This window comes from Mus musculus, chromosome 13 (assembly GCF_000001635.26).
Source record: "Mus musculus strain C57BL/6J chromosome 13, GRCm38.p6 C57BL/6J".
Classification (NCBI taxonomy): Eukaryota; Metazoa; Chordata; class Mammalia; order Rodentia; family Muridae; genus Mus; species Mus musculus.
In genome coordinates this window covers 111,977,610-112,121,788 of record NC_000079.6, presented here as the reverse complement: position 1 = coordinate 112,121,788, position 144,179 = coordinate 111,977,610, and the positions used below count along the sequence as shown (strand labels likewise).

The window sequence follows — 144,179 nt, the reverse complement described above, 5'->3', positions numbered from 1 at the left end:
CCTTATTCTCGTGAAAACAACAGGGTGGGTCAGCTCTGTGGGTCAGCTGGCCAGGGACCATCTTTGTAGCCAATCTCAATGCCGTGCCTCCACCCAGGGCCAGAGGCATTTCATTCTTTTGACCAGAGAGCCTATGGTGATTACCTTTCTAGTGTTACCAGGAAAACAGTGGGTAGGCTCTAGCACCTTCATGAGGAAGGGGTCCATTCTCAATGGCCTCCACATCACTTCATCACCGTCTGGTCACCCAGCATCATGTAGGAGATGAGTTGAAATTGACGAACAGATACGATCCACTTCCACGATGCAAATCCAGACTTCCGGTTCCATGGCTATTGACCAGGAGGGATTGGAGGTTTGGTTCTATCTTCACATGTAACCTCTAGGCAGGGGTGCTCACTGGGGGGAAATAGTGATAATGAGACCTCCCTCTTGGCATTCCTGGCCTCTGGCCAGGTCAGAACCACAGATATTTTGGCTTCTGTCCAAGGATGAGAATCCCTCAATGTTCTTTCCCTGAACTGCCTGACTGGTTTCTATCTTAGCTTTCATCTCTTCCAGCGAAGGCAGCGTCAAAAGCATGCATGCATCCGACGAATTAAACTATAACTCAAAACTTGCCAAATTGTAAGTCTATGAATAGCTACCCATTTTGTAAATAAGATAACGTCTTATAGGAACACAGTGTTGCTGGCTGCTTTAGGTTGTCCATGGCTGCTTTGGGGTGTTGGGGGGGGCAGTGAGAAGGATGAGGAAATTGGTGAAAATACATGGCACACAAGCCTAAACCCATGTTACCGGGCCTTATGGGAAATGTTTGCACATGTGCTCCCCTCTTGAATACAACCACTGTCTTTATTATCAGTCTCCGAGCTTCTCCAAACAGCATGTTTTTTTTTTTAATCAGTTTTCACACCTATCACATATATTCCTGCATAAGTGTTACACACAAAGAAACAGCACAAAAGAACATGGGTGATCCAAGCCTGGAAACGACTTACAATCACATCCAAGAAACATCTGTCATGGTTAAACCATGTGACGCTGCATTTCCCACATGTAGCGAAGGTGATTGTGATAGCTAACTCAAAACCGAAGCCTAATCCAGAGGAAGAACAAGAAAAAGAGCTTTAACTTTCCCCAGTTTAGGATACTATCAGCCAAACCAAACTTCCTCTCTGGCTAAAATATGCTGGTGGAACTCACATCATCACAGTGAATATTGTTACAGCTGAAGGAGAAAGAACCCTGAACTGAACAAGGGTCAGTGTGGGGGCCCCAGAGCCTGGTATTGGTGTTGTGTGGATAACTATTATTCCGTAAATAATGCAGGACTCTGTTGGTCTTGGAAACAGAGCCAATTGTACATTTAATTGATGTTTTGACTCGTAGCCACATTCTCTTTTTCTCTTAAAGGAGAGCTCCCCTTCCAACCCCTAGCTTTTAGAAAGGTCTCCAGGAGGGCTGGGCAGTACCTCCTTTATACTCCCTGGGTGGCAGCACTCCTGTTGTAAAGTTCTGGCTTCACAAGATCAGGTAATTTAACACTGACCAAATAACCTTGTAAACTTTGTGGGAACCTCAGGACTCAGCCGCCCTAGAAAACACTTCTACCGGCCTTAGTAACTGTTAGGTATCTTTCCTTGAGGGCAAGAGGTAGATCGCCACACCTCTTTAAGTCTTTCTGGGGTCTTCCAGATCATCCTAGGGTCAAAACCCAACCCGACCGAGTGAGGAGCATTCTGAATGGGACGATCTGTGTGGGTGAGCTGTCTTTCTGCTTTTGTCAGGAGACAGCATGTCGGAGGAGCCTGGTGTTCTGGACAGAATCCAGAGTAAACAGCCCTGGAGGCAATGCTCCTTAAATGCCCAGGCTCCGGAGGGGCTCTCGGTACACACACAATGCCAAGCGCAACAAAAACACCACCACGGAACCCTCAGGAAAACAACCAGAAACCTATCGGCTGCAGTGTGCCAGCCTGGGAGTCTGGGCAATTAGAGACAGAAAGTTTCAGCTTCATGAATATTCAACACAAGTCAATAAAAGTGCTTTTGGAAAGTTCCCATCTAGAATGTCGAGCTCGCTCCATAGTCATCTTCCTTCCAAAACATGTGACACGAGAGCTTCCCTTTTCCTTTCCCAAGAACGCTGGAAGTGGGCTAGGTTTTCCAGACCAACCTGCAAAACAATGACTTTCCCACCCCTGAGCTTTAACTAAGGCAGACATTAACTTCTGGGAGGGAGGAAGTGCTGGTTTTAGAGAAGGTTTTCAACTCTGAAATTATTCAAGATTAGTGGAAGTGTGTAAATGTTTTGACTCAAGCAGTTAGAAAAGGAATAACTAAAATTTGAATCTCCCCTCCCCCATTTAACTAAGAAGAGTTTAATGCATGCTATCTGCTCTCTTGCTTGAATTTTGACACACTTGCTTCAGAAATGAGCAGGAATATTCACTTCAAAGCAAGTGAAGCTTAGGGAGACTGAACATCTGGTTAGAGTTCTGGGCTTGTCCTGTTGGCCAAGCTAGTGATTATTATCCATCTTTTCACTAAGTATTTCAAAAGCATAGAAACTTAGAAAGATTAAGAAAGTCTCTAACTGTCTCAGAACTAGGAAGCTGAGCCTCAATCAAACAGGGCAAAGCCAAGGATCTGCTACGAAGGTGAATCTAGTCACGGTGGCTAAGGGAACAAGACATCTTCTCAATCTGAAAATTTGATGAATGAACCAGCCAAGGTAGATTACCAGGAGAGAAGGCCTGTGGACAGACGTATGCTGCAGAGAGGAAGCCCAGGGAGCAAGGGTCCAACAACGTGCTTCCTCATTGGTGGGTACATGGCTAACTTGGAGGGATAGAAAGCGATCTGGACAAGACAGATGGGATTAGCCTAGAGCTTAGAGCTTAGAGCTTGAATTCCCTTTGGAATTCAAGACCAACCGCATACAGTTACAAGTCCTCTCTTTAAGGCCATTGGTAATGCAACTTCAGGGAGGCCATGGGAGGCCACTGTGTTCTCTTTGGCAACAGGCTTGGTTTTTAGGCAAGTGCCAAGGTAAACCTGCAGCTAGCAGGTGCTGACCTTCAAAGACTTAATTAAAAATAACCACCCTACCGGGATGCTATACACAGCAGTGAAACTGTAGGATTTGTTGTTTTCTTCCCCCAGCTTCATTTTTGAGGCCCTCTTGTTTTCTATAGATTTGTAGGAATTTGTTCTTTGTATGAAAAAATGTTAAGCTTGCCAAGAAACCCTACCACTTTCATGGGCAAGTACAGACAAGACCAAAATAAGTGACTACAGTCAAGCCAGCCTGCTGACTTCATGACATGTTCTAAAGATGGAGGCCATCCAGAAATGGAGAGAGCGTGCGACCTCTGACCTTTGTAGGATGTTCCCTGTGGGCATTCTCTTCTGCACTACATAGTCACTGAGTAGCAGCTACTTGCATCGGACTTTGCTTTCAGTGCAAGGATATTGGAAGGAAGTAAAAGAAGGGAGCCTCCACCTCGTAGGGCATCTTTGTGAGCTCCCTCCTGGATTCACACATTCCCTGAGCTAAGCCTCAGATGGACCAGTTATCTTAACCAGGAGCTGGCAGCAACAGCTCTGTCCTGGGGTCAGGATGGGAACCGAGGCAGCCATTTTCCTAAGCCTCCATCCACACGTCTCTGTCCCGACTGATGACCCAGAATCTCCACTGAGGCATCTTTGGAAGTCCTCACTTGGTTATAATGGAACCACAAAAGGGACTGTATGCAGAGACCTCATAAAGTGGTCCTAGTGGTCACAGGGGGAAATCACCATTGTTTCCCAGTCCTTAGAGATCCCTGTTGGGGGATTAAGAGCTTCTGCAGACCACAAATGAATAAAAACATGAAGAAAAGAAAGAGCAGATGCTTAGCTTTGCAACGTTAGCATGGTGCAACTCAGCACAGTAGAAATAATAGTGAGAATTGAGGTGTTTCGTTCCTTGGCAATGAAATAGTTTGAGTATTATGGTCTGTGTTCTCTTATTGTGGTCTTCTCCATGTCTGCCATGTGTAGCTGCAGAGGTAACAGGACTGGGCTCTGGGAAATAAAGTGCTGTCGCCCCAGGTCTGGGAGATGAGAGGCATCCCACAAGGGAAGGGAGCCTTGGCAGTTTGGAGGAAGATTTCAGGATGCAAAGGAAGATTTAGGTCAAGCTTTATTTCTGGGGAGATAAAGGCAGAACGTAATGGTTAAATTTAGGACACACCACATTGATTGGCTGCCACAGGCTCTTTCTGCTCCAAGTGGTCCCTCGCTGCCCAGCACCTTGGCCTTAGAATAACTCAGTCCTGGGAATAATGTCTGCTGAAGTACCTGGGTCAGAAGTGATCCTGTTCTGAACCGAGTTTTCTTATCAAAGACATTCTCTTAGATGCTCTGCTCTCAGTAAGAATTTGCTGGGACCAGGGGTTAGCAGAGTGATAGAGCCTTGCCTAGGGTACAGGAGGTTTGGGGTTGGTCCCAGCATGGCAAACAAACAAATACATTTTAAAATTGGAAAATTAGCCTTTCCTGACCTAAAAAGGGTTTGAGGATGTCAAAGCATCACACTGTATAGGAATAAAAAAGCAGATAGCGCTTCCATTTTGTCAAATAACTCACAATACAGAACAGACATCTTCTTCATGCTGAAAATTACCAATCTCTTGTCTAAATGTTGATTCACTTCTAGTGTTTTAACCTTCATTGCCCTGGATTACATTAAGGGCTCCGTTAATGTGGTGATGGAGAGCAGAGTGTCTGGGCCATCTCTTGCCATTATTTTCCGCATCTATGAGTATGGTTCATTCACCTTCACTGGGTTCCTCTGCAAGCTCGGGGAAGGCTGAGAATGAACCAAGGTCAACATGCCGCGTTTGTAAGCTCCAGTGGCGTTTGATTGGAATGTCACTTCCTGCGTTCTCATTTCTATTCTTCACTTTAAATTTGATGGCCAGTTCCCTCCACTGATGATTCGCAGTGTGGAATGTCCCCTGAGTTATCACTAGGAGACAAGGAGGCTCAAAACGACCTACTTTGCAGTCCAGTTGTGAATTCCCATTGACAGACACAAGGTGACCTGCCATCCAGAGACTTTGCAAGAAGCCATGTGTTTGGTCACCAACACACGTACGAAGTGATTTATGTACTGAAGAGCTAACAGTCTCGAGTTCATGTTTCTTACAAGTAACTCAGTTCCAAGCCCACACTGATTGACATTCAAACTGTGTTGCTTCTGTTTAATAACTCAACTGTCATGACTGAAATTGGTGCATGCTGAAAGCCAGCCAAGGAAAGGCTTTCTGCTTCTTGGCACATAATCCTGTGTGACTACAGCAGAGAAACGATAGCACACGTTACAGAAGGTAACAGTGGAGGGCACATTTAAAGAAGGCAGTACAGATTTATTTTGCCAAGTTGGTTTTTTTCTTCCCCTTTTGTGAAATTGCAGGGTGTGGCCACGGAACACTATTGTTAATTGCTCATTGCAAATCCAACCCACACATCTCTCCTCGCCCAATGGCTCTTCTCGCTTAAGATAACTCCACCCAGTTCACAAAGCAGTAGGGAAGATATTTCCTGTCTTCGTGAAAAACACTTCCATCCTCTTGCTGCTTGGGGAGGAAGTGGAAAGAGAATACTGATCCTACACAACAGGATACAGAGCTCTGTGCTTGGGTCTCACCGCTTAGCTCTGATTTTACGAGCAGTTAGAACCTCTGAGCGTTATTCCACACAGGGAGCCAGAGCAAGTCTAAAGGAAGTCGAACAGAGTAGTAAGTCTCACACACATCAGAGATTCTTTCTATAACATCCCATATCTCTGTGGCTTGGCTTTCTTGGGTCTCTGTACATAGTGTGTGTGTGCGCATGAGCACAGGACAGTTATGAGGGGAGCAGGCATGTGTGACCCATCTCTGTGCATGCTCTTGTGGAGGTGGAAAAAGGCACTGAAAAGGACCAGTGCATGGCAGAGGAAGGGTTGGGGTAGGCAGGACCATCCAGAGAGCACACTAACGTCTTCATGGTCAAAGAAGAGTTCAGCAAGGGTCACAGTGTCTTAGCTCAGACTTACCGGAAACAGATACTAAATATACATCATGTAGGGATGGGGGTCCCAGAATATCAGGAAAGTCAGAGAAACGAACCTGGAAAATGAGGATTCCTAAGGGGTGATATTTGAACATGTGTCTGAGTGTCCCACCCAAGAGACAAGACAGGTAAGGAAGGCATTTGTATGTCAAATCTTGCTCTAGTTGCGGGTTGTCTTGTTGTCTATTAACTTGTGACCAGCCCTGCATGCAAGGTGTTCGTTCCTCTAGGAGGGCCAGACCAGCACAAAAGCAGATTTCTTCCCATAGAAAGCCATCGGGAATCTACAGAACTGTGGGATAGTAAGGGATGTGGCTGGGCCTAGCCTCTTTTATTGTGTCCCAATGTTGGTCTAGTCACTGTTTGAGTACTTCATCTGTAACTTTTTAAGGATGACCGGGTAGCTGTAGAAGAACTTCATTTCTCATTTAACTGAAGAGTATTGGTTGGAACCAGGCACCGTGGGCTCAACAGTAGAAAGTACTGACAAACACTCTTACTGAAGACACTGTTCTTTAGACTCTGATCTCAGTGGTGTAATCCACATGTGAATGAACACACTGGATCACACTGGAGTGCCTGTTAGAGCTCCTGACACCAAACCCAGCCGAGGGTGTAAGTGCACAGCCAATGCTGCTGCTGTCTGAGACTGCAGCCTGGCGGTGCTGAGTCAGTATCTCTGGACCCCAGCCTACCTTGGCCATGGCAAGCTTCCTCCTCCCTGGCTTTGACAAAAAGAGGGCTCAACCTCCTCTAGCATTTGTTCTCTGTGTGAAGGGAGCTCCTACAAGAAGCAACAGGACTGAACCCTCCCTGGCCCCTCAGCATGTCCCTGCTTGATTTGCAGTCTGCCTCATCCGACCAGTCGTGAGGTCTCAGTGCCCAGAGCGATCAGCAAAGCGTCCCACTCCCTGTTTGTGCTGGCTTGTGTCCCCGAGACTCACTGGAGGTGTCGGCTAAAGCTGTTTACTGGCTCCATCTGAAAACACCTCGAGGTGTTCTTAAAACTCTCTTTCCAGCTGCAATAGGGACAGGCATGGCAATGAGGCAAGAAACCAGAGGACATAACTAAACAAAATGGCCACAGGGCAGTTTAGAGGAACTTTTGAATAAGTAGCCTGTTAGTTAAGCCCAATATTGTTTTTGCATTAATGCATGCACACAGGATTCATAAATAAATAAATAAATAAATAAATAAATAAATAAATCTTCCTGTCATTTGTAGATCTCCCTCCCCTGCACAGAAGTTAGGCTAAGTCCAGCCTGAAGGAGCAAAGCAAGACAGAGTAGGATTAAATATCACTTTAATATGCTTGAAAAATAATAGCACAAAAATAGCTAATGCCACCATACAGCTTCCTTGCTGACTCTGTGTGTGTGTGTGTGTGTGTGTGTGTGTGTGTGTGTGTGTGTGTCTGGACCATATGATGCTAAGATGTTGGTAGAACTACATTACATAAAGAAAAGGCCTCAGTCAGCTCCTATAGACTCAGCAGCTTCCAAAGGGAAATGAAAACTATTGAGGCCACATGTCCACACTTAAAGATACACCCTCAAAGAAGAGCTCACAGGATCCGCAGCCTGTTCCTGTCTTCACCTCTCCACACTTCCCCTGGGTTAGAATTCTTGCTTTGTTCTGATGCACCACAGCTCTGTTCTAGAAGGAAACTCCTAAGGCTTCCAAGCTCTTGATCCCCGACACTTGTCTCCCAGAGTCATGCGTCCAGCCCCCTGCCTTACCCAGGCCTGACCCACAGGACCTGGCCGCCTGCATTGGCTCAGATACATATGGGGATTCGTCAGAAGGGAAAGTGAAGGAGTCAGGAGAGGAGTGGGTGAGCAGTTGTACAAATGGGGAGCTCAAAGAACAGGGACAGAAAATCCCAGCTCTGCCTCCCTTCCCTTCCCTTCTGTAGCCCAAGAATAACATCCAGGTATCGGCATCACTGCCTCCCACGGGCAACATGATCTCCTTTGTCTTGTATTGAACTTTTGAACAGGACAAAACCCAAATTCTGTTTTCTCCCTTCACTTGAGTCAGATGGATTTAAGAGTTGCTTCTAAAAGTCACCAGAAGGTTAGCCTGTGAACCAAGACCAAAGACTCTCACTGGGTTCTCCTCTCTGGGGTGTCTCTACAGCAGAGGAACTTTGACAGACCTAAGACAGAAACACTCCTTAGAGATGAAACAGGCACAGAGTCCCTTGTCAGAGTGATGTACAGAAAGACAGAACTGACCAGGCAGGAAGTCCTCCTACCTGGAGAGTTTGCGTCCTAGTTGGGCAAGGAAAAAGGCAGCTGTATGCCCAGTCATTGATATCCATTTATGGCATGAGTGGTGTCTATTCTCTTATATTTTGGGTTGCAAGCCTAGCCTTTAACGGCTGAGCCATTTCTCCAACCCAGTGGTGTCTATTCTCAACCTTCACTCCAATAGCATTTCTGTGTGTGTGTGTATGTGTGTGTGTGTGTGTGTGTGTGTGTGTGTGTGTACATGCATGCATGCATATGTGCAAGGGTTTCCTATGTATATGAGCTGGGTCAAAATCAGGTGTCCTCAAGTCACCTGGCCAGGTTCTTTTTAGACCCAGCATGTCTCACTGACCTGGAGCTCATCGGCTGGGCAGCGAGCCCCAAGGATCTTTCTGTTCCTGCTTTCTCGGGCTCAGAATTACAGTTGCCACCATGACCAGATTTTTAGGTGAGTGCTGGGATCTGAACTTAAGTCCTCTGTACTGCAAGTACATTGCCAAGACCGCCCCACCCACTTGTATTTACTTAAAGTAACTGTTTTAAGAAACAATTTATACCCATGGGTGTTCTACCTGCATTAATGTCTGTATACCACATGTGTGCCTGATGCCCTTGGAAGACAGAAGAGGACATCGGATCCTCAGGAACTGGTAGTTATGGATGGTTGTGAGCTGCCATGTAGGTTCTAGGAACCAAACCAGGTCCTTTGAAAGAGCAGCCAGTGCTCTTAGCCACTAAGCCATCTCTCCAGTTCCCCAGTAACACTTCCTAAAATAGCATTTAGTTGTTGAGTCAGTAGTTATTACAAACCCCTCCAAAAGGACTTCAGAGCATAAAGTAGTATGCCCAGTGTATGTCTTTAAAATGCAATGCATGGGAATAATAGAGCCTTGAAAAGACATAGGAAAAAGAGAAGGAAGAGGATGAAAGGGGGAGGAGGAGGGAGAGGAGGAGGGGGAGGAGGAGGAGAAGGAGAGGAAGAAGAAGAAGAGGAGGAGGAGGAGAGGAAGAGGAGGAGGGGGGAGGAGGGGAAGGAGGAGAGTTAGAAGAGGAAGAGGAGGAGGAGGAGGAGGAGGAGGAGGAGGAGGAAGAAGAAGAAGAAGAAGAAGAAGAAGAAGAAGAAGAAGAAGAAGAAGAAGAAGAAGAAGAAAACAAATACGTTGTTCATTAACATTGGTTGTGCCTACTTTTTGATGAATTCAAATACATTTCCACTAAACTTCTTGGGAATGAAATCATGCAAGACGTTCAATGTAGCACACACTTAAACCATCTGTATCATTTCCCCAATGCTATTTAACTGAGGGATTCCTGGGAGGGATGTTGACAAGAATGGCATGTTTGGAAGATCTAAAATGAATGGTAAATGTTGTGTTAAAATATATCTATTCAAATCTGAACTCAGTTAAATGGCCCCAGAAAGGGGGAGAGTGACGAAAGCACTAGGATGTCCTGGGTGGTCATCATATCCCAGGCACTGTCCCAAGTGCTTGACAGGTAGCTTTCTAAAGCATAGTTACAATCCCATGTTCCAGATGCTCTTATTAGTCCCACTTCATAAATGGCAGGTAGGCACCCAGTCTGGTGTGGAAACCTGTGTATGGGAAGTGGGTGCTGTAGGTAGCAAAATTGGGAATTGAGAAGAAAGACTGAATCCAAATCATTTGCTTTGAACCTGTATGCCGTGAGGCTTCTCAGTGCCTAAGATACAAGTGCTGTTCTTGAACCATGTTTTTAAAATGTATTCATCCATTAATATATATTTAGTAATAGCATGCCTGTCAAAACTGCACCCTAGGTGTTGAGCATGCAGTTGAAAAATAGACGAGATTCCCGCTCCTGATGTTTACATTCCAGTCTGGATGGAATACAAATATAATAGAATCCTAGAAATAAATAGAATTAATATAAGCTTCAGCAAATGCTAACATAGAAATGGAGATCTTGTGACATTAAATAAAGGAGGAAGTTGCTTTGAGCCTAAATTCTCATGGGAGGCTGGCAATGGATTGCACGCAGGTAGTTTATTTTGTAAGCTGATCCAAAAGACAACAGTCAGGAAGAGGCAAGCAAATAAAGAAGAAATGCTAACAGTAAGAATCGTTTAAGACTTATTGTGCCACTTAAGGACAATGCTGTGGGTCCTAGGGATATTTCTGCTTGGACACCAAGAAGCCATGTAGAATTCACCTCCAAAATGCCCCCTGGAAATGTATGATATAGATCCTTTAGCTCCCACTGGCCCGTGGGTTAATTTCCCATTCCCAGGCTTACAGGCACAGCTCCTCTGTGTCATCAGAGAAAGCCTGAAGCAGGAATTGAGCACATGAGGCCAGGTGCTCTCACGGGACACCAGGACAAGGCTGCTGTTACTGCAATGGCTGGAGGAACGGGGTGGGCTCAGAGAGTAGAGAGGACAGAAAAGGTGATGAATTTGGGGGTCTGCTGCAGGTAGGTGCATCAAAGAAGGCTTCTCTGGGGAGCTGGTATCCAGACTGAGCTATAGGGAAGGGGGAAGGGGGAAGGGGGAAGGGAAGGGGGAAGGGGGAAGGGAAGGGGGAAGGGGGAAGGGAAGGGGGAAGGGGGAAGGGGGAAGGGAAGGGGGAAGGGGGAAGGGAAGGGGGAAGGGAAGGGAGAAGGGAAGGGGGAAGGGAAGGGGGAAGGGAAGGGAGAAGGGAAGGGAGAAGGGAAGGGGGAAGGGAAGGGGGAAGGGAAGGGAAGGGAAGGGAAGGGAAGGGAAGGGAAGGGAAAAGGGGGAAGGGAAGGGAAGGGAAGGGAAGGAAGGGAAGGGAAAAGGGAAAAGGGAAGGGAAGGGAAAAGGGAAGGGAAGGGAAGGGAAGGGAAGGGAAGGGAAGGGAAGGGAAGGGAAGGGAAGGGAAGGGAAGGGAAGGGAAGGGATGGGAAAAGGGTGTGACCTAAGCAGAAGAATGCCTTGAAAGGTGCTAAGAAAGAATGAGACTCTCCAGAATTGAGAAGGGAAGAAATGGTGAGGAGGAAAAGTGTGACCAGTGTCCCATGTTAGCTCAGGAGGGGCAGTGGCTAGAGTGTGCAGAACCATGGACAACAGGATGTTACATTTTCATATGAACTTATCGATGAGTCATAAAACACCTGTACTCCAGACTTTGGCCAGGAGTCATGAAAGCCACGGAGATGGAAGACTCATCAGTATGAATCTGGGAGGTTTTCCTACACAGGAAAGTATAAAGGAGCATCAGCATCATTGGTCAGTCTTCCTGGGGCAGGAGCAGGGCTTCCCTCCAAGTGAAGGCAAGGCATATCATTAATTCAGGGTTGTTGAGCTCAGGCCTCTCGCCTGCAGTGTAGAGTCAACAGATGAGAGTCCAGACTGTATCACAGGTCTGGATCCCAGCATTGGGAAGAAATCTGGATCAGGGTAGCATAGACACTATTTGAGGACTGGCTGTGTTAACATTAACCATTGCTTGACAGTAATAATAACTTTTAAATCTTGAGACTTGTAGAATAAGAACTTTAAATGGACCAGGCAGGAGTGGAATATGCCTTTAATCCCAGTACTTGGAGGCAGAGACAGGAGGATCTCTGTGAGTCAGGTCTACAGGTTCCAAGACAGACAAAGTCACCCTGAGAAACAATGTTTCAAAAAACAAAACAAACTAACCAACCAAACAAAACCAATAAAACCTAAAAAGAAAGAAAAGGAAAAAAAAGAAAGAAAAGAAAAATGGAGCACTGAGTGTCTCCCCTTAAGTTTCTTTTCATCTTTCCCTAGAAAGCCTTTCACCTTGATTTCACCTACATCAGTTGTACTGGACCCAAAGGAGGCTTTAGCATCCTCTACAAAGCAACAAAGCTCCGCACCCTTAAGATTTTTGTTGACTTAGATTGCCTGTGTTTATGTAAATGTATTTCCTCCACGGTTCTAAGCAACGTGAAGCACTTGCACTTGGGAGTCATGCAACATCCACTTGCTTGCCTACCAGACCCTCTAGCTCCCAGGGCCATCAGTACATCCTGTCTCTCTAGTACCTTCCATGGTTGTCTCAGTCAGAGCAGCTAAGTGCTTAACAAGACCAAACTACCAGTGAGGTAAGGCATCAGATGCTGATTTCTTATTTTTGTCACATCACCATACAGGCTCAGAAGGACTTGGTACTATACAGTCATTTGAGCATCAAGGCTGGACCCATCTTCCTGCTCCATCTTCTTTTAAGTCTTTAGAATCCACTCTATTTAGCAAAAGAGAAAAAAAAAAGCATGTGGGAAAGGTCTCAAAACTTACAGGTGGTGATATACTAACAGTGCAATGGAGAATTGGTCCCATGGCCTTCCCTGGTGCACAGGAATCCAGAGGAAATATCACAAGAAGAGGACATCTGGGATGCTTCTGACTATCAGTGCTCTCTACTACAGTGGAGAGTAAAGAAGGCAACACTAATACCTTCACAGGGACTTCCAGAAACACCAAATGTGTTTTATCATCTGAAGCTTAGGAGAAACTCAAAACTCAAAGGATGTAGGTATGATCAGACAACTTTCAAAACAGAAAGGTGAGTGTGTGTGTGTGTGTGTGTTTTGGCAAGGAAATGCGGCTGAAATGCACCTCAACAAAGAGTGCTTGCTCAGCATGTAGAAAACCCTGGGTACCATAAAGAAGTCACAGAGGCTCACACCCAGGATTCCAGCATTCAGGAGGTAGAATCAGGAGGATTAGAAGTTCAAGGTCACCCTCACTTGCATGTCTGTTTTCAAGCCAGCCTGGGATGCATGAGACCCTGTCGTATAACAAAACGAACAAGTAATCAAAACATGCCACCAACTACCACATCAGTGCATTATGCTATGTATACACATAGATATACCTCATTTGTTTCAAGTAATTAAATACTCAAAAATATTTAAATGAAGTACATTTAGGGTTCTCTTTCTTTTATAGCTGTGACACTTCTAAACTTCTATAGACCCCTTTAAAAAGTTGTGATAAAATAGATGTCATGTAAAATTTAGCATCTTAACTATTTTAAAGGAACGCTTTAGTAGTATACGGCACCTGTATGCTGTTTCATGTGCAGCCTCTGTAACTCCACAAATTCAGCAAGGTAACTTGACAAAGAAAAGTAGTAAGATCTAGTTTATAATTCACCCACGAAAGCTGACTTCTCTGTGCTGAGAGACACTTGTTTGGCTTTTCAAATTAGCAAAATGTGAGTGGTAAGCTCTGCCATCTTAATCTTTTGGGGGGAACATTGAGAATTGGGTCAGGGGCCTTGCACATGCTAAGCACTCTACACCACCGAACCATAGAGAGCCCCAGCTCATATTAAACCTTTGTGCACACGCTTCAGTAACAGTAAATACAATCACATTGATAGATAACATCCATGACTTCACCTCTAGTAAAACTGATACTCTATTAAACAACAATTCTTACAAAACAAACAAGAAAATAATTATTTTGTTTGCCATCCGTGGTGATTACAATTCTTTTTGTCTCTACAAACTTGAGCACCATAAGTACCCTCTAAGGGAGAAGAAGCTAGTGTTCATCTCTTTGTGAGTGGCTTATTCCACCTCGTTCAATGTCCTCAAAGTTCTTCCACATTACAGCATGCCTCAGAACTTCCTTTTTTTCCCTAAAGTTGAAGAATAATGATAATTACAACAATTATCCCCTTCTGTGTGCATACCACATTTTGTCGATTTGCCCATCATTGGACATTTGGGTTATTTGAATAATGTGAAGGCAGATATTATTATGTGAAGATGGAGAAACATGATGTGCTGCACACTCAGTGAAGTGTGTGTGTGTGTGTGTGTGTGTGTGTGTGTGTGTGTGTGTGTGTGCATGCGCGCGTGCCCGCTCATCAGGTTTGCATCATTCTCCTTCTCCAGACTCTGAATAGGCAGAAAACTCTTAACTGAGCACAGGGCCCTTAATTCTGCCATTCTTGTTCTTTAGTCCCACTGAATAAGTTCTTTTGCAATAAACTCATTTCTTAAATTGGTATTTAATTGAAATGACAACTTCATAATTCAAATCATAACTTTGTAAAAAAAATCTGGTGTATCATTCAAGCAATGGAGTTTAATATTGAACTAGTGGGTTATTTGTTATCAAGGCTAATCATTCTGTTAATTATCTTTGGGTACATATTTATTATTATATCCTACAGAGGTTAGAGTCCATAAAGAGAGTACAGAGTGAGGATACCAGGAAAATGTTGTCTAACTAAGCAGAGCTCATAGGGGCCCGTAGGGATTGAAGCAGCAATCATAGAGCCTGCACGGGTCTGTGCTAGGACTTCTGCATTTAGGATATGTTTGTTCCTTGGTGTTTCTGTGGGACTCCTAATGTTGGGAGTGAAAGTGTCTCTGACTCTTTTGTCTGCTTTTGGGACCCTTTTCCTCCTACTGGGTTGCCTCTTCCAGCCTTGATATGAGGGCTTTTGCGTAGCTTTCTTGTCTCTTGCTATGCTGTGTTCAGTGGATATATCTGGGAGAGCTGCTCCTTTATTGAGAGAAGTGGAGGAGGAGGAGGAGGAGGTCTGGGGGAGGGGAAGCTATGGAGGATGGGAGGAGTGCAGGGAGAGGAAATTGTGGTCAGGAAGCATTGAAAACAAAACAATGCATAGAGTGCAGAGCCCTCCCTCTCCCCTACTTTAGGGATAATGCAGAGTGTGATAGCTAGCCCTTTCAGAGCCTGTTCTCAACACATCCATGTTCATCAGTATCCAGAATGAAGTTAACAAATGATTCAGAATGCCACTGTCCCATGGGTGGGTAAGTTTGATGATCACTGGGATAAAGCTTTCATTTTTATAAGACACAACTTAATAGAATGGGGTGATTAGGTGTTTAATAAATACTCAAAAATGGCCGAAATATAAATTTTTAAAAATCAGTTGTTGCAAATTGGAATTTTCTCTGCCTATAACTTTTAAGACTTTTGTTAATTATTAGGAACATTGGATATACTGTGCAATGCCTGTATGTGTCATGCTGGGGAACTTACAGCCCCTAACATTATCAAAAGTTGCCCATCTATCAGTATGCCTCTTTATTCTATTATCAGCTATAAGCCTAGTGTCTTAATGGACAGTAATTTTTTTTCTGAAAACTCTCACCTCTGTCTCCATTATTGGTACCTGGACCCAGGGGATGATGGAGACATGAAAGCAATTCAGGTTACACATCACAGTGATGTGGAAAGAGCTCCCACATACCTTCACTAATGCAGTAGTGCACATAGAGTTCTAGTCTCTACTTGCTAGCAGCTGGAAAGCCATCTCTCCATGAGTCACGTGCCCAGTCTGTGGGAGGGCCTTGAGGACAGTCACATGTAGGGGAATTCAACTCTACGCTCTCAGGGATTCTAGTTGAGTTTCAAGAATTAAATTGACACACATAGACTAATGCAACAAAAGCATACCAATTCAACATGTTTTACATGACTCAAGAGTACCCATAAGGAAATGACACGAAGAAATGCAGACTCTACATGTTTCTGTGTGAAGTTTAATAAGAAAGAACCTAGCCTGGCAAAATAACTCAATTATTTTTGGAAACTAAAAAAAGATAAAACCTATTTTAACAAGGTCTGTTTGTACTGAATTCTCTTGGCTCTAACTCCCCATCAAAGAATGTTTCTCCTTTCCCTGGTACAGGGAGAACATCTTTCCCAGGAGTGTCTTATCTCATGTTTTCTGGAAGCAAAGGGGAGGAGATTAGAGGGCTCTTCTTACATCTGCTGTTTCTCAAATATCTTTTGCTCAAGGTAATCTTTCCGTCGGCGTTGGGTATGAGATTTGGGGTACACATTCTGCCAAGCTTAGACAGTTGGGCCTCCAGATCACTCACTAGTGGTGAGCACATTGTAGGTACTAAGCGCAAACCTCATCTTTTCTGGCTTGTTTCCCGCCAACCAAAGAGGCTCAGCCAGCCACCTAGAGTCCTGATTGGTCCTCCATGAAGTTCCCACTCTACTGGAATCTCAAGTTCATATACATTTTCTTTTTAATCTTCCATGGGCATGATAAACTCCCATACAGCATATGGGCGTGTAGCTTCTTTGCCCATACCACAAAGGACCACAGCTATTCATTGCCCTTCAGTGAATTAATAAAGAATAAATATTAAAGAATACCCCTACTTAATTTTCTTCATGACTTGATGATTCCAGGATGGGCAAAGAAAAGATGCTGTCGTTTCCAAAATGTTATAGAAATGGGATCTTTGTTTATATTTCCCTTGTTTTCCTTTCCTTTCCTTTCCTTTCCTTTCCTTTCCTTTCCTTTCCTTTCCTTTCCTTTCCTTTCTTTTCTTTTCTTTTCTTTTCTGTTTGATTTTCGAATTGGACCCAGCCACACTGAAGTTAGTGCTCTCCAGCCCTATAGGATAAACACCCTTTCTGGGCCCCACTTGAATCAGTATCCACACATCTTATTCCAGTAACATTATTAAAACAAGGCATGGTGGTACATACCTGTCATATCACCACTTTGGAAGCTACGGCAGGAGGATTATTATGACTTCTAGGCCAGCCCCAGCTACACAGGAAGATGCTATCTCAATATCAATGATGACAATAATGTAACATGCAGATTGCCCTCTAGAAGGCCAGCTGAGGTTGTTCCTCTGTTCTGAAACTGCTACCCCTGAGACCCCCAGAGTGCTGCCTTGAATGTCTTCTTATTCTCTTTACTCGTTGTCCCCTCCCATCTCTCCTTCCTCTCACAACTTCCACAAACAGTCAGGTCAAGGTCAGATCAAGGGACTATCATGGCTGAAGGAACTAAATTTAGCCACAAAAGTCCTCTTCCCTGTGAAAAGACTGATGCTGGGTCAAGTGCCTTTAGATTCTTGCAGACAAAGAAAAAGAAACCTCCTTGAAGAAAAATGCCAACTGACTGGCTCTGCTTGCCCCCAAGCCAACCTTGCTGAAGGTTCCAGGGACAAATGCTCCAGGAGACATCAGAACACTTGGATCCCATCTCTAGCATTCTGCGTTATACTTGAACTCAGCCCTAGGAAATTCTCTTCAGCTTTGTCCTGCCCCAGTCACCATGCTGGCTGAATGGGGTCACTGTCCCCTTACTTTAGTGCTGTTGTTTATAGGGTTTTAAGACTCCCCCCCCCCCACCAAGTCAAGTAAGAGATCTCTAGCTCTTGCAGCCACTAGTGCCACCAACCTGGAGGGACTTCTGGAAATGGCCTTAAAAGTTGGCTTCCTTATGATATGAGAAGACCAAACATGATCACTAAGAAACTAAGAATTGTAGGGTCTTCTGTGAGGAGAATTTGATACCATCTAGCTGTGTAGGACTGGGTTCATTTTCTCCACTAATTACTGAATATTTAAAAAGTAGAAAAAGTTTGAAAGTCAAACAAAGCCAAAGTTTAGTCAAAGAGGATAATTTTATCATGGTTTAAGAGAAAAATTCCAGGACATGTAAGCTGTAAGTCTCAGCAGGTACCCAGGAGGAGGACAATGGAAGCAAAAAAGGGCCTGATATGTGCGCGCGTGTGTGTGTGCTTGTGCATGCACTGCGCCCACACACCCGCACACACACAAACACACACTCACATGCCCAAGCATAAGTATACGTGTGTTTGGGGGTGTGGGGCACAGCTAGAGTTAAGCAGGCATGGAAGACAGACACCTGGTAGACAAGGAGTCACATGGTAGGAGCTTTGGACAAAGAATAAGGAAGCTCAAAGTACAAACAAATAAACCAAACCAACCAACCAACAACAACAAACAAAACCTAGGTTCAACCAGCATCTAAAAGAGTCAGGATAGAAGAAACTGTCAGGGCTCAGGAAGTTGGGCAGACACAACCAACATCATGGTGGTCATGAAACTGAGCTAGAAGGTAAAAATTCTGGAAATAAAAGTACAGTATCTTACTAGAGAATTATTCCATCCATCTCTTTTAGCCAGGCTTAAGAGGAGCTCACATTCTTTGGGTGGTCCCACATTCCTGATGGGTGGTCCCTTCTTCAGGTAGTTGACCAGTTCAATTAGATTAATTCATTTATGTGTAGGGTAGGTTGCAATGTTGGGTCTCTACCCAGGTTAGAGATTTCATCCTGTTGACCGGAAAAAGCCAGTCCCCTTGCTTTTCTGTTACTGCATCAAATGGGCTACTTACCGAAAGGTGCCTGATGCTCTCTGTGCAGTGTTTCTCGACCTGTGGTTCTAGACCCCCCACACTTGGTTTGCATGTTAGATATCCTGCATATTTGATATTTACATTATGATTCATGAGAGTCTCAAAGCCACAGTTTTGAAGGAACAATGAAATAATTTTATGGTTGTGGATCACCACAACAAGAGGAGCTGCATTAAAATATTGCGGCCCTAAGAAGGTTGAGAACAGCTTAGAGTCTCCTTCATGAGAACCATGGCAAACTGAGTTGCTGTACCAGGTTTTCCATCCCTCCACCAACACTAGTGGTTTGTAAGCAGCCTCTAGAAGTCATCTGGGGTGCCTGGCCTCTGTAAGCTGTTGAAGCAAACAGCACTAATGGAACCCGTGAAGGAAAGCAAGCCATCTCAGACTCTTTCCCTAAGTGTGTGCTGAAAGGATCACCAGCACGCAGAAGAGTGGCGGTTAGATGCTGTGCGGTATTGAGAAGATGAACTTTAAAGGCATCTCACTGGATCATATGCCCACTGCCCTCTAGGTTCCTCATGACCTTGAACAAGTTTCTCACAGGTTCTACACAATGGACTCTCTAAGTAGACTCACGAAATCATATTGTGCCGGGCGTGGTGGCACACATCTTTAATCCTAGCACTTGGGAGGCAGAGGGGAGCAGATTTCTGAGTTCGAGGCCAGCCTGGTCTACAAAGTGAGTTCCAGGACAGCCAGGGCTATACAGAGAAACCCTGTCTCAAAACAAACAAACAAACAAAAAAACAAAAAAACCAAAAAAAAAAAAAAAAAAAAGAAAGGAAGGAAGAAAAAAAAGAAATCATATTGCAAGTCTCAGCTGAGAAAATTGTATATACGGTGCCCAAGCTTCCTAATTATCTTGTTATTTATTAAGGACAGAATGAGATCCATGAAGAACGCTGTTGGGTTCCTAGGGATTGTAAGTGATGAGCACACAGAATCTGTCAATGGTTTTGTGGCTGTAAGACACACCCGTGGGTCTTCTTCTGTTCTACGTTTTCACTATGTTCCTCTTTATTTGTTTATAGCCCCTGGTTTCTAAACTGCCTGCAGGACAGAAAGTTATCCTTTTGTTATTGCATCCCCAACGTCACTTCTCCTGTCTGCCATATACAGTCTTTATTGAGTAAGTGAAAACTGAAATCATAAATTAATAAGGAAAGGAACATGCAAGCAAAAGAAAACTCTGTTGAAACGAGGAGGCTCTGCTTGCTTGTTTTAAGCAAAGACAAGTATTTCTTACGCAAATGATGTCTAGAGAAACAGCAACTTAACTGTTTCTTTTGAACCACCCCACCTTTCCTGACTTGTTTACTGGGAATGCCAAGTCACGCATTCATTTCCCCAGAGATATTTCGGCATTTATGCAGCGTAGGGGTAAGGCTGACTCAACCTATAAGTTTTGGAGACACAGAAAGGATTGGATGATTTAAACAACACAACCTATGTTCTTTCCCATTTCCCATGCTCACCCTTGCCTAGGGAACTGATTCTCAGCCTGTGGGTCACGACCCCTTTGGCAACCCTCTATCTCCGAAAATTTCCATGACAATAGCAAAATTACAACTATGAAGTAGCGATGGGAATTATTTTATGGTTGAGGGTTACTACAACAGGAGGGACTGTGTTAAAGGATTGCTCATAAGAACAGCTGAGAACCACTGGTCTAGGACGAGTCCATGTCAAATCTCTCGCTTTGGTCTGCACATCTGGAAGCCAGGCAGTTCAGAGTAGAGAAGAGGTAACAGCTGCGCATCATGTTATGGAAAGCACTAGATCTCTGTGGGAGCAGGGTCCAAGTTTCCTAAAAGAAGAAGCAAGTCTGCTATGAGTATGCAAAATACAAACAACAACAACACCCTAAGTTGCTGCACTTCAGTAAATCTGATGGTCTGCAGACTTGATACAGCGCTGCTGTTTATTGGTGTGTATGCGTGCCCCAAAGCCAAAGAAACTAGCCACACAACCCGGGCAAGCCACTTAGTAAGCGGCACGCCCCCTTAGCTCCCTGCCTTCTTCAACAAGTAAAATTGCTTTCTAAACATTCCCTGGAAAACTGCATAAACTGGAAATGGCTGTGGCTGTGAAGAGAAGAAGCTGAGATGACTGGCAGCGGGGGAGGAATCTCGCTCTAGCTTTCTTTTTCTAGTGGATCATTTGATAAGAAAGCCAGATCGCAGCAGCCTCACAATGGCCTATTTATCACGCACCAGGCAGCTGGGAATCACGGGGGTGGCAGCCATCCCCGGAAAACCACCGCTCCGACACAGGAAAGCCGACCGATAGGCGATCTGCAGACAACGCTTCTTCCTTCCTGGGAAGCTGCCACCACACAGGCAATGGACTGACCCGGGGCAACGGTGCAGCTCCTTGAGGTGGGGGCTGGGGGCGGGGTTTCTCCTGGGTAGGGTAGACAGGACTGAGGCTGAGCCTGGCTGGCAGAGCTCAGCCCCGCCCTGATCTTGCACTCCCGCAAACCGGAATGGGAATGGGCGTTAAGGCTAAGCAGCCCGGTGCACTCTGGCCCATGCACCGTACTCTAGGTTGTGATGAGAACGAACTGGCACAGCCCTTTCCGACAGTCCCCTGGGTAGCTCCTCCCTGCTGGATTTCGGTCAAAAGCAAAAAGAGACACAGACATTTGTCGCCCTACTAAAGCCTTAGAGCTTTGAGTTGCGTTCCAGGCACAAAGACTTAACCTCTTTGGCAGGGTGGCCCATTAACAAATAACAGAGCCAGTCCTGAAATGTGGCCCCTAACTTCATGAGACTGGTGTTATTTATGCAGACAATTAAAAGAATTGGCAGCAGCTATCCCTGGGTTCTGAGATGCCCAGAGTCCCCAGGGAGCGCTGTTTTTTTTTTTTTTTTTTTTTTTTTTTTTTTTTTGGTGCAGCAGCTGGTCCCTGCTGCTGTTCTATGGCAAGATGTGTACTTTTATTTATGCAATGTCTGAGATGCTTCGTTTGGAGCCTGAGAGAACCTCGGTTGAACTGTCTATAATAGGGAAAGGTCTGGAAAGGTCAAACCACAGGGGTCTCTGTGAACTATGCTTGCAGGCCAGTAAGGCAGAGCAAGAGGGAATGGGGTCTCCAAGCCACTGAGGGAGCTGGTCAGCTAGGAGCTAGGATGCACTTCATCTCTTTCCAAATTGTACACAAGTCCCACAAAGTCGAAAAGGGGTGGGGAGGTCAGGTCGGAGCTTGAGTGCACGTTCTGCTGGTCTGGGCTCTGTAGCCAGCAGGCTACTGACTCCTGTGGCAGACAGCTAAAGGAAACCAAAGCTCTTCTTCTAGGCTGTGTGTATGTGTACGTGTATGTGTACATGTATGTACACAGAGAGAGGGGGGGGAACACAGAAATACACATACTGACATACCCTCACAGATATACATACACAGATAAACACACACATAGATACATACACACACAAATACACAGATACACACAGATAGACATACACAGGTAGACACACAGAGATACTCACACATATACATACACACATTCACCCCCATCGTCACTATCTCCAAACTTAGTGCTCTGCCCTTTGCAGCAGGGGCAGAGCTGGGGAGGAATTTTTTCCCTTGCCACCTGCAGAGCAGTTACTTGGCACGCAGAGAAAGATATTCTATCCTAAGGGCACAAGGTCCTCCAATTGATTATTCTATAGACAAGGACAAAGTTGACTCTTGACCCAGAGGAACAAAGAAATTATGTGACAAGCCCCTGTTGCTCTGTGGTGGTCTGAGACCTAAGTTACTAAGCACCATGAAGCAAGGTGCCACGATTTATCAGGAACTTCCTCGTCCCCCTTTGCTATGACCCCCCCCCCCCAGCATGACCTGGGGTTTCTCCAAACCCTCCATGAAATCTCCCACATATCGGGGGTAAGGATGGCTGGTGTCCCCAACAAAGATAGAGAGCAACCACATTCACATTTCTTCTGAAATGTAGTTTGGGGGTTCCCCATCTGCTTACTGACTATGGCCGTCACTGTAGCCTCCCTCGCAGTACTCCAGGGAAACAAGAAGTGGCTCCGTCTAAGGAATAGACTGCATGCTGTCTCTGAGACTCAGCTTTTTCATCATACCACTGAACAACATGGGGAAGAGTGTGGGCTATGTCACCCCCTCCCATACATACATGTAGTCTTTTATAGCTTAGGCTGGCCTCAAACTCTGTGTGGAACCAGAGAGGGCCCTGAACTTCTAATACTTGAGTCTAGACCTCTTGAGTGCTGGGATTACAGGCAGGCATGTGCATCACTCCTGGTTCGTGTAGTGCTGAGGTTTGAACCTCAGCTGCTTCTGTGTGCTATCAATGGAGCTGCATGCTGTGATGATGACGGCAATATATCCACGTTATCAGTATCTTCTCAGAGATATCTGAGATGTAGGAGTTTATTCCACATACATTTTTTTAATGAGTTCCTCAACTGGATGCGATGGCTCATGCCTCCAATTGCAATACTCCAGAGGCTGAAACATGAAACAGGAGGATTACCTTGAGTTTGAGGTCCACCTGGTCTACAAAGTAAGACCTTATTTGAAACAACAACAACACAAACACATACACACACACAGACACACAAACAGAGACAGATACAGACAGACAGATACACACACAGAGACACAGACAGATATAGACAGACACACACAGAGACACACATACAGACACAGACACGCACACAGAGACACAGAGACAGACAGACAGACAGACAGACAGATACACACACACACAGAGACTCACACAAACACAGACAGACACATACACAGACACACACACACAGAGACACATACAAACACAGACAGACACAGACACAGACACAGACACAGACACAGACACAGACACACACAGACACACACACACACACACACACATCCCACATAAATCTGTTGAGAAAGGCTCATTTCCCCTGTGTTCCCGTCATAACCTTGCTTCTGGCCTACACTCCCAGGACTGAGACAGTCAAGAGCTCAACAACATTTCGCAGTCTTTCTTCCTGTGGCTGTCCCTGAGTATCACAGAGAAGACAGGTTATAACGGATAAAAGTTTACTATAGTCACAATTTTGCAGGCAAGAATGTCCAAGGTTGAAGGATGACACCTGATAAAGGTCTTCTTGCTGGTGGGGACTCTGTAGAGACCTGAGGTAGGGCTGAGGTAGGGCAGAGCACCACATGGTGAGTGAGATACAGCACATACCAGCCCAGCAGCAAAGGGAGCTCACATTTACAACAAAGCGACTTTCTCAGTAGCTATTAACCCAGTAGATTATGAATGAACTAATGCATTTGTGAGGTCAGAGTCCTTAGAGCCCGTCACTGCCCAGACCATTGATATAGAACTCTGGAGACTGTTTCCAGCACATGGATTTGAAAGGACAATAGCATCCCAGTGTCATCCAGGTTTAATGCCTTCACAGAACCCATAAAGCTCCTTAAGGCTTACCCTGTCTCTAGCTGACACTCTGACCTCTTCTGCCCACCCATGAGCAGACAGAGAACCTTGCTGGTCCTAAACCCCTGGCTTTTCCCTCAGGAGTCCTGTTCTTCTATGCACTATCCTGTCTACCTGCTAGCATCCAGGGCAGGTGCTCCTGGAAGGCCCGATCTCTCCTCAAAAGAATTTACACACATGCTTTCCTTCCAGATGCTGAGTGTAAAACAGATAACAACTACCTGTGTGACCCCAAGTCTATGAACATTTTTTTCTAATTAGGAGTAAATGCACAGAACTGTCATGGTCTCCATTCGAATGAGAGATTAGTATCTGAAATCACTGTACATAGTTATGTGCAAGGGCCACATTCCTTTCTTAGCAGAATGCAGGTTGCAAAGGGCAGAGTTGGCGCCTTCCTACACCAAGAGTTAAAGAGGCAGCGAGGAGATCCTGTCTCTCCCTCCTATTGGGCAATCTCTCCACCCCCCTGTTTGATCTGATTCAGAAAGTTTTAACCATAAAGACTCATTTTTCAGATGAAGATCCTTCTTCTCAACGTGATTTAGTGATGACTTTGTGATTCTTTAGCACGTGGAAGATAGAAAGGCTCTATGATCCCCTATGAAGAATCGAAACAGGTATTTTAGCAGTTGGACACCAGTGGTGTAGCAGCCTCCACAGTGGCAAAAAGGTGGAAGCAATCCAGACGTCAACCGATAGATAAATACACCCACCAAATACGGTATAGACACACAATGAAATGTTATGCAGCCATCTAAAGGAATGCAGTATTGATGCATGTTATCAATACCTCTTAAACACTGTTACGCAAAAGACAGTCAGATTCAAAGACAACACGTTGTGTGCTTCCTTTCACATAGAGTATCCAGAAGAGAGACGCTCATAGACTCAGAGACCAATTGTGGGAAGGGAGGAATGAAGAGCAACTGCTTAATGTATCCGGGTTCTTCTCGGAGGAGATGGACATATGGGGACGGATCATGGTCACATGAAATGGGAGTTTACTTAAGGACTACTGAATTGATTGCTTTAAAATAGTTAAATTTATAAGATGTTGATTTTTCTCCCCTTAATAATTAAAGTTCTAGATTTTTTTTTTTTATATATAGACACCTTTTTTCATGGTCTTGTTGCGTAGAGCATGGGTCATCTTTGGTACTGAGGAGTGGAGATAGTAAAGAGATAAGAGAAAAAAAATGACAGCTAGCCAGTTTTCTTTTCAACTCATCGATTGCTCTATCATCAACAGAAAGGGTATGTGGTGACCAATTTGATGACAATTGATGATACAGGAAAGAGGTTTAAAGGGGCCCCACAGACCAGAACAATGCAGTGCCCACAGATCACCAGCGCAGAACCACATTTCACAGCAACCTCAGCCTGAAGCCACTTTGACGTTGCTGTTTATGCATCCTCCTCCGGGACCTGGGCCATTGTGATGGAAGCAGCATCCTCAGACAGGTTTGCCCAATGGAGGAGTCATCACTTAGCTGCAGCACGGTCTCCTTGAGATGACAACGGAGACAGGCATCTGTGGATACGCACACCTGGAGCATCTCTCTATCTAATCTATGGATAATGGAAATATCCGCGTACAGTGAGCTCCCAGTACATGCGGAATTCTGTATAATGTACATGTGACTTACATGTCTGAAGCCAAAGGTAGTTCTCATCATGGTTTTGAAGTCTTCTGTCTTATACAAGAAGAGTCTGAGGAAGAGAGATAGATTGCAATTGAGTCTCAGGTACCACAGGTGCCAGGCAGCGGTGGCTGGATTGACAGCCAGCAAGAAGTGAGCCATGAGGCCTCTCTGCAAGGAGTCCTCCCATACTTCCCCTCCCTTGCAGAATCCCCAAATGCTTCCCTTTTGCTGTTCCAGGGCATCGTCTCCTCCACCATCTGGCTTCGACGCCTCTGGCACCCAAGCCATGTATGTGCCCTGGAGCAGTGAGTTTCCTTAACAGTATTTTCACGGTGTTTCCAACACTGGGATATAAATAGGACAAAACAATAGTGTGTCTTTCCTTTGCCTCTGCCATTGTTTGTGCTCTGGGTCAGAAGACACACAGGCAGCCCACAAACATCCTCCGCTTTAGCTTAGAAATCCTGGAGAGACGTGTTCCCTTTCACCGAGCGTATGTGAAGGGCACTGACTCATTATTACTGACTTCTTGGAATCATTTGAGTGCCGTGTTTTCCACACCCTGACCCTCCAATCCCCAGAAATCTAATAGCCATGTATCAGAAAGCCAGGAACCTCTTCAACAGTTAGTAAATCCAAGATGCTGGGGCCATACCCAGCAAAGAGGCACCAGTCTGGGAATGGATGGGTGTGGCCTAGGTGGCATGTTCTGTTGAACTTTCTTTTTACAGATGAAGGGATTGAGTCCCTGGTGGCAAGGCAATGGTGCCATACATCTCACCTGGTGGTGGGGTGCAGAACCTAAGCCTGGTTAGTCTTCTAGTTCCATCCGGTCAAAATCATCTTCCCCAACACCCCTCTCCTGTCACTTTCTTCCCATGCCACCCTATTAGCAAGGACACACTGTGACAAAGGTTAGACCCACAGCATGAATAATGAGATTACCGGAATAACTACCTTGTGTTGTTTTATCTATCTGTTTTCTCGGAGGGTAAAATTGAGGCCCAGGGAAGTCACTTGGCAAAAGTGTATCAAGACCTACATAAGAGCTTTGTTTTTGCTACACAGCAGATTAGACTTTTCTCATTGGTGTAACAAAAGCCAACTTAGGAAAGGTTCATCTTGGCTCTTGAGTTAACAGGTTGCCCTTCATCTTGGAACGGAAGGCATGGGGGAACAGTGTTAGCTGTGGGGGCTGGAGCTTGAAGCAGCTGGTCACATAGCAGCCACAGTCAGGATGGAGAGAGTGAATGCTGGCTCAGTACACTGCCTCCTTTCCATTCAGTCCCAGATCCCATCCTACGGAAACCTGCCATCCACATTCACGGGGGATCTTTCTTCTCCAGTTAAATCTAGAGGTGATGAGTTCTCAGTCCCATCAACAGAAAGAGCTGTCCTAAGGACTCAACAGTTAGGGGTACACACTGCTCTTGCTGAAGACCTGAGGCTAGGTGCCAGCACTCATACTGGGTTGCTCAAACCCATGTGTAACACTAGCTCTCGCATCCTATGCCTTCTCCTGGACAACTCAGGCACTTGCACTAGTGTGGACAAACTACACACCAGCACCCACATACACACGTAGTTAAGAATAACATCTTTTAAATATTGTTATTAATATGTTGTTTTAAAATATAGTCTCATCCCAGGAGAACTAGTGAAAAATTCTTTTAGGGGGGCATGGGTCTTCCTCTGGACACATTTAAGACATGGTGGGGGGGTGGTTAGGGGTACAGTACTCCAGGTTATTCCACAAAATATCTAGAGGGGAAGTTGACAAGGGAGGCTTGTTATTTCTCCCCACACTGACTGGGTCATTTAAGAGTAGTGCCTGTTAGATTGGCTGGAAGAGGAAGTGCTGGTATCACACTGCCTAACAACCTGTAATTGATTGTTAAATGTTATTTAATAACTCTACTAGTTACTAACATGACCTGGCCAGCCCCCAATAATTAAGGCAGAGTCCTATTGATTTTTAAAATCAGCTGTAAAACAATTACTGCGCCAATTTCCCCTAATCTCTTTTTCTATATGCTTGACTGGCTAATTCCTAGTTGAGTTCCTAGAATACTTGCTGTGTGAGTCTCACATGGGTTGTTTCTGTTCCATCAGTCTGTCTTGCGGGCACATTTCACTCGGCCATATACTCCTGCTCCATCTCATCCAATGGGGACTTCCCATTCTCTCTGTCTCCTTCTCCCTCCTTCTCTTCTCCTTCTTCTTCCTCCTCTTTCTCCTTGTAGTCCTTATGCCACTTTTATTTAATCAATAGCTTCAAATTGGGGAACAACGTTTACATAGCATCACTCAGTATACATGATGATCTACTCATGGGAGCAACCGGATCTTGAGTGCTAATATTTAGCATCTGAATATTTAGTGGCACCTGACCAATCTCCAAAAGATACCTGCTGTAGACTCTAGATGAGCAGCGCCACCTTGCTGAGTCTCATCACTAGAGAAGATTAGGGAGTCAGATGTCCATCAGTAGGACTGGCAACCAAAATCCTGCTCCCACTCTTAGTGAAGCCCCATCTCTTTACCGTGAACAGTTTGCACACACCTTTTCCAATTCCTCCAGAGGAGTTGTGTTCTCCATCTTACGCGGAGGCTCTGGAAGGAGGTGAGGCCGCTTCTCAACACCAGGTTGGTGTCCGCAACCCGATGCCACCTTTAAACATATTCTTCAGTGTTTTCCATGTATTTGTGTTTTGTTGGCAGTGGGTTGCTAGTAAAAGGTAAACTGTGTGATTTTACAGATACTGTAGAGCGACTGAGGGCAGCCAGAGTGGCAGGGCTATACTGCCTGCTCCCATGTTGGGAGTTTGTCCTTGCCTGACCTAACATCAGCCTACACTTATGGGACCCAAGGGAGTGGGTTGAGGACAGTGACCAAGTAGAGTTTTTGTGGATTCAAAATCTATGCCCCCCTAGCCCCCCCCAAAAAGAAAAAAAGTTCAAAATGACCTTGAGCTAAACCTCTTTGTTCTGCAATGTTCTAGCTCAAGGAATTGACAAATAGCTCTATTTATAAGGGAATATGGAGGCTGGGCAACGGGTTAGATGTTTTCAACTCTTCTTACTTGATCTTCATAGCTGTCTTCTATAGCTCTCTTTAGAGGTAAGGAAATCAAGATTCAGAAATGTGGGGTCAGGGGGCCAGGTCAAGAATGGGAGGGAGGCTTGGAGCAAGAGTGAGGTTGAGGTACATTGAAACCTTGGAAATCTCGTTCTGAGATTGGCTGATGTAGGATCACTTCCTCACCCAATCCCCCGCCCTAGGCCTGCATAGTCCAGCCCATGGACCACCTTTGCCTCACCAGAGGTCATGAACCTGAGAACCAGGTTAAACTTCCTTTCCCCTAATAAGTCAAGACCTGCAGCACCTGGAATTCTTCCTTATGCAAATGAGGCACCCACAGCACCCTGGCCCCAGCCAATGATGTGCACTCACCCAAAAGCCCCTACTCCCTCCCCAAAGGTTTAAATAGCCTTTGTTCCCCCAATTAAATGAGTCTTCTCACTAAGCCTGTCTGTTCTCATTGCCCTTACTGGCTGCCTGAGGTCTCCACCCCCTAGCCCAATCATTCCTGCCTTGCTTGAATTGGAGTCTGAAAGACAAGAAAGCAGAGTCACTACTTGAGATGCATTTTTTCCTCAGGGATCCAGTGCTAGGAGTTTAGTCCTCCTGTGGTGATGTGGCTGTGCTCCCTGGCTACCCCACTCATTCAGTGGGCTCGCTGGGCTGCCTTTCTGTTATGGTAAGACACCATAAATAAAAGCAACATCTTCAAGAAAGAATATTTTGGCTTACATTTCCAGAGGGATAGGAGTTCATCAGGCCAGGGACGCATAGCAGAAAGCCGAGAGAGCCTACCTCAACAACAGACAGCGAACTGGAAGTAGGGCAAGACCATGTGCTCTCAGAGCCTGCTTCCAGTGACGTATTTCCTTCAAGAAAGCTGGCATGTCCTACCCATCCTCAAACAGGGTCACTATCAGGGGACCAAGTATTCAAATGCCTGATTCTATAGAGAACATTTTTCCGTATAAACTACCATGGGTACCCTACTACCATAAGGCTTTCCCTAGCGCTAAAGTGATGTCATTGAGTCTCCAGCACTGTGAGCTAACTAAATCACATTACTTTATAAACTGACTTACTATTTTGTCATGGTAATGCCCAGCAAATAATAGTACAAGGTTAGGGTTCAAATTCCTGCCCTCGGATTCCCCATGAATTCTTGAGCTTTGGTTGTGACAGGTTTTACTTGAATGTCCCAAACTCTTGTGAGAATAGACGCATTCAAGCCATTAGTTATGACAACTGGCTTAGTTATACTTAAATGTTCTGCAAACAACAAAATCATCCCACTTAAATCGTGCCTCTCCCATCATGTGAGTCTAAGTTAGGCACTCTTGCTTACTCTGCTCCTCTGAGCTGGCTAGAAATACTGCCACCAGTGTTACAAGTAAGACTGCACTGATTTGTGAAACCATTTCTAATTATCGCTGTACCTAAGTATCGTCACCACAAACAACAAAAGCTATCATTCCATTTACACTTTCAATCCTATAAACAACATTTGTGGAACACATATTTTCCAATAATGTACTGAGAAAGTGCCGGGAGCACACACTCGTGCGCACATGTGTACACACACACATGCGTGCATGCACACACACACACACACACTACTCCTTTTCAAGTTGCTTGTAGTTTACATGGACTGGTTTCAGCTCAGATTTGGCCAGATTCAAAGAAAAGACTTCAGTTAGGTCCCAGCCTCAAGTTCAAGAAAACCTCAGTCTCTTTCACTGTTGTTTGTGTAGCTTTCTTGCGTGGAAAAAACAGAAAACAGAAACACAACTCTAGGCTTTTCTAGGTCTGAGGGATAAACCAGATGTGTGGGTATGGAGGGCAGCCTGTTGGTGTGGCACAGGAAAAGCTTGACTGGAAGGAAATGCCCACCTTTGCCCTCCTCAGTGTCCCTCCTAAGCGCAGCACAAGCTCTGCCATGGTCTGACAAGTTCTGCTTTGTTTTGAAGGAGGCTCCTGCTCTGCCAGCCTGAGCCTCGTGAGGAGAGAGAAGCCTGCCATTTTGCACACTTTTGCCTTTTCAGCTGTTTATTTTACTAAGACTCTTAAACCTGTCAGCGAAGCGGTTTCCAGTCCAGTCTCTGTGGTAATAATCTCCCTTTTAGAGCGATAAGCACTCAAAGTGAGACAGACTGGAAGGCCGACGGACACTGCAAAGTTGCTGAATTCACTGGACTCTTTGAAGATGCCTCATGGGTCAGGCTTTGGATTAGCTTTGGGGGCGGGGGCGGGGGCAAGTACAGTTTAAGATATCACAGACTCTTTAGAGATGACTAGAACTCTGTCAGTGGCAATGATCTTATGCAACCTGAGGTCTGTCCAGAAGCCATTAGTCTTGTCTTTTGTTTGCTGATACAATAATGATTTTATTCAAACTGCAGACAGTAAAATACATAGAGGAACCCATCCCTTTCCAAGGCTCAGGCAGGTGACTGGTCGAAGCTTTATGGAATGATAGAGCAGATCTAAGTGTGCTTCCTGCCTGCGGAGTGGAATGGTTATGTGACAGTGTACTAGATGATCTTGAGCTGTGGTGTGGTGTGCGTATGGGAAATTCTTCCCTGATTAAATAAAAGGCACATGAACCAAAACTCCATTCCTCCCTGTCTTTGAATATGACCATGGGAGGTATCATGCCTGGACTGTGGAAGCAGCCACGTTGTTTCTATGATCAAGAGGAGAGAGGATGGCCAGGAAGCCCGCTGGCATTGCCTTGTACAGAATGGTGCCCTTGTTGAAGACTGTTTGAATTTGATATTCTACCACCAGCTGAAAGCACCCTTTATCATCCACACTGGGAAGCCCTGAGCAGTGGGAAAGGCCTTCCTGTCTACTCTCTGCACCTATCACCGCTGATACGAAAGTGTCTCACTGTCTTGGCACCCAGATGAAGAAAATGGCGACATAATCTTCACTGGAGAGGAGCTACTATGTGATGTCTTTTGGTACCACACACCTTCCCTGTCACCAACCTGAGCTGTCTTTAGGGGCCTGAAGGGATGTTCCTGAACTGTAGTGGTTTGGCCTGCAATTCAGGCTTTGGACATATTACCAGCTCTTCCTCACGCCTCTCAGTATCGCCACTATGACTTGTAGCTGGATTCGCAGCTTCCAGTTCATTGTGCAGAGGTAAAAAACTGAGTCCTGAGGCAGTGGGCAGGCCAAGCTTTCAAATGAAGTCTGAACATCAGGAGCCCTGGCTTTGTTGAATAACTGTCTAGAAAATTCCTCAGGTCCCTCTTCTCCTTCCTCACCCATCCTGCTCCCCCCAGGCCCCTCACAGTCAGAGGTCATCACCCCTGTACGTCCTCAGGTCCATGTCCCTTCTACTTGGACATCTGCCCAAGGAGAGCAGCGGATGATGGCTTTAAAAAGAAAAAGGAATTTGGCCTGCAGAGACAGCTCAGCACTGGCTGCTCTTCCAGAGGACCTGAGTTCAATTCCCAGCATCCATATGGTGGCTCACAACCATCTCCAACTCCAGTTGCAAAGGGATCAGACACCCTCTTCTGGCCTCTGGGACATGGTACCTATGTGGTGTCCAAGCACACAAGCATACAGCAAGCCCATGTACATAAAAGTAAAAAATAATAAAAAATGAAACCCCAAATGAACAATGAATAAAGTATCTGTTTATCTTGAGAAAGCAGCCATTGATTGGGTAGATAATACAGTAAGAAGGAAATGTAATGTGAACCTGTACTTTACAGGTCTTTGGTCTATGTCATAACTTGGCATACCGTCACCTACTGAGACTTTGTCAAAATAGCGACTTTAGAACCACAGTTTCCAGTCAGCAATCTTAACCTCTACTTGAAGACATTCTCCCTGCTCCTTATGTGTGACGTTCAACTTCTTAGCCATTCTTGGTTCTTGGTCCGTCCGGGATGGATGAGAAGAGTGAGGTCCAGTCCTGCGGATGCAGGCAGCTCAGAAGCCCACTGAGACCAAGAGCCAGTACCCACATCCTCAACAGCAGCCTCTGCCTTCTTCACAGTGTAAGCAGCCTTCTTTAAAGGGAAGAAGGAGGGAAGGAGGGAGGAGAGGAGGGAGGGAGGGGGCAGGTTTAAGTAGTTCATACAGAATTTTTGGCCAAAGCTCTCCGCAGAAGCCATTAAGGTTTTCATATTTGCTGCTTTTACAATGTGAAATTTTAAGTAAAGGTTCAAAAACAGACCTAAAATAAGAGCTGCTACAGCTCCTGAATGCTGTGTGGGAACTACATAGAGTGTCACAGGGCCCCAGTTGCTCCAGACTAAGGCTTCCCAACTTCTGTGCTGGGTTTCCCAGCCTCTCCCAGCATCTTCTGGACCCGGCCCCAGGGATCTCCTCTAGGCAGATAAGGAGGCTGCCTTATCTGGTCCTTACAAGGTCTCCTTTCCAGTGAAAACCACTCAGAAATTGGTTGCAGACCAGGGACTGGATTAGAGGCCAGAGCCAGGGCCAGCACCTCTAAGTAAACAGAAGGGTCACATGATTTATCGGGTGATGAGTGTTTGCTGGAAGGCATGTGGCGTGAGGTTACCCTCCAGTCAGAGGGAGAGAGAAGGGGGGAAAAAGAAAACAAAACCTCCCACTTGCTTTTGTTTTTGAGGGAACCGCCTCTCCTGGGTGAACACTCAGAGGGAATGTGTGTAGGGGGTTGGGGTGAGCTCTGCCCAGTGTCTGTGGACAGAGAGCGGTGGTGGTGGAGGCTTTGATGGAGGGGAGGGGCTGAACTGGACAAGCAGTCTGGGAATGCAGGGGTCTGTCATGAGGAAGCGGTCTCCTTCTAGAGGCCACTTTCCAGATGTTTCCTGGAGTCTTTTTGGATGGTCTTATTTCCCAGGTTTTTCCCTTGCCTGGGTTTTCTGCTGGTGATACCCCACCCCCAACATTTGATTGACAGCTGATGATAAAGCCTTTATTTGAAAAAAAAACAAAAACAAAAACAAAAACAAAAACCAAACAAACAGAAAAAACCCACTTGCCCAAGGCTTTTGGAAATACTAGGTGGGAGCAGAAATGGACTGCAGGAACAAGAGTGGGAAATAGCAATAGGGCCTCCAGGAGAATATGGAGAAGACTGCGCAGGTCTCCAGTGGGTGAACTTTTAAATTCATGACTTGCATTTCTAGAATTCCACGCACTAAATACCCACTCTTAGGAGTACCAACAGTTGGTGAATTTCCTTAACATTAAAATAGCTTCCATAAATCAGGAACAGAACACTGACATCTTAGTCTATAACTGGGCCAAAGATATGAGGGACACACAGTCCATAGATTAAAAAAATGCAAATGGTTCCTGAACCCATGTGAAGATGATGAACTAAACTCTGTTAAGCCAACTTAAAATTATTCTTTAAAGATCGTTGCCTCGCTCCCAAGAGAAAGGCCAAAGCTACTAGATTACTTCTAGGAATGCAATAAAATGAGCTTCAGGGTTGTGATCCTGTCCTGGGTTTAATCTGTGGTGGCCACACAGTGTGTTTCATTTGTGAAGACTTTTTAACTACGAACAATAGGCTTTTCTATAAATGTCTCTATTACAATTATTTAATATGTATATTGAAGTTATATTTTATCTTATAATAGTGATAAAGATAAAAATGAGAAATTATATATATACATATATGCAGACATACATGAATGCATACATACATGAATGCATACATACATGCATTGAATGCATACATACATGCATATATACATACATATATGACAGAGAGTAGAGAATTGGCAGTGCCATACATGAACAAGGATATAAATGGCACAGTTTCTATGGAGAACAAACAGGCAATCTTCTTCAGCCCAGATAGTTGATAGAGCTAATGTGCTCATTTAAATATTATTATATCTTATTTTGTGTGTGTGTGTGTGCATGTGTGTATGTGTTCCTGTAGAAAACAACTTGCAGAGTTGGCTATCTCCTTCTACCATGTGGGTTCGGGCATTGAGCTCAGGTCGTGAAACCATCTTACTGGATCTAGGATAGTCATTTAAAGAGATGGACCTAGTAAACCACAGTACATATAAACTAGAATGCTGCCAAACTACAAAGGGAGACTGGAAACTCAAGAGTTTGATGGCAATAGAAAAACCTCCAAACTGTATTTCTATTCAAGCAGAAAAAGCAAGGTACAGAAAAGCCTGCTCAATTGCTTAATAAATAAGAGGGGGCAATCCTGAAGGGGAAAAACTCTGCAAGAATACACAGGATGCTGTCAAAACAGTCAGAAACAACTTTCCAGAGGGAAATAAATACAACCAAGACAAGGACTTTCGCTGTTTTATTTTCTGTAATTTTTGAATTCTGAATCACACGACAGTACATTCTAATCAGTTAAAAGCACTTAAAATTGTAAGACTGTTTTCTGTATATAATAGCATACATACACTGTACATAATATTGCTTAATATATGTATTATATATTACATACTGTATATATTAGACTCTTTTCACACTTTCTGTCTCTTTCTGTGCCTCTCTCTGTCATACAAGTTTAACAATAGACTATAGCCATCGTTAGCTACTTTCTGTGGTGAGCAAAGACAGCTCTACATTAGGTCTCTACATTAGGTGGACACATACTATCGTCAGAAATGTCCAGCTGGGAAAACCACAGCCACGTAGAAGGGAAAAAACCAGATCTGGGCTTATTTTGCTGACTACTCAAGTGTCAGGCCCTTGATCATGTATTACCATCACCTACCAATTACTGAGAAACTTTTTCTGCCCGTTCAGTATCATTTGCTGAATAGCCGTATCGTTCACTAGATGTGGGTCTGTCGTGACCCCTGTATCATTTTCTGTCCTTTCCAGTTGCTCCCTGAATAATCTCTTGTTTCCTTGTTGCTGGGCAGTAAGTCGGTTTATCCTCCCCTCTGCTGTGCTATCGTCTGCATCTCTCTAATGAGCCTCATCCTGTATTTGACAGACAGTTTCTGTTTTGACAAGGTAAAATTGATCAGTGAATTATACTCGTGCAAAACATCTACACACACACAAACCCACTACAGAGAAAGATTCAAGTGTTGTCCACTTCCTTGCAGATAATAACTTGGGAAGCAGTTTTAATGGGCAGATGAATTCTAAATGGAGGTCTCTGTTTAAACTTCACAGTCCATAAATAGACACCAAGTGCAGACATCCTGCCTTTTGACCTGACTTTTGCCACTGGAAGCATTTAGGAGTACACTAGTATTTCTTTGCTCTTCTGTAAATGAGACTGGGTTGGTATACACCCAGTAAGATGGCTAGACAGATCCTACCATGCTCATCTGTCCCTGGGACCCTATGGAGAACCCTGACCAAGCCTTTGGAGCTCATTGGCTTTCGGTAGGACCCGGTTGAATTCTGAATTCAACGACTCCAGAGCGGATGTTTCTTGTGAGCCCGGCTCAGGAGATAGGTAGCGTGAGAATATGAAGTTGCATTTCCAATTTTCATCTCACAGACTTAAATAGATTCTGGGGGAAAAAAAAGACAAAGACTGTAGAAATATTCAGATTTAGTATCAGTAACTTGCAGCTTAAAGAAAGCATGACAACCCAAGATTGTCTGGGAACGTGCACCCTGTGGTACTGCTATTCTAACTGCAGGGACTGAGGGGGAGCACTGTTGGGACTGTTATAGACCTACCCTTCAGCATAGAAGGGACACACGTCTGCTCACCTGCCATGCCTCAAAGTCCGAGTTCCAAAGTTAAAGACATTTAAGCTTTCTTTGAGAAGGAAAATGACACTGGAAATCCTGTGCTAAAGAGAACAGAAGCCCTGAAAACTGTCCGTGGGAGCCAGTTTATGTGCCTTCAGTATATTCCCTAAAAGGGTCTCAGACCACCTTCCCTCAAAGTTAAGAACCAAACTGTTTCAGCCCAAACTTCTTATTTCGTAGAAGAAAAGAACACGCAAGCCAAATCTTTAAACAACTTGCCAAAACCCCAAACAATATCCCTCACTTGCCAGAACAGCCTTTAATTGAGAGCGGGACTGGTTCCTGCCAGTACTGGGGAGAGACCCTACTTGCAGGCACTGCACAAAGCTCCAGCCCCTGCCTTGCCAGTTCTCCCTCAGTGTCCAAATTAAATTTAGAGAGGAAGACGCGAGGTCATGGGAAGGGTCCTTGCTTCCTGGAGGTTTCAAATCCCAAATGGAGGCTGGAAACTGGTAAGGGATCCTCCTTGGGAACTTCTGAAAAAATAACTCATTTGAAAGTATCCCGATGCCAAGAAAAACGTGACCCTGTCCCCCGCCCTTCGGCTCTCCCCACAGCCCTCCTTCCTCCTGGCAGGTAACCTGGGCTTCCATGGTATTCTTTCAGCTTCCTCGGACCTCCAGCTGAGCTTCCCGTAGGGAGGAGGGATACAAAAGGCATTAGCCTGGAAGGACTGGTTTTACCATCTCTTTTCAGACCGCTGTTTCCTCTTTGGAAGACCACGTGTTTTCCTTAATTCGGTTTCCTGTTCCCCATCCTGCTGTCACCTCATCTTTACCCCCCACTTCCAGCCCAAGCTGGCAGATCACTCAGCTTCTCAACCAGCCACACCAGTGTTTCCTTTCCGCCTTTTTTATTTAAAAAAAAAAATGAATTTCCTCTTCTGACTCCTCCAGCTTAAGGACCCCTCATCTTTGTCCGAGTGCCATAGACAGTAGGACTCGTGAGAAGAAGGCAATTTAACAGCTCTCTCAAGCCTTTCTTTGGACTTCATTCACTAGCCTCTGATTTGCTATCTGTTTCTCCCACTTCCTGTTTCCTAGGGTGCATTTGTGTTCACTGTAGCATAGACTCAGATAGCCAGGTATTAAAGGTACAATATGTAGATGCTCTTGAATATCAGAATAGAAGAAATTGTATAGAGAACTATGAGATTGCAGGAAGGCAGAAACACAAGAAGAGCTACTGTGAGGTTTGTGTTTCAAAGAATTTAGAACTTCTAAATGAGAGTAAGAATCACAAAGTGCAGCTACGTCTTGAAGTGTCAGAGGAAATACCTGTTTTTACTGAACCAGTGCCATGCAAATACGTATGCACAACATCGTCGTCCCTCATCCTCGTGCGAGGCCCAGGTGAACGGCCATGCTCAAGCTTCCACCCTCATCCCCACAAGGAGCCTTACAGGACAACAACGCCAACAGGAAGCAGAGAAGCAGACAGGGATGTGACTGTGAAGACAAATCTCAGGCAACTAAAGTAAAAATCTCCTCCGTTTGTCAATTTGAAAAGGACCATGCAGCTCTGGGAACACAGGCTGGAGCTCCCTCAGGTAAGAATCCTAACGAAGAGACTTCACCCGCTGCGTTCATGAGGTTGTTTGAGAGATCTGGGGGGCTCAAACACCCAGTAAGGTCCAGAAATTCAAAGTCAGAACCAGAAGTCCAAGGCGAGGCCCAGCGCGGGCCAACTTGAGGAAAGTGCACACTGCTTCATTCTGGGTTTTCTGTCTCCCTCTGTATTCCTAAACAGTCTCCAGCCCGTTTCTTTTCTATTCTGTTTGGTTTGTTTTTTTTTGTTTTTTTGGGTTTTTTTTTTTTGTTTGTTTGTTTTGAGATAGGATTTCTCCATATAGCCCTGGTTGCCCTGGAACTCACACTGTAGACCAGGCTGGCTTCCAACTCAAGAGATCTGCCTGTCTCTGCCTCCTGACTGCCGGAACTAAAGGCTCATGCCATCACCACCTGGCTCAACTGTTTCTCTAAATGGCTGAATATCTTGATTCTCTAAGGATTTTTCCATGTTTTCTCCACCCCCCCCACACACACACAAAAGATGCAATTGGGGAGGAAAAGTGGTTTTTTGTGTGTCACCACTATTGAGTGTGGGGTTTTTTGGTTTTGTTTTTTTTTTGAAAGCTTCAACATTGAATTTTCTGGGTCTCTTCAGCCACATGGTGAGAAAGAGAGTGGGAAAAGTAATAGGCCTTCAGTCCTGGACTGTGATCAGAGAGCTTCGGGGTGTGTCTTAGTTAAGCTGTCTATAGCTGTAACGAAACATCATAGCCAAGAAGCAAGTTGGGAAAGAAAGGGTTTATTCAGCTTACACTTCCACATTGCTGTTCATCACCAAAGGAAGTCAGGACTGGAACTCAGCAGGGCAGGAACCTGGAGGCAGGAACTGATGCGGAGGCCACGGAGGGGTGCTGCTTACTGGCTTGCTTCCCCATGGCTTGCACAGTCTGCTTTCTAGTAGAACCCAGGACCATCACCCCAGGGATGATACCAACTACAATAGGCTAGGCCCTCCTCAATGACCACCTTACAGCTGGACTTTATGGAGGCACTTCTTCAACTGAGGTTCCTTTTTCTCTGATGACTCTAGTTTGTGTCAAGTTGACACAAAGCCAGTCAGTAGAGGGTGGAAGGGAACAGGCAGAAAGGAATCACATTAGTGGGTGTTAGCCCAGGTTTCCCCTGGGAAACACCTTATGACTCTCCCTTCCCTCCTGGTACTCAGTGTCCTCTACACTCGATTAGCACATGAATCTTCTCATTCCCACTATAACAACCATGTGCCCTTGTACCCCATGCCTGTGCCCTTCACACAGAATGGTAAGAATAGAAGGAACTTTGTTGGAGACATTATTAAGTGAAAATGGTATAAAGAAAGGAAAATAATTAATTTCTCACAGTCAGCAAAGTGGCAAGGAGACTGGCATGATTGGGTTGGCTATCCATGAGATGCCAGGATCCCTTCTAACTCAACACATCAGCCTACTTCAGTTCCTACTTAGCAATGAGCATTCTTTAGTATCTGCTCTTTAGAACTATTGATCAATGCTAATCCTGTGCCACACCTGTGCCCTTAGTAGGACACAAGAGTCAAGCTTTTTCTCAAATACATTCATGCACCAAGTCCCCAGCCCTGCCCCACCTTCATCTTGGCTCAAAATATATGGAGAATGTGTGGTCATAAGCCTGAGAGGTAACCAATGTTCCAGTCATCTCGACAGAAGGAAAGTCCAGAGTCCATGAACTTTCACGTGGTTTCCTTCAACATCAAGTCCACACCGGGGAATTCCAGCCTTAGGATCCCATGAACTCACTTACAAACAGCCCCTCCCTAAGCCAGGACACTGGAAAGAGACTATATTGGTCCTATAGTGTCTATTTGTGTCTAAACATAGACATGAATGAGAACTGAAACCTTGAGGCTGATAACAATACTTTGGATGATTCTTTTCAAGACATTATCAGCAGGAAAATCTAATGGACTGCTCATTTGGGGTGTGGAGTGGGATAGGAAGGGAGGCTAGAGGCTTGAGAAAGCAGCCAAGATGCAAAGCCAGAGACACCATCTGACTCTTACCCTGTTCTGAAGACCCTGATTGACTTCTAATAAGGTCTGTTTTTATTGTGAAAGGAAATCTTTCAGGGGGAATATTTTTATAAATTAGGTCAAACCAATAGCCTGTGTGATTGGAAAACTTGAGGTATTTCAGTGAGTTTTGAGAATACATAGGTAGAGACTATATTAAAATAGAAGACCTAAGTCTTGAGCTAAGGGTCACTCAAGGGGAAAAGGAGATATTTCCCTTTCTGTTTTGGTCACCTATTTATTATTGGTGTTGATCTAATCCACCCCTTGTGAGTGGACAAGCCTTGTTAATTGCAGAGACTGCTACATAAGGAAGCCATTCTCATACTCTGAGTCTCAGATAAAAATCAAGAATTGGGGAAGAGGCTGGGTGGTAGCGGCTCACACTTCTAATCCCAGCATTTGGGAAGCAAAGACAGGCAGATATCTGGGAGTTTGGGGTCAGTCTGATCTACAGAGAGTTCAAAGACAGCAGAGGCTACACAGAAAAACATTGGGGAAACAAACAAACAAACAAACACACAAACACACAAACAAAAGAAACAAGGAAGAAAAAGCACAAACCGTAGCTACCAACCTTATCTGTTTCTTTCTACCTCTTGTCCCAGTGAGAAAGTCATGGGAGGCTCTGAGCAAACTGGCCGGCTCATGTTTTCCAAAGACACCCAGAAAGCAATAACCAGAGATATCCCATGAGAACATTGGATGGTTGCGTGTGCCCTGTGAATGAAATGGGGTTGGTTGACTACGACAGTAGGGACCTATGAACTGTTCCTCCACACATTCAAGTTTTTGACGCTTGATTCCCAGCCAGCAGTGCTATTTTGGGGAGGTTCCATAAACTTTGGGAGATAAACTCTAGTTGGAAGAATTAGGTCACTGAGGACAGGTCCTTGTGATCTGGCTGCTTTCTAGGTTGCCTTGCTTCCTGATCAGCCAGGACCTGAAAGGCTACCTCCTCAGTCATAGGTTCCTTCTGCTCAGATGTGTGTGGCACATGGGGACAACTTCCCATGCATTGAACCATCTGAATCATTAGTCCGTATAAATCTTTCCAGTTTCTGTCAAGTATTTTGGTCACAGTGATGGAAGAGTTTGACTTTACAAAGTAGAGCCCCATATAGGGCTAGACCAGGGAATGAGTGTGGATACAAATTATGTCATTGAGAAAATGTGTATGTTGTTCTAGATGCTACCCCTCTCTTTCAAAGTACAACTGAAGGAACACTAATACTAAGGGTCCGACTACTCAGAGAGGTGCCCAGGTGGCAGGACATTTAATGCTGGAGGCGATGTCATTTGGACGGTAAGGTTTCTGAGCTGTAATGTTTTGGAAAACAATTGAACATTGGTTTGACTGTTGGAGTTATTATTGTGATTAGTCATCATCAATCCTTGCTGATTCACCCCCATGGATAAAAATACATAATAATTGTGACTGTTACTGATTAAGAGTTTTTGAAGTGCTTGAGTTGGCTGGACCAGTCTACTTTTAAAACCCACTAGTCTGTCCCATCATTCTGGGATTCTTTTAGGGGAACTTTAAACAACATATGATCCAGGGACTTTAGGATGGACGCACCGTCTTTGTTTGTCCTTTATACCCACTATTTTAACCTTAAAAGTTATACTGGAGAAGAGCAGGGACCTGCAGAATGTTTGTGATGGAGACAAGGGACTCTTTGTTTTCATTCATTAGAAGAAAGGAGGCGGCCTTGGAATCCTGTGCAAAAAGGTGAAGTTGCTCTTAAACTCGTGATAACTGTTTCCTGGGCCAGGGAAAAGGCACAACTGCAAGCACACTATACACCCCAGACAGGATGCCAGGCAAAAGTAGGTGATGATGTCTCATGAGGAATTTTCAGCACTGAGATGCAGAATGGCAAAGGGCATCAAGGTTATATCCATACTTGATAGCAAAATCAGGTCTAGAGTTCATGCTTCCTGTATTGATCTGCTAAGGCTTCCATACAAAATACTACATAGGTGGGTTGGCTTAAATAACGGAATTTATATCTTATAGGACTGAAGTCTGGAAGATCACAATGTTAGTAAGATCAGTGAAGTGTCTTCTCTTGGCATCGAAATGCTCAGTTGATCACTGTGATTTTATTGGTCTTCCCATGATTGCTCTCATTTTATAAGGGACCAGTCAAGTTTCTTAAGGGTCCCACTTACATTGAGTTGAGCCCAGAGGTTCCATCTCCAAACAGAGCCACAGCCACCCAGTGTGAGGAATACTAGAATTTGTAGGGAATAGGATTCAGTATGTTGCATTCCCAGGCTTCCCATCCAAGGGTCTCCCTATAACAGCACACGGCATGCAGGCGTATTTGGAGGCATTTAATAATAGGCAATGAAAAGGTAAGATAATGTCCCATCTTCTTATTTTAATCTTTTTTGTAAGACCTCTTGAGGGGCCATTTTTTGGCATCTTCTATAATTGATAGTCTTCAGTATTTGTACCAGATACTTTAGCTTGGAGGAGAGGGCATTAGAGATGGGATAATTTCTTGTTTCATTAGATATTAGAAAGGGCTATCCTGAGAAAGTAGGCGCAGATGAGAGATAACAAATACCTGACCCACATGATACAATTTTCTCTTGTTTCACCCTGGGAAGGCATGAGTTATCCATCATGGCGGTAACTAAACTTAGCTCCAGAATGCACTCATTACAGTGTTCTATGCATTACTTTCCTTAAAGGATGCATGAGACAAAATGATAAAATGTATGGTTGCCCATAACTGGCATTAATTGTGTGTCCCAAGGGAACAAACACTGTTATAAACTCTCTGCTGAGACACAAGTACACAATGAAACCTTGGAAGAGCTGGGATTTGAACTTAGAATACTTGGTTCCAAAGACCTCATCATCCTGACTTTGACATGTTCGTTGCCCTCCTTGGATTGGAGTTATCCCACATGGGTTCTGAGGCAGAACCAGAGGAAGGATGTGATGTTGCAAATAGCCATATTGGGTTAAGAGAACAACTTTCAAAGAAAAACGAACCTGCTCCGCTAGCAGTGTTGATAGCGCTCACCGTAGTCAGCGTCCTTCGTTGGTGACAGCCAAGAAAAGTTGTAGAACTGTTGGTCAGGGTGTTATGTACCTGGTTTCTGACTTGAATAAAGGAGGGAGAGAGTTGGATTACAAATCCCATGTGGCTCTAAGTCAAAGATTCCTTGAGTCAAGCACTGACATCAAGGCTAGATGGACTGGTATGTGATCTCCTTCAGCCACTTCTTCTCTGCCACCTCCCTTCCTTCTAGGACTGCTAAGCAGAAAGACCATTCGGCACTTGAACAGAACACACAACATTTTAAAAAGTAGAAACCTAGGAGAGGACCTATAAAACCCACACAGCCTCAGAATGCAGAGAGTAGCCATGCAAAAACTAGACTAAATTCTATAAAAACCTTGTTTCTTAGTATGGGCAGGGTTACTCCTTTTCTTATCGGATCTTCTCAGGGAAAGAAGACAAAGTGGGGGCAGCAGAGATAGGTGTGCTTGTCGGTTAGGAAGTTGGCCAAGTCTTCAAATATTAACTCTTCCTTTATCTCTCCACAAGACTGGTATGCTTTGAAAGGCAGCCATCCTTCTCTGGAATGTGACCTTGGCCATTCCTCACAACAGCAAAGAAAAACGCCATCCCTGTGAGGTTACCATTTATTGACGGGAAAGAGAATGGGGGGCATGTTGAGAATCATGGGAACTGAGAACTCATGCACATCAGTAGCTTGGGACCTCTGTCCCGCTTGGTATGTGATTCCTGCTTCCAACAGTTGTACCTGCAATGTCTTCTCTTCTGAGCATCTGTGCTGTCACACTCAGAACCAAGAGTGAATGGCAGAGACTTTTTCTCAGCTCCCATAACCCTCTGCTGTAAGACAGTCTGACATGTCTGCTTGGTCTCACTTCAGCCCTGAGTGTAGGTCAGTATCCTAGAGCTTGGAGGACACAATCAATTAACAGAATGGAACTTCTGGATAGAGTAGTTAAGAGACAAACCTATGCTATTGGCATCACACCTACACTCAAGCACTAAACAAAAATGGCCTTAGCAAGGCTTGGAACATTGATGTTCGTGCTTATTTTCTGAGACCTGAGATGGGGGCCTTGATTGATTAATGGCTTTGACTAAATCACACACACACACACACACACAAATGAGCATAAAAGAACTGGATGAAGGCTAGTAAGAAACCCCTCAGTTAGAGACCCAGGGGCAGGAGAACTTGCAGGAGTCCTTGCAAGAAGAATTTGGCATGTGTAGCGGGGATGTAGTAACCTGCGCTTACCCTTATTTACACAGGAATGACCAAGACCTATTCTTTGGAATTGAATATTCTAGATATCAAAATTAAACACCTAATTTACAGGTTTGGATTTAAAAAAAATATATATGTGCATAGCTCGGTTGGGAGGTTGGGAGCTTAAGCTTGCCTTGAACATTTTTTCCAAATGTGTGCTTTATAAGGATCTAATAAATATGCTCAGGAGGAAGAACAAATGCTGTGTGGCAAGTATGTAGTAAACCCAAACAATTAGCTAAAGCGGTGGTTCTCGACATGTGGGTCGCATATCAGATATCTTATATATCATATATTTATGTTATGATTTATAACAGTAGCAAAATTACAGTTATGAAGTAGCAATAACATAATATTATGGTTGAGGGTCACCACAATATGAGGAACTGTATTAAAGGGTCACAACATTAGGAAAGCTGCTATGTGGGTGCTGAGAATTGAACCCAGGTCTTCTGGAATATAGAGATAGAGATAGAGATAGAGATAGAGATAGAGATAGAGATAGAGATAGAGATAGAGATAGAGAGTTTAGTTAAGTAAAATTATTGACCACATCTTAGGTGATTATTGGTTCTTTTTCATTTTATCAATTCTATGTCCCTCTCAGAAAGTCACCATCACTAGGAGAGTAGGAAAAGGTTTTGAAACCCAGTTGGCCCACTATTTCCAAAATGCATGGCCCCAGTCATGGGTTCTTTGTTAATAGTCTATATGTGTGTAGGTTCTACATGGTGTATGTTGCCAATGCCATGATAAACACACCCCTTAGAGACTGAAAATAACCACTGTAATACTCTGACTGGCCTTAGGTTACCAGGGACTCCCTGAGTGAACAACGCAGAGCCGCAGAGCCAGGAATCAATGCAAAAAGCAAGAGGAATTCATTGTTCCAACATGTTGGGGTCACTCTGCACATGGAGAGAGAGAACGACCATGCACAGCCCATCCGGCGAGCCTTTATACAGTTCTCAAGGCAGCAGCCATTAGGCACGATGTGATTGTCAGAACTGTGACTTTTAAACTGATTGGTCTTTAGGGAATGAAGTAGGTGGCCAAAGGTTGCAGAATGTGTCTATGATCTCTGGGCCTCCCCTACCTGCAGGTGGCCAGTGGTTGGTCCCTCCTCCCTGTGGTCTGAGGAATGTAATTAGCCCCTCCCTTCTGGAGGGGAGGGTGCCTCAGTGCTCTCTGACCTTTCTCTTCCAGGAGGGGAGGGGATTTCCCAAAGTTCCTGCACTGACCTGTTCAACACAACTTTACCGCCCTGATGTCACATACATGTGCCCAACCCTGGAGGCAAATGCCAGCTTCCTTCATTTGGCTTCTTAAATCGTCCCCTGCTTCCCACAGCCTCTCCAACCCAATTCTGCAATCTTGTTTCTCATTGCTCTTTTACACGAATTTTTTTTTTTTTTGCTCACACCAAAACTCCCCTATTCTTTGTTCCTTAAATAGTCGGTATCCATTTTTACCATCTCTGTTCTCATTCTGAGGGGTCAGGTCTTGAATTTCATAAAGACAGGAGGGCATGTCAGAAATTCTTAATTAATCACTTAACAAATATTCACATTGCATCTCTTGGGATGCTTTGTAGCAAGCAACAGAAATAGGCTCCAGCTAATTTAGGAAGAAGAAGAATTTATTGAAATACACTGAGTAGCTCAAAGAATTTCTAAGGGATCCAGAGACTAGGGTTGGAAGTGGACTGTATACTAAGAACAATGCTGTCACTTCACATCCAAGTCACCCAATTAAGGGGTACAGCTAACCCCTGCCACACTCAAACATTGTAACCTCCTCCTCCTGCCCTTCCTGTTGGCCTTGGTACTCATATGCTAACATTAGAGCTACTGACTCTGCTGTCTCTAGGACCTGGTTGTGGGTCTCTGTGTCTAACACATTACCAAAGTTAATTCTGGGTGCTCTAATTCTCGTATCAACAGTTGATTGAAAGAACATCTGACTGGTCTTTCAAACGCCGCGTCTAACTATAAGGGAGACTGGGGGAAAGTGGTGGTAGGAAGGTCTAGCCTACACAGAAAGAGCTGGACTCTGTCTAAGATACAGACTTCCCTTTAAAGAGGAAGGGATGCTGGACAGGATCGTAGGAAGAACTACACCTGTCTCCCATGATGGGATGGGTGATTAGGAAAGGCTGTTCTCTATGCTCACAAGGGGGTTTTCAGTCCAAGCTATACATGAAAAGGGGAAGAGGTTAATTTAGAAGGAGGAGGGAAGGGGAGGGGAGGGGAGGGAAGGGAAGGGAAGGGAAGGGAAGGGAAGGGAAGGGAAGGGAAGGGAAGGGAAGGGAAGGGAAGGGAAGGGAAGGGAAGGGAAGGGAAGGGAAGGGAACAGAACAAGCAAACAAGGAAACAAGGAAACACTGGGATAGGGCATAGCCCAGAGGCAGACTGCTTACATAGCATGGTCTGGATTCCATCTCCAAAACTAACCAGGAGAAAGAGAGAAAAATGGAGGAGGAGGAGAAGGAGGAGGAGGAGGAGGAGGGAGAGGAGGAGGAGGAGGAGGAGGAGGAGGAGGAGGAGGAGGAGGAGGAATGTCATACTGAATTGGCCTAATTAAGTAAAGGATGCTAAAATTGTATTAAGCATAACCAACAGAGTTAGAATAAAACATAATTTATGTTTTATGTTGTTTTCCCAACAGATCCCCCACACACACACACATACACCCACTTAGGTCGAAATTAACAGGAACAAGTCCTATTTTTCACCTGCAATATTTCCGCACATGCTCCCAGCTCCACTTTCCAAGTTTAGCTTTGCAAAGATGAGCGCCTTAGGTATTCCACAAGATGTACCCAGGAATGAGCTATCTAACACATGCACACATGCACACATGCACATGCACGCACACACACACACACACACATGTTTCATAAGTATAAATATAGGTTCTCTTTCATTTTCCTAGAAAGACAGACAGATAGACAGACAGACAGACAGACAGGCAGGCAGGCAGACAGACAGATATTGGGACTGAAGAACACAGAGAATGGCAGGGCCTTGGGAATGGATTACATTTCTGGCCTGGAGTTGAAAAGGTAGAAAGTGGGTCTTTGTTCAGTTTCTCCTATAGTGTCTCAGGGTCACCACTGATAGGTCACTTGGAGCTGTGCTGTCACAGTCAGCCATGGCCACTTACAATTAACAGTAGAAGCTGTGTGGGCAGGACCAAGAAAAAAAATGGGTCACTTAGCTGCTTCGAGGGCACTCAAGGCCAGGAGGCAGGGCCTCCACCCACAGCAGCCTCAAAAGCAGCCCCGCGGCTGGATACTCTACCTTTCTGTTTCACTCTCTCTGTCTTTCCAGAAGTGAGGGAGAGTGAAAGGGAAAACAAAGGTAGGGACACAGAGGTAGGCACCATCTCAGCTCCTGGAGGAAGAGAAGGACAGTTCTGTGTGGCCCTGTGTGGTCATGCAGTGCGGCAAGAAGGAAGCTAACCCAGCAGCTTTCTCCAGTTATTAGCTGGGTGATCTCCGCTGACTCATCCTTTTTCCATATCATCATTGGTTAAATGGGATTATGGGAGATGTCTAGCATGAAATTACAGCAAACTAGAAAGAACAAGTGCCTTTAAGTCTCTTCAGAAAGTATTTGTGCCCTTCAGTGCTAAGTGATACCCATGAAAACCTGCAGCTCAGGTTGCTGAGGATGGACGGTGGCTGTTTGTACCTATGATAAGTATCTGGGAGGTATCTTCCATATGCAGATTTGGGTGTGGTCAGAGTGTGAGCAGCTAGAGGAGCTCACATCTGGGCTCCACCCTACCTGGACTCTTCTCTGCAGAAGTCTGCAGAAGTACACACACACATCTCTCTCTGTCTTTGTCTCTGTCTCTCTGTCTCTCTCTCTCTCTCTAACCTAAGAAATATATCAAGTATGACAGTAAAGTAGTGACCAATGATTTAACTGATGCAGTATAATGTGGTACCAAGAATAGAGACTTTGGATCTAGGGTCCCAGGTTTGGAAAGTCCGATTCTACCTAGACGTATGTAAGGCATGCAGAGAAAAACCCAACACACAGTTGTCAGACAGCAGAACTAGCTACGGCTATGTTCATGTTCCATTCAAACATCTGAATGAGCGGAGCTGTGCTCGGAACAGCTACAAGGAGAGGAAAGCTTGTCTATAGACATGCTTGTGTGTTGAGTACTGTCTACACACGAGTTCATGGATGCCCGGCCTTACTTTCAAGCACAGCACTAGGACAATAATGTCAAAAGAAGCTGAGTAGTGTATCCAAGCAAGAGGGTGCTAATGCTCAAATCTAGGTCTTTCTTCTCTATTCCCTGTAAGCACACCGCTCCCATCCCAAAATAGCCAAGGAATTTCCTTCAAAGCCCCATAGTCTTGCGCATAATGTCCCTGGCACTGGAAATTTTTCTTTTGATTAAAAAAAAAAGGTTATGAGAAAAATTCGGAAGTTATTTATCATCAAGGTAAATAACGCAACTAGAGAATCATGCTTTGATCTGAATATAAGTTGTGATTAATAACCATGGTGGCTGACACTCTAGGAACACTTCCAAAAAAAGTTTGTAACGTGTCTGACAAATTTACTATCTCAGGAAAACCCTATTTCCTGCTCTGTTACTTATTTTTTTCTTCACTGTGACAGAAGACCCTGCAGACACAATTTAAGGGAGCAAGGTTTATTTTGGTCCATGGCTCAGGGGCTGTGGTCCATCATGGCAGAAGAGAGCTTGCTTGGTCTACAGCAGGGCAGGGTATACCAGTGCTTATTACATGGTACCAGGGTACAGGATGCTCAGGCTGGAAGCAGCACCCCCCCACACACACACACACACAAACTGCTCCAAGCAACCACTCATGTCTGAAAAGCCATGCTTCCTCTTGCCAAACTCTCAAAACAGTACCAGGAGGTAGGAACTGAGTAGCCAAACACACGAGCCTGTGGGGGACACTTCATGCTCAAACCATAACATCTACCCAAGGAGAAAGCACTTCCATGCTGAGCCCATTCCATGGCCTAGATTCTGAGGCAGAGTACTATAGGCAAGGGATGTAATTAAATGCTTGCTAAAGCTCTTCTAGGCAGGGCCAGACTTTCTGACCCAATTTTGGCTCCAGTAGCATCTAATGTACCCAGAAGTAATCTCTTGCCTGGAAGTGTCTTAGAAATTCTGGTCCTCCAGTTAAAATGATCATCTGAGACCACCTCTAATATCCAGGGCTGGAGATATAGAGTCTCTGTCCCCTCCCATCTCATAAGCTGCATTTGAGAATCACCTAGGTATGTCGATTCTCTTGACACAGTCATAAGGCCAATTCCAGTCATAGCCGGATTGACAGGTCTGACAGGGCAGAGGCTGTCTGGAGCTCCGAGTTATTGTTGTCTCTTACTTACTCCTGGTGGAGAGATGGGGGAAGAGGGAGGTAGGAAATAGACAGAGAAATGAGGTAGTTGACCTTATATCTTATTAGAAATAAAAATCATAATTACTCTAAGTAAAAAGTACTTGCAGACAAGATCACATGTGTGGAAAATGAAGTGATCCAAAGCACGTTAGCTATTGTGTCTTTTGTCTGTCCACGCGGCCTCTGAATTCTTAACTTGTCCCATCCTACTGCCTGTTTTTTCATATTAGCCCTGTTCTAATTTAGCTGTTAAAGGGAACTTTGAAGTCCTGTTAATAAATGACTACAGGAAAGTCCAAAGCGGGGAGAAAATTTAACCACTCTACCACTCTGGGGAATCTTGGCTCCCGGGGAGACATTGCCTTAAACCCAAGAACAAGCCAGAGATTACTAAAATTAGGTCTCCTTCTTTGTCTCCCAAACCCTGATCCCTAATCCCTGAGAGCTAATTTTGCATGATCTTGCTTCTGTACACTTTGGGGTTGGTTCTCCGAGGAGGAGAAAGTCAAGAGATGAGTGACGGGGAGGGAGAAGGGGGCTCTTGTGAAACTGGCAAGATCAGCTCCCGTTGGCAGTGGCATGGATGATACAAACATGCTGTTACAAGTAGAGGGCTCACTCGTATGGCAAGTTGCTTGTAAAGATGGTGACATTTCAGCTTGGCATCTTAGCAGTTCTACCTTTGAGCTTGGAAGACTGCCCGAACAACTGAGTCATTCCAAATGACTTCCTTGCCCTTTTAATTACAGTGAAGGTTGGGGAAGGCTTACCCACTCTCATGATATGCCAGAGGCCTACTGTCTGCTCAAAAATAGTAAAAAAAGGATGGGCTTCCTAACCTTAGATTAAGCAAAAAACAAAGCTTGTTAGACAGCGAGCCTCTGTGCCCCAAAGCTTGTTAGACAGCGAGCCTCTGTGCCCCAAATCCTAGGCTGCTGAAGATCAGATGTGACAAATTTTGAATTTGTTAAGCTGAAGTCTAAAACAGAAATTCAACAGGCCTCTCATTACATGAACGTTGGCTATTGCACCGTTCGTTCCTCATGAGGCTCTGCTCAAAGCCAAGTTCTCCCTGCAGGCCTGTCAGCTGTGATCTTTGTGGAAGTTGACCTGCAAGCAGTGCCTTCTGTCTGTCTGCACTTGGCTGCCATGGGTGTGAGGGAAGAGGAAATGGGATAGAACTTCAGAGACCACAGTTCTAATGGAGTGAATAAGGTTCCTGTGTCTTCTAATTAGTTGAGGTAGGTGATGGAAAGAGAAAGGTGGGTAGAAAGCACAAGGAAAGAAGCCAGAGTGAAGGGTTAGAAGGAGGCCCAGTGTTAGGGCAGAAAGGAGATAGAAGATAAGATCAACTAGATGTGTTCTCTGCTTCTGAATGGAAAACAGAGAGAGCAGACCTAGGGCTCTGCTACCTGAGGGCAGATGGGGCGACAAGGGATACTGTTCCAGATCTGGGGGACCCGGGGTCAACCAACCTAAAAGGCCTTGAAGACAGAAGCAAGACCTCACTGACAGTGAAGAAATTCTCGCTGTGGACAGCAGCTGGAGCCTGGAACCAGGAGCTATGCCTTGACAGTCTGCCCAGCCTGCAGATATAAGGCTTACTTTCAACCTCACCTCAACCACGTGAAGCCATTTTGTGCAATAAATCCCATGTTTATTTCCTACTGACTCGGCCTCACGTGTTGGAACTGATCTGATAGAGATGGAAAAGCCCACCAGATTCCTCCCTGGTTTGGATGGAGCTATATTCTCAGCTATCACAAATGCTTCTGTGACTTTCAGTGGCCTCCCACCTTCAGGAGGTACCTTGACTGAACAGGGTCACCTTGCCCTATGCCCCACTTCTCTCCCGAGGCAGCTAACTCTGGTTAGTTATGTGGGAGTATAAAGACCTCACCCTTCTCCAACCTGGGGTAACACTGAAGGGCTGCCCATCTTAAGAGCTCCCCCAAGAACGTGGCTGAAGCTTCACCCTGGCTGCCCTGTCACTCACTCTTTCTCCCATACCTGCTTTCTCTGTACCTTCTCTCTGGCCACTCAGTCAACTGACCCTAAGAACTTTGACATCGTCCTCTTAAACGGTATATTTTGAGCTTTAGAGTGCTTGGTTCTGTCCTTTCTCTGGCCATACCCCAACCACGAATCAAGAAGACCATAAGGCCAAAGGGACATTTTTAGCACCAGTCTCAATTTCTAGTCTATGTTTCCCTTTCCAAATCCATATAATCCAAGCTTGTTTCCAGAGCCTGTGCAGGGCTCTCCCCCAGATCCGTACCCTGACTGCACACTGTATCACCGGACTGCACAACTGTAGGCTTCCAAGTAGCTGGGCAGTGCCTGTCTACAACAGATGGATGTTGGACATAGAGACTGCATTCTCCATATTCATGTATATATAAACGATGTGGTTCTAGATAGAGGTGGGGTTTCAAGCTAAGGAGAGACATGAGTAAACTGACTAGTTTTGCTCTTTCTTGCTGCCTCCCCCCCCAAAAAAAAGTAGGGAAAATGGTTCTGGCTAGGCAACACCCTTCACATGCCAGATACCAAAGACTGGATCTTTAGGATTGAAAGATTCACGTGATAGATCAGTGCCCCTGGTAGTTACAGGATCAGACAAGCAAGGAGCTATAGTTTCATAAAGGTACCTTTGAGCAGTTGTTTAGAAAGCCAGGATCAACACCCTCCAGGTGACAATGGGAAGCCCTCCCACCTGGGAGAACATTGGATCGGGTGACTGAGCAATCTGGGGGCAGTAAGAACTGTCATATAAGGCATGGTGGGTCCTGCCAGGGGCTTCTACTTCATCCCTAAAGTGATGGGGAAGTTTTAAGTTTTTAAAGTAGGTGGTCTGGTCCAGCTTGCTGTTATCTGTGTCTACAAAAGATCTCCTAGTACTAGGAGGGGTCTCCTGACCTCCCAACCCCGATTCTCCTCAGGGTCCAGCCAACCCCCGACCCCTTCTCCGAAAGACCTGGCTGACATCCAAAAGGTTTTCTTCTGCTTCTTTCCCTTGCCTACAGAGTCTAGTCCAGTCCCAGCACAGTTTCTCAGCCCTGTAAGTCCTATGGCTACCCATCTTCCCAATGTCTCCCACATGCTTCACCTCCCGTGGATATACCCAGTTGCTGGCCCCATCTAAGTGCATCATGCCCTCCTCCATGTGGTGGGTTTGAATGACTTTCTGGCTCTATATGCTTAGAGAAGTCACCAACATTTTCAGAGCCTGGGATGCCTTGGCTCTTTCTGAAATGTGGTGCTCACTATGCGGCTTCTGAGAGGGTTCAGCTTAGCGCTGTTTAAAAACCTGGCATGAGCACCCCTCGGGCTCCCTTAAAGCCCACCCATCTACAGCTTTTCCCCACAGCTAACTGCACTGAGCTTGCTCAGTTTACACACCCAGAGGCATCAGCTTGCCGTCTTGCCCTAACTTCCCTCCAAGGGAAGACCTGGTATGCCAACCCAGATGCTGCCGTGCTACTGGTGCCCACCCAGAGGAGCTCTTGAAGTGGTCATGGTTCAATATTCCTACTCACCAGCTGGTCCTGATACAGCCACTCTCAGCCCCCAACTCTGTCTCCTGCCTAGGCTGCTATTGATCTCCATGGAACTGTGCCTGATGCAATCCTTTTGACATTTTTTTTTTTAAGTATATATATTTTTTACTCTCTCTGTGTCTGTCTCTCTGTCTCTCTGCATCTGTGTGTGCGCGTGAGTGCGCGCGCGCATGCGCGCATGTGCCTGAGTGTGTGGATATTCATTTGGATACCTCCAGAGGCCAGATGAGGACATAGGATCCCCTGGATCCAGAGGTCCAGCAAGTGGTGAGCACCCGATGCGGGTTTAGGGAACTAAACTCTCACCTCTCATCTTCTAAGAAAGCAGCAAGCACTCTTACCCACTCAGACATAATTTTGATTTAGTTACTAACCTAAAAAGCTGTCTTATCACACAACCCCCATCTCTATTTCTATTGTTCTGTCTCACCATCTAGAAACCAAGGGATATAAAGCCACGGTTTGAACCCGTAACTACAATGAGCCTATAATTTATCACCTGAATTGATACATTTCTGATATAGGAGTGACACAGTTTGAGTTCATTTTGAGTTCATTATTGTCTTCACACACACACACACAGAGGCACACAGGCACACACACACACACACACACACACACACACACGCACGCACACACACTGGGTGGGGTAGGCTGGGGCGGGGATGTTCCCCTGCCTGGGATGCCCTAGGCAGAGCATTGGCCCTGGCTCCTCTGCCAGAGAGCGCGGCAAACATGGCAGCCCCAGCATGTGTGGGCGGGAAATGAGACAGCTGCGCTGTTGCGGTGCTGTCACTCACACTTGACAACTGTTTGGGGTTTTGGAAACTCATGACATTGAGTTACAACACCTTACCCACTGGTTTGGATAACCACCATTTGCCCTCACCATGGGAAGTCCTGCCAACTATGAGATGAGGCAAGGTCATGTTCCACGGCCTTGGCTGCTCCTGGCTGGCACCCGAAGGCCTTTCTTGTGTACTGGGACAAACTCTGAGCTTCTTACAGCCCCCGAGTCAAGCACTTACGTGAGGGTTCATGTGTCGATAACTGACTTCCCAAGGACAGCAAGAGGATAAATATCGCTTGCTGCCCTTAAACATCAGACTGAGTGTTAACACGGTCGCTAGTCGTGGGCCTCACTGTGAGAGCCTGTGGGTGCTCGTTAGGGAGTGTGAGCACATTTTGTTTTCTGGCATTCGATTGTGGATTACCACTGAAAGGAAATTCCCTTCAGCCTTTTATTTCACCATCACACGTGGCCTTGAGCCAGCCCACCATGTAGCTCCCAGAGGCAAGGTGAGAGAAGAAAGCAGCAGTCTGGGTTTCTGTAGATCTATGACAAAGATTCTGAAGGATCGATTCAGAGGTGCTTTTGGGAGGTCTCACCCTTCAGCCAGACTCACGGTCCTCTGCCTCCCCCTTAAACTCTGAGAATTGCTATACAGGTTTCATTCTTAAAAGAAGCGACCAGTAAGTGGCTGCAGTGCGCCAGGCCAGAGCAGCGTGAGCATTCCAGATGGAGCCGTACAGACACCGAGACCTGAAAAATGGCTCTCCAAGTTCACACAGATAGCAAGCTATGGTTCCAAGCAGGGGTTTAGCTTGGAAATCTGTGCCTAAAATACCACGAACTACTTCTTCCGGTTTTATGCCACTGAGCTCAAGCAGACTCAGCCCTTCTAGCTGTCCTTCTGACTCCCACTCATCACAGAACAGAGACAGGCAAGGCACCATCTCTTCTGGCTCCTTTTAAAATTTAAAAAAAAAAAGTGTGCACGGGACAGGGAAACTATATGAGTGCAACATATCCATTAGAAGATACCCTGGAGATTCTCAGTTTATTTAGGTTACTGTTGAGTCTCCTAGGGCCCCCCAAAAAGCTTAGAACCAATCCCCCAAACTTTGCACCTAGGACAATACCTTTGAATTCAATCTGAGCAATGGCGAATTACAACTTGCCATTTGGAATTTTCTCTTAATTCAGAAACACAGCTAAGAGGAAGCAAATGTGATCCAAAATTGTTGTGCATAAAAGAATTCGTAAACCAAGGCGGTAAGTCTGGGTCTCGGAGTTTGCTATTTAAAATCAACCTAAGTGAGATGATGTTTCTTAGGTCCAAGTGTGATGTGGCCGCCTCGGCTCCAGGGAAGTCTCGCTTTACAGATGAAGTCAGTGAACTTAGAAGGAGTGCTGAAAGTTACCAAGTCTAGCTGGAGATCCTGATGTGCCTGAGGGTGGATGGGGGTGGGAGAGAAGCAGGAGAGGATTGCCATGGGGCACAGATTTGAAGGTCAGAAGACTCTCAAAGTCAGGTCCTGTGGTTAGTTCTTGTGAGAAATTCGCAACCTAATGATTGGAGAGCTGGACCTTTTGATCCCAAGTCTGTGGGGACACAGCTGTGAGTTTAGGGCTGAAGTCACTAGGACAGTGGGATTTTTTGCCTTTTGGAAAAATTCATTTTCCAGGTACTATTATTGAACAACTATTCCTGCTGGCTCGCCGACAGAGCTTCTAAAAGCTTCCACTATTTTTAAACATTTAAAACTTGACAAAAGACATATCCAACTTGCAGCCCCTCCCCCTATAAACTAGGGGGGATGGAAACAGAAGGATGTGGGTGGGGGTGACTTCATCTTCCCATTCGGAACCCATAACCTTGGTCAAGGCTGCTGTTTCACTCACTGACAGAAGATGCATACACCAACAGCAAAGGCTGCGCAAATCAAGTTTGCCTTTGGACACGTGGCCCGAGAGCAGAAAGCATAAGTCACCCTCAAAGCCCAGGCTATGAAGGCAGGTGGGTCTGAGTTCCAATCCTGACCACAGGAACAATCTACTTAATAAGGTCTCTAAACTCCAGTTATTTCACATGTAAAATGGTCGTGCCCACTATTCGGCCATGTATTCATGGGGGTGGGGGGGGGGGGATTAAGTTAAAAAACACATGGAAAGGACCTGGCCTGTGGGACGTAATGATTCGGTGTCAATAGAGAACAGTGTGAGATAGAAGCCTGTGTCCACAGAATGAATGACTGCTGGGGCAGGCAGATTGCACAGGACTCTAGCTGCCTGGAATGCTCATCTCTTTCTCTTAGAATACTGATCTGCATGGTGTGAAGAAAGCTAACGACAAACAGCATCTAGCCACGCTGAGCCAGAATTAAACACAGATAGGTCCATTCTGCCAAGTGCCAGTCCAGAGGGAAGTCTGATGGTGACTTTGGAGTCAGCTAAGGAAGAACAAACTGTCCAGGATTGTCAGGCTCAGATCCTGCCACCTCCTCTGAAGAGCGCAGACTTCTAAGTGATCGACCAATTAACTTAAACTAGGCAATCTTTCTTTTAAGACATACAGACCTTTGGTGCTGTTTCAAAACCATCCAAGAACTGCAAATGCTATTATTTATAGCCCATAAAAACCTGTGCCAGATGAGTGGAGAAGATAACCTGGCTTAGTTTGCATTTTAAAAAACGTTCTCACAGCGCCACTTCGCCATTTAAAATTGTTGACAACTAGATAATCCCTAATTCTCTGGCTACAAGAACTGACCTGTTTGCTTCACGCTCGCGTGCGTGGACACATACACAAACATACACATGCACAGCGCTGTGTGTATAGATACGATCTAAACGTCCCTTGCATGGGCAAACAATAGGAAGAGATGCCACAGTGGGAGTGACTTTCTACCATGGGTAAGTGAGAATTGTAGTCTTAGGCAGGCATCTCTGAGTCTTGGATTTCTGAAATGTAAATTGATAAGCTTACAGTCTGCCCTCAGACTGTAAAAAAACCAAACCAAAACAAAAAACGAACAAAAACCAAATCAAAACAAACAAACAAACAAACAAACAAAAAACCATGTGAATGCAAATGACTTTCTAAGCCATGGCTTTCCAGTTCCCTTAGACCTAACCACTCCCAACAAGCATCGGGCTGACTGCCTTCTCAAGTTTGCTCGGCCGCTGCATCTGGGTTTGCAGACCCCAATCAGATTGGCTTCCTCTAATTGGGAAACCCCACTCTACTGACTTTTACTGTCCCCGAATTATTTGATCTCTTTGTCAGGGAAATAAGCGAAGCCTTCATTCTTTATCATTCGCCTCAGGTATTTATTGGGAAGGATTGAAGCACAGCACAGCTGGAAAAAAAATCATTATTTTCTAGTAATGAGGCTTAATCCCTTTGCAAATATTTCGAAGACCCTTCTTCCATAATTCAGGGTTCACACTCGTATAGTCACAGGTACCATTCCCAGAAGCCTCTGCTTGTCTTCCTTTTCCTTTGGCTCTCATAAAGGACACCAGACAAACACCCCTGACAACTTAAGCCCCAGATGTGACAAATAGAGATTTAAATTTTATGATTAAACTGTCACGATTTCACTCAGGGATCACCTTGGGTTTTTGCTGGTCTGGGCTCAGAGCCAACAGAACTTGACTCAGCTTCTCCTTGTGGGCAGATGCTGGATCCCAGAGGGGCAGAGGGGCTTCCTGCTGATGACCTAGAGGAAAAGAATTCGCCACCCCCTCCCGCCCCCTTGCAAAACCAAATGAACAGCTCTGCGCCCCTGTTACGGTTTGAGTGCAAAATGACCTCACGTGCTCTTGCATTGGAACTAATGGTTTCCGGCTGTGGGTGAGCTTTGAGGAATCCTTGTGAGATAAAACGTAGCTGCAGGAAGTGGGTCCTAGGGAGGCAGGTCTTGGAGACCTTAGAGGTGGCTTGTGTTTTGGGCTAGGTTTCCCTCCACTTCCTGCCTGCCTACACCATATAACCAGCCATCTCCTGTAAATTGGTAAACGTAACAGTATGCCTTCAGATTGTAAAAATTCTCTCAGCCACAGATAGGAATGGGGTGCTCCCTCTACCACAGATGTGGTTGCTCTACCCCAATGCATACCTCACCATGATGGTCTCCCGCCTCTCAAACCACGAGCCAAAATAAATCCTTCCTCCCTGAGTTTGCTCCCTTCAGGCATTTTATTAAAGTTATGGAAAAGTAAAAAGAACATACCCTCCAGCCTCAAAGGTTTCCTCTACCCCACGGCAATTCTACCCTGGAAGCCCAAGTTAGCCCTCTTTGGCCTAGAAACAATACTCCAGACACATCCGTCTCAGTTTTGAACATACAGCTAAAATTAACATAGGATATGATGGCTCTAGCATTCTTTGTCTAAATCTCATGTATCACAAAGAACAGAGCCACTGCTCGAAACTGACCATGGATAGAGACACATATAGCATTGCTCAGAGATCAGGGCCACCTGGTTCCCATCTAGTGAAAGTCTGAGGCGGGCAAGTCTCTGCATTCTGAACACTCAGCTGATCTGAGTGTTTATGGCCCATGAGTACATTTAGATTAGCAAAAACCTAGACAGCTTCACTCATTTCAGAGAGACATTCATTTGTCCCTGAGCATCAAATATGCTAGGGATACAAAGATAGAGGAGAGATTGTCACTTTCCTAGTGAGAAAAGCTCACCACTCCACAGAAAGGCAGACAAATTAACATCGTCTTATTATACATGCAAGAACTGTATTGTTACAATATGAACAGACTCCTTTAGATCAAAGAAGAAAGTGAAGATAAAATCATAATGTTCAATAAGAGAACAAGGGTTCTCTCTCTCTCTCTCTCTCTCTCTCATACAACTATCACAAGGACCCCAGGTCAGACCGCCCTGGGATCAAATCCTAGGCCGTTTTTAAAGGTGCTCAATTGCTTCTCACGCATCCAAGTATACACATAAATATTTTATCCAGCTAGTACTAAAGAGCATGAGAGAAGCAATGTTAGGTTAAGATTGCCAGGTCCAAGACAAAGCTGCTTGGTGTTTAAGAGGGCTGTGACTAAGATAACCTTTGCAGTTGGCTTTTCTACCGAGCAGAAATTAAGTGGGAAGGTGTGAGTTAGAGTCTGCATTCTCTAGTGTCCTAAAAAGGCTCAAACAATATAAAGCCAGCCTGCCATTCAAGGTCCCTGGAGTTGTCTCTCATTTACTCCCAAGCTTCAGACAAATTTTCTGAACCTTATACTCACTATGGAGAGTATTATAGTGAGGTGGGAGGGTACTTCCTCCTTCCAGTCAACCGCCTCTGAAGATACTTCAGGGATGGAGTCTTTTCCTTTGAGTCACCTGACTGGATCTCGGCTCCAGACAAAGTGAGCACTCTAGCTTGAATCTACAGCCTAGGTGATAAATGCTTGTTTGCTAGTGTGCGGTGCTATTGGAATTGATGGAGCCTCTGAGAGACCTACTGACAGGAAGTCTGGTCACTGAGGGTGTGCGCCTTTAAGAGACCTACTGACAGGAAGTCTGGTCACTGAGGGTGTGCTCCTGAAGGGGAGGTATTAGAACCTCCACCTCCTTCCACCTCACCCTTCGAATTCCAGTTGTCCTGAGATGGCGAACCTTCTCTACCACACGCTCCCATGGGAACAGCGTTTCAGTAGGTCCTAAGCCGTGGGCCCAAGTAATCATTAGCCCACACCTCCGAATTCATGAGGCAGACTTTGGAAGCATTAAGTTGCTTTCTCCCAGGTATTTGTTACAGCAATAGAAAGCAAACAACCAAGATAGCTATAACTAATCCTACCTGCTGTTTACTGAAGTGCACAATCTCTGCCAGTCTTCACGTCAGCCTTTGGAATTAGCACGACTGCTCTGACTTAATAAGTGTAGAAATAGCCTCAGGAGGGCCAGCTCAGTTGTTAAGCCTGGCAGTTAGCAGCAGAAGCAGGGCCCAACACAATGCCATTACAACAAACAAACAAACAAACAAACCAAAACCTATAAAATGTAGTGAACTAATGAGCTGGTAGAATGCTGGACAAGAACAGTGGGTTTGGGCCCATTGGATGGAGGTAATGTTTCCAGAACTTGTGTTTAAAAAAATAAAATAATAAACCTGGTTTATTTTATTTTATTTTATTTTTGGTTTTTTGAGACAGGGTTTCTCTGTAGCCCTGGCTCTCCTGGAACTCACTTTGTAGACCAGGCTGGCCTCGAACTCAGAAATCCTCCTGCCTCTGCCTCCCAAGTGCTGGGATTAAAAGTGTACACCACCACGTCCGGCTTTATTTTAAATTTTTATTGATTGTATTTTAAAAATTAAAAAAAATTAAGCCTGATAGAAGTGGGGTAGGAAGGACTATAGAAAACAGAGCCATGGGAGCCACTGGTATTCTGGTGCCTGGGGGGGGGGGGGGGGCATGGTCCATTAGGTTCTAGTAATGAGGGCCTGGGTACCAGGTAGCAAGACAGGGATGGATGGGATCGATCTGTTCGTGTGTGGCTCAACCTCTAACTGCTCTCGGGCTCAGCTCCATCACTAGATTGTTCTTCTGCTTCCACAAAACCTATTCTCGGGACTTGCCTTATTAAGAATGATGCTACAGTAATTAAAGCATGCTGTGGGAAATGACTAAATAAATGTGTTGTTGCTGTATTTTTGTGACAGGACCTGGGGTGGCTTGAATAAGCATGATCCTCATAGGTTTGTATTATATATTTGTGTGCTTACTCCTGTATTAAGTGATGTACTCTTTTGGAAGAATTAGGAGGTCTGTCCTTGTTAGCGGAAGTGTGTTGCAGGAAGTGGGCATTGAGGTTTCAAAAGCCCATGCCAGGCCCAGTGTTTCTCCCTCTGCCTGCTGTTGCCTGTAGGTCAGAGTTGAAAGTTCTCAGCTCCTGCTCCCGAGCCACACCTGTCTCCTTCCTGCTCTGATGATAATGGATTAACCCTCTGACACTGTAAGCAAGCCTCCAATTAAATACTTTCTTTTAGAAGAGTTGGCTGTTAGTGTTTCTTCATGACAATAGAATGGTAACTGAGTGTCTTAGTCAGGGTTTGTGTTTCTACACAAACATGGAGACCAAGAATCAAGTTGGGGAGGGAAGGGTTTATTCAGCTTACACTTCCACACTGCTGTTCATCAACAAAGGAAGTCAGGACTGGAACTCAAGCAGGTCAGGAAGCAGGAGCTGATGCAGAGGCCATGGAGGGATGTTACTTACTGGCTTGCTTCCCCTGGCTTGCTCAGCTTGCTCTCTTATAGAACCCAAGACTACCAGCCCAGGGATGGCACCACCCACAATGGGCTGGGTCCTTCCATCCTTGATCATTAATTGCGAAAATGCCTTCCAGTTGGATCTCATGGAGGCATTTCCTCAAAGGAGGCTCCTTTCTCTGTGATAACTCCAGCTGTGTCAAGTTGACACACACAACCAGCCAGTAAACCAAGCCAACGTCTTAGTATGTAACCTAGACTACACTCAAATTTGAAGCCGTCCTCCTGCCTCAGCCTTCCAAGTGCTGGGAACACAAGAAAAAGCCACTTACAGGTGGGTAGGTACAGGATGTTAAGTGGTTAAGAAAAACAATGAACAACACTGTTTTCCCAAGAGCACTTTCTCAATGCTATCTGGCCCAGTTTCTCTGGACTCGTGTTGCTTTTCTGCTTAAGTAAGGTAAAGAGAACACGGCGGGGGGGGGGGGGGGGAGCAAGTATTGGGTGGGGCCAACTGCAGAGGGAGCAACTGGTCTACCACAGCAGAGCGAGGGATCGGGCTCACAGGCTGCTACCACAACAATCTGAATGGTTATGTCTGCACCTAGGGTTCCTTGAACCCTTGAAAGCGTGCATCTTCCCAGGCCCCTTCCAACATTACAGTCTAGCATGGCGTACAACAGTCCAGTGCTGAGCAGGCTGTCTTGGTGAACCAGTCTGAAAATCCTTTATCCTAAACCACTACCTCCCACCTTCAGCTTCGCATGAATGTCTGTGGGAAGCTTCTAACACCAACCTGCCTTGGCTCAGGAATCTGAAATGCTTCAAGTCGCCCTAGGAAAACTCTACCGTGCATTTAAATATCACCTGAGGATCTTGTTTCAAACCCAGATTTGGGTCTGGGGAAGTGGCTTAGTGGGTAAAGGTACTTGCCCATGCCAACATGAGAACCTGAGTTTGAACTCTAAGAACCCACATAAAGCTGGGTGCAGTAGCTGTGCTAGCTAGTTTTATGTCAACTAGCCATAAGCTAGAATCATCAGAGTCCCCCTGGGTTTCCTGGCTTCAAGATCCTGCCTCCAGTCTCTCCAGTCTGCTTCCAATATACACTGGCTTCTCTCCTCTGACTCCTCCCCTTACGAGGAGCCTTGGAAAGATCACATTTCTCTACAAATCCAGGAATCCTCACACCTATTGCCTTAGCATAGTGCAACCTGCAAAGCCCTCTTATCTACATAACACACAGGCTCCAAGAATTAGGGCATTGACATCTTTTGGGGGCTGGGTAAGGGAGAAATGGAGAGATGCGGTACTTAGCCTCCTACAGAGACCTTTTCTCCCTTCTCTCCAGTGGAGCTCTGGCCATTTAGTGATGATGATCTTGGTGTGTCTGGGCCAGAACACAGATGGTCAAGGGATCTGAGGAACAAACTCCAGCCCAGTGTGGGTGTGGGTGCACAGAGGCTGGGCCTCGGGTACTCTTCCCAGGGTTTCTCCTCAGAGTTCCCCTCAGAGAACATATTACCCAAGCCCAGGCTCCCGGGTAGGCACAGTGGATAAATGTGGACCACTCCTCCTCTGGAGGTCGTGGAAACTAGAAACTGAGCACCTACCCTTATCCTGGCTCGAGGTTAGAGGCAAAGGACAGCGGGCAAGGGGATGACTTGGCCCTTCTGCAGCAGGCTCTGCATTTCTTCTTTATTTGGCATTTATAGAATTCTCCGGCACTTCTCAACCCCTGTAATTATAACCTGGGATCCCATTCAGCCTCCTTCAGCTTGGATTTAAAAGCCGAGTACGCTCTTGAAGCAGCCAACTATTAAAACATCATGGCTTTTTTTTTTTTTTTTTTTTTTTTTTTTTTTTTTTTTTTTACAAACTATCGGCTGACAGGAGGTGTTATGAAACACTGTCTAGTACAATTAGAATCACACTGGGATTGTCAACACCCATGCGTCAAGCACACTGTGCGAAGCGACAGTCTGGGACAGCACAGCACAGTGCGGTCTCTTCCCTAGCTGGCTACCCTGACCCCGGCTTTTCCACTAAAGCTTTGCCATTGGCTATGAGCCACAAGGTCCAGCCGTGCCACCGGGAATGTCCCAAGCTTCTCCGTAGCTTCTGTCCTAGATTTTCACAACACAGAAATGCTGGCTTCCTTCTTGTCTGGAGACTTCAGGCAGAGGGCTGGGTAGAAACCGGAAGTGGCATTTTTTTTCCAATCTGTCTTCCGCTATAGCCATGTAGACAACTGTTGATTTGTGACTATCAGCACGAAGCTTTTAAGTGTTGGAGGAGAGCAGGGTCTGGGGCGATATCCCCAAGAACACCTATTACCTTGCTGTTTTACCACCAAACCTCCGTGAGGGGCGGGGTTATAGATTTTTTTCATTCTTTGGACTGTGTACTAACTTCAGCCACCATTGTCTCTCCTCTGCTTCTTTGAAGACTTCCAGCCGGGCTCCATGCGCGAGTTCAATGGCTGCCTCTCCACCCCGCACCCCCATCCCCATAAGTCCGGCTTTTCTCAGTTTCACACCTCATCTCTGCCGCCTGCACTCTTCTAGTTACTCCCCCCGCACGCCCCCTTCTTCTCAGCCTCGGTGCCCACGCCACCCTCGCCGTCTGCCGGCATCTCAATCACCACAATGTGCCAAGTCGTGCCCTCCTCTCTGGAATTCAGTACTAGCCACTGAACTGAACTCCTGGTTTCTGCTGTCTATTACTAGGATCCATTCTTCTGTCTCTAGACGGATCCATCTTAGCTTAGCTTGATGGTATTGCTCAACCACTTGCAGTACTCCCCTTGCAGTGCTCCCCTATTGCTGTCCAAGGTAAGTCCTAGCTTCTCAGCCTGACAGTCAGGCCCAGAGTGCCTTACTGGTTGGCACTCCATCTGGAGCCTCCACGGTCCGGTCCAATCCTGTACTGTCTGTCATGCCTCCTCCTCTTGGCACATCTCTCTCTCTCTGGATCTGTTGTTTATGCTCTTGTCTTCGTGTGAAATACCCTCTTATCTTTGTCTGAAAACCCCAAGGGTCCCCCAAGGGCTCTTTTATAATAAACGTTTGTCCGGGTTCTCAATGAAACAGGCAGCTTCCGTATCTGAAGTGCCACATCCAGCTTTAATCTCACTTTTCTTTGAATTTTAGTATCATTTTTACACTAGATTTGAGTTTTGTGATGCTTTAAGACAGCCTATATCTTAACTATCATCACTTCCTCAATGTATAAGTACACACACACACACACACACACACACACACGAGCTAGGTGTGTGTGTGTGTGTGTGTGTGCGCGCAGAGGCAGTTTAGAGTCTTCCACACAGACTCTAAAGGATACCTGTCCCCACGGTAGTCTGTAAAGAACTCACTGACTCCTGAGAGGACAGTTTACGTTCACATCACACCTGACAGATTCATGCTGTAGACTATTCTCTGCCTCCGCACCCCAACCCAGTAATACCCCCTTCTGATTTCCCGACCTATATATTTAAGTACCCTAATCTAAGTCCTGCAGATGAGAAAAAAACCCATGAAATTTGTTTGTCAGAGTCAAGCCGATTTTCCTGGACATAATGATCTCCAACTGTTCTCCTGTGAGCATGGTTTAACTCTTCTTTACAACTGAATACATTCCCATTACACATTTCTCATTCGTCTGTTGTGGGGCATCTAGGCTGGCTCCATATTGCAGTTACTGCAAACAGTGTACATGCTCTGGACACTGACTCAGGATGCTTCGATCACATACTCTGGACTAGTGCAGTTGGCTCGCACGGTCATTGTACTTGTTAAGGAACCGCCAACACTGATTTTCGTAATAGCTGTACCTCCTTACATCCCCACCAGCGGTGGCTAAGGGTTCCTTTTAGACATATATTCTAGGACTGTGTGTGGTGCTGGGGATCGAGCCTAGGGCTTTGTACATCCTGGGTAGGAATGTACACTGAGCCACAGCCGTGGCTGTATGTGGACAGTCCTATTGAAGGTCCGACTGGGCAAGTGCTATCACAGACTGGTCACTGAGCCTGTGTGAAGCTTCACCAGGGAGGCCTAATGAAAGCTGGTCGCAGGGCCACCTGATTCCTAAGCTTCTTTTGTCCTCTGAAATGTTAGGAAGTCCACAATCTATGCCGTTTTCTTTGAATTCTTAAAATATAGGCAGTTCTTGACCAATGAGAATTGAAAACAGCCTAAAGAGGACAGAAGCCAAGCCACCTCAAAAGCTCATGGCAAGGACTGGAGGGAAGGAAGGGCTGGGCAGAGGACCTGGCAGTTTATAGCTGTGCAAAAGGCACAGCTTAGCTATCCCACTCTGCTCCTTCTCTAACACACACACGCACACACACATGCACACACACATACATGCACACACACAAACACACATACTCACATATACACACATGCACACACACATACACACATACACACTCACACTCACACATACACACATACACACTCACACTCACACATACACACATGCACACCACACACATACACACTCACACATACACACGTGCACACATGCACAGGTACACACACACTCACACATATACATACACATATATACATACACACACATATACTCACACATACACACATATGCACATACACACACACTCACACATATACACATACATACACACATACACTCACACACATACACACACACACTCACACATATACACATACATACACACATACACACACACACACGCACATACACACACACACTCACACATATACACATACATACACACATACACACACACGCACATACACACACACTCACACATACACATACACATACTCATACATATACACACACACATACACACACTCACACAAACACATATACATACACTCACACATACACATGCACACAAACACACATTCACATGCACACACACATACACACACATGCACATACATACACACAAATACACATATACACACATACATACACACAAATACACACACATCTCATATATATATATATATATATATATATATATATATATTATACACACAAATTCATACAAGTGGCATATATATATATATAGCCACTCCTTTGCTAGGCAATACTTACCCACACTGATCAATAAGTTGCCATTGCCAAAATACACTAATGTTTCAAAGGTCCAAAGTCATGATGTAGCATATTGCAGAGCAAGAGCACAGCCACCATTTAGCCTTTGACCTGTTCCTACCTAGTCAGTACATTTTGGTTGTCATCTGAAGAGGAACAATTTCTTCATGTCTCTAGGCACCAATCCAAGGGCCTAAGCTGTAGCATTAAGTTTTCCAGACCAATAGCAGTTGTCTGAGGAAACTGCAGTTTTGGAGTGGACGTTTGTGTTGACCTTGGGGGAATTCCCAGGATTGGGCCTGGAGGGCTAGGGAGGTCTTGTGGGGACGGGGGTGGAGTGTTGCTGGCCACTCGTCTTCCGGAAGCTGGAGGCTAGGTGGAATCTAGAAGACTGTCCTTATAGCAGACTGAACTCTCTCCTGGAGATGAGTCATAAGACAAAAAAAAGGTGTGTCGGCGCCTGCATACCTGCCTGCCTGCCTGCCTGACTGACTAGAGGGATCCCTTATATGGCACTTGTTTTTCTGACAGGTAATATGTTCCTGGACGTGAAACTTGTTTTCAGGCAGGTCTTCAGATGCCATTCACAGAATGCTCATTTTGCTTTGTTTCACAAAGTATTGTCTCAGGATGAGAGCCACCAACCCCCCCCCCCTTTTTTTTCTCAAGCAACTTCCCTCTGGACATGTGTAGCTAACAACTTGTTTATACCTCAGGGCCCAAAGCTAGAAGCATGGAGTGCTCTTCCTCCACCCATAAATAGCCCCACGTCCCCTGAGAAGAGGGATTCTCTGGTAGATAGTGCAGGCACTTGGAGCCTTGCTTAAGCCATGGCTCTGTGCTCACCTATACCGGAGCTGCGTAGTGGTCGGGAGCTTTTCACATCTTCCCTTCTGCCATCATAGTACTTGAGCTCTGCTGCTAAGAAATCCTGACATGTCCACAATATCGTGGAAAGGACCTAGAAGGGCCAATCAGTCCCAGGGTGGAGACTGAAGTCAACATGCCCCAGTATGATGAAGGGAGTTCACAGACCACACACCTGGCCTTCTGCCTCTTGGCTTTGTCCCCGCCCCTTACCTAGAAGACACCAACCCATTAGCAATCAAATTCAAGATTTGCCTGATCCCAGATCTCCCCCAGGTTCTATTTGAGGACTTGAATATGTCCATGTTCTTTAACTTGCTCCATTGTGTCTCCATCACCCTGAAGGTAGTTAAGGTCTCATCCACTTTTAAGAAGAGTGGATGATAGGTTACAAGTTACCCACCACCACCTGGTTACCCACCAGCAGACAGGTGGCTGAGCTAACCAAGACTGTAACCCTTCTGGGAGGGTTTCCCCACAGCCCAGTGCCTCCCAACAACCAACGAGGCAAAATTCCTGCCACCGGAAAGGTCAAGGAGATAGAAGGGATACATGTGCTTCCTATGCCTTCTGCAATACTTAGTAACTAAAACCAACACATAGTTGTTCAGTGAAGGACTTGGGAGCCAGAAACTTGCAATGGATTCCGCTGGGCTAACAGAGCATTGCTCTACCTGGAGGTAGAGAAGCCATCTTCTTGCCATTTCTAGTTTCTAATGGCTGGCCACCTGCATTATTGGTTCACATTTCCAACGTCCTTTTTGTAAACATAAGGAGACACACTCATAGGTTCTGGAGATGAGGGAGCAGACATGCTTGGGAGGTATTGGCTCAGCCAACCACAGAGGGCTGCTCATTTGTTTCCCTTGGAGAACTAGGAATAGCTGCCGATGTATGTTTGTCCATACGAGGCCTCTTCCTTCACCTCTGCCCAAATCAAACTTTCCTTTCTCCTTGGCAGGAAAGCAGGTCTTCAGAGACACACAAGTCACAAGGAGCTTTTTCTAGAAAAGAGGTTCTGCAATAGACCACAGCGCCCACCAGGTCCACCATCTTTCCTGTGTAGGTGGTGGAAAGAGAGAGAATTCAGGTTCCCAAGCAGCAGGTGGCCTGAGGTTCATACATTAGCTTCATTGATTTGTCAGGATGTCTGAAGCGAGGGAGTCTATCCGTTGCCTCCAAACCACCCTCTTACACTTGGGCTGCAAACCCCAGCTATGTCACTATTGTGTCCCCTTGCACCCCATAGCTGCCCCATTTCTTTCCTTGGTCTCCACAAGGTCCTGCAAAATGTCACATTCCCCATCTTAACCCATGACACAGCTGCTCATCCACCGAGTTCCAGCCAGTCCCACATGGTCTGTAAATGGACTCTTCATCAATTCAGCAGGAGCAGCCATGTTCCTTGTGCCTTCTGTTCTCGGGCTATGTGCAGTGGCTTCGTTAGCCCACTTCCGCTAAAGCCTCGGTTTCCAGAACACACAGGCTTTCTCTAAGGCAGAAAGGTTATCAAAGCAACCCAACCCCTTAATGGAATTTTTAAAAAGAAAAACAAAACATGAAACTAGACTAACACTTTCAAATCTCTCAAATAGCAGCTGGAGACCGCGGCTTCTTCCTTGAAACAATAACCCACTTAGTATAACTGCTTCTGTGCCATATCCAAAAGCACTGTGTGCCACAGAAGGTGACTAATGTCATAGTTACTTTAAGACAGGATACAGACTTAAAGGAGAGCTGGAGACTTTTAAGAACAGCACAGAATGAAAAAGCAAAGGCAACTTTCTCTTCTGGTTGCTACTTGGCAGGTGCATGTGCACAAGTGTGTGTGTGTGTGTGTGTGTGTGTGTGTGTGTGTGTGTAAGGCAACCCGATAAGGTACCTTGTAAAGGACAGGACAAACAGAGAAGCCTGTGGACTAAGAAATGACATAAACTGGCTGCCGATAACAGGATGCTAATCGGAGCACCCACATAATCACTGGGGATTTAGTTTGACTGAAGCAGAAAGTAGGAGCAAAATTCTGGCAGGGCCCATCTTACTTAGCCTATCTGTCTTTTCTGCCCATATGTACTCTGTATCCTTCACCCCCTTCCCTGCCATTTACCTATTTTTCTCTCCAGCTCCCTGTGACAGGAGATCAGTGTTCAGTCACGCCAATATTGACTCTTCTCAGTACTCCAGTGAATACTAGTTTGAATTAGACAGATCCTATAGAAGTAATAACAATGCACGCCCCTCTGGGGTCATATCAAAGGACTAGTTATGACACTCTGTGAGTCAGAGCAGTTGGGTAGTAAGAAAGGATGAAGGCCACCTCCCTGTATGGTGTCGAAGAAGGGCAATGAGGCAGGTGACAAAGGCCTGCAGTGGAACACCAAGTCCATCTCTAGCCAATTGGGTCTCCTTGACCTCTGAGCTTCAGCCTCCTGGGTTGTGAAATTAAAGACACAGTGTCAGTCATGGGATACAGTAAGATGAAGGAGTGGCCAATGATTATTTAAACTAAATAACTCCTCGTTGAAGTCTTTCCAAGAAAGAAAATAGAAAAACCAATCAAAATGGAACAATTGAGATGCAACTCGTGGGGGAAAGACAGCCTGCCTCATATTCCTCCTCGTGGGCAGACTTCCAAGGCAGTCTTCAAGAGTCCTGACCCACATAAACACCATCACATTTATTTAATCAAATATATCTACTATGAAAGTATTTTAGAGTTGTATTTACAAGTTTAAACCCATTGAAGTTACGACAGGATACTATTACAGTTGTGTTTGACCTACTCATATGACCATCAGAGAGTTTCTTCTGCCTGGTAGTCAAACAGAAAGCCATGCCATGAGACGGGAGGATTTGACACATGGTTGTAGGCTTGAAGATTGAGAGGACCCCATACCAAAGAATGTGGGTATCTCTGGGAGCAGAGAACAGCTCCTGCTAACAGACAGTACGCAAACAGGAAGCATAGTCCTGTGGGAGCAATAAGAACAAACTTGGAGGAGGTGAACTTTTAGTACCTCTATCTGAGAACCCAGTCTCCATAGCAGTAGACCCTACTCCTGTAAGATCCTGAGAAGACAACCCATCCATGTTGTGCTAGACTTGTGATCCACAGAAGAACTGTCAGCTACCCAGGGCTTAAGTAAGTTTAATAATAGAAATGCATGGTTAGTCATTAGAACCAAGCAGCACATGATCCCTGGGTAGGTAGTTGAAAAACTGAACCAGATACTGTCTACCTACCGCTCCTAACTGACAGTGTCTCTCCAAGATGGAAACACAGCAGAGACATTATGTCCAGAGAGAGGAGTCGGCATCACAAGGAGGCTGGCAACGAATACAAACCGAGATGAACTTGGCCGAGGAAGCTGGTGGAGTCCATCTGTATCCGTTGGGTTGTTCCCTTCGAGTTCTCTGACGTAAAGGAGGAAATTCATGGGTTACTTCAAATCTCACCAGTGTTCCAATGAAAACAGGATTATTGCCCGTGGAAACACTTCCTGACTTGGAAAAATAGCCTCAACCTGTAAGACCCTAGCGACTCCAGGCACATTCCAGTGGGACTCCATGGAACTGCTCTCATGATGTGGAGACACGGTAGAGAAGTTACAGTCAGAAACTTGGATTAGACTCCCAGCCCTGACACCGGCTACTTCTGTGCCTCAGTGGTGGCCACCACTTCCTTGAGATCTCAGTTTTCTTACCTACAAGGACAAATAAGAACTCGTCGTGAACAGGCAACACGGCAAAGAACAGGAACCAGGACTGAAAAAAAAAAGTCACAGCACCCATGAAGAGTAGGTGTGTGCCTGAGAGGGATAATCCAAGAGAAGCTACTGGGCGGGGAGGTAGGCCTGCAGGCCGCTGTGTGGGTAAATTGAGAAGCCTGACAGTTGGTGCAAGACACAAGGACCCACGCTGTAATTCTGCTTTCAGTGGTCTCTCAGTATCCATGAGTGCTTGGTTCTAAAAACTCTGCTCTTGCCCATCCTCCTTGACACAAAAGTCTGCCCGAGTTTAAGTCCTGTATCTGCAATAGTACAATGGTTGGATCTTCGGGTAAAAGAATGTGTGTATGAAGCAAGCCAACTGTATGGATCAGGAAGAAGTGGTCGTCTGGGGTAGGGAACGGAAAGAGCAGGAGTGGTCAGAGAGTGATAAAATGGCCGAAGGCTAGATTTCGATTATGGTATTTTGAACTGGACATATAAAATAAGTGTGGTTTATGGTATATTATAGATGAAGCTGTTCATTTTAAAGCATTCAACACAAGTTCATGAGGGAGTAATACAAGAAACAACTCATACACTAAGCCCACATCCCAGGTAGTTTGACTTCTCCTCCTGAGAGCAGTGAGCCCAGGTAGGTTAGGACTTAACCTGGATTTTCTCTAGAGACATAGAAAGTCCTTTTAGTCCTCAAATCACCGGGTATAGTTACTCCACTGTAAGCTCGGTCAGATTAATAACTATAAATGTATTAGGGAAAATGACAGAACCATATATATATGTATATGTATGTGTGTGTGTGTGTATATATATATATATAAATGAGTGGCTGGAGCACTGATTTCTTAACCTTTATTCTCTACTCTGTCTTCAGCATAGCTCTCAGATTGAAAAACTGGCTGCTTCATGTGTCTAAGCACAAAACTGTGCTCCGATTCTGCAGTGATTGGCTGTAGTATTCACAGCACCAGAACCAGGAACTTCTGAATGAGTGCAGCCCAGGGCAGTAGCATCAATATCACCCAAGAACCAGGGAAAAGGTACTAAACCTTAGGGTCTACTCCACATGCACAGAATCAGAAAATGAGGGTAGGTGCCAGTAGCATGGTTAAATGAAGTGCTCAAGGCTATTGTCAACATGCTAATGTCTGAGAAACACTGTTCAGGGTAATGATATGCACGTGTACACACGAACACACACTTGTATGTGCAAACATACAAGCCTCACTTTGGGAAGCCATATCAACTGGGAGACATACTCCTGACCTGTGAGTACAGAAGACACGATGGTAAATATGAGGTTTGAAATCATCCACTCACATCTCTTCCCAGGCTACTTCCCATGAATCAATGTGCTTTGTCACAATGAGCCAGGGTAGCAGGGACCTCAGGCAGTCTGGACAATCCAAGTTAACTTTCACCAGGTGCCTACACTAGTGTTGGGGGAGGAAGATTAGAAGGTAGATTAGAAAAGGCAACATGGACGAATTTGGCCGAGAGCAATGGCCTGATACAATGACACTCATTTCCCAAGGTCTTGGGCAGCATGAAGAAAAGTCACAGTTTCCCATTACCCAAGCCAGAAAACACGTCCTGAGAGGCAGAAGGACTGAAACAAAGCTTGGAGTCCAAACAAATAAAATCACAAAGGACCTCAATCCCAGAATTACCACAAAGTGCTGGGTGTCGTTACAAGTTCTCAAAAGCCCAGGCAGGATTAGCCGTGACTGATGGCTATCAATGCAGGTTGTCTAGTGTCCAGGGAGAGAGCAAGTCCATCTCAGGAGAGGTCAGGGACAGTCCATAGGTGAGGTCAGACCAAGGACCCTCTCCCAAAAGCCTGGCTCAAGAAAATTAAATTTCCTCATAGAAGAACCATTAGTAGGAAAGGAAGAGAGAAAGCAATTTTCTTGGTAATAGAGATGAGATTTTGACATCGAAATAACCAGCCCATTATTAACCCCAAAGAGACCTCCACAAACTGGAGGGACCTGGTGATCTGTGAGGCAGTGAGCTAGGTAGCAATTACAATTTTGGCAGCAATCTGATTCATAGCTGTTCATAAAAGTATCAAACAATATGTTGCCGATCTCATAGTTGTGCCTTGTGCAGTGCATTCCTCCTGGCTAACAGGAACAGGAGGGAGAAGCAAAGGTTGGCCCTGGCTTAAGAGAGTTGACCCACTCCAGGTTTCAACACCAGGTGCCCTTGTCCCATTCCGGAGTGCTTCCCCTTCAGCCTAAAACATCTCGACAGCTGATGCTGCTTGGCCCAATGGCCCACCCAGGCACAGCTGTTAACCGGAGAAGGTGGACATGTGCTTACAAAGTTCACTTATCATAGAATCAAAGATCATCTAGCCCGCCCCTCCCACTCACAGAAGAGGGAAATCAAGGTCAAAAAGGCTAAATTGCCGGCTCACTTTAAGCAAGGCATGGCACTAGAATCTCATCTACTCCAAGTCCAGATCCACACGGAACCACAACCAAGTGTTGCCGAGGCAGAAATAACAGATACCACTGGGTGTGGCCAATGAGAAAACCCCAAACTTGGGATCTTTCTTTAAGGCATCAGTGACGTTGCTCACTTTACTTCTCTGTCACCCGCATTTGTGAGGAGGCTCCCACTCAGAAGCTCTGCTGAGAGGAGCTGAGGCAAAGCCCGGGTGACCCCCATGGCCGCTGAAGTTAGGTCCTTTCCAGCTGGATCAGAGCCGCAGAGGTGAGAGGCAGCCGAGCCTCTGTCTTCTGTGAGCGCCTGCATTTCTGCAATCCCGAAGGGATTTCAAGCCAGCAGCTGCCTCCTCGGAGTCTTTGAAGGGCTTCTTCTCTTAGGGAACTTTGCATGTGTTATTGCGAATGGCGTTCAAAATGCCAGGATCCTAAGTCTGGACGAACTGTGCGATATGACAAAAAAAAAATGTGGCACATATTTTATTTCTTCTATTACCTAAAGAATTTTGTCTTTAATCTGTGTTAGGAAGAAAAATGAAAACCAAAGCCATTACTCTGACAATTTCACCTAAAAGCATGCTTGCTTTTATTTCCCAGAATTACTTTCATGAACTGATACAAATGTAAGTGCTTGTTAATGTGACATAGTCTCCCAGGACCTGGGAAGCCATGTGCAGCTCCCCATCCAATGTCACCGGAGTCTTCCAAGGAGCCCAGCCCTTTTGTATCAGAGTCCACTCCCTGCATTGCATTTTCAGTGCTAATTTTATTGTGGGGTGCTAATGTTTTTATTATATGCTCTTAAAAGTGTTCTTCTCACGGACAATCCTTATCTCTCAGATAACAATAGCTGGCAGACTGAGCAAACACGGATAATCTTCTGTCCCTCTTAGGATATGTGCCTGATTCCTCTCTCACTAACATAGAGGAATGAATAAATACAATACATTTTCTATCGTGTCCCCTCATTATCTGACATTAGCTATTTAGTGTTTTGATGTTTTTGACACCTAAGTTAAATCACAATTCTGATGATTTAACACGTCTCATCTTTCTTAAGACTCGTGGTAAGAACATTTATTTGTCTGATGATAATGTTTGCAACTATCTTAACATGCAAGTGTCAGCATTACCTTAGATACCTCACATTTTGACTTCAAATTCTCACTTGGCTCTGAAAAAGAAAACCTTTCTATCTTCTTAGCTAAGCCTCTCCCTGGTATTCTAGAAATAAGAAGAAAATATAACACACATAACCTAGCTCACCCGTTGTCCCTTTATCTCCTGCCTACAACATTTCACAGTCATGCGGGGTGGGGTGGGGTGGGGTGGGGTGGGGTGGGGTGGGGTGGGGTGGGGTTGTCTTTGGAAGCAGTTTAAGGAGTTGATCTCTGCCGGAGACTGGAGACAGGCAAGCAGGAGTCATCAACTACGGAGGGCATCTTTCCTAGACAGAAGTTCTTTCACCTGGTCACCTGGGTTGTCATTCCTCACAGGATGAAGAAACAAGGTCCCTGGAAGCTTCGATTCACAGCTGCCATCTCGCCACCAGTGGCGGATGGCTTCTTGGCCTATTCAGCTGAGGAGAGATGAATCCTTGGAACATATTGTACCAGGAGAGAGGAGAGGCAAGCCACCCAGAGTATCAGGGCCAGCTCTCCCAGGCGTGAAGGTTACACACAACCATCTGTACCAACAGCAAACAAGCTGGTTCATTTTATAAATAGAATAGTACTTGCTTCTGAAAATTCAACTGGCTTTTCATGAAGAACATCGGGATTTGTATTTCTGAGGCCTTTGCAAATTCTGCCCCTGCGAATCACATTTCGTTTGTGAGCCATACGCTAGTTGAATTTTAGGGCAGGACAGGATCTCACAGCTCATTTGGTTGAGCCTTTCCATCTTAGTGGTCCGGAAAATGAAGTGCATGGAGTTAAATGGTGTTTCCCAAGCTGTCAGAGCCAAGTTGTTGTGGTCAGAACCAACGGAACACTCCAAACAGTACTATAGAGGGGATACAACCAATCTTCGTTTATTTTAGTAATTAGGAAAGAAATACATGTTGGGGTGGGGAGGGAAGGAGTGGTTGACAGGACCCACTGTGTAGCAGGGTGTGTTTATCATTAGGAGTAAAAGCCTAGGCCTCCAGGTAAGCAGATGTTATTGGAGCCCAGCTCTACCACCTAGTAGCTGCAGAACTTTGAGCAGTTTCCCGCCGCTCCATCTCATCTGTGTCCTCACCTGCAAATGCAGGTGACAAGAGTCCAGCTGATGGCCATCAGCTGCTATCTTCCCTTGCTCACTTAGGACTCTGATCCTGGCTGCACAGTTAAAGCGGCAGGTTGATGGTTTCCCTCTGACCTTGAACTGTTCTCATAACCCTAACCGAAGTTCCCCAGATCTCAGCTTGCTTTCTCTAGATGCTTCGCGTGAAACTTGATCAGCCTGGAAGCCAACCCTGGCGGCTCCATTCCTTTTATTATGGCTGTGTTAGGTGTAGCATTGGAAACAATTGTATTGGCTGTGATGAGGAGCAGGGGTGGGGGTGGGGGGTGCTGGAAGATTTCTAACAAAAACACACTGGGAGGAAGACTGGGTGCTGCCATGTGTCCATGGGACACAGCAGTCTTCTGGAGTCATGAGCAGAGCTTGCTTAAGAACAGTACATCATATAGATGAGGGGAGAGCAAAAATGCAGAACTCTCAGAGCTTGGCATCCCTTCATCGTCTCACCTCTGTAGTCATCCTGTCATGGAATGGCTTGTTACACTAGCTAATAAACTATGTTGTGTAAGCCAATCTTACGTTATGTTACAGCTACGTGATAAATTGCCATGCTGGTACTTATATAAGGTTACTGAGAATGGTAAATTATAAATGCAGTGAGGGAAATGATTAGATAGTCAAGCCCAAATAAATATTACTTGTCACTCTTATTAGCTATATAGGAAGATATATAGTGAAAATATCTTTCACATAATACCCATTTTACTCTCTAGTGACACATTTTAATAATGTCTTATATATTCTCACATCAATTTTTAATAGTAAAATATTATATACATTTTTACTCAGTTCTAAGATGTTTTCCATATTTCCTTATAGATACATGGATGACACTTTAACTAGCCAAGCCAGTTGGAAAATAGCTCTAATCCTCAAGAGTGTGTTTCATTTAAATCTTCTGAAGATTTGGGAATATCGTCTTACAGATGAAAGCATCCGGTTTTCCAGAGTCCTTCTTTTAGCTGCACGAAAGAAGTGTGCTTAGAACTATCAGAAGACATGTGTAAGGGCATGAGCCATCCTGGGCACATTTGGGGCAGTACAAGAGGGGGATTATTGGTGGAACTGTGTTACAGTGTCTGTAAAGACAAGGTGGTTATCGCTGTGTGTGACTGTGGCAATGACTTGGTCCTCATCTATTGGCATGCCACTGTGTCAAGTGACTACCAGGACGTGGGATGCAGCTCTGGTCTCTAACAGCCTTATGCTATTTATTGTCATTACCAAAGGGTCTATGGAAATTCAATCAAAATTTGGGGTAGCCACAAGAAAATCCCAAAGCATGGGTGGTAGGAGACAGGGTCAGGAGTCAGCTAAAGTCTCCTCCAGAAATGACGAACAAAGAGGAAACATCTTGACAGTAACACATTTCAGAGCAGTCAGGGCTCAGGGTTCAGGAAGATATCTATGGACCTTCGCTTCCCCTAGAATTTGCAGAAACAAAGTGGTCCTCGAGCAACATGGGCCATGGGAATGCAGGAATGCTTGGAGCTGGGAACAGATAAAGGAAGTCATTAAAAACTTCCTGAGGGCACAAACCTGCCCCTGGAAATGTTCTGTTTCCAGCATGTGATCTAGGAACCACTTCCCGGTGGCTTATGGATAAAAATCTGCTATGATTTTAGTAGCAGTGTAGTGCCATTGTCTTTCCAGTAAAATCTATGGTTCTTATCCAACTCGTACATCAGAAACAAACAAGAAGCTTTTCTTAAGATGCCAACAAAGGGCTCAACACCTGGCTACTAATTAAGTCGGAGTCTCTCAGACGTACACATAGGTGTATCTAAGGAGGTAAATATCTGTATGTGTGTGGATGAATTTTTCTAAGCTTTCTAGATACATACTGTGAAGCCTAGTTTTCCAGCTTCTAGCCTGTATGATGCCAGGACTATTGCTTCAGTTTCCTGGTCTGAAGTTATCACAGTCTAACAGTGAACGGAGACATTAGCCTAAAGCTCAAAAAGTCGTATCATGCATGTGTCCTGCACATGAGACTGCTCTTTTCTTTCCCTGGCAGAGCACGGCTTGAACTGGACCACAGAACCAGTGGGTGCAGCAAGGATTGAGGAAGAGTGTGTGTGTGTGTGTGTGTGTGGATGTGTGTGTGCGCACTCGCAGCACCATTTTCTCTCATCTTACCTGCTAATAAAGCTTGTGAATTCCTGGAAGAAAGCAAGTGTCCCGAAATAGCATTTAAAATGAGTCTAATAGACAGGATTCACACTGAGGCAGCAAACATCTTCTGTCACCTCTCACTGCTGGCAACTGTAGGAGATGATGAAGCAGCCACACCCTGCCATGAACTTTGGCCAACTTGTCAGAGATGGCTCAGGCAGTAAACAAAGCTGCTGACCCCTGATAGGAAAGGCACAGGGATATAAAAAGGACCCACAGTCTCCTGGAACTGATTGCTGGGCTCTCTACTCTCTATGAGACTGTAACTCTCTGTCTCTCTGTCTGTGTATGTGTGTGTGTGTGTGTGTGTGTGTGTGTGCGCGCGCGCGCGCACGCATGTACACATGTGTACAGTGTTGATGTTGGAAGTCATCTTCAATAACTCTTCCCCTTATACTTTTGAGGCAGGGTCTCTCAGCCAGTATTCAGTGAAATAGCTTGTCTTGCTAGCCAACCTACCCTGGAAATGCTCTCTCTTCACTTTCAGAGACTGGATTTACTGGTCGGTTACCATGGCATTTCTGTGAGTTCTCTGCAACTTAACTCTATTTCTCATATTTTAGCCAGCGTTGTTATGGAATTTTCGAATCCTACAAAATCCAGACTTGATGATTTATAATGTAGGGTTTGAAGAGAAGAAAGGGAAATGGGAAATGATCTAGTTAGGTTATAATCTTAAAAATAATAAAAACATAAAAGTAAATTGAAGCCATATGTAGCTACCTGCATTATCAGCTTCGGTCACCTGTAAGCTCCGAAGAATGGATTGAAACATCAGATCCCACCACGGACTAAGACTGCTCTTCAATAGCAGCAAAAACAACAGAAAGCCTACGTGCACATGGAAGCTGAACAATGCCCTACTCAATGATAACTTGGTCAAAGAAGACATAAAGAAATTAGAGACTTTTTAGAATGTAATAAAATGAAGGCACAACATACCCAAACTTATGGGACACAATGAAAGCAGTGCTAAGAGGAAAACTCAGCAAGGAGTGCCTCCAAAAAGAAACTGGAGAGAGCTTACACTAACAGCTTGACAGCACACAGGAAAGCTCTAGAACAAAAAGAAGCAAATACACACAAGAGGGTGAAAATAATCAAGCTCAGGGCTGAAATCAACCAAGTGGAAACAAAAAGAACTCTCCAAAGAATCAATCAAACCAGGAGCTGGTTCACCAAGATAGATAAAACCTTAGCCAGACTAACCAGAGGGCATAGACAGTATCCAAATTAACAAAATCAGAAATGAAAAGGGAGATATAACAATAGAAACTGAGGAAATTAAAATTTTTTCAGATCATACTAACAAAAGCCTATATTCAACAAAACTGGAAAATCTGGATGAAATGGACAATTTTCTAGACAGATACCAAATACCATCAGGTAAACCATCTAAACAGTCCCATATCCCCTAAAGAAATAGAAGCAGTCATTAAAAGTCTCCCAACCAAGCAAAGCCCAGGACCAGATGGGTTTGGTGCAGAATTCTATCAGACCTTCAAAGAAGACCTAATGCCAATACTCTTCAAACTATTCCACAAAATAGAAACAGAAGGAACACCACCCAATTCATTCTATGAAGCCACAGTTACGCTGAGTATTCTCCCTTGGAGATGGAATTGTTTCTGTCTAATCAGGAACTTGTCACAATTTCCTTTCATAGAGGATTTCATAAGAGATACTTTCTACTTCTATCATGTTTAATTGAAAGATCCTGGCAAAATGTAAAAGGACACAGAAGCCCTGAAATTGGCAAGATAGACGTCAGTGTTAGCAGAACTAGCTTCACTGATTTAGAAAAATAGAGGTGCACAATGCTCTGGCCACTCCTGGAACCTGTGTGTCTGCCAATGTTCTGACCAGGTGTGTGCCCATTGCTGCACCTTCATTAGACTCTTTCCTTGTACCCCTCCCATACCCATTTCTTGAGAATAGACATTGTTTAGATCTGGAAATCCCCTAATCTCCCCCTTCTCCTTTCCCCCCTGAGGGCCTATAAAAACTGGGAACTCTTTCCCTTCGAGGTCGACTCCTCTACCTCTGCGTGGGATATGAGTCGTCCCCAGAGCTCTGGCTTTCCCGAATAAAACCTCATGTGGTTTGCAACAAGCTCGGTCTGTTGTGAGTTCTTGGGTGTCCGCTATTGTCCTGAGGCCTGAGCGAGGGGCTTCTCTTGGAGTCTTTCATAATGATCCAAATAGATTTTAAAAACTAGGGAAAAAAAGAAAGGCACTGTTTCTATATCTGACTTTGTTTGTATATATGAATACCCACCACCTCTACAGATATATCACATCTTAGAATTTGAGCATAACAAACTGAAAAGTCAATTGATATGATTTTGCAACAAGATTATTTAATGAGCAACAAATTTCCCTAACTTTTTACAACTTTTTATTTCAGCAGTAAAATGTATATTATAGTATTGTTTGTTACCATTTACCAGTTCATATTTTAAAACATGAATTGTTTCACTGATGCTTGGAAGTATATTTGTAAACTCACAGATTCAATCATATCCTTTCATAGATTGAAGTGCATGATAGTCCTGTCTTTGCACGTCCCTTTGTGCTCTAATTCTGATTTGTCAAGTTTTATTAATAGCCCCTGAATCACAACCGAACTAGACATGGATATTGTATTTATTTTTGATATAGCTAATGGTTAAGTTTGTCTGAAGTTTCCTGCTAGTGACATGGAACCAGCCACTTTCTCTATGAAACCTTGGATCCTCCAAGAGGGATGCTATTTGGAAACCATGAATTGGAATATAGGTAACATGTTTGGTATGAACTGTTATATTTTGTTCCTTTCTCCATCCCTTCCTCCCCTTTCTCCTTCCTTTATCCATGTTGTCTCCTCCTTTTTTTCGTGACTTTTGTTGGAGGACCTCATGTATCTCAATGATTGCAAATTCACTTTGTTTTAAAGTTGGTTTTGAGATGATTTTTCTGCCTCCACTGTCCAAGTAGTGAGGCTAGAAGCATATGATTCTATGCTAGATACGGTAGTCAGTATTAGTTGATTTTTTTCAGTAGCTATTGATCAGAATTAGGTAATTCTAAAGGATGTCACATCTTCTGAACCTACTTTTAGATTAAACTTATATTTTACATGTGATTGTATTCTTTGAATTTTTTTTTAGTTTTATTTTTCTTATCTATAAACCTTTTCTCCTCTTGCTATTAAAGTTATTCATAGTTCTACAACAATATCCATATCACTCCTAAATCGCAATTTTCAAAGAAATGAAGAACTTGACAAGGTTTTAACCTCTAAAAGTTTTTACCATTATACCACAATCCTCACCTTGTATGACTTGGCTACAATGTCATAATAAATTCATTTAATTTGTTGAAGAAAGAAAGAAAGAAAGAAAGAAAGAAAGAAAGAAAGAAAGAAAGAAAGAAAGAAAGAAAGGGAGAGGGTATAGGGGATTTTCAGAGAGGAAACTAGGAAAGGGGATAGCATTTAAAATGTAAATGAAGAAAATATCAATAAAATATTTAAAAGGAAGGAAGGAAGGGAGGGAGGGAGGGAGGGAGGAAGGGAGGGAAAGAAACATCAGATCCCTTGTACTACCCTACATGTCTACATCAAAATGTGGGTCACTCTGGGGAAGGGTTCAAGGCTAATATCCTGCTGTGAACTTGACCTTACTTCATCATTTTTATCCAGGTGGGCTCAAACTAGAGTGAGCATTACAAGGAACTAAAAGGAGAAGTCTCCAAGCAGAAGCCTGGCCTAAAGAAGGCAGAGGAGACCTGCCTCTTTCCTATGGTGATGGTGAAAGTCTGTCCCTATCTCTGGATATCCAGCATCTTCAGCACGCAGAACAATGTCCAGTGGACTTTGTTGCCACCTCTGTAATCCCTCCGTGAGGCTTCCAGTTCTACAGTAGAGAAAGCAAGTGGGAGCAGAAGCAGGCTACAGTCTGCAAGCCTCGAGCTCACTGAACTGGAGGAGAGTTCCACTTGAGAAGTCATCAGGAATCCTGTAGCCTTTCCAGTCATGAGCAGTACCCTAAGACTCAGTCAAGAACTGACATGCTCGTAGTAACTCAGTCAACTAGTAAGCACTAAACGTGAGCCTTAATGCCTGGCTCCAGTCCTCAGCACTTTTGATTGCCCTAGTTAGCTTCTTATAGAGTGAACAAAGGCGGGCATACCATGCTAGAAGAGTACAGGGCTGCTGAAAAATAGGAAGGCCATGTGGACGAGGAGGCCAAGGGTAGCCTTGTGAAAGAAGCTATGGCCTCCAGAGGTCATTATTTCCCCTGCAGGAAAGTCAGGTCACAAGCCAGTTAGCTGGCCTTTGGGATTCCAAGAAGAGGTAGGTCTGACTTCATGATCTTGGCTTTATTAGCAACTCTGAGGATGTAGTAAGCTGTCTCACAACAAAACCCAGGAATCCACATTTTCAGAGATTGGAGCCTTCTTCCCTTCTCCTATTATCCAGGCAAAGACGGTCACAGCAGCGACACTCACATCAATCTTCTTTACAGCTTGGTAGAGCAGATAGAGAAGAGGAACAGACAAGTCCTATGAAAATGTGTAATTAATAACCTCGAGCCTAGAAAAAAGGAAGACAAAGATTGTTCAAAAGAAAGATTTCTTTCCTTAAGCTTCAAATGCATGAGTGTTTTATTATGGATTGGTTTTGTCTAATTTAAATCAATTTCAGGTTGCCCCAGAATAGCCTTCTTCACTAATCCATGCCAAGACTGAATGAGCTGTTCTTGAACAAATTTCTTCCTATTAGCTGACATATTCCTCAAGCTAGTTCATGATCCCCTCTCTCTGCTCTTGAGCAGAGCGTGCATAGTAGCTCTTTCTTCCGTTTCCTTATCGTGTGCTAGGAGTGTGATGCTTTGCTGATGAACCAAGCACCTTATGATGAGCCGGGCCTTTAGGCACCTGACAGCCAGGACATAGAGTTGGCTGCTGTGAGCTGCTGTTCTCACTGAAGCTGACTGGTGCTGCTGGTGGAGGGGCATCTTGGAGCATCTAAGATAAAGCCATTGTTGGTACCTGCCTGATCTTGAAAGAACTTGGCCAGCCATGTGTTCGCCTGTTTTGCCAGCAAGACCAGCTTTCATGAATGATCTTGTAATTCTGTTTATCTTCTGGCGCCACAGCTGTCAAACCCTATAGCATAAATCCATCCGTGTTGCAAGAGCCACAACACACCCGGTAAAGTTGGCATGGACTCTGAGACAATCCATCACATCTGAGTTTGATGTCTTGGCATCCAATTGTTGCAGGATCACCTGAATCATATCCTTTGGAGTCTGTGCAGAAGCTGAGGGCGAGGTCAGCTTGCACAGTGGCCTCAGACCACCCAGTCCATCTCTGCTGGACTGATAAGGCGGGGTCTTTATGTTATGTGCTCCTGATGTCTGGATGGAGGAGCCACTCTTTTAGTTAACGGGATTGTCATATCCACCGGACAATTTCCATAAGACAGAATATTTCGAATCTAAAAAACAAACTTTAAATCAGAGAGTTTTCTCTTTGTGTTCTGATAGGTACTTTTACTTGTATAAAAGTGCTTTGGGTGAACAGTTTTATTGTGTTTTTTTAATCTAAGCCATGAGAAATAACCTTTCTTGTATCTTCCTCCCCAGGGTACTGCAGTACTGGGTACTCAGTCTGTGGGAAGCCTTTGGCTTGGCGTTTGGGATCAGATTCCTCGTCTCTACGCTGGTGTTCGGTCTTCAATGTTTTGTCCCTCAAAGAGGCAAAGATCATGAGCAGAAGAACGGGGGTAGAGGAAGGAGAGAGTCCACGACTGATAGTAAATAATGTCATTCCCATAGAACAAACACTAAACAGTCAAGGGCACTCCTCCCTACGACTCAGCTTCTTTTCAAAAGTTCTCTTGCTTGGGAATTTCATACATGCATAGAATGTGTTTTCAAATCCACCCCCTACTCCCTCCTCTCTGACTCCTCTCACTGCCTGCCCACCCCCTTTTTTTCTCCAAACTTCATGTACTCTTTGTAAACTCACTATGTCTACTTAGTGCTGTCACTATGAAACTATGGGTCATGACTCCCATGGGGTCCTAGAATTGAATTTAGAGGTCACCGAAAACTTGGCAACAGTAAAATGTTTCTGAAAAGAGAAACAGTTCAAAACCAAAGACATATTAACTTCAAGGTGCCTCTGGCAGCCCTGTGGTGCTGCATGGCTTCCCTGTACTCTGAGTACACTGGCCAAGGCCCCTGGTTCAGATTCCAGTCTGGTGTATGTTATGCAGCAGAGCAATTCACAGTATGCAACAAGGTTCCTGTTCTTACAGAAACACAATAGATAAAAGAGTTTCAACATCTCCTTACCATCATTCCTTGGCTTATAACTATCCAGTAAGTATATATTAGCATTTTACTGCCTCAGCATGTTGGCTTTAAGACTTGGTGACTGAGTTGTTGACTTGAATTTCATTTTTAAAAAAATGTTAAGTCAGGCATTGGTGGTGCACACCTTTAATCCTAGCACTTGGGAGGTAGAGACAGGAGAATCTCTATGAGTTTAAGGCCAGCCTGGTCTACATATCAAGTTCTGGGCCAGCTTCTGCTATATAAGAGCCTGTCTCAAGGAAAACAAAATGGGTTTGAGATTGAGACAGAATTTCTATCAATTTCTGAAATAGTCTAAACATAGCTGTCACTTTGCACTAAGTATCTATTGATAGAAAGCGATATTCTCAGAATTGATCATTATAAAACAAATAATCAACTCTACAAGATGCTGAAGATGTTTTATGTTATAAAACATCAAATATTTATGCAAAAATTTCAATCGTTTATGTCAAAATAACCAAGCAAAGAGCCGGAACATGGTTCAGTGGTTAAGAGAGCTTTTTGTTCTGTTGGAAGCCCAGAGTTCAGCTCCCAGCATCCACTTGGAGAGGCTTCCAACCTCCTGCGACTCCAGCTCGAGGGGATCTCGTGTTCTATTCTGAGCTCTGCAGACACCCTTCACACTGATATGCCTGCCCACATTCACACAGGTGATTTAGAATAACTCTTTAGAAAAATAACCAAGCAAGTCCTTCCATCTCAATAGCAGCCAAATTTGCTTTCGTCTTCAGTAAATGGAAAAATTACGTGTATACCAAAGACCTGTTCTAAACTAAACTTCTTTATGGTTTGTCTTCAGGAAATGTTTGATTTGGAGATCTAAATATCCAGGGATACTCAGATAAAAACCCATTAGGTGATAGGGAATTGTGAGCAGAATCGTTTAAGAAACTCTACTGCAGAGGATGCAGTTTCTTCTCCCCACCCCCCAGTCTTTTTACTTTTTAAGATTGTGGGAGGGGGGATGTGTGTGCATAGATGTCTATGTGCATAAATGTGAAGGTCAGAGGACAGCTTAAGTGTGGGTCTCCACCTTCCATCTCTTTTGTCTCTGATAGTCACCACTTCATGCACCAGACTCCTAGCTCTGCCTCCCATCTTCCCTTAGGAGCACTGGGCTGGGGATTTGAACTCCGGTCCTCAGAGTTGTGCCACAAACACTTGTAACCGCACAGCCTGATGCTATGCCTTTCTCATCTTATTTTGAATGCAGCAGCTTTTCCCTGTTGCACCTCTGGGACAGCGGATTCACAGACGTGGAGGCGTTCACAGCCTGGAGTCTGTTGTCAGTAGGCTTTACAAGCTCCGAGTGAGGCTGCTCGTGCAGAGTCTGAGCCTATCAGGTCCGTATACTGTTCTTTCACAACACATCCCAGCCCTTTGCTCTGACTGCAGTTTTGGAAAGCAAAGGCTGAACTCTGTCCAGGAACTCCAGTGATACCATTGATGCTGAACACCTGGACGGTCTGAATGTATTCCCAGGTGACTCTACCTTGTAGAGAGATAAATGCAGTGTTTGCAGTCATGTTGAAGCCACCACTGGTCAAGTGATGCCTTGTGCTGTCCATTTAACTATTCGCAGGGCTAACAGAACTAATTTCACCACCAGCTAGACAGGGAGGTAAGTGGTCTTCATAGCTGCAGAGAAAACTGTACATGTTGGACCACTTAGCCTTAGTTCTAAACCCAGATGCAACTGTTCTCCATAGTCAAAATGCTAGTTAAACCAAGTGTATTTCAGGTTTCTTTTGCTGTGTCCTCTCTCAGATAACTCAAATAAAAATCTCAGAGTTAAACCTTCCAGAAACATCTCTTGTGGTAAGAGATAAAACAGCCAGAATATTATGATCACTGAGAGGAATCTAAATATTCAACGAGTTCACCAACCTCGACTTATAGACACATACAGACATGAAATGTCTTCTGAAAGACACTGGGGTGAAGCCCCTGTGATCACGGCTGAAAAGGCCTCCTTTGCCTTTCATAATCTTACCTACGTTGGCAAAATGTAGAAATGAAAAATCCTTTCCTCTGTCCAGCCCCTCAGAGACAGTTTTGAGGTTTCATCAGATCACACAATACTAAATAAAAAGTATAGCTTTGTGTCTAAATTCTTCTTCCAAGGGTCTCAAAGGGAAATATTACTGGTATCTTGGCTTTTCCTTGCCATGACAAAACATCTTACAAAATAAAGTAAGTGTCAGGATGAAAAAGTTTAGCTTTGCTCAGGATTTAGTCAACTTCAGCTGTGGTTCCTTTAAGCCTATACACTTAAGCAGTCTGCTATAGCGGAGGAGGACATCAGAGCTCACCTTTTCCGGTCATCAGGAAGAAGGGAGTGGTCAGAAACAAAACATATCCTTCCAAAGCGTTGCTGCAGGGACCTTCTACCTCAGATGATCATCTGAAGTCTCATTGGTCCTCCCAATGAGCCACTGCACTGAGACTCCAAAGATGGGTTAATTAATTAACCAGGTTCGAGCCTCATGATCCAGTCTCTTCCCGAGGGCCTTCCCTGGACACTGCTGTACCATAAATCTTCAACTCACGAGGCTCTAATAACATTTAAGGTCCAAACTAACAACAGAAGACAACTTTTTAGCCATTTCATTCGGGTGTATCTCTACAATGCTTAGATGTCTACAATGGCAAGTCTCACTGGGTCCTTGGTCTTATGAATTCAAACATTTAATAAACCCATCAACCAACATGAGAGAGTCTTCCCTTCTGAATTCAATATAATGGATGAAGAAAAGCAGACAGTCATTAACTGAGCAGCTAACTAATGGGATCTCAGTGCACTCCACGTGGAAAGTCTCAGGACAGACTTCTTGTTTGTGACATGTCACTACGGCTCCATGGTTGGAATCAAGTGGATTTTTTTTTAACTGTTCAACATGACACAACGGCAGCAGTCTGAGAATGTGGTCTGGTTACGAGCAGCACAAATCAACACAAACAGTGGAAGAGAATCTAGAAATACGTTCTCAAAATTTCAGACACCCTGACTTACTAGTTCCACTTTTAAAAATCTATTTTAGGAATTTCAGCAAAATATAAGCAAGGTTTTAAGCACAAATTTGGTAGAGGCAAATAAGTAATTATTATTAATGGTCACGAAATTATAAACAACTTCAACAGCCATTAACAGGGTAATGTTAGGAAAGAACGCAGACACACAATGCTATCATTGTGCATGATATTAATGAGATCTCTAATGAAATATACAAACATTTAGGACAAAACATTAGGAAAATGTTTAGTATGTAAAATATGGTTTTTATTGTTGTTTGTTTTGTGGTGTGTGGTATGGTGTGTGGTATGGTGTGTGGTATGGTGTGTGGTATGTGTGTGGTGTGTGTGTGTGTGTGTGTGTGTGTGTGTGGTGGATGTGCAGTGTGTGAGGTGTGTATGTATGTGTGGTGTGGTATGTGTGTGTGGTGTGTGTGTGGTGTGTGTGTGTATGTGTGTGTGGTATATGTGCAGTATGTGAGGTGTGTGGTGTGTGTGTGTGTGTGTGTGTATGTGTGTGTGTGTGTGTGTGGTGTGTATGTGTGGTGTGGTATGTGTGTATCGTGTGTGATGTGTGGTGTGTGGTATGTATGTGTGTGTGTGTTTATGTGTGGTATGTGAGGTGTGTGTGGTGTGTGTGGTGTATGTGTGGTATGTGAGTGTGTGTGTAATGTCCAAACATTGTATGAGCATATTAAAAGGACTTTAAGAAAACATAATGAACTCTATAAACATTGCTTATGTTTGTTCTTTCTCTTTGAGTTTTATTGTCTATACATTTCCATGTTTTCTAGCTATCTCCTTCTTATGCTCTTACAAATAAACCATTTTAGCTTAAGAAATTAAATAGTAAACTTGAATTTAAAAAGCACATGGATGAATCACAGCTGTCTCTGATTTTTTTTGACTCCCATTGGTCCCATCGAATAGGTTAAATCCATGTATGGGTAAAAGAAAACCTGTTTAATTTTTGGAGTCCACCAGACATTGTAAAGACCATTGACAAACATGGTGCTCCTCAGACTCAATCCTGTCCGGACAACTTACAACATCCTGGCAATGGTGAATCTGACCGTGTAACATCTGGGGCAGACCACCCTGCCCATCTCAGCAGGGAGCCAGGGCTTCAGCAGGGAGAGCTCTGCTTCAGTCCAGAGACTTTGAACGGTTACACTGTATCTGCTGCTGTGAAATCCTGGAAGTAACTAGACAGGAAGTAAGCCACCGAGAAGGGTAGGCTGCTTAGGTGAGACAGACCTACCTGCGCAACCTATTTCAGCCCAGGAATGCTAAGGAGGCCAGTGGAAATACCGGGAAAATGACAGCAGAGGTAGGTACATTAGAATGGGGTCAAACATTCCCAGGTGGCATATTCTGTCACTGTCTATCTACAGGAATAAAAACAGTTTTTTTTTTTTTGTTTTGGTTTGGTTTTTGGTTTTTGGTTTTTGTTTTTTTGGTTTTTTCAGGGAGATATTTTTGTCTAGTCCATGGAAACTAATACTGTGTGTCTATGAGAATTTTCTTCACCCATGGTGCTCTGAGGCACTTTATATCGGTCTAGCTTTAAATGCACTTTATATAAATGTTTACACATATTCTCAACAGAGTCATTTTAATGGGGGTGGGGGTCTTTTGTGCCATCACCAGCTGGGGAAAATGGTCAAGAAGACAGAGACAGAGACCTGCCTGTGCTGAGGCGTTTTTCTCGTCGTGTCTATTCCTATCTGGAAAGTGAAGGTGTCCGCCATGGCTGAGCCAGAATTGGTACTTAGCTATAAACTCTCCTCCTGCCTGAGTTCTGACACTTGGTTCAAGGGCCTTTTCTACGGAGGTATTCAGTCTACGGAATGTGGAAGGCAACCTCTGCGCCTTGGCTTTTAAAGAGTTGGAGTAACACTGTAGGGCAGAGTTAGAGGCCATGCCAGAGAACCTTGTTCCCATCTCAAAACCTTGACCCTCTCCAATCCCAGCGGCACACGTTTAGGGGCAGTGTGGCTGCTTTTTTTATCTTTCTAGAGGGCACACACAGAGAGAAGCAAGAGTGGGTAACAGCCTGAACCATCACAGGGGTGTTCTCTTTGCTCACTGGGCCCTCCTTCCTCATCAGCATAATTTTTGACCCAGCTTTGGTGGTCCCTGTCTAACCCCACATTCACATATGTGATGCAGGAGGAGTCCAGCGTCAGCCCGGGCTATACAGTGGCTATCAGGTCACTGACACATGAGGTGGGTAAAAAGCAGGGTCCCTCCAGTTCCCTAGATGTAAGAAGAGCAATCCAAGCCTGTGCAAGGAAGGCTAGAAAGCACGGTCCCGAACTACAACAGGATGTGGTGTTCTGAGATGGGCATATGTTAAATGTTCCCGGTTAGTGCTAGTGAGAGTCGATCCATAAAGACTTGGAAAGTAGGGAAGCTACGACCTGGTCAGAGACAAACCATGATGTTTATATTATGAGTGGAAGTTAAAATTGTTTGGTTCAAGTCTACTTCAAAGATTCTAAAGTCCCTGCCTTGGTCTCAAGCTGAGCCAAATGTTGTCATTTTAATGACAACAAAACGAGGGGCGAAGGGAGAAAAGGGGCTCTTTGGTCAGTATAAACACGAGCAAGCTCGAGATGCTTGAACATGGTTTACTGTGTCAAAATCTGCCCTAAATATTTTAAGTCTCTGTGCGCCGAAGTGTGTGGGTGGTCCGAGCTCGCCCAGGCCTACGCGGCCTCGGTTCCATTTCTTGGGATGCCGAGCCATTACTCACCAGCCACGCTGCTGGAGCGACCTAAACTCCGGATAAACATTTTCGATACTGCAGAGCAATTACTTCAAAACAGTCCAATTAGTTTTAGTCTCATGTTTGATTAAAAGCGCGCCCCTGGAAAGGTCGTGTGAAAAACTCTGCTACAGTATTTGATGTCACCACAGGTCTCAAAATGTCACCAAGCCCTAGGAGCTGAAAGTAGCCTTCTCTTTCGCTTTTTTTGTTTCTGCGTTTTGAAACAGAACCTCATCTGTGTAGCTCGTGACTGGCATGGAATTTGCCATTTGGCCTTGGCTAGCACTGAACTTGCAGCGATCCTCCTGCCTCAACATCTTGAGTGTCAGGAATAAAGATGTACAATCCTACCCCCAACTTTAGGTAGCGCTCTATCCACTAGGACTCTCTGGCCATTAGTCAGTAAGCAACAGAGTTAATGGGAAGAAGTGCAGCCAATGAACGGCTCGGCTCACAGAAGTAGCCAATGAACGGCTCGGCTCGCAGAAGAAGTAGCCAATGAACGGCTCAGCTCGCAGAAGGAACAGACTGCACCCTGCACTGTGCTCCTATGGCACTCTCCTCTGAGCATCACTCCAGGTCGGAGAGATGCAGGATTCTCCCAGACTATCACAACTCCAGCACCACCCTGTCCTTCCGTAGCTTTATTGCTGAGCTCCTATCTGGCCCGGGACCCACGCCCTGCCTTCTGTCCTTACCTGCATCTCAGCGGGCTTCCCTCAACATACTTTTTACCTGAGCTGTGTCATCCCTCCCTCTGAATGGCTTCCACTCCTGCTGTGGCTAGGACCGTCCTCCTCTGCGCTGAGTCACATTTGAAGCCTGCAGGTCTGCTTTCCATGGGCTCTCTCATCCAAAAAGAATTCCCTTTTCCCCAACCATGACTCTGCAGCAGTCCCTGCCTGTCTCCCTGCAGAGTGCACACTAGATAAGGATAAGCAACACATACGGTTTTGCAAAATAATATGGCAGGTAGCAGAGCTCAGCAGAGAGTAAGGATCACTAGGAGACAGGGATTGTTTGTATATGTATATGTATATGTATATGTATATGTATATGTATATGTATATGTATATGTATATGTATATGTATATGTATGTGTATGTATATTTGTATATACATATATGTGTGTGTATATATATATACATATATATGTGTGTGTGTATAACTAGATAAGCTCAAAGCAAGTTTTTTTATATTTTCTCTATCCAGTAAAACTATTAAAACCCGACAACCCCCATAGCAGTGAGAAACTGTTAATAAAACAAAAAATAATAGTTCTTTTCCTAGTTTTATTGAAAAAATTAATCGCTGACTTTAAATATGCCCTTTCATTTCTTTTTACGAGCATGAAGTGAGAGAGAACACTGTTTGAGACTGGACCCCTAGTGTGAAATAGTCACCAATAAAATTCAACCCCGGCCAGAGAGACTGTCTCCAGGGCTAAAGGTTCTTGCTGCCAAGCCTGAGAACCCGAGTCCGATCTCCAGAACCCACTCTCTGGAGGGAAAAAGGCAACTCCTGCAAGTTGGCACACGGTTCTCTGTGCCTCACACACATGCTGTGGCATGCACGAACGACACACGCACAGTGAATGAATAACAAAATGTAACGAAATCAAGTTTAACTCAGTTTTCTCATACTCGGGAAACTCTGGTAGGATGGAAAGTAGAATTCAGATACAGGTGGAAAACCATATCCAAATATCTAATTGAGATTAGCTGATTATAACGACGCTTGGCTATCTAATGCTTAACTCGTCTGGAGGAATCCAGTGGAGGCTGGCTGGTACGCTTGCTGGTGGCTCCTGCAGAGTTTCATGAGGGATCACCTTGATCCTTAGTTTAAAGCAATCATGATTTGTCTGGCACACCCCTCTGTTTCGGAACAACGAAGACGCATACAATTACAGGACTGAAGCGGTCATCCATGCTTGGTGTTAGCAATCCTTCCACAGTATATTTTACTGTAAAGAAGATCATGGAAGCTCAGACCTTTAGTGTCTTTTCTGTTGCCAGGAGAAGGTAAACAGATATAGGTGTTCCCTGGGCAGATTCCTTTGGCCCCTCTTTTAAGCTTCCTGTGGGAGACCTTCTGCCTCTCCTATGACCCTGGGGACAGCTATGGACTTCCAATCAATCGATTTCTTCTCTTTTAACTCCCTGATCCTGAGGACCGACAGTCAGGCTTTGCCATGCAAGGCAAGCACTGTACCAACGGAATCGCATCCCTGTCTAGTGGATCTTCTTTCTAGGAGAAATTTTCAGTTAGATATCAAGCTTCCTGATTTATTAAGACTTCTAAAACCTTCATAGAAGAAGTGATTCATGAACCCCTTTGTCCTTGCACCAACCTTTCCCCTGCCTCATATTTCATTATCCAGATGAACATTCTTCTTGCCCCTGAAGATTCTCTCACTCTTGACTTTGTGCCCATACCCTGGATCCATTTTTTAAATAAATATTTTTAAAATGTGTACAGGTATGTGCAGGTGAGTGCAGGTGTCCTTGGGATTTAGAAGAGGGTGGTGGGTCCCCTAGAGCTATAGTACAGGCAGTTGTGATTTGCTTGGTGTGCGCACTTGGAATCCATCTCCAGTCCACTAGAAATGCAACAAATGCTCTTAATCGCAAAGCCATCTCTCCAGCTCCTCCTCATGAGACATTTGCCAACTTTATTCCTAAAATTGTAAACAGAGCTCTCAAACCATTAGCTGTCTGTTTCAGGCAATCTAACATGCAAAATGGAGACACCCTGACCAGCGCTCCTGAATGGCATCTTGCAAAGGACAGACTAACTTAAACACCCCTGCTTAAAGCTTAGTTTGACATCACTTGCCTCGGCTTGTCTTTAATGCTCTATTGTGTTATCCTGGATTCTTAACTTCCCACCTTTAGTTAGTCTCTCAGCCTATTCTCTACAGTGATGCCCACACCAGCTTCCTGAGTTCCTCTCTGTCGCCTGGCCATTAAGCTGATTTTTCTTCAGCCACGGGGCTAGGGGTGATTCCTGACTTGGCTTCTGGGATCTTTAGCTGTGTGCCATCTGTGCCTAACGATCTCTTCCTGACCTAGCAATGAAAGGTGGAATAAGAAAATTAAAGAAAAGAATCTAGGACTCTCTTATTTAACATAATCAGATAAGTAATCCAGTAATTAAAACTCAATGAGTATAAGAATCTAGTGTGCCTTAGCAGTGAGCGTGTGTCTGGTTATGGTGGGATACTGTGTCCTCTACAGAGGACATGGTCACTGCCCGTTAGGCAGATGATTTGTTAAGTAGAAGTCAGTTAATACATCCACCATGAGTTACTTTTTAGAATTAATATCTAGCCTACAAGAGAAAGTAGAACAGACATACAAAGTAATATATATGTCAAACAGTCATCTTAAGCATATGACATTCCCAGGAGGAGGGAGTTCTGCGAGGAAGCTACTTCAGCAACTGGATTCCACTTACCCAGAACCCAGAACACCTTATGAAAAAGACCAGCGACCTTGACCAAAGCACTTCATTCAAGAGATGTCAAGCACAAAAATTCAAACTCAAATACCAAAGTTGAAGGAACTGGGATTTTAAAATCACCATAGGCTGCCATTAATGCAGCCAGCATGGTTCTGATTGGACCGACCCACAGAGGTAATTGCATCTTGGTACATTATTCCTTCGTCTATTTGAAACCCTGGGAGGGACCCTGCACCCACATTGAGGTGGCTTTGAGAGACTAAAACCCTTTCTGCTGCTGGTTGAACAGTGCCAGCCAGGGCATGTTTTAACGGCTTTGCTGCCAATGTGTCTTTACCAGCAAGTGTGGGCACGGAGACTCTGAAGAAATCAGAATTGTTGCCAAACCAGGAAATCAACTACTAGACCGATCTGTGCTTCAAAATTTTGCCTCTATTCATACTTAGGGAATCTGTGTAAAATCTTTCTTGTCACAGGTGTTCTTAACCCTAGGACCTAACTGAAAAGCCCTTGCTGGGTGCCCAGACTCGCCATCAGAGCACCAAGTGACCCTTCAGTCTCTTCCCCCATTCACCTGCAGCCTGACCCAGAAGTGGACAAAGGCTTTCTCAGAGTTCACTCAGATTGACTGAGGCCCAGGATGGAGGAAGCCTAGCAGAAGGCCTGGCTGGGAACAATTGTCAACTCTGCTGGGTATTATCGTTAAAAGGTGTTGCTTTAGGGTTTGGGAAGGAAGATGAGAAAGGAGGTGGATTTAGAGATTCATGGGTGTTTGCATGGTTATGACTTCTAATAACTACATGGCTAAGACAGATGTACGTAGACCAAGACCCTAGGGGCTGGGGTGGAGCTGTGTCTTCATTGCAAAGTAAAACGTATCTTGATACAGAAAACAAGGGGCTTGGATTATATGCCAGCCAGCTAGGTAATCTCAACTAGCTATGTGACTTTGGTACTATTTTTTGACTCTTTGAACTTCAGAGTTTTTTTTTATATTCATCAACTCTATTCCAAAGAACTTCTTAAGGGAATGAATGAGCTCTAAATTTGTACCTGAAGCTACTGAGTACTGAAGTGGGGTAAGACCCACCAAAGAGATCCACTTTTATCATCGTTTTCTTTAATTTTAGTGAGAGTTAGATACACCCAGCAACATGTGGTCCTTGAAAACCACTTTGGACAACTCAGATATAATATTGTGGAAGATGTTTTATGACCTATTATACAATACACAAAGTTTCGATGAGCTAAGATGTAGAGATTGTGCATTTTAAGAGCTTACTCAATCACCGGGGTCTACACACTTTGCAAAGTACCTACACACAAATATATATGGAGCACTAAGAAGAACATGGATCCTGAGAGAAATAAGAGGTGCTCCTGCCTAGAATTGGGGGGAGTGTAATAACACCCCCAGGGGTGACTTCCAAACCCCCCAAAGAGGAAGGATTGGAAGACCTCACCTTCTAAACGCCAAGACCTAGTCATTGGCAATTCCTAACTGCTTGTTCTAGAATACATAATTTCGTCCTCAGCACCTACGTCTTCACTGTACAGACTATTGTTCTTGATCAGTAGTTGGAGAAAGGGAGGCACAGAGATATGCTGAGTGGCCTCTTCTCAGGCCATCCAAATGAACGAGCCCAAACGTGGACTTGGACCACTTGTTCTAGAGTCTTAGTGTGTGAAAAAGAAAACACACACCGCCGTCACGAGTAGCAACACAGGGTAGAGTAGTGCTCGGATCAAAATGGTTTGTTTTGACTAGTTTCCACACAGTAAACATACCCCTATTATTTTCAAGATGCTATAAGCTTCCCAGAATCCCCTACCCCTTTGTAATTATCTGAGGATAGATACTATATTGAGTTCTGAAACTATAAATCACAAATTCGTTAACCACCATCATGTATGTAGATCAAGCACATGAATAAGAACAACAGCCATTTGGTGGCCTCAGGTCCATCAGTTATGAAAGTGGGCACCTCATAGATAGGAAAGGCATCCATCCATTCAGCACACATTAGCCAAGTGCCTTCTGTAGGACCGCCAATGCATTGTGTAGTTGGAATTCAACATTCATCAAAACAGACTAAGCACCTCCACTCTCCAACTCAGTCCTTCATCTGAGACACCAGTCAGCTAGTGTCTTAGAAAATGAAGGAAGATTATGTAGTGTTCTCCATGGTGACCAGCAGACATCCTTCAGTGTGGTACCAAGGGTTGTGCTGTCATCCCAGTGATGAATTACCCTGCACCTAGTCCCTAGAACTTTAGTGGGATCCTTTTGGAGTCTTGTGGAGTTTTGGAAGAGTGACAATTAGAGCTCATTGCATGCTTTTGCACTAAAAATAGCCCCATAAACAATTTCTAAATATGTCTTTACAAGCAATAACTTCAGAAAAGCCCACAGGCTTTAATGTAACCGGGGAAATTACAACAGGAGAAAGGCGATGTGGGACTGTTGCATGATTGGAAGGGGAAAGATCACCAGGGAATTCCACCCCAGCTGAGGAATGACTGCTCTCTGCTGACAAATAACCAGGCCAAGTCGCACTAACATTTTCCAGCCAGAGAAAGAAACTGGTGCAAGACGATGAAGAGTCCAGCGGTATTTTCAAACACCCTGGAGCTTACAAAAGCAGAGGGAAGAATGACAGTAAGGAGTGAGCTGTTTCCAGGAGAGATGGTTCCGGTAGTAGATCAATGGCTTAGTGGGGGTTGGAGAAGGACGTCGTGTCACGCCCTAAGAGCACCCACATCTTCCTCTACTCAGAATTCACTTGCTCTCCCCTGTGGGGTACAAATGACTAAATGACCCCTGGGAATTGTGCAAACCCACCGACACACCACGGGGTCAGCGGCTTAGGCATTTGGACTTTCTCAATGCTGAGAACAGAGCCCGGGAGCCTTGCAGGAACTGGGCCATGACTGTGTTTTTTTCTCATGCAAGTCTGGTTCTCACACTAGCTGGAGCTTGTGCATCTACTGTACAGTGAAGACACACTGTGAGAACCGCAAGTTGCTTCTCGGGGGAGGAGAAAGGATGCATTATCTCCTGTTGCCTAACCCCATGCTACCCAACCAGTCTCACCCATCCTGAGGCAAATCCACACGGTTGATGGAGCCTGACTAACTCTGAGCACCCTGGGCTAGTCACTATAAACAACTCGAGGGTGAGCTATAAACAAAACTGACCACACAGAGCTGGCAAGGGATGTACAAAGCATTTATGCAAAAATACCAGTCCTGAACAATGGGCAGGCTCCTGGGAGTTTTGCTACCACTGGGGAACAGCCACGCCTCATGAAGGGCCATGTATGGCTCAGGAAATGCTGACAGCATTAAAATGTGATCAAGAAGATATGGGCTGGACAGCTACATCTACCTTGCTGCCAGTCTCTATTTATCTTGACATCCTTCTGAACTGAGGGGGCACAGGCACTCCCTTCTCACTCAGGCTGTGGGCCCTAACTGACAAGATAACACACAGCCGCTTTCTTCAAGGGTTCTGTTCTTTTATTCAATTCTTTTACTCAGAGACTGTTTAGTGAGCATCTGCTATATGTCGGAAACTCTCCTAGATGCTGTGTTCATGGCAGTGTGCAAGAATAGGTAGATAGATAGATAGATAGATAGATAGATAGATAGATAGATAGATAGATAGATATAGAAGTTGTCTTCTGACGAGGGAGAAAGACAAAAGACAAGTAAACAAATATATAATTTAATATCAGGCAGTGATAGGCAGCATGCAAAAAAATTAAAGAAACCCAAAGAAGGATGGAAAGTCTGTGGGCTGGGATAAAGTCCTGTCTGTAGGCCCATACGTCAGTCCCATGGTGATGGAAAGACCTGACCAATCCTAGGTCAGGCTCAGGGGAATTACAAGGCCTTCCCATAGTCTAAGTATGAGTGTTGACAACGTGTATAGAAAGTACCGGCTACATATTCCTAGTCCCAGATGCCTGCTGCCTGATCCTGTTCCCTTCCAGGGAACTCTGACTGACTAAGCCCCTCCCCGGTTGTACTGCACATAATACATTCTCTGAATGCATGGGCTGCAGCTGATGTCTTCACCCACATGCACCGTCCACTGGATCTGATTTTTAAAGTTTGTTTGTTTGTTTGTTTGTTTGCCATCTCTTCAATCCCTGAGTCACATCAAGTTCAAAGTCACACAGATCATGAAGGCACGAAGACTCAACGATTGCCCCGTGTTAACAGCAGCAACAGGAAGGCCAGGAAGGCTGACCTGGTTTCTCTAGTTAGGATGAAGAAAGATACACAGGCTCATCCAATGTGTGCCCTGATGGGCTGCAGATCTCTCTGAGATGTGAAGCCCGTGTCTCCTCCCCTCCCCGCCCCCACTTCCAGGGCTGCTCTCCCTGGATGTACCCGAGGCTCCTGTCACCATGAATCACCCATCTTCAACAGCGTTATTTCTTCACTACGGGAAGGTGCTGATTCTTCTACATAAAGTGACAGTCTCGATGTTGGACGCCTGAGGAGACACTCGTCATCCTCAGGAGTAGACGACTCAAATAGTGTCTCCTCTGCACGGGATCGAGAGCGCTGTCACACATCACACTGTTCTGATGTCTAGACGGGAGGTGGTAAACAAGAATAAATAATCCAGACCTGCTCATCTTGCTTGGTGGGGTTGGATAGATACCACACCCCTTTGGTAGTAGAGGTAAGTCAACTCCAGAGGGAGCATGCATACCCTGGGTGCCTTTCTTTTGGGAGTACGCAACCTCTGGGAAAGGAAGAAGCAAAGCAGAGTGGGAAAGAAAATCCCAGGAGCTGAGGGGGAGGGGCAGACATGCCTCATAGTCTGATCCACTGGGTTGGGTCGAACTGACCTGGCCCCTGAGGCTCTGCAGGCAGCTAGCCCAGGAGCCAGCCAGCAAGCGTGTAACTGCATTTCAGTGCCAGCTCTGTTCCTGGTTAGAGGGGACTGGTGAAAGGGGCAGAGTTTCTGCTCCCTGGAGGTGAGGAAGCTGGGAGGGACTGTCCCTTGAGAGCCAGGCACAGGGAAAGAGAACTGGACAGCTGCGAGGAGGTGGGCAATCACTCTCTAAAGGATGCGTGCTTCCCACTGAATAAAATGTTAATTAAGGGAGCTGCCCACGTTCAGATCTTGGCGGGGGGGGGGGGGGGGGGAAGACAGCAACAATTTTAGCCTAAGAAATGGTGACCCTGACCCATTTTGAAGTTAAAATCAAATTAGCACCTCAAATGAGATCAAAGCTGCAAAGATTCCCCCAAGGCAACCATGCTCTGACTTTCCAGTCAACAGCAAGGAGAGGCTGGGAAGAAGAGAGGATTTGGGTTCAAAAAATGCAAGCGTGGATCCCCACTCATGCTAGAGTTGACTGCGTGACACCAAAAAGTCACTCCACCCCTCCCAACCTGTCTTCTCATCTGTAAAAGAAAAGCAATAATCACTAACAAGTAGTGTTGCTCTGAGTTTTAGATGGAGTCATGCACTGAATCTCTCTGTTTACAGGCAGCATGATAGGAATATAAATTTGTACATTTCTTAGAATCAGTGCAGTGCCGTATGTCTACAACATGGTGATTGTATTGCTGTTAGCAAGACTGTATCTGCCCCGGTTTATCTACTCATTTATTTGTCAGAAGCTGTAGTCATCTAAGAAGAAGGAATCTTAATTGAGAAAATGCTTTTATAAGATTGGCCTATAAGCAAGTCCGTGGGGGCGGGGTGGTGGTGGTCTTGATTGGTGATCCTGGGGTATCGTGAGCAGGCCAGGAAAAGCCAGCAGTGAGCAGTGTTCTGTCATGGCCTCTGCTTCAGCCTGACTTCCATCAGTGATAGAGCATGACCTGAGTTAGACACGGAAATCAACCCTTTCCTCTCCACATTGCTTTTGGTCATTTTTGTTTTTTTTAATCACAGCAATAGAAACAAAGACAACAACAACCAAACTCAATAGAAACATTGAGCTCTCGGTGTGTATATGCTAGTCTCTAAGAATGAAAATCGTTGAGGTGTTTTCTTTAATGTCACTCAACAGGGTTGTGGAAAATGAAGGAAGTCCCTGAGAAAAACATGAATCTTTTAATAACTCATTATATTCGCGTTTTACTTGCCAAATATTGACTCAAAATGTTGTTTCCTCATGAAAACTGCCTAATCTTGGAGAAAAACCAACAGAAAGAAAGATGTAAGTTGGAGAACAGCTGTGAGGATAGAAAGATGCTGTGAGATGACAACTCCAAAGGCCACAAGATCAAGTATGGAAACCATGAAGATGAGACAAGCAAAAGGCAAGGAGAGCGCAGAGTGTGGAGGAAGGCGTCAACCCCACAACATACAGAACTTTAATAAGACATCATACGCAAAACCTAATGGATAACAGCGTGTGAAGATTATAAGGGAAGACGCACAACTGCCAAGGAAGAGGGCCTCGTTTCCCCAGTAATTAAGGGAGGGCAAACGAAAACAAGATGCCTCTTACTTATCAGATGGGCGAAGGTTTCAAAGGGTGCTAACACCCATTACTGGCGAGGGTGTAGGAAGTGGGCACTCTCTCATAAGCTGTTGGTGGGAATTAATTTTGGTACAACCTTTCTGGAAGGCAATTTGGCAACACCTACAACAATTTAAGATGTGTAAACTCTTTGACCCACCTATTCCACATAGAGGAATCTACCTACCCTGGAGAAGTTGTAAGACAAATGCAAAAGGTGTTGGCTCTATTAAGTCACTTTTTCATGCAGGTATTTAGTTCATAAATTTGAAAAAAAACTTATTTCTAAAATTTGTGTTATCATTATTATTATAGGTGGGGGTGTATGTATGTGTATTTGTGTGTGTGGTGTGTGTTTGCCTATGTGTGCCTTTGTGGTGTGTGTGCATGTATGTGGTGGTTTTGTATGTGTGTATGATGTGTGTGTGTGTGTGTGTGTGTGTGTGTGTGTGTGGTGTGTGTGTGGTGTGTGTGTGTGTGTGTGTGTGGTGTGTGTGTGTGTATGTGATATGTATGTCTGTGTGTGTCTTTGTGGTGTGTGTGTGTGTGTGTGTGTGTGTGTGTATGTGTGGTATGTATGTCTGTGTGTGCCTATGTGTGGGGTGTGTGTGTGTGGTATGTATATGGTGTGTGTGTGTACATATATATATGTATGTGGTGTGTGTGTGTACATATATATATGTATGTGGTGTGTGTGTGTGTGTGTGTGTGTGTGTGTGTGTGTGGTGGTGTGTGTGTGTGGTGTATTTGTGTGACGTATATGCCTGTGTGAGCCTATGTGGTGTGTGTATGTGTGTATATGTATGCGGGGTGTAAGTGTGTGTGTGTGCGTGTGATTTTGGAGAGTGAGCTGTGTGCTATGTGTACAGGTGAGCACATAAGTTTGTAGAGTCAGTTCCATGTTTTTGTGGACTCCAGGGATCAATCTCAGGTCGTAGGCTTTCAAAGAAAACATCTTTGTTCCGATAAGCCATCTTGATGGCCCACAGAAGTACCTACATATAGAGGAACATGCAGAAATTATGGAATGTATGTGAAGTAGAGCGTTTTAAATGATGTAGACATAGCTATCTATGTGAAGAGGTGGCTGTAATGAATTACCAAAGTACGTACAAAGTCATAGTTGTATCAGCCTCATTAATACTTGTAGATGGAAGTGGTAGCTCAATTTTTTTATATTTTGATGCTTTTTGTGTACCAGGCATGTAAAAATATATTTACATTAAAATAAGCAAGAGGTATGTCTAAAATAACATTTTAATAAAGAAAGTAACAAACCTGCCTTGGCAACTGCTATTTTAAGCTATAACATTTGGAGTTTCCACTTTTCTTGATAGAGTCCATTGAGACAGCCTCTAGTCTGTTCCAATATAATATTATTTCCAAGACAGATCGATTTGTTCTTCTCATCACAAGAAAATGATCTGTCATAAAAGCTAAACTAAAAAGTTTCACAAGTCTCCTCCAAATCTCTCTCTAATCCTTCCCTAGGGGTTGCTCGTGATCTCAACTTTTCAGCTCAGAATCAAAGGAGGAGGCATGAACTTCACACAGGTCACTCTCCTCCTCTCTGTGAGGAGACCAAGGGCTCAGGGCTGCTGTTAACTTTATTCTAAGGAACCACTCAATCCCTCCTTAAAAACAAAGCAATAACAAAACCCCAGTCAGTTCAGCGGAAAATATGTTCAGGGCTAGAAAGCTTGATCAACCAGAATAAAGAAAGTGTGCTACCTAACCTCCCAGTCTCTCATTTTACGTCCTTGGCCTGAAACTTTAGCAAATTGCTCTCAGCTCCAGTTTCCCCATCTATAAAAATAACCATAATATCTTTCTTCAAAGGACTACAGTGAAAACCACAAGAGAAATCCCGTGTACAGCACCTTGCACAGTGCCGGACACTCAGGAGGGCTAGGCATAAGTGTCTAGCTGTTGTGTAATGACTCTAGCTTCTATAGGCCAGAAGTGTGCAGCCTCCCAGATGGTTTAAGTAGTTACAGGCAAGATTCAGTTCCTGTGAGCTGTGGGGCTCCACATGGCAGGCTACATCAGGGTACCTTGCATCATGAGAATGAGCACGGAAGAACACCAGAGTAAGGGTGTATACACGCAAGGTGGGAACTGCAGGCTTGTGTAGCCCCGTCTTCAATGTGATACCATGTTACTTTTACCATATTCTTTTATTTACATGCAACAGGCCAGGCAAAGTCTGCACACAGTGGGAAATAAACACATGAAGGCTGGGATTATTGGGAGCCATTTCAAAAATGCTCTCTCAGATCATTAGTCATGCTTTCCAGGAGGATACAAACGTCTGAGAAGTATTCTGAGTGGGGTTTGTAGATTTTTGTCACAAGCAGGAAGGTAGATACAGATAGCATAACAAAAGTTCTGTTTTATGCTGGGGGGGGGGTGTCATCACACAATGTTCACACTTTAAATTCCTAACTATAGCCCTAAGCCTATCTCCCCAAGACTGCTCACCTGTATGACATATCTTAGCTGAAGGTCAGGTCCAGTCTCTGACAGAAGTCTCTGGTTCAAGGGTCAGGATCCTGGGGATACTCACCAGATGCGGGGCAGATCAAGGTGGCATCTCTCCAGATGTGCAGAGCAGAGCATTGCTCTTGGTCTCTGCTTAAATACCGTCCAGTGAGGGTCATGGGTTCTAGGATCGTGTCTGGTTACCTCAGTGAGTGACATTATGGAGTACTGGCTACCCCGTGAAGCCTTGGGTGTGGCAGAGATTCTGACTAAGCTATTTTTTACTTGTCTAAAGGCATTTATTTGTTTTGTATGCTCATTACAATATTGAAACCAAGACAAATAGCTGAATATCTAACTGAAGTTAGTGAGTCACTCTATTTGAATTATTATGTATGCTGACACCGTGACGAGAATGTCATGGACCGATCCTGCCACAAATGAAGGAGAAGATACTCTAAAGTCTACTTTGGCACTTATATTACAAAATATTGAGAGTTGCTCACTTATTTCTAAATATAACCCCATTCTGCCTTACCCAACCTTCAAAGGATTTGGACACTACCCAGACTCTTGAGTCACCCCCTCCCAGCTTCCCCCATCCCACTAAAAACAAAAATATGTAACCCAATATTCAGAGTGCATTCAGGCCAAGGCTGTCTTCTGGCTCTGAACACCCCAAGCTAATGTTTTATCTTCAAGGTTTACTGTGTGAGAAGATCCTATATTTCTCACATTTCTCACAGCACCCAAAAGATTTTCTGTTACTTCATTTTAGGAAGCAATTCAGTCTTCCCAGGGTACTCTAGTTTGTTTTTCATTAGTGCAACAAAAGACCTAAATTGAGGTGACTTGCAAAGAAAGTGGGTCAGTTTAGCTCACAGTTTTGTAGTTCCAGAGTGTTGTATGGGCACTGGCTGAGCTAATACAACTTTAGCTGTATAATACCACAGTAGATGGCTTTGTGACAGCAATGTAACAAGAAGGAGGGGCCACACAGTAATACAAGAAGCTAGAGGGAAGGGAGAGACTGGTTTTGCTCTTTAGTTACAACTCTCATGAAGGAATGAGCTGTGGATCCCATGAGACCAATAGCATAGGTCTTCATGACTAGTCCTTCTTCTCTTCTTTCTCTTCTTCTTCTTCTTCTCCTTCTCCTTCTCCTTCTCCTTCTCCTTCTCCTTCTCCTTCTCCTTCTCCTTCTCCTTCTTCTTCTTCCTCCTCCTCCTCCTCCTCCTCCTCCTCCTCCTCCTTCTTCTTCTTTCCTTCTCCTTCTCCTTCCTCCCCCCTCCTCCTCTTCCACCTCCCCCTCTTCTTCCTCTTCTTCCTCCTTCCCCCATCTCCTCTTCGATTTTTCAAGACAGGGTTTTTCTGTTTTGTTTTGTTTTTTTTTTTTTTTTTTTAAGTTATGACTGTTCTAGAACTCACTCTGTAGACCAGATTGGCCTCAAACTAACAGAGATCTGCCTGCCCCTGCCTCCTGAGCATTGGGATGAAAAACATGTGCTGCAAACACCAGGCTGGTCTTCAGCTTTTTGAAAGCTCCACACATTTCAACCTTGCCAAACCCAGAACCAAGCTTCCTACGTGAACCTTTGCCTTTGGGAGTCTCATTCAGATCTGTCCCTTGACTGTATGCCATGAATTTTTCCACAATACGTATTTTTTCTTCCCCAGTAGTACCCAAATGTCAACTTACTCCAATGTCCCTCAGAAGTCCAAAGTTTCATCTGAGATTCGAGACAAATTCTGTCCAGATACAAGTTAGTAAAAATGAATATAAAATTTTTTACAAGCTATTTACTTCTAAGATAGCACACCAGGACAATGGTCCCTATGGGGAAAACATGGAATAGAAAGGAGAAATGGGCCTAAACCAACACCAGAACTCAGCAGGGAAGACTTTAAACCTTTTGAATAGAAGTTGGGCCCCAAGGCCCCAGGTAGCTCCATGCATGGCCTTGCTTGTTCTGCCCACATGCCAGCTGCAGCTTCTACTGACAGAAAGGACTGTTCCTGTACTCACTTGGTCCACACCTGGAGTTGCCATGGAGTCTTCACTGCTGGGGAACAGAAAACAGAATCCCATGGTGGCCTTGAGCAACAAGCCCATGGAGAGTAAGAACTCTGTTGAGATTCAAGTCACCTAGACATCCAAATGAAAAACAGTGAGCATGGGCCTTGATTTAGCAGCTTGCCAAAATTAATTTAAAATATACAAATATGAGTATGAAAAATTACTCAGTTCCTAAGAGAAAATATAAAGAATACCTTTTCTAATTGGAGACATGCAAAGGCTTCTTATGCAGCAAGACATGAATTTAAAAAAAAAACATTGATATATCATAATTCCTACAAAATCAAAATTTTTGATTATCAAATGATACTATTAAGTGAAAATATAAGCTATAGATTATGTGTGTACATGTGTGTATGTGTGTACTTATGCATGGAATGTATTTTTAAACCAAGAATGAAAACACAATCAATCCAACTTTACAATGATCAAGCACACTGTATTAGTAACCTGTCTGTTGCTGTGATAAAACACTATGACCAAGGCACCTTATAGAAGAAAGTGTGTTTGGGCTTATAGCTCCAGATGGTTAGAATCTATAATAACAGGGAAGCATAGCAGGTGTGACTGCAGGTGTGACAGCAGGTGTAGCAGCTGAGAGCTTGCATCCTTGTCTCAAGCATGAAGCAGAGCAGATAGCAAACTGCAAATGGTCCAAAACCTTCACTCTCAAAGCCTGCCTTCTATGCTGAACTTCCTTCAGGAAGACCATGCTTTCTAATCTTCCACAAACAGACCCACCAACTGGATTCCAAGTGTCCAGATGCTCAAGTTGATAAGGGACATGGCTCATTCACACCACCACACACCTGAACATTTCACATAAAAAAAATGCATCTGCATGTCCAGAATGCACACTGAAAATACCCACCAGCATTAGTTACCACTGAAATGCACATTAAAGGCACACCAGGTAGCATGGTCTGCCTTCAGAGTGGCATGGAAGAAAACCAACAACAACAAGAGTTGGGGGGAGGGGAGTGGAAGAGGAACCAGAACCTCATGTGTTACTAATCAGAATGAGAATAGGAGAAATTGCTTAGAAAAACTATTGGTTTCTACTGAAGTCAGACATACCATGACTTAGCAATCCCACTGCTAAATTTATAATAATGAGAAATAAATACACATTTTCACAAAAGAGTCATTTAAAGAGAATACCCATGGACAATTTATTCGCAATTACAAAGAAAAAAGTATTGAAATACTCACAAAGGCCTATTAACAAAAGAATGGGCAAACAACTTGTTGTGTATGTTAACAAGTTAATCTTCCGAGTGTAGACTACTACACAGCAATAAAAGGAAATGAATTTGCTGGTCTGTAACAACATGAAATTAGATATGTCTACATATCTACTAATGAGCAATCTTCTCATTCTATTTGGACTTTCGGGAATAGGAAGTACTAGCCCATGGATAAAGAAAGAAGAATAATGTTAGCTAGGGCTGGGGAAGGGGGTACTCTTGACTAGAGGCAGTTACAACCTAATTTTCCCTGGTGATAAAGATGTTTTAGGTTTTAAGCTAAGGGGTAGATGAATAGCCACATGAATTTTGTCTTTGAAATGACATTATTAATATACAATATAAAAGCAAACCTCAATAAACATTGAAGAATGCTAAAAAAAAAAGAACATTAAAAATGTTCAATTTTAATCAAGAAAAATTCTAGGCCCACCTTCATTGCCCCCCTCTATACAAGCATTTCAGTGGAGGAAGGGCTATTTTGGCTCACAGTTCTAGGGTACAGTTTATCATGAAGTGGAAGCAGGAGCTTGAGATAGTTAGTTACATTGCATTCTCAGTCAGGAAAGAAGCAAGATGGATGTGGGGCCATGAGCTGTGGTAGGCAGCCTGGTCCCCAGCCAAGCTCAGGATTAGAACCCCGGAGACCTGGCAGGTGAATGTGGCCTGCAAGGGATGGCAGATGTTTGGCCATGTCCCTTGGGCCCCTGGCTCCTGTCGCAGCTGTCCTATTTGGCTTTGGGGGATTCCACAGAGGTCCAAAACACTAAGCCTTCCCACAGATTTAAGAACTGGCAGCCGCCCTGTGGCTTTTAAGTGGCTGCTGCATTACCAGGTTTTCTTTTTGTTTTGAGTTGAAGTTAGATAGTCTTTGCCAATGCCCATTGTGGGCTGTCAGGATTTAGACAGAGGCCAGAGGGACCTTCAGCCAACACCAGAGAGTAGATCTGGCCAGGAGGCTTCAGTTGCCCCTTTAGCTTGTCCAAATCCATGCTATGGGCTGACTGAAAGCACAGTGGGAAAAGACAGATTGTCTTCAGAGGTGGGGGGGGGGGGCTCACTTTCCCATGGTATCCATTCAGTGCAGTGGTGTTGCTGTTTGTGCCCCTCGTTGGGCACCAGCTATGGGTTAAAATGGTGTCAAATGTCTGGTCCACCACAGGGCTAGGGCCACTCATGGAGGTGGGACTCGGGAAGTTTGTCTGTGTGCACCCTATGCCACTAGGTGGGCATCAGGCTGTGAGAAGTCTCAGGACTCCAGTCTGGGGGTTATAAGGTTTAGTCTGAGGCCCCTAAGGAACTGCCAGAGTTCAGCTCAGACTCTGAGGCACCACAGACACCACTGGGTGCCATGGAAGAGCTGGATCTGGGGTCCCCCAGCTACACAGAGGCCAGGGACAACAGGTTCTCACTCTTGGGCACCATAGATGCCAAGGTAGAGCTGAGAACAGAGTGGGGGCCTGCAGGCAGGCTCTAGCCTGGGGCCTAAGGGAAAGGGGTGGGAGGACACACGGTTACCATGTGTGAGATTAGACAAGTGGCTCTTTAGAGAAAGACCTGCTCCATTGCTCCAGCACTGCAGCTCCCAATGAGAAGAGGCAGTCCATGGCTTTAAGGTGTTTATTGTTGCAGGGAGGAGTGCTGGGAAGGGGAGCTAAGAGGGTAGTAGAGGCAGAGAGGGGCAGAGCGATGGGGAGAGTAGAGAAGTAGAGGCCAGCCATGGCCACATGGAGAGAGGGGGGAAGGGAATGTGGCGAGAGGGGGAGCAAAAGGACAAGAGATAAAGGCAAAAGTGAGAGAGTAAGAGAGGAAAGAGGGGGCAAGCAGCCCCTTTTATAGTGGGCCAGGCCTACCTGGCTGTTGCAAGGTAACTGTCGGGTAGGTAGAGTCCAGACAGAATACCAGGGGCTTGGGGCATTCCCCTATGTGACTGATGGCCACAGAATTGTAGAGAGCTGGGGCCTGTGTCAGGAGCCTGGTGTCTGTGAGCATGGCAAATGGCCTTCTGTCCCTTGCAGGAACACCTGCTGGGTCTCTGGGGTTTAAAATCTAGCTCAACCAGAAAACAGGCTGCCTTTCATGGTCCCACAGATGGATGCTGGTACTCCATTCCTAATCGCTATTTTTATGTAGTCAAGGAACTTAACCTAAGGAATGGTGCCACTCACAGTGGTCTTCCTACATCAGTTAACTTCATCTATATAATCCCACAGAGGTGTGCCCAGAAGTTTTTATCTCAGGTGATTCTCAATCTGAAAAACTTGATGATCAGTATTAATCATCAAACCCCCCCCCCCAAAAAAAAGAAAAGAAAACGAAAAAACAACTTTCAACGTTTTACTGTGTCCTTTTTGGGGAAATCTACTCTTCCTTGTTGAAAATGACTGGATAATTCACTTATCCAAGAGCTACTTGTAAAGTAGCCAGTATACCTTCAAAGAGTATAGACAAATTCATGAACCCAAATATGGGCCTGGGACTGGCAGTCCTTGGGAATGCAGGAAGAGAGAGAGTCAACTCCCACTCATACATCCTCCTAACTCCTGGCTCAACCAGAAATTCAGGAGCAATTTCTTCACATGCTCACAGGAGAGTGGGTGGGAGACTGGGAGATCCTCACTCCTGTTTAGCCCCTGCTGTTTTTCTCATGGCTTGCTTGGCAGAATAAATAGTGGGAGTTGAGGGAAGGGGTGGGGGTTCATCTTTGTAGACAGGAGGCTGACAAATCAGCTTTAAGATCTAAGATTGTTCAAAGAAATCAATCTATTCATGGGGTGATCCAAGCTGACATAGGGTGGGTGTCTAAGTGACAATGTGTCAGAGCTGAGTTTGAAGACTAAGGGAATGTGTTTAGTAAGACAGACTTTTCATGCACGGGAACATGGGTGGGGAGGGAGTCGGTGTGTTCCCAGGGTCTCTGCCAGCTGAGTGTAGCTGTTACCACAATCCTTTCCCATCCTCCACGTTTCTTGTGATATGAAACAGAACTAGACTCAGGCTTTGGGGCCAAAGTCACAATCTGCACATTGTAGGTGATCACCAAGGGTTTAGTCACTGTCTCTAAGTAAGACATAGTCACAGTTGTAAGAAATTCAGGCTCCAGCACAAGGAAGCCACACTGTTGGGACAGCTTGATGAGTTAGTTCCACTTTCTGTCCCCTTTATAAGGGTGTCAGTATCTTCTCTTGTCATACCATTCATAGCATTGCACAGGAAATACTGACAACTCTACAAAATTATTTATTAATGGATTTTTAGTCTTATATTTCAATATTTATGACTTGGGAACCAGCATATGAATGAGCATACAAAAAAAAAAAACCACCCTTTTTTGATGAACTTGTTAAAGAATAAATGTGGATTTCCCAAGTTCAAATTGTAAAAGTTAGTGATAGGCTCACCATCCCCAAGCAGCCCTTTGAAAGGGACAAGAGTCACCTTCAATAATACCTTTTCAGTGATGTGAAACAAACAAGAAGACCACTGGCCATTCTTACATGCTATTGCTCCTGTTAAACTCAAGTGTGTCCACCTTTATGCTGTGTGTCCTGTCACCACAAGAGCCCTTCTAATTAGAAATGAAAGCTACTTGTGTTTTTATATTAATAAAATAGAGCATCGCTCTGCCCGAGAACCACAACATTTACCTGTAAGGGTTAAGGAAGGAAGGAAGGAAGGAAGGAAGGGAGGGAGGGAGGGGAGGGAGGGAGGGAGGGAGGGAGGGAAGGAAACTTTCTTGCCAAATATGTTGACGAGCCACGGAATCTAAGCATCAGTCACCCGCTGTTCATCGTGCTTCTGATCCCCGTGCCTGTGAGGACATGTGGAAACCAGACACACTACGGGAAATCTACGTGAAACCACTTGACAGGGCATTCCCTCATGACCACACCCTTGTCCTTGTGGCCACACTGATGCTGTCCCCCTCAGTCTCAGTTCCAGATGGTTTCTGCTCAGTGTGCCACAGATGGACTGGGAAAGAAAGGGAGCCTTGGGGTACAAGTAGGCAGTGATATAACAGGTGGGATCACGTTTCAGGACAGAACATGGAGGGCGAGAAAAGATAAAAGTCAAGATAGAGACCTCAGATTCTCTGAAAGTTTGATGGAACATGGTGACAGAACAAGGAGTAGGTGGCCACGTGACAGTGCCACACCCGAGAGCATACTGATGAGCCACTGCTTATTAGGACTCTGCTTTCTTTAGGTTGAGCATCTTGCTAGCAGGAATGTTGTCTTCATCTGTGAAGCGCCCTAGCATCCACAGGTACATGGTTGCTTCCAGGAGGAGAGAGGGAAGAGGAGAAGTAGACTCTAGAAGAGAGTGTGGAAGACATGGGTGGGAACCAAGAAGGCAGTCAGGGGAAAGCAACTCAAGAAAAATCATTTCTCCAGAGATTCCTGGAGTAGCCTACTCGTGACAAAGCCATATCCTTGGTGGCGCCAGCTACGTTCTGATACAGAAGAGGCACCACCAAGAAGCTTTGTAGAATCTGATTCCATGTCCCACTGAAGCAGCTGGTTTGGATGGGGGGCATCAGAGTCAGCTCAGAGAACTGGCTCAGAGGCAGGAATACTGAGCTCTGCAAGTGGCATCCACACTTTCCCTCGCTAACAGGAAAAAACAACCGCCTCAGCACTGTCAAGACACCTAAAGAGAAAATAGCTTCACTGCTCCTAGTGCCACTTAAAGAGAAAGCAGCAAAATGTGAGAACTCAGTTGGCCTAGTCCCGAAAAATAGGTGCCGCAGATTTGATAGCAGTGCAAGTGTTCCTGTGTGTGACTGGCTCAAAGCTTGCAGGAGAGAATTATGACTGTGATGTAGCCAGGAGGGTCTGGGCGGTTGATTCACAAGGTACCAACCTCTGCCTTTGTCACAGGGTCCTCTCAACACTTCTGAGTGACCTTTCCCCCCAAAGGGTTGTGGTCAGCATGTTTTACAAACTCCTATTTATTTTCTTCCAACTATAATTTATCTCTGCTTGGCATTGGAGGTTCTTGAAGGTAATAAATCATGAGACTACTTGCCTAGAAAAATATTTTTGGTGGAAAGAATCTATCCCAATCTAGAGGAAACACTCGTTGGGTGACTAGAAACACAGCAGAGCTATCAACCCATTGTCCTTACTTTCTGCTATGGAGTTGGTCCTCTAATAGGAAGGTAGTGTGCAGGATCGGGAGGGAGGATGAGCGAAATCTCCCACTCTGGCCTTAGTTGGAACTTTTTGTTTAGTCTGGAGAAACACAAACGATAAAGTTCTTAGAGTCAGTACTTTCCAAACCGGCTTTGTTTGTGTATGCGACACACATTAGAAAACTGCCAAGAGTCCAGAACTCATCTCTAGAACAGCTTTAAGCCTGCCTAAGTTAAACAGTGAATTAAACTAGCGTATTCTCTCCTGACACTACTTTAAATCGCTGGGTATTTATAGGAATTTCCTGAACAGTCTGTCCAGTCGAAGCTTGCCCCATTTTTCAAATGTAAAAATATTTTGATAGATAGCATGGCATGGACCGTTTCCTTTAATAGAGTCCTCATTGCTGCCCAGTTTCCCCCTCCACTCTCCATCTTTCCCAAGAATGGCAGTGAGAGCAGATACCTACATTCTGAGAAAATCCAACAGTGCGTGCGATTTAGAACTCCGTCGCGTTCCCTAGATCACCTAAAAACAGAGACCCAGGCTTGGGACACTCTCGCTGCAGATTTTGATCCCCATGGGGTCAACCACCAGAAAGCTTTGTTTAAACAGAGTGTGAACCCCCTCCCCATCTCACCCCACCCAACTTGAGTACTTGAGCTGTGGATACAAAGATGATCACAGTCTGTGTTTCTGCCATTTATTTAGGCAGTGCTTGCGGATGGGCTTGTGTGAGCTTCCCGGGGCCATGTGCGGAGCCTTATACACTTTTGCTTCTTCTGCAGCTCTGATAAACAGAAACAGACAGGATTGCCAGAGTATCAGTTGTAGTGATGACATTACCACAAAAATTACCGTTCAAAACAAGGTATAGCATGACCACTGGCTTCCTTGCTGCACCTTGTTCATCTATAAAATATGTATAATGCTATAGTACTAGTCACTGCCAAAGCCAGCCCTGAAATCATATATATGACTGGAGTCACCTGGTATATTTTTTACTTTTCTGTTGGTGTTGTAAAACACTGTGGCCAAAGGTAACTCAAGGAATAGTGAAGGATGTTTGTTTGTTTGTTTGTTTGTTTGTTTTTGTTTCGTTTACTTCACAGAGACACAAGCCTGGGCTATGAATCCATGATGGCTTAAGGGAAGGCTTGGTGAGAAGCCTCGGGCAAGGCAGCAGGAGCAGGAAGCTGAGAGCTCACATCTTGAACTGCAAGCAGGAAGCAGAGAGAACAAACTGGAAGTAGGAGAGGCTTTTTAATCTCAAAGCCAGCCCCCAGGGACATACCTCCTCCCCTTAAGCTGTCCCACCTAGACCTGAACCTCCAAAAACAGCGCCACCTACTGGGGATCAAGTGTTTAAATGCCCAAGGCTATGGAGGGCATTTCTCACTACACTTGGGAAGAGGGAACCTCAACTGAGGAATTGCACCAATCAGATTGGACTGTGGGCGTGTCTATGGAGGCATTTCTTGATTAATGATTAATGATCTCCCCACTGTGAGCAGAGCTACCCTTGATGTGATCTTGGGTAACATAAGAAGGCAAACTGAAGAAGCCCTAAGGAGAAAGCCAGCAAGCAGCATTCTCTGTAAACAGATTCCCCTGTGGTCTCTGGCTCAGTTCCGTTCCTCAGGTTCCTGCCCTGAGTTCCTGTCCTGGCTTCACTCAGTAACAGAGCGACCTGAGACTTGTAAGACAAACCCTTTCCTTTCCAAGTTGCTTTTAGTTCTATTGTCTATCACAACAGCAGTTGTGATATCTGTTTTTTAATGTAACTGCTGGCGTCACGGCCAGATGAGTGGCAAAGATGGAAACCAGCAGAGATGTAGGAAGCTCTTTCTGAACACCAGACTCTGAGCTATGCCATCTGGATCCCTTAATTACTCCACTGCTCCCTGTGAAAGTAACATTGTAATTGCTTTGCCAATGAGGTAACTGAGACTCACAGTGCCCAGTCTCTGCAAGACCACCAACCCCGCCTCTCCACAGCAGAGTCAAGATGTAACAATAATAATAACAAAAGTGATGCGCTGCTCCAGGTTGACATGCAAATGATTACATCCAACACTATCAGGAAGTTTAGCTATAGGAGAACTGGTACTCCTGACCGCACAGCTCCTCAGCAAAGAGAAAACAGTCATAGCTGCCACTAAAAGCTATCTATAATCCAGAGTAGAGACGCAGTGCCAAGGGAAATCTACGAAGATGCGAGTAGACGAAACAAGACCTGACAGAATTGGGGGAACGGGAGTAAAAAATAGAATTAGAGCCTTAGGAACAGGAGGTTCCCATTGGATGCCGGGGTTAGTAAACTGTTTCTTCACAGAAATACGAAAAGAGGCCTGGAGGTCAGCTGAGAAAAATGAGAGGGAAAAAAAAGAGTGAAGCTGGTCAAAGAACAACAAAGCAACCCAAAAAGATGTAGAGAAGAAAATGACAAATATAGAAGAGACTAAAGAATGAAATATGGAAACTGACGGTCCCCCAAAGAGGGAAACACACATAACAGAGCAGCAGATGTTACAGTTCAAAGGTTCTTGGTGCTGTTACTGTGGGTAACTCCCAGGAATTGTCAGTCCTGGTTAGAGGGCCAGGCAACCCCTACAGAGCTGGGCCAAACCAGACTCTTCTGGGGCAGCTATCAGCCACTAACCAAGAAGGTGACATTTCAGCAAATAAAAATGATCTGTCAGGCATATGAGGCTGGGAAGGTGGCTCCGTAGCTAAAGTGCTGGCTGGGCAAGCATGAGGACTCAAGTTCAATCCCCAGAACCCATGAGAAGGCCAGGTACTGTGCTGTGCCCCTGTGATCCGGGAACTAGAGAGGCGGAGACAGAAGATCCCTGGGACTTGTGGCCAATCAGTCAGTCTAGCCAAATCCATGAGCCCTGGGCTCAGTGAGAGACCCTGGTTCAGAACTTAAGGTTGAAGGCAGTTGAAGAAGAACCTGATATACATCTCTAACACAAACACACGTACACACTCATACACAAATGATTAGTTAGGAATCAAAGTCAAGTTTTCTAGGCAAAATGTAGGAGTCATTTACATCTACAAGTTTAAAGCTACATCTTGTTGCTAAACGCAGCACTTTTAAGATCACATACATATATATATATATATATATATATATATATATATATATATATATATAATCTCAAGTCAGTTATAGAAAGTATAAAGAGGAGGAGGAGAAGAAGGAGGAGGAGAAGGAGGAGGAGGAGAAGGAGGAGAAAGAGGAGGAGGAAGAGAAGAAGAAGGAGTAGGAGGAGGGGAGGGGAGGGGGAGGAGGAGGAGAAAGAGGAGGAGGAGGAGAAGGAGAAGGAGGAGGAGGAGGAGGAGAAGAAGAAGAAGAAGAAGAAGAAGAAGAAGAAGAAGAAGAAGAAGAAGAAGAAGAAGAAGAAGAAGAAGAAGAAGAAGAAGAAGAAGAAGAAGATCCTGTATAAAATGATAAAGCATTGTCAACAATGCCTGTATAAGTAAACAACCTATAGACATATGGAAGCATGGAAGCATTTCCAAACATGCAAGAGCTCAGCCACCACTTCTTATACAAGGTGACTGATGGCAAGGTCACTAGGAAGGTCCCAGGTAAGGAACTGCTGGGTTTGGAAAGTCTCACCCAATCCATGGAGGGGAAATCCCTAGAACAATGTGGGTGTTGTTTAGCCATTAGAATGTAAATATCAGAAATGCTGGTCCTGTATATATGACGCATTAATAAAACCTTTAGGTAAGGAGAAGGGAGGTGGGGTGGTAAGATGGCCCTGGCTTTGCAACTCTCCAGACCCAGGCAGGAGAGCAGAGATGAGAGCTGAGTCACCCTTCTTAGCAGCTTCCCTCCAGAGGGCCAGGATTGGAATATCTGCTGTCCTATTTGGTTTCTGAGAGGTAGACCCTGAAATGAGGATTTATTTGTGGTGATTCTGTAACATTCGGTAAATGTGCTCAGAGAATTTGCTATGAGGGCAAGGGAATGAGGCCCAAGCAGAAGAAACAAGCAAGCAAGGGATTTTAGGCAGAGTTCCAGCCTGGGCCTGGGCCTGGCCCCTACGTGTGGGCTCTGTCCTCTTCCTGTCACGAGCTACGGAAGGAAGAGGAGGAGGAGAAGGGAATCCAGAAGCTCCTAGATCTCCTCATCTGTAGATAAAGAGACTCTGGTACCCAAGGGTAGAAAGCTGAAGGTACAAGAAAGCCCATCCTCTCTCCCCTCACAGCATGGAAGAAGTTAAGAAAGCCCATGTGAGCATCTGGGAGATCTGAAGGACCAGGACAGGAGGGTGAGGTAGCCCAGGGTGCTTCTGAGACAGGCACTGGGAACCACCAAGGCCAGGAGAAAGGACAGACATGTTTGATTCTATATTACTTCAGCCTTTTATTAGGAAAACTGACAAGAGCAGCTAAACTCTTTACCAGATAACTCATTCAAGGTAAAGAGATTTAGTTTTAAGAGTTATCAAAGAGTAGAAATGGGAATACTTTCCACGTATATCCCACAACTTCAGAGTGGCCGCAAACGTCTTACAAGCCTGCATTGCACGCTGCCATGCCTAAATGGAACTCACATACGTACACAGATATTTACATTTTCAGAGAACATCTCTAGAGAGAGACTCAAGACACTGACACCAGCTATCCCCAGGGATGTGAGTTAGATAGTGTATAGGCAAGCCTAAAAGCCTTTTGAATTCTGACTATAAACGTATTTTTAGAAATTGTTGACATTTAAAAGTGCTTTAACTAATAGGGAAAGAAAAGTACATTGAAATGGGAATGTAAACAAGAAAATTTGCTCCACCCAGACAGGTAAGGCTGAGTTAACAAAATACAAAGTCACTATGGAATAAAAGTCACAGACGCAACCTCATTTCTCGGAAACAAACCATTTGCTCAAGAAGAACGAAGTGTGGGAAACTGTAATCAGGATTACATTTTTCTGCAGGTTCTCATTCGAGTCATAAAGGGGGCGGAAGACTTCCTTCACTAATGTTCTTAATACTGAAACTACAAGAGCAAAATAAAATCAGTGGGTCTGTGATGCAGGTCTTCCCTAGTTACAAAAGCGAAACGTTACCAGTGTTAGCCTCAGCAAATGACTCGCCTTTAGAGCCTTTAGGAGATGGGAAGGAAATGAAAGAGTCCCGAGCCCTGGATCACTGGACCATCTGCTGCAGCTTCACACTCACCTAATCTTCTGCATCAGATGCAGCCAGCTGTGCACCAAGGATATAATTTCCCAAGCGTTTTTCTCCAGTTACTATTGGGGCTTCAAGATCCGTGAAGCTCTTGCTTAGGCAACCAGAGCTGTAGCTTCCCTGTCATGTCTAGAAGCTGTTATCTAGTGGCAGATAATCTGCCTGCTGACTCTTACAATTGCTCCGTCCCCTCTTCCGCAATGTACAGTTCCACCTTAGGTACAGAGGTTGCATAGTAAATGTAGCAACTAGAGCAGGTACCCCGTGGTAGCTTATTCCCCGTATTTGGACCAGTTGTAGATCTCCATAATAGTTTCCATCTCTTGCAAAGGAGAAGCTTATTTGATGAGGCCTGGGAGCTATACTTGCGTGTGTATACCAGCAGATGTACTTAAAACAGTTAGGAATTGTGGTAGTTTGAATGAACATAGTCCCCATAGGCTCATAGACAGTAGCACTTTTGGGAGGTGAGGCCTTGTGGGAGTAGATGTGGTCTTGTTGGAGGCAGTGTGTCATTGAAGGTGAGCGTTGAGATCTGAGATGCTCAAGCCCAGCGTGTCTCATTTTCTTCCTGCTGCCTACAGATCCAGATGTGGAACTCCGGCACCATGTCTGTCTGCATACCACCATGCTGCCTGCCATGAAGATAATGGACTAAACTTGTGATCTACAAGCCAGCTCCAATGAAATGTTTTCCTTATAAGAGTTGTCATGGACACAGCAATAGAAACCCCAACTAAGAAATAATGTTGGTTTTCAAAAAATAGGGGTAGCAGGTTCTCCTCTGGGGCCAGTGACCTCTCTAGCTATGCATATTTGGCTAAGCTGACTGTACCACGTGTGAGTTCCATCCTGTTAAGCAGGCCTAAGCCCAGTGAGAGAGCTGTTGGTTACCCCTGAGCAACGAGTGCCACCATTGCACTATTGGGGTTCTCCTTGGGCTGGTCATTGCTGGTCTTCCCTGGTAGCTTGCATAGCACCCTTGGACACTATGGGAGCTAGTTCTCAGGGAGAAGGCTTTCAGATTGGTTCCATCTTGATCACTCCAAGCCTGGGGTCTGAACATGCAGTGTCTTCAACCATGGGTCTTACCTTCAGGTTCTAGGAGGCACCAAAGATGACGACAACAACAACAACAGTCTATACTGTTTGGATGTCTCTGACCAACAACTGGAAGTGAAGCTTACCATGTTTAGCACTGGGTTTTTGTTAACTGGTCTATGACTCTGAAGGGGAAGCATTATCATCCTGTGTCGTATAAAACACCCTCCCCCACACACCTCTTCAACATCAAGGAACTGAAACTTTTAGATGGGGAGCCATTGTCGGGTTTGAGTGACAGTCAGAGGAATCAGACCATGTCTGTCTAAGCCCCAGTCTTCCCTTGTACTATATTCATTAGAGACAACCTATGCCTAGAGCTGCTTGAAGACACAGGTTTCCTTCAAAGAGGGAGACAAGATAGAAGATGACCTCTGAACATCAGAGTTCAGTGGGTGTGGTCAAAAGAACTTCGAGGGGTAGAGAGTTTTTACTGCATACAATGGCCCAAGCAACTTGCTCTTTCTCGTCTCTCATCTCCAAATCTCTGAGTCTTCATGTAATGTGTCAGGCCAGGGAGCCCAGAGGGTCCCTGCCCTGCAGCATCTCCACCAGGACACCTATTAGGCATGCAAGCTGCATGCCATCTGATATCCTCTCACTATTTGTTCCCGATTTCTTCTCTGGGTCAGGGAGAGAGCTCTAAAACTGGACCAAGATCTTTGGTGACTGTTTTGGTTTTTTGTGTTGTTGTTGTTTTGTTTTTAAGCCTTTCTTCCTGGTTGTTCAGTTCTGTCGGAAAAAGCAAAAGGAGCTCTTTCGGAGTTGAGCTTGCTGAGGGTGGCCAGGGTTTGGCCATCTCTGCAAAGCTCGTTGTGTGTTTGCAAAGGTCATTCTCTGTACATGAAAATCCCAGCAGAGCATGCCAGAGCAGGAAGGCCACCAGCTTGCCAAGCATCCAATGTCCCAGTCACCTGCTCTTCCTGCCCTAGGAAGGATGTTGAACAATCTCTGGGGTAAAGACATCAGATGGAATTCGTTTCTTTCCCTGCTCTTAAATCAGCTTCGGACATGGGGGTCTCAGAGCCCCCGCTGACTCCTCCTTTAAGGGCCAGCAGCTGCCGTGTGTGTTGTACGAAGCGAGATCAGCAATATGACATTTGTGGCCATCGCAGAGTACAGGTCATTGTGCTCTGGATGGGATTTCTGAGATGTCATCCTTGGGGAATACCCTTCCTGAGTAATACAAAAAAAAAAAAAAAAAAACAAGCTCTGTGGGCAGAGGTCCTGAGTGGGGTGGAAGTGCACAGTGAGGTGGGGTGGGGGATGTGGCATATAGTGAGCGAGTCACGAGTCACTGACTCTTTAGGAAAGTGACTCTGCTGACAGGAGAATTAGGGCGGGATGATTTTGGCACGCCCTGTGTTGTGTTAGCTGTGCAAACCTTTTCTTTCCTTTGAGCAGTCTCTTTCTAATTGGGTGGGAGCGTCTCTTCTCATTGCACAGAGACCCTGGTCCTGTCAGGTGTTCTGGAGGGTGTGGGAGGGATCCACATGCGGCCTGTGTGGCCAGCCGACTCGCAAGGGGTTCTCTAAGGAGATTTCACACTGCAGCTTTCTGGCTGCTGGCAGCCTCTCCATGTTTCCCCCAATGCATAGTTTTCTCACATTCGTCAAAAGCAACTCTTATCTCTACAGTGTGTTTTAAAGAAAAATGCAGAGTGTCACCGGGGACAACTACCATCTGGCAGGAAGCTGCCAGGCCACGTGAGTGTGTCATGACTGAAAGTGCTTCCCTTCCCAGGGCGCCTCTCTCTTGCCGCTCAGTGGGCAGCTAGGAACACCAGACCCACAGATAATAATGATTCCAATTACTTCCTGTCCGTTTCCCATCTCAAGAGCGGCTGTTTCTACCACACACCCTGCCTCTGTCACCCACACTCAATAAATATAAACACAGCCCTCAGGAAGGGCAAGATGTTAATAACAGGCTCCCTCAAAAAAAAGCCTCCAGAGTCCCCCATACCAACCCTTGTATCCAAGTCAATGCCCCAAGAGAGTTCTACCATGTCCACTGGATAGGACTAGTGCTGCAGGGGTGTGGCTGTCTAGAAACACCACAGAAAAGGCTCCTGCCAGAAACAGACCAAAAGTGCTCAAAGAGACAGCCAGGTGTAAAGATGACCAAATATATGAAAATATACCCTTAATGCATATTTAAGTATATGTGCATACATCTTTTCTCCCATTCTGGTGAGTCAGTCACGTATGCAACTTACATCTGCTAAGTGCTCACTGTTATATAGGACAAGAAATTTTAGACACTGCGGCTTCAAGAAGAAACCGAATTCCCTGGCTTCTGAGGCTGATATTTTGATATCATTGTGTATGTCCGTGTGTGTGTGTGTGTGTGTGTGTGTGTGTGTGTATCATCATCATGTAAGACATGAAGAAACAATTAAGCAGGGTGCTAGAAAATGGTGGAGATTGGGAATGGGAATGGCATTTTTCACATCCAGTCAGGAAAATCCTCACAAATGGGACCGACAGCTGAGGAGACTGAAGAACAAAAGGAAAAGACACAGAGGAAAAACAACCCAGGCAGAGAAATAGGCTAGGCGCATGCAAGGTCCCGGGGTGGGGCTTGCTGCATCTGTGATGTCTTGGTTGCAGTAGCAGTGAGAAAAAGGCATGTAAGAAAGTCGTGGGGGTGGAGACTGAGTTCTGAACCTGTGTCTGCCAGAGGCAGGGCTCTTGCCCAGGGAGAGCCTAGGTGTATACGCTTAGCAGAGTTGCTAGGTAAAGACAAGCACCAAGACCCCTGAGATAGTCACTGTTGGCAGCCCGCTTCTCATCCAGGCTGAGGAGGGAGTTGTGAGTCTCAGTTCTGGCCCAGCAACAGTGGACTTTGAGATGTAGCTACCAGAGGCAGGAAGGTTGAGCCAAGCCAGGCGACAGACCCTGGAGGTCCGTCCAAGCTGGGCTCCGCTTAGCTGAGCCAACAGGGACGGCAACCCCTGGGGCACTGCCACAGATCTTGTCATCAAAGCCCCTGGAATTCAGAGTTTCCACGCATCCATGTGTCCACACATTGAAACTTTCAGCTTGTATCCTGGGAGGAGCGCGAGGTCATCAACTCTGGCTTGCCAGGGCTGTTTGGAGGAAACCGGCCTGCGTTCAACTCTTGTGCACCTGCACTGGGTGCGGCTATTTCTCTGCTGGTTGCCACGGAAACAGAAACAACAGCTGCTACAGAAAGCCCCTTCACACCACAGCCCTACAGCCAACGGCAGCATCTTTGTCTCTTCCCGTTTCCATCCTCCCGAAACTCAGAGCCTAACTGGTCTCTCACTGAGTAGAAAGGGCTCTCAGAGCCTGGCCAGCTTAGCTTTACCACAAACAGCCTAAGCAGGCAGCTCACGGTGTGGTCACAAGTGACCTCAGAGATGACAACCAAACATCCAGGGTGTGAATACTGTCCTTACCATTTCTATCGTTTCTATCAAATGAGTATCCTGAGGATATTGGTTTCTCATTCCACGTGGCAAAGGCCCAATGTCCGGAAGGCAGTTAATTGGTTGTGGTAATTTATGACAACTGATTGTTTTGCCGGCAACTGGGAAATGCATGCCTTGCTTTGTTAACTCACAAATGGATATCGGTGACCTCAGAGGCTTTTACTCTGAGGTAAAGCAAAGAAAGCAAAAACAAGCAACAGCCACCACCACCACCACCACCACCACAACATTGCTAGCTTATAGTTCCTCTTTAAAAATACAACAGGAAGACCTGAGGCCCTAGGTATAGACTGCCTTCCTTCCCTCCATTCTGTTAGGACCTTTGAGTTGGGGGTGGGGGGTGGGGGGTTGGGAGATCCTCAGAAAGGGAGAAGGGTGAAACTGTGGTGTCTCTTTTGTTCTCTCTGCAAATCTGCAAGTTAAATACAGCATTTCCCACGTGTTCTTAATGAGAAAATTAAACCCCAGAGGGGTTAAGTGCCACGTCTGGAGTCTCTCAGGAAACTGGACTCGAGTGGGAGCCCAAATGTTCTAGTCCATACGACCCAGCTTAACTGCAGCTTCCCTACAGGGCTCTGTGCATGACCTTAGAGGTACTCTGTTAATCCACTAGGCGGTCCCGACCCATACCATAATCAGGATAGCTAATAGCAGACTTATTTTCTCCAGATTCTGGAAGCAGGAGATCCCAGATTAAAGACTGGGCAAGGCTGGCTTCTAAGGCCCCTGTCCTTGGTCTGTTAATGAGGTTTCCTTCATCCTTTGTAGTCACATGGTTTTGCTGTGTCTGTGGCATAACTTTTTTTTTTTTTTTTTGAGACTGTCTCATGTATTCTTGGTTGACCTCAAATCCAGTAGTAGACAAGGAGGACCTTGAACTTGTGATTCCCCCGCCTCCACCTCCAGAGTACCGGGATTACAGGCATACACCACCACACCCGCTTTATGCTGTTCTGAGGATCAAAACCATGGCTTTGTGCATGCTAGACAAACACTCTACCAACCGAGACACATCCTTGTCTGAAAAGAACTCTACTTTCATTAGATTAGAGGCTGCCCTAAGACCCCACCCAATGCTAATTACCTCTTTAAAGGTCCTTTGTCCAAATCTAGTCATACTCAGAGGTTTTGAGTCATTAATCATGCATTTTGAGGAAGAGCGACTCGGTTCAGTACCTAATAGTCACTGTGTCCTGTCAATTTGGTCTCCTAGCAATAAAAATATGAGGTTCAGGTGTCACTGTTTCCAGACATGTTCAGAAAGTACCTGCTTTGCACAAACACACCAACCATCCCTGTGCCTGAGGTGTGTGTGTGTGTGTGTGTGAGACTCTTTTTCCAAGCAAACACAACAGCAGTTCTCAACTCCTTTGGGGTTCACATACCAGATATTCTATATATCATATTAAAATTCGTAAGAGTTGCCAGATTACAGTTACAAGGTAGCAACGAAATAATTTTATAGTTGGGGGGGTGTCACTACAACACGAGGGTATTAAAGGGTCACAGTATTAGGAAGACTGAGACCCACCGGTTGACAGTGAGGTGGGAGACTTGAGCGTGCGTGTTGACTGTGCAGAGCCCATGTATTCTGGGTCCCCCGTTGATGATGGCACACAGGTTGTTAGAGGTGTAGGCGGTAAAGCTCACTTCTTTTTGGCATGATCAAGGAAAACTTCTCGGAGGGACATTAAAGCTTAGCCTTCACAGTCGCGTGGGATTGAGTTGACATTTCAAAAGGTTTTGCTTTATAAAGCATCTGTTTGGGGGGAGTCTTTCCACTTAGTAGAAAGATTGCCTAACATGCATGAGGCCCTAGGTTCAATCCCTAATACCATTTAAACGGGGCATGGTGGTGTTGGCCTAAAATACCTGGAATCAGGAAGTAGAAACAGGAGAGCTAGAAATTCAAGGTTGTCCTCAGCTGCACAGTGAGTCTGAGGCCAATCTGGTTAAATGAGACCTTCTCTGGGAGGGCTGGAGAGAGCAAAAGCTCAACACCCAAACATTCAATCATGACTTAGATTTGTATTTTTTACCTCGGTTTTGATTTTTTTTATATATACAAAAGGGGGAATAAAATTTCCAACATCATTTTCTGATGCTTTTTCTTTGGGGGGTGAGGTGGAGGGACTCCAAAGAGACAGAAAAGAAGAAAAGGGACAGGGTGGTCCTGGGACACAAAATCCCAGAGCCGGGATTGCCTGAGAGTTAAGCCCACACAAGTACGAGCATCGAGCTTCACTTCGTGTGTGCAGCTCTGCCCTCACTGCCTGGTGGTCCACCTGCCATCACAGCGGGAGACAAGCCCAACAGTGCTTGGCTCTCTTTCCCCAATCTCCATCCAGAAACCAGGAGGGAGCTTATTTCCTAAGACAGGGAAAGGCTGGCTGTAAAGAGGTGGGTGGCTCCAGGACCACCTAAGCCCAAGGTTCTCTAAGCACAAGCTGGCTGGCTGGCTGGCTTCACCATGATGTTCGAACTCTTCTTTGTCCTTGCATGACATTTCATTCATGCCTAATAGAGCAGATGACTGATGACAAGAAGCCACCCGGACAGGACTCTGAGGACGCAAACTGAGCACTGAGTGTGTGGTCCTGTGTTTGGCTCTCCCAACCAGGGTAGCTCTCTTCCCTTCCCTAGCCAACCTGGCTGCCCCATGCCGAGCTCTGGAACCCTAGCTTAACAGACACCCCCAGAGGAAAAAATCATCTCCCCTCTGCACACAAAGGGTCTTGGCAGTTCCCCCTCATGTATGTCCCCCACCTCAAATCTCTTTCACATTCTGTGACGTGTACTTCTGACATCACATTGTAACCTCCACAAGGCAGTGATCACTCATGACACACAGAAGGTGTTGCACAGAGATCTGCCAGCTGGACCACTGAGACACAGTCTCATGGAGCAATAATTAGAGTCAGTTCTTGCTTAGGATTCTAGTTCTGGTGTTTATAATTTGGGCAATTGCTCATTTCATATATCACCATTTTTCCCTGCCAGAAAAATAAGAACAACACCACAGCCACGCATTGCTCACTGGCTGGGATAGACTCTGAGAGATGCACCAGTATTTTTGGTATTGTGGGTGCATTATAGAGTATACCTACTTATTCAAAACCAGCTGGGAATATGGAGACACAGCTCAGTGATAGAATGCTTGCTCACAGGAGTCCCTAGGCGTAGTAGCCAAGTTCACACCTTCCATGGTACACGGTTTGTCATTGGCTCAAATGTCCATTATGCAGCCCATTACTTTCCATCACAAGATAGATGTAGGAGACACACAGACAACAGCAGCCAGCTGGTGCTTTCTGAGAGCTCACTCCACGATATGAAGTTTTCTATTTCTCTTGTCACCTGAACCAACACGCCAGGGCTCTCAGTGTTCTGACCCTTCACCCTGACCATACAGATGTCCTTCATGAGCCTCATAGCCCACCCTGAATTTTATTTTTTTAAAACACATTTATTTATTACTATATGTAAGTACACTGTAGCTGTCTTCAGACACACCAGAGGAGCGTCAGATCTCATTACGGATGGTTGTGAGCCACCATGTGGGTGCTAGGGTTTGAACTCAGGACCTCTGGAGGAGCAATCGGCGCTCTTAACCGCTGAGCCATCTCTCCAGCCCCCACCCTGAAGTTTTAATTTGGGTTGAAAACCATTCTTTGTGGCTCTCTGAAGCTGGACCACAAGGGATCTCATTTGTTTTCTAAACTACAAGGGACAGAAACCTCCACTTTTTTTTTTTTTAAGAAAAGGAAGATATAAAAAAGCATTTGTAGTCTGGACAATCCAGGACGCTGCAGATCCAGGCTAAGCGGCTCCATCAGGAACAAAGCCTCAGAGCAGAGCGGAGCTGGGCCAGGGAAGATGCTGCAGCCATCTCTCCTGGGCACCGACCCAGCCGCCAGCAAATGTGCAGAGTCAGGACTGGACACTGGGTGCTTGCCATGGGACTGGAGTCCCGGTTGCCCTGGAAACTAAACTGAACACCACTGCTATCCTGCCTGTCTGTCCAGGGTCGGTCTTTGCTCCACTTCAGAGTTTAGGAAAGGAATATCTAGTAGGTACAATCCAGGCTCGTGCACCCACAACCCAGCTGACAAGACGCCAGAGGGAACCCGGTCTGACTCGCAAAGAGAAAGGCTCAGCTGGTGGACATCCATCTCGAGGGAATTACATGGCTCTGACTTCTTCAGTTTCTTCTCACCATGCCCTTTCAGCCTCCTGACTGAGCCCTGTGACAAACTGCCTCCCACATTTCAACGCTGTCTAAGTGGCTCCTGCCTTACTCCCTGCCCTGTTGATCTCAAACATCTCCATTCTGTTAATATTCCTTCATCCATGTATGTAACTCCTCTGCCTCCAACATCTCTGCATACTCAAAGCTCTGGTCACTCCATCCCTCCACTCACGTCTTCTTCTCTAAAGGTCAGTTTATCTCAGAATGAGCCTGATGCTGCGCAGTGTCAGAGCAACTTCTCATTTACACTTGCGAGAACTCTCTCTCCTCTGGGACTACCTAGTGTAGGAGACATCCTGCCTCAGGGACTGTTATGATTCTCAGTCTTCCAAAAACTAATTCCTTAAGTTCTCCAATGAGCATTCACACACACTAGCCAACTAAGGGCTAATGAAAAGCAGGGAAATACAGACGCCCTGAGGCTTTCGATCCAACATTGTCAGAGCTTGTGTGACATAAACCTTCCCAGCGCTCTGCTATTGTTCCCACACCTTTTTGCAGCCTCAAAAGATGCACCAACAAAACAATCGCCTCAGAATCTCCACAGTTCCTCTCCTTGTCTGACCTGCTTCCCTAAATAAAATCATCACCAAGGGACTGGATCTCCAGGGAGCTTGGGGAAGAGGAGCAGTAAAGATGGGGGGGGGGGGAGGCCTAAGAGTGGAGATCTCCCCTACTCACATTGGACCACGGAGCAGCAGGCTCACCGCCAGCTGGGGGCTTGAGACATGGAGAATTTCAAGCCCTACCTGAGGCCCAGAAAAGCACACTTTACATTGATCTCTGTCTGCAGTGGAGGTTTAGCTGTAAGCACGCAGAGCGCACCTGCACCTGCACAGTCCATGTGAACACTGAAGGAGCTCAACCCGTGCCAGCATTCCCTTCGGTGCCTTTTGTTTCTCCCTCTAGAGTTTTGCTGAGCTCAGCATTCTTCTACTGGGTGGGCTTTAGAATTCTACGACTTCAAGGCAACCTTAGCAATTTGTGGTCTGGCCACAAGGAAGCTGAGTTGACTTCTATGATCTTCTCTAAAACATCCTGTGGAGAATCTTCTGGCCCCCAGCATCAGGCCTAGAACCATCAACACAATCATTGGCTCCTTGCCTCCCCCCAGCCCCTGGGAGGGACCATTTTAACTAGCCACAGACCAGGTAGCACTTAGAAATCCAGCCCTGCCCAGTACAAAAGGAACTCCAAAGGACACTTAATGAGTGCTCTGAAGAAACAAAGCTCTCAACCACCAGCATGTGTGTTCATCAAATGTGGACTTCAATGTAAACTGTAAAAGAAATCGAAGTTTGGTGTCAGGATCTGAGCCAGCCTGTCGCCCTGTTACCCACCTTGTTATAAAAGGTCCTAGTTCCCACAGTGCCCTGCTTTGCAGAGCTGGATTTCAAAGGGTTTATAACCAGACAGACTTCAGCCGAAACCTTGGCATTGCCACTCAGCCATTCAGTGTCCTTGCCATTTCATTTTGCTTCTTTTCAATGGGCTCCTTCCTGGATGGTGGCCAGTCACCTGGAGCTGTTGAATGGAAGACTCCTTAGGTCAGGTGTGAGGAGCATCAAGCCAGTACCTCCCTGAAGACGAGACTTCTAATGACTCAGGACCTTAAAGTCCCACTCCAGAGGCCACTTGCAATAGTGACGGCTCAGGGCCTACCCTCCTACAGACTGCTAGCCAATAACAGTCTGTACCCTCTCTCACTCCAGCCTCAGTGAGCACCTACCCTCTACTCCAGAGTTACTATAGGCCACGGGGCCCACAGGCTGTCTGAGGATAAAGGAAGTCTTCCTCTACCTTCTTGGTAGCTTGCTAAGGCTTCTTTCTCTTCACATGTGCCAGGTGTGGCAGACAAGAGAGATCAGAAAGCAATGAAGGGGAAGAATAGGTAACTCCTTTCTCCACAGACCAAACCATCTGCTCCTGAAAAGGAAATAAAAGAGGAAAGAGTGAAGGAGAGAGGGAAAGGAGGGAGGAAAGGAGGAAGAGAAGGAGGGAGGCAGGGAGGGAGGGAGGGAGGGAAGGAAGGAAGGAAGGAAGGAAGGAAGGAAGGAAGGAAGGAAGGAAAAAACATGTTTCTGCATAAGCCATGGAGGCAAGGGAGATCAACCTTTTCCTATTAACATGAAATTGCTAGGAGTCGATTCTACTAACTGATTCTCACGGGGATACAGACTCATAATTTGGGAAGAAACAATAGCCAGGGATAACCAGGTGCTGAGAGGATGGGCTGAGCACCATCACACACAGGGCCACCCTTGCTGATGATCACCACAGACCTTCATTGGTGAATTCACTCTCAGCACCAAGAGGACATTATTGCTGACCATCCAGGCCAGAAGTGTCTCCTGGAGAGGAGAACCCACACTGTGGACTGATGGCCTTCACACTCCACATACTTCACACTCAACGTGAAGATGACTCATGTTAAGAAACGGCGTGTCCTAACCTTAAAATGCACCAACTCATAAAAGCGTACAAGAAGACCTTGCCTAAAATATGTTCTATAAATAACCGCATTTTGTACCGTCAAAAAAAAAAAGTGAAAATCGGCAGCTGTCCTCAGTTCTCCAAAGTATTTGAAGGTGTGTTATAGAGAGCGACTATCCAAGGAAAACAGCTGCCATTCCAGCTGATCAGCTGTGCCTGCTTCAAAGACCCTTACGAGCAGTGCTGCTAACTACCGATGTTCCTTCTAAGAGTGAGTAGGGAGGGCCATTGGGCTCTCCTCCAAGATTCTAGGTCCCTCTCGCCCCGTACCTGTTGCCTTTGTGTGCAATTTTGTCCAAATGGCATGTGGCCTCTCTCACGAACGCTAGAATTATACACTTTGGGGAAGGTACTGAGGAGGACTCCTTCTATGCAGCTGTCAAGCTTTCATCCATGCCGAGTGACGACTTTCCAGTGCGGCAACCTTGGGTCATCCATGTCCTGTGAGCCACTTCTCATCCATGCTCTGTGGTTAACCCCAGGAAACGTATTGATTCTCCTGGGATGGACTTGGATGGAGCCCTACTTTGGTTTATCACGGTGACCTGCTATGGAGGGGATGCATTTTTGTTCAATGGTCCCAGTAAAATAATTCTCAAAATCAGATGGATTTCTATGTCCAGAACTGGGGACTGGCTATCAAAAGATTCCCGGATGTGCACATATCCATGCTGGGCACCTACTTAGAGCCACAACTCTGAAAACTGCCCATGGTGACCCATGGGTCAGGCTGATGTCCCTAGAAACTTTAGGAAGGAAGCGTCACAGGCCCCACCCCAATAAATGAAGCCAGAATCTGCATTCTAACCAGATGACCTGCCAGAAATCAATATGGTCATTACTGCTGAGAAAAGCTGTTTTAGAACTGGAAGCCAAAAGGGCTTTTACTGTACCAGGTTTGAGGTAGTCAGGGCAGACAGATTCATTCTATCACATCCCTGGGAGTAAGCAGAAAGAAATAATACTGATCTGTAACCTTGCACACAAGGAAATAAAGAAAGTGCCTTTGTTCTGTGCTGTATAGTAATTTACTTTGAAATAAAATGTCCCCCCTTGTAGGAAAACTTCCTTAAGATTTGGAGTATTCTAAAGGTAGGTTCCTTCCATTCTTCAGGGAACCTCCTTACATTCTAAAGGAGGCTCCTTAATATTCAGGAAATAAGCAACTCAGAAGCCTCAGAAAATCCCTGAAGCTCACTAGATACACTAGTCCTCTCCAACCCCGCCTAGCTTAAATAAGCATTAAGGACTGTTGAGAGGCCCTCTCAGATCAGCTGAGTTACCTGAAAGGGGTTGAGATACCAGCCAAGCTGCCTTGAAGAGGCTTAGACCAGCTGATCTGGCTAGAAGAGAGAGTCTCTGTCCTGCCAAGCTTCCTACAGGTCATGCAGCACTGTCGTGAGCTTTCACTCATGCTGGGGTGGGCTTTGGGTGATGCAGCTGTCTTTGGATCCTTCTTGCTCCTGAAATTAACCCCTATCCCACATCTAACTCCACTAAACTCATTGACTCACCAAATTGAACTTTGGTGGTATCCTTACTTTGGCCCATCATTTGTTCCCTATCTGGAATGAGTAGACGATTGCTCATATCTACTCAACAGTAGCGTTCACACAGGGTAATAGACTCCTGAACCATTCCTGCTTACATAATAAGTTGATAGACACAACCCAGAGGTAAACTTCCGCCGGGAACTAAACGTCCTCCTGAGGAGTACTCGTAAAGCCATGTGACCTCTGCAGGGAGCTTACTATTGTGATTCAGGGCTCACAATGTTGTGGGGTGCTACGTTTGGTTTTTTGTCCTGTTCTCTCTCTCTCTCTCTCTCTCTCTCTCTCTCTCTCTCCCTCCCTCTCCCTCTCCCTCTCCCTCTCCCTCTCCCTCTCCCTCTCCCTCTCCCTCTCCCTCTCCCTCCCTCTCTCTCTCTCTCTCTCTCTCTGCCATTCTCATTAATCTTCACCCAGCAGCAGCATAGCAGAGAGAGCTGGAGAGTGCAATGATAACAGGTTATGCAATGTTCATAAAATGTAGACAGAGACAAAGACCAGAAGAAATGGAGTGGAATTTCACAACATGCCCAGCAATCACAACCAGCATGACCCGTGGAATCGCAGGCTTGTGGCAGGGATGGGGAAACATGAAGAGGGGTGAACAATGAAATGTTGGTCTCAGGTTTTCATGAGATGTATTCAACTGGACTCCTAAGGCCTGAGTTTCTCAACACTTCTGACAATCTATAATTAAGGGCATTTAATGGACTAGTTTAAGACGGATAGAAAAGTTTCCATAGTAGAACATTTTATCAGATTTTTTAAATTTTAATGTATTCAAAGCGTGAGTGTGAGGCATATGAGGAGGCACACATATTTATAACGTGAAAGGGAGCCAGCCATCTTCCTTGAACTGTGTGTGCTTGCTCCCATTTTCCCTGCCTCTCCGGGAACAGCCAGAAAAATCATACTGTTCAACCGTACGCACAGCTTTCTACCTTCATATTCTCCTATGGAGAGGGAAGTTAACTAATGCAAAAAACTGTGGCTAAGACCAAAAACAAACAAACACCAAAAAGGAAAAAAGGGAAAGAGAGAAAGAAAGAGGGGGAGGAAGGGAGGGGGGGGAGGACAGAAGGAAGGAAGGAAGGAAGGAAGGAAGGAAGGAAGGAAGGAAGGAAGGAAGGAAGGAAGGCAGGCAGGCTCTTTAGAAGATCTATAATACCTTCTTCCTTTCTCCATGTTCATTGCCATGTGGTGAAAGATGTTAACAAGCAGGATGGCCAATCAGAGGCACCATTTGTGTCTACTTTATTGTCCTTATTCTCAGACATATCTTCTAGTCCAAAGTCCTCTCTCAAAATTCCCAGAAGAAAAAAACCCTGCTTCTTCTCCAACAGCACCCTCTCACCCCCACCCTGCCCCGGGGGAAGAAAGAGCAGGCTCCCAGGGCAGCAGACTTGAAAGACTTCTAACTCGGGTAAGGGGAGCTGAACAAGGCTGAACAATGTACAGCGATGTGTGACATTTGTGCAGCCCTGCCCCTCATTTGCAAACCTCCTTAACGTGCATCATCTCAAGTTTCTGAAGAGGTATGAATTGTGTTTAATTAACGCCTGAGTGATGGAAGTGGACAGAGAGTTATTTCGAGGCTGTTCACAGATCCTCTTATCAAGCTTTCAGAGCGCTATTGGAAAAGGTTAGGGGGTGGCAGGAGGCAATTACCGCTCTTCTCCAGCAGCTGCCAGAGACTACTGCCGTCAGAGCAATTATCACCAAATAATTGTCCCCTCTCTTCCCTGCTGACAGGGCAGAATGGGAGCAGGGTCTGAACTGAAATAGATTTTGTGCTTGCTGAATACTAGTTGGATGGCTCAGGTCAACGAGCATCCAGAGGAGCTTTCGGCATCCTGCCTGTTGACCTTCGAGAGAAACTAGAATTCACATGGTACAAAAGACAGAGTTGTCAAATGTCACCTGTTTGAGGCTACACCGATTTCTTGGGTTGAGCGACTGTGGTTGGAATAAGTGCTTATTTTAGTCTTTAATAAATTGTCCTCTCCTGAGGACGATTCCAGAAGACGAGAACTAGAGGAACGTTTTTCCTAGGTCTTGAAACAGAGACAAGTACTGGACCTCTCTCCGTAGTGGTGGTTAAGATTGTGCTCCCACCCCCTCTCCCCCACCCCTCCCTCCTCCTTGACTTTATGATACTCACTGAAAGGTTATTAAATCTGATTGGCTTGTCTCTGGAGTAGTCACAAAGTCCACATTCTCCACAGGACTTCTCAAAGTTGTCATGAGACTGATAGGCTCTAAGCAAGGGAAACATCTTTCAAATTCAGTGGTGGCATCCTTCAGGCTACTGTGCACCCAGAAATGGCCCAGAACTGTTGCGAAATGAGCCTTGTATCCTAACAGATATGTAGGTGTAATTCTACATAGGATGGATGTGAGGCTAATATAGGATGAATTGTCTTGGGGAGCTTTAAAATCTGGTAGTATGGAAATAAGGCGGTGAGTTTCTCTTTGTTTTTTTTCCCCCTTGAGGGAGATTTCAAGCATGTGTGTGCACATGCATGTGTCTACACGCATGTGCCTACACGCATGTGCCAGTACACATGCATTTTGTACACATGTGTGGAGGTAAAAGACACCCCTGAGTACTGTTTGTCACTTTTTTTTTTTAAGGCAAGCTCTATCACTGGCCTGGAGCTCACCAAGAAAGCTAGCTGACTGGTCAATGAGCCCAGAGATTTGCCTACCTCTGAATCTCCTACACTGAATTTAAACTGCTTCCCACCGCACCTGACCCTTTTTGAAAACATGGTTCAGGGGATCAAGTTCAGGTACTCATGCCTGTGTGGCAGCACTTTAGCAGATGAGCCATCTTCTCAGACAAGGGTTTGCATTTCATCCAATAATCCCGCATCACTGTCTAATGTGTGACTGGTATCACACTAGCGGCTTTGGGAGCAAGGAAGAAGGGGCCCCAGGGTACCCAGCACAGCTCTGCCCACTGAGGGGTTCACCGTCTTTTGAGAGATCTGAGGTGCTACTACGACTTCTGAATTAAGAGAGGCATGAGGGTTTGGAACTTGCCCCCACTTCGTGCCTATATAAGTTAGGAATAAGGCTATCTCTTCTGGCCCCCCGCTGACTCCACAGGACTGCTCTGGCAATTAAGTGAAATTGAACATGCAAGATATCTTTCTAGATTGCAAATCATTATGCAAATATGAATATTATGATAATTATGGTTTCCAGGGATAGCCACTAGATTCCTAACAGCAATGCCACCTGAGACATGGACAGCAGCCCCACCCAGAAACTCCCATCTCCTAAATCCTCTAAAACTTAGCACAGAAGAAAAGCAGGTGGGCTTTCCTCGCAAGGCAGGGTGTGTTCTAAGCATGTGTGTGGGCCTGGTACCCAGAACACAGGGTTGACAAATGGGACTTGCCAGGTATTCCACCATCCAATCAGGAGAAAAGAAACTGAAGTGGCTACTGTCGCTACTGGTGGGAAAACTGGATTTAGATTATACTTGGGTTTTAGTTTGTTTTGGTTTGGTTTGGTTGGGATGGGTTTTTTTCAAGGATGCTTGGGAGGTGTTCAGACAGGGTCTTCATATGTAATCCAGGCTGAGCTTAAACTCATGATCTGTCCCTCGCTGCCTCTTGAGTGCTGGGACTGTAGCCATGCACCTACACAGCAGGGTGCAACTTCCCATGATGGAGGCTACAATTACTCGGTGTGTCTTCTTATGTAATGTCAGTAGGTAAATCCTACGGTGATTTACCATAGATCTAACCATAAGAAGTTTCCCTTGTCCCTTCTCTCTGAGCATATTATTTCTTTTTAAATTTTTAAGCAGAGAGAGAGAGAAAGAGAGAGAGAGAGACAGAGAGAGAGAATGCATGGCACATGTATGGAAGTCAGCTTGCTTGCTGGAGTCAATTCGCTCTGTCATGTGGTTTCTGAGAATCTAACTCAGGTAATTAAGTTTGGTAGAATGTACCTCCTGATGTCTCCTGGTGTACCTCCTGAGCCATCTCAACACCACACATGACTACAGAATTTTGAATTTGCATATATGTTTCAAACCAAATTCAAGGCTAAGAGTATACTAGAACTTTGTGTTGTCAGATACCTGGAAAGGAAGGCAATAGGTTTGCTGGGGCTCTGACCTGTGTCTCGGTGGAACAAGAAGCACCCATGTGGACCCTCTACACAGGTGTGTACACACATGCTTTTACTAAGAATTTAATATAAAGCTGCTAAAAGCAGTTAAGTCGTAAATCCCTGGGGCTTTAGACCAAGCCTGACACTGCATTCCTTATGGGCTACGTTGGCAGTGGAGGCTCAGCTCTGTTCCTGCCCAGGGCTCTCCTCTAGGATGCACCCGCTGTAGCCAGGTTCTCTCTCAGTGCAGGTCGGAACCGTCTTCCAATCTCCTGAAGATCGCTGTGGCTGTGGACTGGATATTATTCCACTTTACAGTCCCCCTCTGACTTGTCTGGATTGTCTGAGACATTGGTGGCTCTGGCCCTCATAGTCCCTCACTTGCTGCTGAAGTTTGGCCCTCTGCTGTGTTTGCTTTGGGCTTTTTAACGAACCATCCTCAGTGCCTGGTTGATGGCAGAGCTCTCTGTCCAATTCACAGGCTTAGCCACAGAATGCAGTTCCCTTTCCCTCCATCTCTCCAGCTTGCACGATCAGAACCCCTGCTCTGACTGATAGTCTTAGCTCACACCAGTGACCAGGAATGCCCCCAGGCAAGCAGGCAGGAGTCTCTCAGCCTATATTTGAACCCTGGGGTTGTCCACAGAAACAGGGGTGAATCAACAGCAGTTCCTGCTCCAAGGAGCCACTTTTGGGTGGATTGATTGGGTGGATTGATCCTCTCCAAGGAGCCACTTTTGGGACTCTTTAGCTGTCTTTTCTCCATGGCCTTCCAGAGTTTAACATGACAGGCATCTAGTACCTACCATGCATAATAGAGCAGACTAGAATCAGGCAAATATAAAGGCATGAGAGATAAAGTCCTTTATCATGCAGAATGTGTGTGTGTGTGTGTGTGTGTGTGTGTGTGTGCATGCGCAAGCATATGTATTCATGCATGTGGAAACCAGAGATCAACATTTCAACATTAGATGCCTCCTTCAACCTTATCTTTTATGACAGGGCCTCTCATTGAACCTGGATCTCATAGATTTGACTAGACTGACTGGCCACCCAACCCTCGGGATCCTCCTATACCTACTTCCCCAGTACACTGCCATACATAGGCTTTCCATGAGTGCTAGATCAAACTCAGGTCCCAGGCTTACAAGGTGCTCTATCAACTGAGCCATGTTCTTGGGCATCACATGCCTTTGATATAATACAGGAGACACGAAGAAAGGAAAACCAGTGTAAAGATGGGGAGACTATAAGAAGCGCATCGGTTTCCATCCGCTTTGAGAGTTAGAGGGGATGAGAAGGATTCTGACCAGAGGCGACAGACTGTCTGTGTACTTTTCTAGTGCCAAAATATTCTCAGCATGTGCTAAATCAACTAATATCTACTTCCCAGCAAAAGCAAGGAAATAAATATTCCTTCACAGGGCCCTAAAGCTAGATATCAGCACGAAAATGGCGACCGTCTTTATCTCAGTCCACAAAAGGAAATGAGCAACATTTTTCACCCTCACTCGCTAGAGATTCTCTTATAGCTGCATCACAGGAGCAAGATATTTCTTCGGCTGCCCTTTTAATCGGGGTTTTGTAGGCTGTTCCCAAGTAGAGAAACGAGTTGATAACTGATATGTGAGCCCCCCTAACCTAAGGAGCCTGGCCTTTTTCGCCGCCCCACAAGGCAGCCACTCTTCGCGGCCTGGCCTCCGTAGTGGGGTGAGGCAGTGTGAGCGGCTCAGCAGTTTTCTAAATCCAGGTGTGGAAAGTGGATGACTCGGGCAGGAAGGACAAGGGCTGCGGTGCAGGGGGTGAGGGCGGAAGACAGACGGGTGACTCAGCCCACATTCATGGAAAGCCGGGGTTTTGTGGGGAGACTCTCGCGCTTTCATTGTGTGGCATTTGGAGGCTTAATTCCCAGCTTCTAATTAAATGTATAAACTATAATCACAAAGATATTTCACAATTAGTTTCTTAGATCTGGAAGAAGTTCTGTGAACCAACTTGAGATGGGGGGGGGGCGGGGAGCGCAGGGGTAATGGTGAGTCCCATGGGCGACAGGAGGCTGTTCCCCGACTCACCTCATGGCTCCCCGACTCACGGCTGGAACGCTACCCCCATGCCCCCATCCCGGTGAATGGTAGATGGAAAAGCAAAAGGAGGAGACGAAATGATTTTATTCTTCCCACCCAGATCTTGTCTCCCTGACTCACTCAGCTCTCAGCTGTTGAGATCCACACCAGACACAGAAGCTGCAACTCCTGGTCACTCACGTTCATCTACTAGCATGCTCTGGCTTGCCATCTACTCTAAAAGGAGAGGTTAAAGCATTGGTGTGTGTGTGGGGGGGGGGGGGCTGTGTGGATCTGTACTGTGGTGACAAGCTTTCCCCACTCCTGCCATTGTTCCCTCAACGAAGAACGTTGGGAGGGGACTACTCCGGGGATCTTCTCCTATCTCCTACAAAGCGACTCTGGAGTACCCGTTGCCCCATCAACATGACCCCTCTACTCAAAGGAGATGTTTCTATATAACCAGTCACTATAATGGTATGTCTAGAAGTGTGGTGAGGCTCTGAGGGAAATTGAATTCTCTCTGGAGGAGAAAAACATACCAAAGTCCAGCTCAAGGAGAAATGTGAGGTCTTGACAGTTCAGCCACGGCTGCTGTGTAAGCACCCACCTGGTGTAGCTTGACCACCACAGTTCAGCTCCCAATACAGACAGGTCCTTGGTCCCTGGGGCTTGCCTTTCCCTCACAAAGAGAAACGCTCTAATCACTCAGATTTGAAAACCAAGTCTGGTCTATCTCCTTTTCCGTACCCTCCATACATTTTGGGGGGAAAATCAATAGTATGTGTGATGCACTGAAGGGTGGAGCACACCAGCTGCTTCAGGGTCATTACAGCAGAACATGACAGCCCTGAAAGGTAAGTATCGGCCTCCTCCACCTTGCAGATCAGCTCATGGTCAAGTCTGAGGACTCGGGCACCAATCACCCAACTGGGTGCTCTGGGTAGAACGCCCACTGGCCACCGAGCCTGAGCCCCTCCAGTTTCAGCACACTGGCCCTGTCCCATCCTGGAACACACTCTGATACATGCTGGGACTATGTGTGTGAGCCAGATGGCCCTAAATCCGTTCTAAACACTGCAGTGGGGTTTGGAGAAACTTAGCCCTGAAGGGACTCAGTTTACCCATTTTAAAACAGGAAAAAAGCATTCCTACCCACCTCATAGGGCTGTGGGAGAACAGCGGGGGCTGCTGTCTGTAAATCACACGGTTCATTCAGTCCCTGCCATGTGGTCACACTTGGTGACGTTGTTGATTATTAGTTTTAGTTTCTACACCAAAAATCTCTCTCTCTCTCTCTCTCTCTCTCTCTCTCTCTCTCTCTCTCTCTTTCTCTCTCTCACTCTCTCTCTCCCTCCCTCCCCGTGTGTGTGTGTGTGTGTGTGTGTGTGTGTGTGTGTGTGTGTTCAGGCCAGCACAAAACCACCCTCATCTGTACTTTTGTGTGCATTTTGTTTCATTCTGTTTTGTTTTGTTTTGGCATTTTTGTCTTATTGGTCTTTGTCTGTTTTTTATTTTGTTTTTGTGGATGGTGGTGTTGTGTTTCTTGTGAGTTTTTGTTTTGTTTTCTTTTTGTTGCTTGCAATTTTTTGTTTTTTGTTTTTTTGTTTCTTTTTAAAAGAAATAGAGAAAAGAAAGTTGAGTAGGTAAGGAGGTGTGGAGACTCTGGGAGGAGTTCGGAGTGAGAGGAACATAATCAAAATATATTGTGTGAAAAATATCCATTAAACACACACACACACATCTCGCAGGACTCAGGCCTCTCCTTCTGCCCTATAGGTGCGGGGAATGACCTCAGTTTCTCGGACTCGGCAGACTGAGTCCTTTTCCCCTCTGAGTCAGCGTACGTACACAAGAGAGTGCACTGTTATCTAACACTAATTCCTATACACATTCTAAAGGCACCCCAGCATTTTGAGCACACTTAATGTTCATGATCTGAATCAGTCAGTGCATGCAGGACTTCTTCACTGATCCCTTGTGCTGAGGAGCCAACTCTCTCCAAAGCCAGAAGTGGAACTACACAGTAGAGTTGCCATGGCAGCATCTGTCCATAATCAATGCTAGCTCCTTACTGAAGCCTTCTGAAGTAGCTGGCCCTGAGTTGTCAGGGTTGTGCGGGCTGGGAGCATCCAAGGCAGGAAACACCTGGGACTCTGCATTCACAGCAAGCAGATGTCACGTGACGACTAAAGTTATGCTGTAAGTTGACTTTACTGTGATGAAGAGATCTATAAAACAAAAACGCCTCTAACCTGTAAGCCCCACTTGCCCAGGGAGAGATAAGATTCTAGAATGCTGGGAGCTGTTGCTCATGCCAGACAACAAGCAGCACGTTTTCACTTCTGTAAACAAGGTTGGTTGCCCCAACTGCACAGGACGTGCTTCATCACAGTGGGCAGGAGGGTAGGTTGTACGTAGGCAGGAAGTATGTCAGGATACATGCTTGCCCGGATTGGATGAAGGTGGAAAGTACACAGCCCGTGGGTGTCGCCTTTATAAACCTGGCTAACGTAATTGAGGCCACTCTCTGGAAATGGGATGGATCTGGCAAGAGCCCATCATTCTGTCTAATATTTAATAAAGCTTGCTTCAAATTTGGCTTAAATCCAAATTGTGGTAATGGTCTTATTCTCACCCAGTTGGGTTAAAAATCAGAGACAAATCACGGTGCAGTGTGATGGAAACCTAGCCCCCTGTCTCTCTCTGCTGAGGTGACCCAGGCTACAGTGCAAAGTACGTTTCATAATTGTCTGCAAATTCAGCGACCAATGGCACTTACCTGAGATTTCCCATCGTTCTTTTTCTCCCCTGAGCCATCTAGCACCCCAGTGCCTTAACTGTTTCTTCCCAGAGTGCTTTGCTACGGAATCGCTTGCCTAGACACCCTCATCTCAGGGTTTGCTTCCGGAAACCTCAACCAAAACAAATTATTAGTTTTAGCAAACTGTTCACCTGATTTCTTTGTACAGTAAACAAACCAATCTCCAGGAGGAGACAGAATTGTCCTTCAGGAGGACAAGATTGCAAGTTGCAGGCATGGGTTGCTAGGTGAAATGGCACCCAGCCACCCCAGAAAGCATCTCCATTTTAGGGCTGCAAACCTCAGAAGGGAGAGCCAGTGTCTCCCTAGGCCTTCTACAGAGCCTGCACTCAAGGACATTTGCCATCGACATTGATTCAAATTTGTTTTCCTTCGCTCCCTTCATGGTTAAAAGCTCTGTTGACTGCCAATTACTGCTCACACCTGAAGAGACTAAGTCAACGGTCCAGGCAAAGGCACACATCTTACAAGCTGACTACCTCCTGGAAGTTCAGAGGCGCACAGATAAGGGAGAAGATAACCTAAAATGAAACTGAGCGAAATTCAATACCTGTTACTTAATATAGAACTGGCTTGAACTATAGAGCAAAGCAATAGTCAACAGAAAACTCAATAGAAGTGCTCTGTCCACACATTTAAAGGGCGGTACCTGATTTTAAAAAGGCCTAGACCACCAAGCTCACTGCCCTAACACACATGTGAATGGTAGGTGCTCAGGAACCTAGAAGTAGGGGCTCTAATTTTTTTGTGATGGGTCACAGCAGTTTAGATGCAAATACTGCTTCCTGCCTCCCCACTGGAGAGCCCTGACAGGCCAGCTGCTGTCTTCTCTCTCTGCACAAGAAGGGCAGCTTTGTGGAGGGGGATCACTACAGCATCTCACATTTCTATTTAGTCCTGGCTCACCTTCTTCCAATTTTCTCATCATCTCCTGAGTCCACATCAGCTAACACCCAAGTTTATAACCCCTCCCGACCCCGATACTCACCCCCCACCCCCACCCCCTTCCCTATCCCTGAGCTGTCTGGAATAAAAGCATTGGTAGGGCATAGAAGGCTGAAAAGGTCAGCTCTGAGAGCTGAAACCATAGGAACCCTTTCTCTTGTAGGTTTTCATCTTTGGGGGTCGGGGCAGCATCTTCTGGAGGATCTTGAGAATCAAAGCAGCTCAGGGAAGGGATTAGGTAGGGAGCCAGGCTGCAGGTTCAAGGCCAATACCAGCTGATACACTCTATGCATCTTGGGGCAAATCCTTGCACTGTGTATTCCTCTCTCTCTTCATTCTTCATGTTAAGGATTCTGGGACCCTCCTCAGGAATGTTTTAAGGCTTACTTAACTGTGCCTGGCTCACAGAGAACACTCGGCAAGTGACATCTACCACTCAGCTCAGAAGCCGATCCTCTTTAAGTCATCATCACCACCACCATCATTACCTTCATCATCTTCAACGCTGTCATCAGCAAACCCTTCCTTAAATAAGTTTTCAAACAGAAAGCACTGCCTTTAAATTGAAAATAAAAGAATAGCTTCCCTGTCCCTGGGAGCCCCCAAATCTGAATAAATCTGTAAAACTGCCTTTTCTTGTACCTTGATCAAAAGGCTTATTTGGTAGTGATATTACATTTACTCCTTCCGTGCTCCTTAGTTTTTAGCCTATGCGATTCCCCTGATGTGCTCAGAAACCCAAGAGATCTGAGCTACTTATGGTTGAACATCGAACAAACGATAAATTAGCTCAGTTGCTTTTCTGCTCTTCCTATACCTTTTAACATGAACAGAGCCAAAAATTGATAGTTCGCTGTTCTTTTTCCTCCTATTTTTTTTTTACCAAATTAAGGATTTTTTTTAAAGTCAGCTGATGTATAAGGAAAAGATTTCCTTTTCTCTCCTGCCTTCTCCAGCAAGTTCGCCAGTTTAATACCCATAATTCCTCACCTTCTCTAGTGCTTGAATTACTCTCCTAACACTAATATACTCTAAACTTGCATAAATGAAATAAACCACCTAGTCAGGACCCTCCACACTGTTAGACGGTGCAAAACACAAATTCAGAGCCTGCTATTTGAAAAGGGAAGAGAATTCCAAGATGGCGGAGGCAGCAAAGAATTCATCCCACAGCTGGAAACCGCAAAGCATGGGGCTCCATCTGATGACCAAGTTGGTGACATTCCTAGAAGTCTGGCCCTGTGTCTGGTCATATGTGGTCAAATATATATAAGGATATGCATATATATATGTATGTATAAGGACACATACATACATATATGGTTATATACAGTCTTATAGAGATTATAAGGATAACACACATATGTGCATACACACATTTTTCCACTGTGGGATCCAGGAATCAAACTCAGGTGGTCAGGCCTGCATGACAAGTGTCTTACTCTGAGCCATCTCTCCAGCCTACATCACTCTGTTACCTCATCTATGGACTCTGATCACCTAAGCCCTGACTCTTCAGATCTTTGTTCAATGTTTACAGCCTCTGTGATAGCTTCCCAGGTCAGCTGCGTGACTACAGTTCATATAGAGTGGGGTAAAGACAGCCCAGTCTGCTCCCCTGCCTGTTTCAGGATACTAACAGGTGCTTGGTAAGTAAGGATGTAGCAGACACGAGGAACACCTCATAGGCAAAGATCTTGGGCCCTTGTCTTGAGGAACTCCTATTATCACCAACACCCCCTTATTTGTTTGCATTTCTCACTTACCAGAATATCCAGTCCTGGTGCGTGCAGGTCTCACTAGATCCGTGAGATGCAACTATGGCCGCCATCTTGTTTCTACCGGAATCTTTTTATGTGTCTTGCTTCCTCACTCTTCAGTCTTTAAGATGGAAGGGAGACTGATGAAATATAGAGTCAAATCCTTGATTCCTAACCGAGGCTCTCGCCAGCTTTGGGACCCAGGCCAGTGAGTCGATTAACCTTTGCAAGCTCCCATTTCCTCATCCAATGGGTGAACTAATGGATACATACCCTGCCTACCTCACAAGACTGAATAAATCCCCTTAATGAAGTGTGATATTTGAATGCAAACCCTACAACATACAAGAACACTATTACCTCTCTAAACATACCTCTCTGTCAGTGTTCACTACATGTTAGATGAATGGATTAATAATACAACCAGGCAAACCTTATGACCATTTATTTCCCCCTTTAAATCTGGAAGATTGTGACGTTCCTTTGTGGGAGTAAAAGAGAGGCCCATCCTCGTCAGAAACAGCCACTTCCTCTTCTCTTCCCTTTGGTTTCAGGACTGTAATATGAGCACACAGTCACTTTACTCTCCCAGTTTCCACTCTCTCTAATTACATGGTGTTATGAGCCAAAAGATAGACCACGAGATCTCAATGTTGCTACAACTTGCCAGTGACGTAAATTATCATTAACACACTGCATCCGAAACTAAGAGCGCTTCACCCAAAATGCTCCCGCGGGGAAACAGCCCACTGAAATGACAGAGCGAAGGCAGAGGCTGAGGTCACAGCTCCTGGAACACAACAACCTGTAGATGTTTGAAGAAAGCGAATTATTGCTACGGCCGGTCTTGATGGAGACTAAACTAACTGCACTTATCTGTAATGAGTTTTTACAAAATAATGCTACCAACGCAGTTCACACATGCTGGAAACCGGGCTAAGCTGGCTTTCAGACATAAGGCCATCAGTGCATTCAGAGAAACAATCGCTGCAATTATAACTAATTAACTGGCCTAAACAGTTGGGAGCCGGTTGGAGAGGTCTGAGCTGAAATGTAAATGAGGAGGGAGGGGCCTGCTGCAAAGAGATGGTGTGGCATATTTGTTTTGTTTTGACTTCTTTCCAGACATATTTCAGTTTGCATAAGTATTTGAAGGTCGGATCAGACAGGATTTACAGCACAATGGTATCAGGAATGTCTTTATGAAAACTCTGATATGGTCTAAATTAGGTTTCAAGAAGGGGCGGGGCAGCCGTGGGAGCTCAAGTCTATATCAGTGTCTACTCTGCACCCTAATGGGCACCTCGAACCACTTCATCCGTCACAGGCCAACAAGTGAGCCCTTTAGGGAGTGGATCTCAGCTATCGATTCCTGCAGCATCAGAGGCAGCCCCGAGGGAGCTCCCCAGCCCGCGGATTTCGGATTTCAGCAGTACTCTTGTGACCTTTGGTTGACCTTGGGCTCTGCGAGTGGAGGGTTAAAGTTGTCTTTTGGCATTGGAGCCTGGCTTTTTCCTTCTCCAAATGCTTTCAGAGAAATCCGAGGGAACCCCACCCCTCTGCAGTGGGCAAGCTGCTTCCTGTAGAAGTAGAGAGGATCCTGCTTGCTCCGGTGAAAAGGGCTCTTCAGCACAGAAATGCCTTCTCTTTCTCGAGAAGTCTGCTTTCCCCTCAGCCTCTAATTACCACAAAGGCCTCTTTTGGCGTCTTCTCCATGAAGGCAGATAAAACAAAGCAATGTGTAAAAATCCAAAATCTGAGTGCTTTTAAGGTGAGAATGAAGCCAAGCCTGGCAGGCACCTGACAGACTAAACCGGAAGAGCCCGCTCCTCCATAAACTCAGTTTCCCCTCGGAGGTGATGGCTGAAGGGCAGGTAAGTCAGATGGGCCTGAAACTGCAGCAGCTGGCTCTCTTTAATAATGCCCGTCTCAGTGCTCGGCATGGCTATTTTGCGGCGTGCTGTGGAGTGAACAGGAAAGCTTCCAAGAGAGGTTTAATTGTTTACATTCAATGAAAGGAAAAGTCGGACTAGAAGTGCTCAGATATAATCTCGCTCTGATTAAAATGGTTCTATTGTGTTATGACCCATAACCCTGTTAGAAAGGTGAATCCAGGACTTTGCCCAGCCATGGGCACCCCTTTTATACAAGGGAGCTATACATGCAGGCATGGACGGACAGACACGCCTGGTGGCTCGCAGCCATCCTGGCTGCAAGAAGGGTTTATTTTCCTTTAGGAGTCCACAGCTGATCAGTGTTCTGCTGCCTGGGCTGTTTCATAACTTTCCGTGTAATTAAGCAGTTGGCATGACCTTCCATAGCAAGATAATAACAGGAGTTAGCCAAGGCAGGGCTTGTGCACAAGAACCCTTTGGGCTGCTCAAGCATTCAAATAGATGCAAAGCCAGCTTCCTAATCCAAAACCCAGTGGCACCTGGCTCCCTAGCATGTGAGCACACATACACACGATCATGCACACACACACGGCAAGCAATCATGGCACTATTTCCCATAACTCAGTAACCGCAGGGTCCAATTCAAAGATGGAGGGAAAGTACCCTGTGCACCATGTCTTACGGCTGAGCCTGGAGGTGTGCGTCAAGGTCACTCATTTTGAAACGGCAAATCTCTACAGATCGCCAGAAACAAGCTGGTTTTGAAAGAAATACGTCTGACTTTAAAAGAAAGCACATTAGCCACTGAGCACCAAATGGGTTTTAGTAAATGTATTTAAAAAAAAAAAAAAAGTCGGGCCTTCTTGGAAGGTGAAATCTGAATTGTGTTTCCTGCACAGCACAGAAAGCAAGCAGTGGGTGGGAGAGAGGGTAGCCTACAAAGATGGCCGCTGCCACCCATGCTGTTCCTTTCTGGGCTGCATATGCTGTCTCTGCATTGAGGAAGGAGCATTTGAGTCTCTCCTTGGATCTGAACCGTACGCTTAACTGGACAACGACGATGACAGGAGTGTGTCTGTGACTTCTGAGCCGCCTTCTTAGCTGCACACGGTCCGGCGGGTCCCTTTGAAACTCTGCCTGGCGGAGTGCTTCTGCCGGGACCTTGTCTCTCTGCTGGGTGAGACTCGAAGTTCAGTAAAACCACAGCAGCTTGCAGTGAGCAGCCGGAAGCAGCTGCAGGCGGGCGGGCGGTGACGGAAGCCTTCCCAGCGAGTGCGCACCCTCATTAATAACAGCCTGCAACTGCGTACGGATGCTGAGCAAGAGCTACCCATCCAAACCCAGACAACGCTGCAAACAAGACTGTGGAGATGAGGAGCATGTGTGGGGCTAACAAGCACAGTCTTTGGTCATCTTTTTGTCATAGATTTATAAGAGCCACCTGTCAATGAGGGACAGTAACTCTTTACTGGATGTTTTAAATATATTTTGTTCATTTTAAGAATTTACACATATAGAATACACACATACATACACACATATATATA

The 144,179-nt window shown here is 45.3% G+C and overlaps 4 long non-coding RNA genes across 4 annotated transcripts; 1 reads left to right on the top strand and 3 right to left on the bottom strand.

The window, feature by feature from the left end:
• Positions 1 to 20,089: 20,089 nt before the first annotated feature.
• Positions 20,090 to 20,867, bottom strand: Gm41062 (predicted gene, 41062). The gene is made up of 2 exons (NR_168715.1): positions 20,729 to 20,867; positions 20,090 to 20,322 (listed from the first exon to the last, which is right to left on the bottom strand). It is a non-coding gene; the product is annotated as a predicted gene, 41062 (long non-coding RNA).
• A 50,967-nt stretch (positions 20,868 to 71,834) lies between these two features.
• Gm15322 lies at positions 71,835 to 126,878 on the bottom strand. Its single transcript, XR_382921.2, has 3 exons — positions 126,318 to 126,878; positions 104,534 to 104,653; positions 71,835 to 73,894 (listed from the first exon to the last, which is right to left on the bottom strand). It is a non-coding gene; the product is annotated as a predicted gene 15322 (long non-coding RNA).
• Gm41061 lies at positions 80,246 to 83,476 on the top strand. The gene is made up of 2 exons (XR_873961.2): positions 80,246 to 80,689; positions 81,594 to 83,476. It is a non-coding gene; the product is annotated as a predicted gene, 41061 (long non-coding RNA).
• Positions 109,551 to 120,780, bottom strand: Gm15323. The gene is made up of 3 exons (XR_382920.1): positions 120,696 to 120,780; positions 110,960 to 111,065; positions 109,551 to 110,144 (listed from the first exon to the last, which is right to left on the bottom strand). It is a non-coding gene; the product is annotated as a predicted gene 15323 (long non-coding RNA).
• Positions 126,879 to 144,179: the final 17,301 nt, after the last annotated feature.